At 38.8% G+C, this 144179-nt stretch overlaps 1 protein-coding gene across 1 annotated transcript; it reads left to right on the forward strand.

Moving 5' to 3' along the window:
• The first annotated feature begins 13665 nt into the window (after nt 1–13665).
• On the forward strand, nt 13666–100113 carry EDNRA (endothelin receptor type A). Its single transcript, XM_043973505.1, has 8 exons — nt 13666–13976; nt 19732–20216; nt 62700–62827; nt 78820–79018; nt 88312–88464; nt 93362–93495; nt 94068–94176; nt 96899–100113. Exons 2-8 carry the CDS (start codon nt 19797–19799, stop codon nt 97037–97039), a joined length of 1284 nt encoding a protein of 427 aa, XP_043829440.1. The 5' UTR covers nt 13666–13976; nt 19732–19796; the 3' UTR covers nt 97040–100113.
• Nucleotides 100114–144179: the final 44066 nt, after the last annotated feature.

The following is a 144179-nucleotide window of genomic DNA, read 5'->3' on the forward strand; positions in this document are numbered from 1 at the left end:
ATTCTCATTAAGATGGGCCATGACTGCCATTGTCTGTGAGATGAAGTCCAAACTCCAAAGCACTCAAGTGTCTTCCTCACTGACCCAACCCTAGTCAACTTCATCTTTCAGTACTACCAAACATTAACTCTGTCACAATCTCATTTTTTGCTTTGTTTCCTGAATGCTAACATGTTGCCTGCCAGCTGGAATCTTTGTTTCTATGCTGGTCTCCATACCTGGAATGTCTCTGTTCTTCCTTCCTTCTACCTATCCAAGTACCCTGTGACAAGGATTCTTGATTTCTTTTGTGGCAAGGCCCTCTTTGGTAGTCTAATGAAACCTATGGGCCCCTTCTCAGAACACTATTTTTAAATGTATTTTTAATTAATTTGGTTATAAGGAAATTAGTTAAAATACAGTTAGCAAAATATTTTTTTTCCAAATTCATCAACCCTACATTAAGAAGCTCTGCTCTAGGAATATATACCCAAGTCCTCCCCAAACCATACCAGCCCATACTGACCTTCTCTGAACAACCAGAGCATTTATGATTTTTATCATCTACTGGGGGCATTTCATTATATGCTGCCATATGTTTATGGCTTAAATCTTTTATATGTGTATATCCTCTCTCCTCACCTAAATTATAAGCTCCTGGGGGTTTGTTTTATTTTCCTTTCAAGCCCCAGCACAATGAAAGGCTACAGGTTGAAACTCAATAAACATTTGTTAAATGTCACTCCCCTCCTTAAGAAGAGTCAAAAGCTCTCTCGTGCCTCTAGGATACAATACAGACTCATCCAATTCTTGTTTAATAAAGCCCTTTACAATCTGGCCCCAGCTTACCTTTCTAGACTTAATTAAATATTATGTCCCTCAAACCAAACTAGTCTATTTACTGTTCCTAATGTCCATCATCCCATTTCCGAGTCTCTGGTTTTGCACAAGCTATCTGTCCCTCATGCCTGAGCTGCTCTCCATGTTTACTTCCACCTCTTAAAAGTCCCAGCAACATCCAAAGTACCACTTCCTACAAGAGATCTTGCCTGATCCCTCCAACTGTGAGTGCTAGAACCCTGATTTATAAGAAATGCAAAGCGTTGCATCTACATAGATGTAAGCCATTATTAAGTGCCTTGCCCAAGATCATATAGCTAGTAAGAGGCAAAGCCAGGCCTTCTGGCTCCAAGAGGGAGTTTTTTTCCATGCCACCATTATCTTGTCAATAAAATTAATGGTCATTATTCTCTGCTCCCCAACACTGTTATCAAATTGAAGACTGCTTAATTATTGAATGACTGTGTGGTGTTCTAGAAGACCTAGAGCCCTGAATTTTCCCCTTGGCACTGTGACATAACTAGGCAAGTCACATTTAATGTATTTGGGCCTCATTTTCTTCATTTGTAAAAATAAGGGACTGAACTAGAAAAATCTGTAAAGTCCTTTCTAGGCAATTCCTTTAAGCTTTAATTCTGAATTTAATCAGAATACTCATTTAAATATTTCAAACATCTGCAATTTCAAAGGGATAGATCTTTACCCACCAACATAATTCCAAACTCCTTGGTATTCTACCCTGAAGGCTTTGTGAAAATTTCTTCCATAGTATAAATTATAACCAAACCATACCTTCTCATCCTGAGCTGTTTTTATCCATGACCCGCCATAAGTGCTGTTAAGGAGATCCACCCCATATTCTGGGCCCTTTCTCTAATCAAGGGTCCTTAGTCTGAGATCCTTGGTCTTATCTTTTAATATTTTGATAATTGTATTTCAACATAATTGGTTTCCTTTGTAATCCTATGAATTATGTTGAATGCATTTTAAAACATTATTCTGAGGAGTCCATAGGTTTCACTATACTACCCAAGGGGACCATGTGACAAAAGAAGTCAACAACCCTTGTCATAGGATATTTGGACAGACAAGAGAAGAAGAGGAACAGAGATAGCCCAGGTGTAGAGACCAACATAGAAACAGAGGTTTGGAGCGGCAGAGAGCATGATGGCATTCAGGAGACAATGAAAAAAAAAATGAGTTTGGCTGGGACAAAGAGTTTGGTGGTACTGACAGAAAAAAAAAAACTAAACAAAATGGTCAAAAACCCCTACTCCAAGCCAATATTTAAATCCTCCAATTCCTCCACTAGTCTGCTGAGCAGTAGGTCACTGGACAAGGATTTTATATTTAGAGTAGAAACAATGTTGAAAAGCATTAAAAATTGAGGAGTTCTTAGCACCCTCTGCCCCCTTTTCTGCTACTCTCCTATGATCACTGACAAATCAAGAGAGAATGAAGGGTCAGTTTAAATTTTCTTGCTTGTGTACAATGGTCAAAGTGATTTCACTCATCACCACGTGGTCAGCTTGTTATGATGTGCCTCTCTGTGCTCTGCCAGGCTTATCTTCAGAAAGTCTGTTGTCAGGACTGCATTCCAAGCCTTTCCCAATTGTTAGAATAACAATAACAATAACAGCAACAGCAGCACTTTTTTTTCTTTTGGGGGTTTTTGTTTGTTTGTTTGTTTGTTTTATGGGGCAATGAGAGTTAAGTGACTTGCCCAGGGTCACACAGTTAATAAGTGTCAAGTGTCTGAGGCTGGATTTGAACTCAGGTCCTCCTGAATCCAAGGCTGGTGCTTTATCCACTGTACCACCTAGCTGCCCCAAACAGCAGCACTTTTATAGCACTTTAAGGTTTTGCAAAGGCATTTTACATTTATTATTCATTTGGTTCTCACAACAGCCCTATGAGGTAAGTGTTGTTATTGCTATGCCCATTTTATAGAAGAGAAAACAGGCTGAGAAAGAATAAATGACTTGAACTCAGCTCTTCCTGACTCCACATCCAACACTCTATCCCTAGAACTGGTCAGAGTTTATGGTTCATTGGCATTACATCCAAGAACCCAGAGTCACCTGCATGCCACAATATGGCAACAGAGAAAAAACTCTCATTTTTAATACTTAGATGAATCTAGGATCTCATCAATGTAAATGCTCCTTTAAATTGGTACATATCACATCTCATCCATGCCTCCTTGTGCTGTGCAACTCCTATCCGTGGCCTTTTATAAAGCTTCCATACAAGGTTGACTGAACGTGCTAGGGACCTTTCCCCAGATCTCCTGGGATCTTAGAGATGCCAATGGAACACGAGGGCTGTCCATCAAGGTTATCTCATTATTGATAGGTAACTAGTCAAAAATTTTGTCCAGTCATATATTTCTCTGTTGATAGCCTTCACTACTTCTCCAGAGCAATTCTCTATATGTAATTTGTGGCAGCTCATTTACCTTTTCATTGCTCTTTAGGTGATCTTAAACTTAAATTCTTTAGAAGCTATTATATTCTTTTTTTGTTTGTTTTTGCAGGGCAATGAGGGTTAAGTGATTTGCCCAGGGTCACATAGCTAGTAAGTGTCAAGTGTCTGAGTTCAGATTTGAACTCAGGTCCTCCTGAATCTAGGGCCAGACCTTTATCCACTGTACCACCTAGCTGTCCCCTAGAAGCTATTATATTCTAAGACTCTCAACATCACCATATCTGTATTGGGGCTAAAACAAAGAGCCTTTCTTTTGGAGGAGGGGAGACTATTCATCATTTAAATTTTTTCCCAATTAAAAAAAATTATTTCATGAAATATTTCTCAATTATTAAAAATAGTAAATATTTTTAAATGTAGAATTTCTTAAATTTTTGAGTTCTAAATTCTCTCCCACCCTCTCCTTCAGGAGGCAAGCAATTTGATATAGATTATATAAATGAAGTCATTCAAAACATATTTCCATATTAGTCATGTTGCAAAAACAAGTTCTGGTATATGATTGTGGTGGAATATTATTGTGCTATAAGAAATCATGAGGAGATTGGTTGTAGAAAAACCTGGGAAGACTTATATGAACTGATACAAATTAAAGTGAGCACAACCAGGAGAACATTGTATACAGTAACAGCAATATTTTAACAATGATCAACTGGGAATGACTTATTTATTCTCATCAATACAATTATCTAAGACAATTCTGAAAGACATGATGGAAAATATTATCTACCTCCACAGAAAGAACTGATGGAGTCTGAATGCAGATTGAAGACTTTTTCATTTTATTTTTCTTATTTTTCCTTTTTTGTCTTTTTTTTTTACATTCTTCATCCACTTCATTTTTCCCATATGGATAGTTAAGAACTCTTTTGAATAATTATAGATGTCATTTAGAAGGCTCTTCAATTGGCCTGTTGTCATCAGCACAATGCCATCTGCAAATAAGAATAACTAAAGGACCTTACTATTTACTATTTACTCTAGAATAATAATAACTGGCAAATCCCCTCAAGACCAGGGTGTCAAAGATATTTTAACAGGGCTCAAAAAGAATTAGGTCATCAGAATTCACTGCCACCAAAGAGAGCATCACTATAACACTGCTGAGTATCATAAGAGTCAATAATACCCTTTGGGTCTCCCAAATCATTTCTTATAAATGTATCTCCAAAATGTTTTACATGATTGCACATATATAACCTACATTAGATTGCTTACTGTTTCAGGTAGGGGGAAGGAGAGGAAGGGAGAGAGGGACAGAATTTGGAACTCAAAATTTTTTTTTAATGTTTTAAGTTGTTTTAACATGTAACTGTGGAAAAAATATTATCTAAAAATAAAATAAAATGCTAGGGAAAAATAAATGTACCTCCAAGTCCTGTTTTTTAAGCCTTTAAATGATCATTAAGGCTCTTTTCTGGTTCCCCTTAAATGCTCCATTTAAGTGATAGTATTCCTAATAAGCATCGTCATACTTGAACACATGAGTTCAAGAGTTTGAGGAACTACCCTGTGAGAGTTACCAGTTATAAGATGCATCTGTCATTTATTTTTTACGAAACTTGGATTTAGTTTCACTATAACCAAAAGAAGCTAAGGTTTCATTGAAGCAAAGAATGTCAAAGTTTAGGAAGGACCACAGAGGTCATCTACACCACCCTGCCCCACCCCACCCCCATCCCCACACTCTACACTGGAGATAACTGAAGACTAGAGAAGAAAAGAGATTTGCCCAAAGTCACACATCTAGTAAGTGGAAGAGCTTAGACTCAAATGGGCATTTCCTGAACCTAAGTCTATTGCTCTTTCCAAAACCAAAGATCTGAATCTTAAGTGCCTCATAGTCTTTACCAAATATTTCTTCAGTGTGGGTCAATAATAATACCGATATGTTTGTCAAAATAAGTGTAACTATTAACACAGCATTGCTATGGTTAGCTGACAATCACTAACCAGAAGCCTCAAGTGATCAGAAGAGAATAAAAAGTTAAACAGAAGCCATCAGGCACCTAGGCCAATTCAGGCCTGTGAATTTTGTATTCCTCTTTGGGTATTTTACATTTGCTTCTTTGCATATATGCAGTACTCCTCAACTTCCCACTAGAATGTAAGTTATTTGAGGGCCAGTACTATTCAGTATTTATCTCTGTAGTCCTGGCAGGATAGTGTCTTCCTTGTATACAGCAGGCATTCAAATTGAACTGAATCCAAAAAAAAAATAATAAAAATATTCAAAGGCCTGACTCCCAGAAAAAAAAAAGAAACAAACTTCAGAAATCACTTTGAACAATTTCATAAAAGGCATTTACATATGTTAATAACAGACATAAATCAGAGTGAGAAGAGATGAGGTAAGTATAAAAAGATCTTTGTTATCTTGGGGGAGGGGCCAGTGTTGGTTTAATGAAGCTTTGTGCTGAACCTATCTACCTGTCATATCAACTTCTAAAGCAGAAGTGAGAAACAGGCCCTGATGGGATTCCCCCAACTCCTGGGCTTTTTGTCAGGTATAACCTTCAGGCACTTGGAATGAGGCAATCCTATTCTCTGAAGTGTAAAAAAAAAAAAAAAATCCCAGTATTGCTGTGTACTGATTCAAGTTGATTCAAGTATACCTTGATGAAGGTTATAATAATAATAGCTCACATTTATATCACAGTCTATGTAGCAGATTTATAAAATCTTTCCCCATGACAACTCCAACATAGGTAGTGTAATTATCAAACCCATTTTACAATAAGAAAATTGAGGTTCAGTTGATTAAATGATTTACTTGTGATCAAATAGCTAGTAAGTGGCAAAATCAGCCAGGGTTCTCTGGTTTCCCACTCATTGTTCAATCCAGTACATGGTTGCTGCCTCCTGATCTCTAACCCTAAGGGACACTTTTCCATCCCAGAATGTCCCAACATTGGCCTCCCTGACATTTCCTAGCTGCTACCCCTCACTCTTCCACCCAAGTGGGTCCTAGACTCTCTCATGGAGTCCTTTGGTGGCTTCTTTTTCCTTTCAAAGCTGCTCTTGATGTTAATTTAATTCTGATTCACCTCCATAAAAATGTCCCAGAGGTTCCAGACAGTGTGATTAATCCTGGGCAAATTTGCAAAGTCCATAAATTTTGCTTTGGCAACTTCCCTCCCTTCCTTACAAGGTGCCTCCCTTACCTCCTGTGGCCCCTCTCTCCCATCTCCAATTCTGAGCCATTCTCCCACCCCCTAGTGCCCCTTTTACTGTTTGTATTACCATCTCTATATTTAGATATTCCTTTATTAACAAGTTGATGAAATTGATCAGTTGATTGATTGATTGATCGAACAAGTCGGACCAGTGAAAAGGGTACTGGGTTTGGAGTCAAATAACTGCCAGTACAACCGATGTGACCTTGAGCGAGGCCTAGCACTTAGAATTGCCCAAATGTGAAATGGGTTGCCTTGAGAGATGGTGGATTCCCATCCTTAGAGGTCTTTAAGTAGATGCTGGAACAACCACTTATCAAATATGTTATAGGTGGGGAATCTTTTTGGAAATGGGTTGAACTAGATGTTCACTGAGGTCCCTTCCAACTCTTAAATTCTGCGAAGTCACTTCCTATCTTTAAGTCTCAGTTTCCTCATCTGTAAAAATGAGTGAGTTATACTAGAAGATTGTTAAATTACCTTCATTTTACTTTTTTTTCTTTCTTCCTTTTGCCTTCCCTTTTTCCCCTTCTCTCCCTCCTTATTCCTTATTTTCCAATCTCCCCTCCCCTTTTTTTCTGTCCCATTCTCTTTCTTCTACCTTCCCATATTGCTTTCTCTTCCTTTGTCTCCCCCTTTTCTCCCTTGATCTCTTCCTCTTTCTCCATTTCTCTTCCTCTCTTCCATTTCTCCTCTCTTCTCCTCCTAAATTCCCTTCTCTTTAGAGTTTGCTGTACCACTTAATAGAGCTTGGATTCCTGTCCTTATTTAAAGCAGACAGCATTTTATATTTATCTTTAGGGAAAAAGAAGCTAACACCTAAAATTTTGTTTTTCTTTAATGTGATCCTCTTTGTTTGCCTTTTTCCCCTTTTATGGGCGCATTGCCACTAATCAAAAGAAGTCACAGCAGTCCTCCTCTAAAGCTTTGTACCTTCTTCTTCTGTATTTCCACCATATTACAAGATATCCAAGTATAGTAGAAACAGAACTGAATTTGGAGCCGGAAGCAAGGATACTGTAAACAGCCTAAGCTGTACGTGTGACAAATTTACTTAGGGTAGATGGACATCAGCCCAGGGAGCCCAGAGGACATCATGGGTAAGGGAAAAGGAATGCAGAGATTCAGAGATGAGTCCCGCCTTGAATATTGTTAAGCAAGAAAGATAACCTGTACCCTAGAGAATCCCTTGGGGGTAGTTACTTCTCAGGCCCCCAGAAAACTACCAGGCAAAGTGTAGATATAGAAATCAAGAGGACAGGAAGTAGAGAATCACCCTCCCCTAAGTCAGGGCCGGTAGACAAAGTTCTATTTCACTTATGCAGAAGATAAAGATTGAAATCTTGGCTCTACCAATGCAGGATGACACACTCTCTCTGCAACTTAGAGAATCATCTAGGTTCAATTATTTGCTCAGGGCTGCACAATCAGTAGCTATGTGGGATAGAATTTGAACCCAGGTCTTCTTGCCTATCGGGCTACCTCTCTATCCAGTATACTAGTCTCTTGCCTCTCTCTTACTTTGTATATACTTGGTATTCACTTATATTTATACATGCTATTTTCTTCCAGAGAATGTAAGCAATCCTGAGGTCAGGGACTGTTTGGGTTTTGTATCTATACCCCTGGCACCTGATGGGCACTTAATATACGCTTATGGGTTGATAGATCATGTAAAATAATATTTTTATCATAAATTAACAAGTACTTCATAATTGTCCCCATTGTATTTGGGACTACTCAAATTTCTTTTCTAATCAAACTTTATTTTTTTAGGGACTCAAAGTTTTCTGTTTGCTTTCTACATTAGTTTTTTTGAGGGGGAAGGATTTTAGGTTAATTAAACGCAATAAAATGTATCAGCAACCAATCTGACTTTAGTACAGTAGGTTTGATTTCAGATACCAAGAAGGATTGGTGCCCAGAGAAAATTCCTTTCCACAGGCTGGAAATTATCAAACTCCTCTTCCTGACACTCAAAGTCCTTCCATTCCAATCTTTTTTTTTTCCCATTGCTTTCATCTATAGGACCTTCGTTACTTCCCCTGCCATGGACAATGTGCTCTCATGCCTTGGTGCCTTCACTCACACTGTCCCTGTGTGATTTCTTCCCTTCCCATCTTTACCTTTTACATTTCTACTCTCTTATCCATCTTTCCCCTCAGACTTCACAGAGCACTATGTTTGGTGGTTTGATAGTTTATCAAGGAACATCTTCTATTACAGTTATGTGTTTGTTTCTCATTCTCACTACCAGACTGCAAATTCTATGAAGTCAAGGATTGTTTCTTACCTAAATTTTATATCTACATCTGTATAAGAGGCAGTAGGTAGCACATGGGGCCTGGAGTGAGGAAAACCTAAGTTCAAATTTGACTTCAGAAACTTACTAGCTGTTTGACCCTGGGCAAGGGTCATTTAACCTTTGTCTGCCCCGGTTTCCTTTTCTGTAAAATGGGAGCAATAATAACACTTGCCACCTACTTCCTAGGGTTGTTGTGAAAATGAGATGCTATTTGTAAAGTTCTTTGCGAACTGTAAAGCATTATATTAATGCTCACTGTTATTATTATCTGTACTAGTACTGGTTCTAATACAGAAATTTATACCCAGTAGGCACTTAATGTTTGTCAAATGAATAAATTTCAAAGCTTCAGTTTTATTCTTTGAATTTCTACTTTGATCCTCTTATAGTACAAAACAATCTCCTATGGAATAATATTTGTCCTTTTAAAAATACCATATCCCTAAATAGAGAGTTTTATTACCCTGGGCAAATCACTTAGCCCTATTTGCCTCAGTTTCTTCATCTGTAAAATGAGATGGAGAAGGATATTATTATTATTATTATTATTATTATTATTATTATTATTATTCCAGTATTATTGCCAAGAAAACCTCAACTGGGGTCACAGTCAACCACAACTGAAAACAACTCAACAACAACAACAATAACAGAAGAGTTATATAATGTGTAATGGATAGCTGTCCTGGAATCCATAGGTTCAAATATTGATTTTGAACCCAGGCCAACTCAATCTCTCAGTGCTCTGTATAAATTTCAGAGAAGGTGCTGATTTGCCTTTTGTACCAGTTATATTCCCCTCCTGGATCACTGCCTTGTCATGGCAGAGGGGCTTGAGTACCTCAGTGAGACCATGAGCTATGCCATGCACTGTTACCCAAGACAGACAGGTCATGGCGGAGAATTCTAACAAAATGTGATCCATTGGAGAAGGAAATGGCAAACCACTCCAGTATCTTTGCCAAGAAAACCCCATGGATGGTATTAAATGGTCCACTGGGTCATGAAGAGTTAGTTACACATGACTAAACAATTCAACAACCAATGATATTAAAGGTCCAATCTCTATCTCCTATCCCCTCTTCTGAATCAATGCTACCCATTATCCTAAATGCAAGTTTTGACTGAGAATGAGGGTTAAGTCAAGTCAACAATCATCTATTAAGCACCTACTGTGTACCCAGAGCTCTGCTAAGCATTGTGACACCAAGAAAGGCAAGATACAGAACCTGCTTTCAAGGAGCTTGCGATCTAATGGTGGAGATAACACACAAATAACTATATAGGAACATAATATAGCCAGGATAAATTAGAGATTATCACAGAGGAAAGGCACTAGCATTAAGGGGGATTAGGAAAGTATTCTTGTAGAAGGTGAAATTTTAGTTGGAAGTTGAAGAGTTGAGTAAAAAGGGAGAAGTATATGTGGGAGGCAGGGAGAGAATCTCCCGGAAAAGAACTCCCAGCCCTGGTGGTTGATGGGTATAAAGAACTGCTAAAAAGAGATTAGGGGGAGGAGGCTGAGACCACTAAAGAAAAATCTCACCTCCTTAAAACTTGGCCTAGAGCCAGGCAGATTTTTACGAAATCTCTTTTGCTGAGACTAATAGTCTGGTTACTAGACTAGAGATCTGTAGCTGGAAAAGTGCTGCATTTCTAAGGGTAAATAATTGCGAGATTAACTGATACAATTGTGCAATTGTGAAAGTGAGATTCTAAAGTTCAGGTCCCTGCTTATCCTACTTGAAGGAGCTTTCTTGCCTTTACAATGTTTCTATGCAAATGAGCTGGTTAAATTCTATTAACAACAACGAAAAAATTATTTCTCCTCCATTGTCCTATCCCCAACTTCATTGGTTAATTGAGGTGGTTATCTTGACCACATTCTACAGATCATGCATGACACTTCTCAAAACTTTTTAATGTCTCGCTATGGCCTAACCAATCAAAGCCAAACTCCTTACTTTGTTGGCCTTAAGGCCCTCCACAATCTGTACCAACTCATCCTTCTGGTCTTATTCAGCTCCCCACTCTACTCACACTCTGCACTCCTGCCAAACTAGACTACTCACCAACCCACAAACATCCCACGTTGCCTTTGTTCTTATAAAAGCTGACAGTTGGGTAAAAGAGGTACAAAATGTTATGTGCAGGGGGCAGCTGGGTGGCGCAGTGGATAAAGCACCAGCCCTGGATTCAGGAGGACCTGAGTTCAAATCCAGCCTCAGACATTTGACATTTACTAGCTGTGTGACCCTGGGCAAGTCACTTAACCCTCATTGCCAGAGAGAGAGAGAGAGGGAGAATATATACAAATCAATACAATGTAGTTTGGGAAGGTGAGCACAAGAACTTGGGGGATGGGGAAAGGTTTCAATTAGAAGGTGAGGTGTGAGCTGAGCCTTGAAGGAAGAGAAGGATTCTATAGAGTTGAGGAGGGAGCTTATTTTAGGCACAGGAAATTGCTGTTGCCAAGATTTGGGGATGGGAGATGGGTTGAGATGTGCAAGAAGCAGAGAGAAGGTCACTTGGTCTGAATGGCAGAGTGCAGGAAAGGGAGTAATGTTCATTAAGACTGGAAAGATAGATTGGGGCCAGGATACATCAGACTTTAAAAGCAGGAGTTTCTATTTTACCCAAGAAGCAATAGGAGGGAGGTAGAATTTGAGCTAAGCCTTGAAGGGGAGTTGGATTTTAACTGGTAGGAATGAAGTGTGTTTTGGGTTCCATGATTATGATTCTCAGGGTAAGGGCTGGAGGACTGAACCTTTTTCTAGAATTATCATAGTTCTAGTAGCAGTAATAATGATAGTAACTACCATTTATACAGCATTTTAAGGTATACAAAACACTTTGCATATTTTAACTTGTTTGATCCTCACAACAACACCTGTGTGGTAGATGTTAGTATTATCCTTGTTTTATAGATGGGGAAACTGAGGAAAAGGTTAAGTATCTTGTCCAGGGTCACACAGCCAGTAAGTGTCTGAGGCAAGATTCACACTCAGGTCTTCCTGATTCCAAGCCCCACCTCAGCTCTAGCCACTGTGCCATCTAGCTATCATCAATAATATTAAGGGTTCCAGACTAGGACTCTCTCTGATACACAAATTAATCCAAAAGTTGTAAGAGATGGACCTAACTCTTCTCTTTCCATAGATTGGGGAGGAAGGCAAAAGAGGTGAGTGAGGAAAGATTTCATATTGCTCACTGTGCCATTAATATAAAAAGAATAAGCAGCAGAGGAACCTGGAACATAGGAGTTATGATAGTAGATCATGGCATCATAAGATCTAGATGGAAAAACAAACAAACAAACAACACAACACAACCTTAGACATCCTTTTGCCTAAATCCCCTTGAATTTACAGAAGAGGAAAAGAGGCCTAGCTCAGGTGAAGTGATTTACCCAAGGTCATATAGTTACAAAAAACCTAAGTGATAGAAATGTTTTTTTCTCTCTCTCTATTTGTAGTCCTTCAGTAAAAAGGATCACCAGTAGAAACAATTTATCTTGCCATCTTTCTCTGCAATCAAAGGAAATTGCTAATTGTATAGAGAGGCAGCTAGGTATCAAAGTGGATAGAGTACTGGGCCTGCAGTCAGGAAGACATCTTCCTGAGTTCAAATATGGCCTCAGATACTTACTAGCTGGGTGACCGTGGGTAAGTCACTTCGCCCTTTTTGGCCCAGTTTCACATCTGTAAAATGAGCTAGAGAAGGAAATTACTAAACCACTCCAATATCTCTGCCAAGAAAGCCCCAAATAGGGGTTGGCACATGGCAGAACAACAATTCTGTAGATGGCAGTCATCTCAACTTTCAATCTATCTTTATAAGCAGCCTTCCCCATTCCATAACCCTTCTCCCCTGCTCCCTTCCATCCTTCTGATCACTTCAGCTGCCTAATGGGGTAACTGCAGCTTAGCTACTGACTAATGGAAACTTTGAATGGTTCTTCCCCAAGTAATCATGGGTTGAATCAAGCCCCCTGCTCTCTCACTAAATATACCCCAGAACAACTCCATGATGAGACCCTGTGGGTTTGTGGCTGCTTTGACTTGATTCTAATGAACTAATTGGTTCCTGGTTAAGAGGTTGCAGCGACTAAGGAACGTGAATTAGGGATGGACATCGTTTCTCCTCCTTCAGGTCTGGCAGTGAAGCTTCCACCCATCTGGAGTTATGTTAAAGGGGCTGGGTGTCTTTGAAGGACGTTGTTGAGCAGTATGACCTACCTCACAGAATGTTGGTACTTGGAGAAACTTTAGAGATCAACTAGTCCAGGCCTGTCCATTTGAAATTGAGGGAACCTGGACCCAACCAGAGGGCTGAGTGATTTGCCCCAGGTCACCCAGATAATAAGTGGAAGACCGGGACTAGAAACAGGTCTTCTGATTCCTAATCCAGCGATCTCTCCAGGGTATAACTGCAGCCTCTTGTTAATAATGATCTCTTTCCATTCAAGGGCTCATGGGATCATGAGATTTAGATTTAGATGGCCATCTAATCCAACCCCATCACTTTACAGAGGAGGAAACTGAGGCCCAGAGGGAGAAAGAGGCTTGTCCAAGCCCACACAAGATGTCAGTCGCGGGAGCTGAAAATCCAAACCCGGTCCTTTGACTCCACTTTCAGTGTTCATTCCAAGGCACCATGCGGAGAGGAAATGGTTAAAAGAACTCTGAGTTCTCCAGTGCCTGGGAGGCACATGCTAGTGTTTAACATAGGAGGGCTGGAGGTTTGGGGTTGGTCTTGTTTTTATGGAGTGGAGGTGGAGGAGGGAAGTCTTTGGGGGGAGTGGGGGGAGGGAGGAGGGTGTTGCTTTGGAGTTTTCGTTTTCTCCCATGATTTCGCTCCCACACACTCATTTCTTTTCTCTCGGTGACCAGCAGAGGTGGAGAGTCTCAATCCCACTCAGTCAGACTGAGAGGAGAGAATTTGGAAGACCTCCCCCAAAAAGCCATACTGAGGAAGTTTGCAGAAGCAGCGGCCGCGGCAGCAGCAGTTGAAAAGGTTAGAGCCTGCAGCCACCTCTTCCTCTGCCGCTGCTGCCTGTCCTGGAGCCCGCGCTTGGAAGGACATCCCTGCTCGCCTTGACTTTGTTGGGCTTCGTGAATCTCATGCCTGAAACGGGGACTCGGGCAGCTGCTAGTGCCCGGAAAACCAGCCCGGCACGGACCTCCAGGGTATTTGAAACTCTTATGCTTTTCGGGGGACTCCATCCTAGAAAGTGAGGGGAGGTAGAGAGAGGCTTGGAGAACCAGCCTTATTGGGGGTGGGGAGGGAGAGAGAAAAGGGATGGGGGGGGGGGGGGGACGGGTCCATACCACGTCTACTTTCAAAGCCACTTAGTTTGATAGAAACCTCCAGTTGGAGGCTGACACAAATACCTGGAGAGTCTGTAACCAGTCCTGTCTGGGGAGCAGAGGGATGAATTCAACGCAAATTGAGCCCAGCTGATATTGATTCTGAGGGATAGTGCAGTCAATCGAAAGTGATATTGATCAGAAGCTAGTGAAGACTGGAGGGAGGGGTAAAAGGGTGTTCAACTTTTAATCATCATTTGCAAAGCCAGGGCTCACTCTCTTTGTCTTTTCCCGGTAACTTTTTTTTCCATCGTCTTTACTTAGGGGTTACCATAAAGCCGTATTATCCCCCTTCCTGCTTGAACACACCGATATGAATAGATTTCGTTGCATCTTCTTACCCTCTAACCCCATTCTCTCCAGTGGAGAATGTTTGGTGGAACTGGAGGAGGTGCTTGGTCTAAGAGAGAGAAAGGAGTGTGTTTTACAAACTCCAGGGCTGTGCATTTGGGAATATACCCCTGCCTAGGAACTCGTCTGGCTCTGGACAGGCGTGTCTCTTAGTGAAGTCTTAGGCGTTTTGTTCTTGTGTCCACTGAGGAATTGAGTTTAAGAGGTATGTGGATGCAGTCTTTTCCCAAGAGATTTAGCTTCTTTGGGCTACAGTTACTTTCACTCAGTCTAGCTGAAGAAGTAAGCACATGCCCTGATCATCCACTGGATTTGCTCAGAAACACACTGCAGTTATCAGTTTACTCTACTTCCTAATCTCCTTCCTTCCCACTTTCCTTTCAGAGAAAGCCCTGACAGTCAACCAGTCAACCAGTGAGTGTTTTCAAGTTGTGTGGAAGTTTTTTTGGTTTTGTTTTTTAATGGGGTTGTGTGTGTATGTATATATGTGTGTGTTTATATATATGTTTATGTATATGTGTGTGTGTGTATTTCCTTCCCAACCATCCCCTTCCACTTTAAGGAATTAATCAAATACCCCCAACCACCTTCACTTTAATTTCTCACAAGAAACTTTGTTCTAAATTGCTGCCATTTTGTAAAGGGGGGATTTTCAAACTGCTAATTAGAAGGGATCATTGTTGTTTAAAGTCTCAGAGCCTGAAGATTCTGTCTGGCCCAATGTCTGCATTTGGTTCCAGTGTCAGTTCTATCACACACACACACACACACACACACACACGTATGTATGTGTAGATATATATGTCTCAGATTTTTCATCTGCAAAATGAGGGGATTAAATTAGATGACTTCTAAAGTCCCTTCTACCTTTAAATCCATGCTCCTATAATTGGTCACAAACAAGCTTCTAACCCTGGTGTCCCCCAATGTGGAATCAGGGTTGGATATGATCTGCTTGGCCTCAAAGGGTAGAACTTTAGCAGGGCAAAGAAGTTGCATCGAAGTAGATTATGGCTTGATTGTAAGGAGGAACTTCCTGAGTTGCCCCTCATTCTCCTCTAGAACTTCAGGCAGAGGTTGGATGATCATTTTGGGGGGATGTTTATAGTCAGATGAGATGGCATCTGAGTCTCCTTCCAACTTTGAGGTGCCATGTGTGGAAAAAGTGTGCTGATTCTGTTAACATTTCTGCCCCAGACTGCCAGTAAATACAGGGTTGTCCTAACAGAGGCCAGAAGAATTCTGTTACTGCTTTAATGCCTCACTCCAGGAGAATGTCAAACCCTTGAGGGCAAAGACTTTTTCTTTGTCTTTGCATTCCCAAAGGTCATCACATGGACATTTAATAAATGTTTATTGAACTGATTTATAAATATGCCCTCTTGGGGGCAGCTAGGTGGCACAGTGGATAGAGCACTGGCCCTGGAGTCAGGAGGACTCCAGGCCTCAGACACTTGACACTTACTGGCTGTGTGACCCTGGACAAGTCACTTAACCACAATTGCCTCACTAAAATAGATAGATAGATAGATAGGTATGTCCTCTTCCATATATAAGATAACCCATACACCCAACCTCAATTCATCATTCAACAAATACTTATTAAGCACCTACTATATACCAGGTACTGTACTGTTCATACAAAGAACTCAACAGTTTACATTATAATGGGTAAAACATATAACTATAGTTATAAAGAGAATAAATACAAATATTTGCATGGTAGTTAAATTCAAGGTAGTTTGGTAGGAAAGGAGTTGAGGAGATCAAGAAAGGCTTCATGAACTTGAGGATCTTTAGGATGAGAAGGCAAGGAGAGAATATCAATAATAGATAGGCATGGAGATGGGAAATGGAGCATCAGATGTGAGGAACAGATATAAAGTCAGAGAGGCCAATTCAAAGAGGCCAGGTTTTGAAAGCCTTTAAAAAGCTAAACAGGGGACAGCTAGGTGGTGCAGTGGATAAAGCACTGGCCCTGGATTCAGGAGGACCTGAGTTCAAATCCAGACTCAGGCATTTAACACTTACTAGCTGTGTGACCCTGGGCAAGTCACTTAATCCTCACTGCCCCACCAAAAAAAAAAAAAAAAGCTAAACATAAGAGTTTATCATTTATCCTATAGGAAGTCACTTGAATTGATGAAGTAAAGGATTTTCTGGAGCAAGCATGGATTGCTTGCTCCAACCCACTCCATTGCCTTGACCTAGCCATATGTATTTATGAATGAGCTGTCAGAGAAATACTGATTAGTAGGGGAGGTATATGGTTGTACATTTGAGGAGGAGAGAGAGAGGGGGTGATGTATGAAATTGGACTGATCCCAGGATAAGAACCCACAAACCTTGGCCTCATTAACTGATGTAATCAGCCAAAGTTAATCAGTGCAAAATGGTGATGTTCAAAGCCTCTGGAGCAATTCTGATGAAAGACATGATAATGTCAGGCAATGTTAACTGTGATCCTCTTAGAAGGCTGTCATGGACAAGCAGCGTATTCCACTTCTGGGAAGCTGCACCTCCTTTTAGAAAGTTAGCACACAGGGTTCAATGGCAATAGTCAAACTGAGAACTGTAGCAGGGCAAAGTCAGTCTTTCCGGCTCCCCTTTTCTCTGAGTTGAAGCACTATGTGGCTTTGTTCTTGTGTCTTAGATCTGCTCAACAACCTCAGAAATGTTTGCTTCTCATAGCCTCCATTGGGGAAAAAAACCTCACATATTTAACATTGTAAGGTACAGAAGCTAAAATGAGCATCCACCTTGCACCAATTCTTGGGGCTTGGCATTTATAAGGATACATGAACTTATAGGCACAGTTGAGTGAAGGAGTGAACTCATTTACCAGGTGTGCTTTCAGACCAAATTCAATTAGACTCAATCATTGTGATAGGTGGAAAAAAAAAAAACACAAAAAATCACCATCCCTTCCTCATATTTTACTGGGAAAGAAAAAACAACATAAACACAGAAAGGAAGTATGGTGCTGTGGAAAGAGCATTTAATTCAGAGTCAAAGGATCTGGATTCAAATCCATTTACATTCTGTTTGGCCTTGGGCAAATTATTTTAACTTCTCTGCACCTTAGTTTCTTCAGTTGTAAAATAAAAGCCTCTATTGTCCTCTATAGTCCCTTTCAGACTATAAAACTAACCAATTCCATGACAAACCACAACTCCAGAGGACCAAAAATGAAGTACACTACCTACCCACTTTTGCCAGAGAAACAATGATCTTAAAATGAAAAATACATCTTTGGGCAAAGCCAATGGCAAAATTTGTTCTTCTTGACTATGCAAATTTGTTGGAAGGGTTTTCATTTTTCTTTTTTAATTGTGAAATGAGGTAGTAGGTAAGGAGAGAGAGAATAAATGCTTGTTAAAAATAAATATAATAAGGGCGGCTAGGTGGCGCAGTGGATAAAGCACCGGCCCTGGATTCAGGAGTACCTGAGTTCAAATCCAGCCTTAGACACTTGACACTTACTAGCTGTGTGACCCTGGGCAAGTCACTTAACCCCCATTGCCCAGCCAAAAAAACAAACAAACAAACAAAAATAAATATAATAAAAATTAAAAACTTTAAAGTCCTAAATGGGACTTTAAAGTATAATTCTATAAATAAAGCAGAAGTAATTTTTTTAAAAGGGAGAAGACTAATAACTGAGAAGATCAATAAAAACCTCTTGTAGGTGTGGCACCTGAGCTGAACCCAATCAGAATTTTAAAATTTTTGTATTGCATTAAAAATGTGCTATTATTGGGATTCAAAAAAAAAAGGGTTTTTAAAAAAAATTTTTTTGGTGAGTCAATTGGAGTTAAGTGACTTGCCCAGGGTCACACAGCTAGTAAGTATTAAGCATCTGAGGCCAGATTTGAACTCAGGTCCTCCTGACTTCAGGGCCAGTGCTCTATCTACTGTGCCACCTAGCTGCCCCTAAAAAAGTTTTTATAAAATTGACTTTATTTTTTTAATCTTAAGAGTATTTTCTTTTTCCAGTTACATGTAAAGATAGTTTTCAACATTTGTTTTTATAAGATTTTGAGTTCCAAATTTTTCTCCCTCACTCACTTACCTTCCCCCCTCCCCATGACAGAAAGCAATCTGATATGTAGGTTATATATGTACAATCACATTAAGCATATTTCTGCATTAGTCATGTTGTGAAAGAAGAATCAGAACAAAAGGGCAAAACCTCAAAAGAAAACAAAAAAAAGTAGAAATAGCATGGTTCAATCTGCATTCAGATTCCACACTTCTTTTTTCTGGATGTGGAGAACATTTTCCATCATGAGTCCTTTGCAATTGTCTTGGATTACTGTATTGCTGAGAAGAGCTATGTCTATCACAGTTGATTGCTGCACAACATTGCTGTTACTGTGTACAATCTTCAATTGCATTTATTTTTAAGGAATCTGACCATTTTATTGCAGCTTCATAATCTATATCTTAATAAAATTCAAGTCTAATTTACATTTTTTAACTTTTCTGATTGTCTGACCATTCTAACAAGTAGCCTTTCTTTTTTCATCATCCTTTAAAATTCATTTTCTTACAAGCCCTAACTTAGCAATCAGTCCTTTCTCCTCTGTGTGAAGAAAGGGCTGTGTAACATGTGCAGATAAGTACCAGCCCTATCATTGATGACAATAAGATAAAAATAGATTGAAAGTTGGAAGGGACTTTAAAGTCTTCTAGTCCAACTTCATATTTTTATAGATGAGGAAACTCAGGCCTGAGAAGTGATTTGCCCAAGGTCACACATGTGGTTCAGTACTCTTTCCACAGCATGTATTATATAACAATAATGATAATAACAAAAACATTTACCAATGACTTAAAGATTTGCAAAATGCTTTACATCTATTATCTTATTTGACCTTGTAACAAACTCTATGAGGTTAGGTTTCAATATTATCCCCATTTTACTGATGAGGAAACTGAGGTTGAGAAAGGTTAAATGACTTGAACTAGATATACAGCTAGTTGAGTGACTGGATTTGAATCAAGTCTTCTTGACTCCAGAAATCTGGCACTCTATCTACTATAACCACCCTGGATGTTGCAAGCAGTGGTCTTTTCTATAGGATTTTTCTTCAGGTATTTTGTCAAATGATGAGGGTAGTCTGATATTAAAATGCCTCAGCTAGTTACAAAAGATTCTTTCAGACTTTTGATAATGGGGGTTTGACTTTATAATCAAATATCTTTTTCTTTCTTCATCCAGGTGAAAAAAAGTAATTGTACAAGACTAGTACTGTAAGAAACAGAACTCTTCTGCGTAATTTCAAGATGGAAACCTTTTATCTCAGGGCCTCCTTTTGGCTCCTGTTGGCTGGATGTGTGGTTAGTGACAATCCTGAAAGTTATCACACAAATCTGAGTGACCCTGTGGATGACTTGACCACATTTCGTGGGACAGAGCCCAGTCTGCCCTTTACTACCCACCGCCCCACTTCCTTGGTACTACCAAGCAATGGCTCAATGAGTAACTATTGCCCTCAGCAGACTAAAATCACTTCAGCTTTCAAGTACATCAACACAGTGATATCTTGTGCTATTTTCATCGTTGGAATGGTGGGGAATGCGACTCTGCTCAGGATCATTTACCAGAACAAATGCATGAGGAATGGCCCTAATGCACTGATAGCCAGCTTGGCCCTGGGAGACTTAATCTATATTGTCATTGATATCCCTATCAATGTATTTAAGGTAAGTGGCAATGTAGATTGAACTGTAATTTATCTGTGATTCCAAAGTCATGATCTTCTAGGACCTCCATATCAACTGGCCTATTCCCTTCAATTTATATTAAGGGTTATCCTCTAGGTGTCTTATGACAGAGGAGAAGTTTTATTTTGAAAGGAAAAAAGCATCCTAGTTCTCTCCTAATTAGTGGTAACATGATGTTTTGGGAAAGTATCTTTGAAAGCATAATCTTTCATAAAATAAATCTTTTAAAGTTTCCATTATTAATTGCGATCTTCATTTGATTGTGGGTATATGTTACATGAAAAGAGTGTCAAAGACCTAATGAATTATCATGAAAGAGTGATACTTGAATTAACAGGAAAGAGCCCACACCTGTTTTTTCTCCACAGTTGTCTGAATAATTCAGGGGAAGAATCGGGTTTATTGCAATTATTGTAATGTTGTGGCTATGTTGACCTGATTGCACAGTTTTAGTAGAGTAGGCAGAGGACTTACTTTATCACTTATTTATTTCCCAAAATATGAATCAGAAAGGCAGAAAGTTTTACATTTAAATGTATTAAATTCCATAGAGGCTGTTAAGAATATGGAGAGAATGCATAGATTTAAGTGAGAAAGATTTGGGTTCAGATTTTGCCTCTGACACATTGGTTACTTGACCCTGGGAAAGTACACTAACCTCTGCATGGCTCAACAAACTCCATAAGAGTGATAAGTCATGAACAGCTTGTGATCTGCTTTGGTAGAGTGAATTCTACACTGAAAACTTCACAAATCCTTCTGTGGTTGTAGTAACTGTATAAAGGATAGGCATAGCTTATTCTCTTACTAATGTAGGACATTATTAGTACTGACACAAGCGAGAAAAAGATATAATTCTCAGTTCTTTCACCCTAAACTGTTAAGAGACAGGGGACACTGTGATTTTTTTTTTCTGCAGATCAATGAGGGTTAAGTGACTTGCCCAGGGTACACAGCTAGTAACTGTCAGTGTCTGAGGTTGGATTTGAATTCAGGTTCTCCTGAATCCAGGGCTGGTGCCTTTTCCACTGTGCCACCTAGCTGCCCCAAAAACTGTGATTTTAATTTGTTTCAACCACAGGTTAAAAATCTAAGCTCATTTTCTTTTGTCGATTTACATGAAAGTTAAAATTAGTTTCTGAATCAATTCCTTTGTAGAGTAATTATGACCATCCATGTAGGGCTTGAGTCGTGATGGGTTTTTTATGTCATTTTTTTCCTTCTTTTTTTTACAACCATTAATTAATTATCACTTCCTTTCACTACCTCACTCCACCCCCCATAGAATAGTAAGAAACCCCACTCAAAATAAATATGTGTAGTCCAGCAAAACAAATCCTCACATTGGCTTTGTCCAAAATTGTATGTCTCATTCTGGATTTTCAGCCTCTGGCTGGCAATAAGTGGAGTGAATCATTTTCAGACCTCTGGCTTTGTGGTTTATCATGGCATTACTCAGACTAAAATGCCACTTCTTTGTCCTAAACAAAATCAAAAGTCCTGCTATTGGGTCGCTGTCATATGATCATAGATTTAGAGTTGAAAAGGACATCAAAGGCTGTCTAGTTTTCAATCCCCTATTTAATAGAAGAGAAAAGTGCAGTTCTGAGAAGTTAAGAGATTTGCCTTGGGTGACATAGCTAACAGGTGTCTGAGGAGATATTTGAACACAGATCTTCCTGACTTAAAGTTCAGTACCCCCTCTACATGGTTCACACCTAAGGCCAAACAGGAAATAAGTAAAGGAATCAGGTTTTGAATCCAAGTCTGTGATCTTGACTTTTGTCTTTTGTATTTTTCATTTCATTGCAGATAGGAACATAAACATAGATAGGATTGTCTACTCTAGGCCCTCCATAAAACATTACTTTAAGAGGCAAGTTTTGTCTGTTAAACAGTGACAAATTTTATTTAGTTAACAATGAAAATGCTGAGATTGTAAGCTTAGTCTCCTGTCCTAATTATGGGAGAAAATGCAAAGAAGTAAAATAATGAATGAGAAATACCTGGGTCTAGGTTCTGTCTTGACACTCAATAGCTGTGTGACCTCTTAGTGCTTTAGTCAATTCCTAAAACTGTAAGTAAAAATAATTCCAATATGGTGTGTTAGTGAATGAAGTTTCCACACTGAGTATTCTCTACACTAGTGAAATCATTGGTCCAGACCAAAAACATGACTGACATAATGAAAATGATGATCAAAATCTTCATTTGTTATTTTGCAATTTACAAACATTACAAATGGGAAAGTCTTCCAAACAATAGAAAAAATCTCACATTAAGCAAGACAAATTAAACTATTCAATATAACTTTACATGTTTATTTTGTTATTAGGTTTTTTCCCACCCTGGGGACAAACTCATGTGTTTCCTATTGGAACTTAAAATGAGAATTCCAAACAGAACTCTGATAAAAAATTGGAAATGTGGAATTAATTTTAAAAGCTTTGTATATATTAGAGAAAACTTAAGTCTTAACTTTTCTAAAGATGTTTCCTGTATTTTCCACAAAATAACTTAAATTCAATTTTTTTTTCAGAGCAGTTATAACCATACCACATAGGGCTTGATTCAAATAGTATTAGAACTAATGCTGCCATTTCATACTTTAATGACACCATCTTTTAAAGAATGAAATCACATGGACATACAAAGAGATGTATTCTAGAATCTAAATCAGCTATATCAATTACTGGTAATTATGTGTATGTGTGTGTAATTTTCCAACACATTTTGGTTTTGATCATAAAATTTTACAAGGTATCAAGTAAATGATGTTTAAGACTATTCTACACATCTGCTTTGGCTCAAGTGTTTTACTCAGTCAATAAACAAGCATTATTGGGGGCGGCTAAGGTGGCGCAGGTGGATAAAGCACCGGCCCTGGATTCAGGAGTACCTGAGTTCAAACTCCAGCCTCAGACACTTGACACTTACTAGCTGTGTGACCCTGGGCAAGTCACTTAACCCCCATTGCCCCATAAAAAAAATAAAAAAATTAAAACAAGCATTTATTAATGTGCTATGTCCCAGGTCCTTTCTAGGTACTGGAAAAGTCAGGGACTGAGAGTTAGGGGGAAGAGAAGCGAACAAGAAAAAAATCTTAAGGTGTGGTTTTATTAAGTAATAACACATTTTTATTTATAGTTTTTGAGTTCCTATTTTTATCCCTCCCTTCCCTCTCTCCCCTCTCCCCTCCCTAAAACGGCAAGCAATCAGATATGGGTTATATGTGAACACTTATATAAAACATACCATTATGGTGTTTTTCTAAACAAGAGAATTTAATCAACATCATATTTTGTATATTTAGTTAACCACTCAACATCAGTGATTTTATAAAGCCTTCCTTCTTGAGATGAAATTTCCTGTAGTAATTTCAGCCCTACCCAAGATGCACAGTGATACCTAATCAATCTCATGATAAACACCAGTGGAATAATGACTTAAAACCTTCACATTTGGAATCATCTTTCTAAGTCTTGTTAGTGCTCTGGGTTAGCAGATTGAATTTGCATCTAGAGAAAACTCCCTGGACAAGAAAAGTCTTGAAATACATGGAAATCTTTCTAGGCCATGTCCTTTTTCAGGGGCAGGCCTTGTAGTATGTTTGGTGGTGCCTTTGAAAATCAGAGAATCACAGAATTTAGCATTGGAAGGGACCTTAGAGGCCACTGAGTCTACCCCATCATTTACAGCTGAGGAATCTGGGCATGGAGGGATTAAGTAACTTGCCCAGTATGTAAACAGTTACCTGTAAAAATTGCCTCTCCATCTTGGCCTCATTTCTGCACTGAAAAGCCAGAGAACATACCTAACCTCCCACCTCATTTATCAGTGTTTCATGATAACTGTAAAATAATGGGTGTTCCATGACCTTGGTGAACCCCTACTCACGGCAAGCTTAAGCACCGTTATCTCACATAGTGCTATAAATCAACTGATGGGCCACAGTTAGAACAACCACAGGAAAGATCAGTTTTCAAACACAGGCAGAAAGTCTCAAGGCTTGAAACATACATGTGGTAAGTATTTGTCTACTCGGCAATAGTTTTTTTCGCCTGTAGATGTGGTTTTGTTTTGTTTTGTTTTTTGTCCTTTTTTGAGGGGTTTTTGTTTGTTTTTGTATGTTGGGGGTGGTTGGGGTTCTGTTTTTTTTGGTTTTTTTTGGTTCTTTGGTTTTGTGGGGCAATGAGGGTTAGTGACTTGCCCAGGGTCACACAGCTAGTATGTGTCAAGTGTGTGAGGCGGCTTTGAAACCAGGTCCTCCCCTGAATTCGGGGCCAGTGCTTTATCCACTGTGCCACTAGGTGCCCCCCTAATGTGTTTTTTTTTCATAAGCAAACACCCTCCCAAAGCTCTACTGGAGTTTGCTCAATGAATCAGCATGAATGGCTAGGACCAGGCTATTTTTTCCCTCTTTATTCAAGACTCTTCAATGACTGCTTTGACCTGTCAGTGTAATCTGCTACTGACCTTCCACATTCGTCCTTAGATCCAGCAAGGCTAGTCTTACTCTCATATACACTGTGGTCATTTGGGGCTTTGATCTCCTTGCCTGAAATGTCTTGTCCACTCTCCCAAACCTACTCATTGTTGCAGGCTCAGTTTAAGTCCAGATATCTCTGTGAAACCATACCTGACAACTCCACAGCTGACCTTGACCTTTCCTTTGTTGGAACACCTTTTATTCTTAGATCTGCTGCTTAATGTTTTATTACTCAATTATTCTGTAAAACATCTAATATATAATCTTGTTCTCTCCTAGCCTCTGTAAATCAGCCTATTCCCCTAACAAGATATAAGCTCACTGAGGGCAGGATTCCTCTTGTGTTTGTTCTGCTTCCAGATCAAGAAGTGGAAAGGGGGAGAAGGACAGGGCAGACAGCAGGGATATCCAGGGTGGGTGGGCATGAAGCTAGGTCTGTGACTGGCTGCATAATAGTGGGTTAGCTAATTTTGCCTTCATTCATCAATCAGAAAGCTCAGCCTTAAGAAGGGTCCCTATTGTGAGTAGATTAACTCACATAGGAAATCTTCAAGCGGGGACAAAAACATCAAACCAAACACGAACGGGACGTGAAGTGTCAGTCAGTCGGAAGCTCAGATTGGAGATTCTGACCCAGGTCCTTTGGGTCTGAATCCAGTGTTCTTGACAAGATATCAGGTAGCTTTTCAATGATTTCCGCTTGTTTCTTGTCAGATGGCCAAATGTAGAATTTATTGTTGGTGAGAATGTAGATTTATGTTTCTCTAGGTAAGTGCAGTCTCAATTCCCAAGTTCTTTTCTTATGGAGAATGGAAGGACAAAGCCTGTATAACAAGAGATAGTCCTCAGAAGGAAACAAAGGAAGCTAACATTGCTTTACATGAAGGATATACAAGCCTTAAAGTAATAACTTAGATCTAAAGCTAGAAGAACGTTCAGAGGCAGCTAGTTCAACACCCTCAATTTTACAGTATGAGAAAATTGAAGGAAAGAAAGTTAAGGGACTTATACAGGTCACACAGGTAGTATGTGAAAGAGGCAGGAATTTGAATCAAGGTCCTCAGACTCCAAAGCCATCTTTTTTTCACTGTCTAATAATAACATGTCATTTCTGTAACAACTTAATGCTTACTAACACTTTTCTTCCAAAAACCCCTTGGAGTTTGTATTATTATCCTATTTACTAGATGAGGAAATTGAGGTCAAAGACAGGAAGGGACGTCCCCCAAGGTCATGCAATATAAATGGCAGAAGTAGGATTGGAATGCTGGTACTTTTTGACTGCTGATCCAGCGCTCTTTCCACTAATGTATGAGCTAAAATGATGGGGTAGTAGCAATGTCACCTAAACCATGAGTTAATCCACAATCAATCTTCTAAGGCTGTAAATTACATACCAGTAAACAGTTCCACATAAGGAGCCCCCCTCATGATGACCTTTTAGAACAGACCCCAAACAGTATAATCAGGGTGGGAGCATTAAAGGAGAAGTAAAACAAGTAAAAGAAACATCATTTGGTTTTTTAGTTTCTCAAACTTTCTCCTCCTGGTCTGTGCCATCTTGGCACCTGGTGGTCTGATTTTGACATCCCCAAGAGACGAGTCTTATGATAGCACATGAGCAAAAGGCTTATAAAACAGGAGACTGGAGGATGCATCAACCTTCTGGGATGACCTAAAGTATCTAATTTTCATACTCTTCAGCCTAAATTGTTTATATATTCCTGTCTATGAAACAATTATCCCATTTGATGTTGCAGACTTGGAGTAATACAGAAGTCAAACAAGGAAATTGGTCTATTTATGGATGTTTGTGACCATATTGGGTCATCAGAACACCAACAATGACAAAAAGAATGAAAATATTTCCAGTTATCTCCCCCATATGATTGTGAGGTCCTCAAGATCAGGGGACTGTCACTTACTTTTCTTTGTATCTCAGAGAATTTATCACAGCCTCCTGACACATGTAGATAGGCATATCATACATGCTTACTGATTGACCAACTGGAAAATACCCAGAGAACCAACAACCCCAAAATTTCCTCATTTCTAAATGAGGGGGTGAAAGGCCCTTTCCAGCTCTAGGTCAATGGTCCACTGATCCCTCCTCTAAATCTATGATTCCTATATGTAGAAAGAGCAGATGTCTCTACCTCATCATAGGAAAGGAAACAACTCAACAAATTAATGAATTATCCTTTTCTTCATACTACAAAGAAGCTTTCTGTGTATGTAAATGTTTGTGCAATGTAGCTCAAATATAGGTCATTAGTGGTGGCCATTTATACATGAAATGTGGATTATATCATGCAAGTTTCATACTCAACCAAGATTTTTATATACTAACATCTGGAATCAAGACATAAAAGATGGCTTAAACAAAGGGCTGCTTCACATTGTGATGGTTACTGAATGTATATCTGGCACAAACATGAAGCAGCACACCCCTTTAGACAGAACATATGTTTCCCATGATACTGTAAGAAAAGAACCTGTGGAGTTAATTTTTGCAAGGTAGTTTTAAGGATTGATTGGGCTCTTGGGTTGCAAGCTGGCATGCTCAGTATTAGAATTTTGAGACTACAGGCAGCTTATTTATGTTCCACTTAAACCATTTTGTTTTGTTGTTTTGGTTTGGTTTGGGGGTTTTTTTGCGGGGCAGTGGGGTTAAGTGACTTGCCCAAGATCACACAGCTAGATAAGTGTCAAGTGTCTGAGGGCAGATTTGAACTCAGGTCCTCCTGAATCTAGGGCTGGTGCTTTATCCACTGTGCCACCTAGCTGCCCCCCACTTAAACCATTTTGTCACATGCAAATGGACCATCTAGAATGGCCAGAGGACCTCAATTAACTTTCCTTTCTTATTGTTTGATATTTCACTCCTCCCTTCCCTCTGACCACATACTGGTTTAGAACTAGAACTGAGGCTCTATGGAGGTAGGACACTTTCAAGTGTCCCTCCCCATGATCTCTATGATTTCAATTCTGCCATCATAAGATCATAGATTTAAAATCAGAAGGGACCTTAGAGGACATTGAATCCAACCCTGTATTATAGAAGAGGAAATTGAAGCACAGAGTTCAGAGGGTCATACAGATAGTAAGTGTCTGAGACAAGATTTGAACTTTCCTCCTGACTTCAATCCCAGCACTTACTTCCTGTGGTGTAGTAGATATCTCTTGTTTCTTACCTCCAGAGACCCCCTTCTTCTTACTCCTATAACAAAGCTCAGAAACCTTTACTTTGAATCTGTGTCAATCTACAAATATTTCTTCAGTCTTTTGTTGCCTCAGAGACCCACCATTATCACCTCTTTGTCATTGCCAACAAAGTTTAAGTGGGGAAAAAATGGAGAAAGGAAAACTAAGAAGGATTTTTTTTACTGTTTAACTTTTGTCTTAAAAACATCCAAAAATATTTGTAAGTTGATTGGTAGGTAGGTGATGGTACTGCTTTACCCTGCCCTAATCAGACAACATCTGGAATACTGTGCTCAATTCTTGGAGTACTAATTTAGGAAAGATACCAACAAACAGCCGACTATGCCACGGCAAAGCTAGGTGGTGCAATGGATAGAGTGCTGTGCCTAAAGTCAGGAAGACTCATCTTTTTAAGTTCAAATCTGGCCTCAGATATTTACTAGTTAAGTGACCCTGGGCAAGTCACTTACCCTCTTTACCTCAGTTTCCTCATCTGTAAAATGAGCTAGAGAAAGAAATGGCAAACCACTCCAATATCTTTGCCAAGAAAACCCCAAATGGGGTGACCAAGGGTTGGATATGATTGAACAACAATAACTAACGTGCTGGAAAGTACCAAAAGAGAATAACCAAGATGGGTTGGATTAGATGGCCTCTAAGATCCCTTCCAGCTCTGAGCTTCTATGATCTCTTCTCTGGGCTGAGAGCCAGGGAAGGAAAGAAAAATCCTGTCTAGAAGCAACAGGTGGTGACAGGGAAAAGGAAAAGAGCAAAGCCATCCCTCAAGTCCTTGGAAGAAAAGGAAATTGGTGACAGGGAGATAGCCCAGCCTGGGAAGTATCTTTAGGAGCTTACCCTGGCAGAAAGCCATCCAAAATGAGCTCCCAAGAGCAACGTCTAAGTTTCAAGTCAAGAAAAATTGTTATTAATTAAATGTTTCAGTAATATTTGTTGGAGTCGTGGCAGTGTTGTGTGGTGAAAAGACCCCAGGACTGGGAGTTGGGAGACCTGGGTTCTAGAGTGATGTGGCTATTAGCTAGCTATGTGATCTTGTTTTAATCTCTTGGGGACTCATTTTCCTCACTTGTAAAATGAGAGACTAGATGATCCCTAGGGAGCCACTCAGCTCTCAGATTTCATGATTTTATTTTATTCTATAGTTTTACAAACAACTTTTTTTTTGTTGTTTTAGGTGACTTATGTTAGAGTGAAGTGTTTTAAAGATCCATATACAAACTTTATAGAGTAATCATTTAAGCATTAGAAGAGACCCCAGGAACCAAATAGTGTCCCCTTGTCTACCACATATCTGGCAAGTAATCATCTAGCCTGTGTTTGAAGAGCTCCTGGGAGAAGGATCCCCATTGCATCCGAGGAAGATCATTCAACTGTTAGATAGCTTGATCTTTATCAAGAAGTATCTCCTGACCTCAAGCCTAATTTGGCTCTGTAAACTTCTACCCAATGGCTCTAATTCTGCTCTCTGAGACCTGGCAGAACAAGCTTGAGAGGAAGAGTGGTACAGGAGAAAGAATGCTTTCCTCTGAAGTCAGTCATGGACTTGAAACTGGCCATTGCCCCTACCTGTGTAACCTCGGAGAAGTTCCTTGACTTCTCCACATTTATAAAACAAAGAATTTGGAGCAGATGACCCTAAATGTCCTTCCCAGCTCTAAATGTATGATCCTATGTTTGATTTAAATGGCCATTTTACCAGACTTAGAGCATAATGTTACTCTTTCAAGTTACAATAGAATAGTTATCATCTTTGTTTTTGATCCATTGCTGGTGATATCCATGTGATGTTGCTGGCTTTATTTTTAAATGAAAAGAAATTGGTCAAGAACACAACACCCTACATCCTTCCTATGGGAAAATGTGATCCATTTTACAAAGTTTTCAAGGAATATGTAGCAAAAAAAAGTGGTACCTGCCTGTATAGTTCTGGTGAAAAAATCTAAAGCAAATGTAGAAATTATAGGCCAGCAGGTGATGACAGATTTAGAACTATGAGTGACCTTTGAGGTCACTTATGCCAACCCCCTCATTTTACAGATGAGGAAACTGAGACTCAGAGATCTCATAGGGAATGAATGAGATTTGAATGCAGGTTGTCTAATTCCACATCTGGTGTTCTTTCCAAAGAGCTGTTCTGCCTACCTCACCAGAAAGCCAGATATCACCTCAGCCGTTGGATTGATCCCCATATGCTATTTGACGTCTTGGGAAACTACACATCTCTCCTATTGAAAACTTGTCATGTCCCATACTTGTCATATACCTAAGAAGATTTTTATTTCAACCATTATTTAGTTGGTCATTTGGTATCTTACACATACTTGCTAGACATTGGTCAATTTGGTTTGATCATGTCAAACACTACTCTAATGGATTTCTTTAATAGTCATTTAACTTTTAAAAGTAATAGTTGGGGGGGCAGGTAGGTAGAGCAGTGGATAAAGCACCAGCCCTGGATTCAGGAGGACCTGGGTTCAAATCCAGCCTCACATACTTGACACTAGCTGTGTGACCCTGGGCAAGTCACTTAATCCTCATTGCCCCGCAAAAAAAAAAAAAAAAAAGTAATAGTTGGGGCAGCTAGGTAGCTCAGAGGATAAAGTACCAGCCCTGGATTCAGGAGGACCTGAGTTCAAATCTGGCCTCAGACACTTGACACTTATTAGCTGTGTGACGATGGGAAAGTCACTTAACCCTCATTGCCCTGCCAAAAAAAACCAAAAAAAGCAAAACAAAAACAAAAGTAATACTTAACATTTATATAGCACCTCAAGATTTACAAGTCAATTTGGAGATTTTGTCTTATTTGGTTCTCACAACAATCCTTTGAGGTAGGTACTCCAATCTCCATTTTACAAATGGGGAAACTGAGGTTTGGAAAATATGACTTGCCATTGGTCACAGAGCTAGTAAGTGACAAAGAGGGAATTCAAACTTGGGTCTTTCCTGACTTAAAATCTAACACTTACCACTCCATTATACTATTCTTTTTTTTTTCCAGTTTGTACCTGGAGGATCATTTGTGATCTGGACACACTACATATCTGAGTCAATCATATTGCCCAATAGTTTCACATGTCATGAATGTAGTGGTTCTCCTGTATCTTCAAGACAGTGAAAGGACTTATGTTCTTACTTGCTCCAAAAGTGTAGCTGCAATCGCAATCGCAATCACAGGCTAAATATTGGAACAGTATTCTCTGAGATTAGAGGGATTGTGTTGCTCCCACAACTGAGGTTTCTGTCCATTTCGCAGTGAGATGGATTCCAGCTGGAACTTTTCCCAGTACATATATGGTATTGTAAGAAAGTATTCTGCAGTTGTTTCCAAAGAAAGAGCCTTTTTTCCCACAAACTCCTAATTCTAAGTTAAATTTGTGATATTTTCTTGATGTCTATGGTTTTTATACTCTGCCATTTTCCTGATAACCCCCTCCCTTCCTATAGAAACCCTCCTTGCAATAAAGAAAAATTGTTAAGGAAGACAAATCGTCAGGGGCAAGCTAGGTGGCACAGTGGATTCAGGAGGACCTGAGTTCAAATCCAGCCTCACACACTTGATGCTTACTAGCTGTGTGACCCTGGGCAAGTCACTTAACCCTCATTGCCCTGCCAAAAAAATCAAAAAACAAAAAACACAGGAAGACAAATTGTCACAGTCACTGCATCTGACAGCATATGCCAGATCTCACTCCTGTAGTCCACCACCTCTCTATTGAGAGGAGGTGTGTGTCAATTATCTGGAAGCAAGTTGGTCATTGCAGTTGATCTGAATTCTTTGTATCATTTCATTGAGGTTACTGTGGTCACTGTGTATATCATTTACTTGATCAGCTTTTTTCAGTTCATACAATCTCAGTTCCTGTGTTTCTCAGAGTTAAGTCCTGAAAACAAGCTTTATCTGGGACTCCTCCCTCAACTTTCTATTTTATCCTTCACACTTGGAAAGTGCTTTCCTGTTCCTAAATCTGAGAGAAGCTTCTACAAAGCAAAACCCTCTTTCCTTTGTAGTAAAATTCTAAAATGTCAAGAGTTCTTTTCCAATGGTCCAGTCTGCCTGGGGGCTGAATTCATTTCCTGTCTCCCCAGCTCTGCCCCTGCAAAAATGGCCCTTTCCATGATTTCTCTATAATACACACATGGAAATATGGCTTAGATTTAGCTCTGAAATATAGCAGTGACTCATATGATCAGAACAAACATGCATATCACCAAAGATTTGCCTTGTTTCTTTCATGAAGGACAGAGGAATTCAGCCTTCACTTGCTGTACTTGAGCTAGGACAAGGGTACATTGCAAAATACATTTTCCAAACCCAACTGCAGATTAACTGAGTTGACAGAGTTGCAAAATGATTACCCCACTTTTGTATATTTTTTTAAAGCTCCTGTCTGGAAGCTTTCAGAGCCTCTTCCATCCACCCGTACCTCCACATCTGACTTTTCATTTCCTGTGTCTGGGAATCTCCTGCTCTTTCTCATAGTTATGTTAAGTAATTAGTCTCTTGTGAGCTTACTCTCCTAACCAGCAGCATTTGGCTACAGAAAGAGCTGTTCCCACTTCACCACTGGCCGCAGCAAATCTTCATAGCGAACAGATTGTCCCCCTGAACTGTGAAGGCCAGGAGGTCAGGAGCCCAGGTTCCATCCGGTTGGACAGGTGTTGAGAACCAAATTGTTTTATGTGCTTCCTTACCATGTCACACAGTTGGACATGTGAAGGAAGGAAGGAATTTGCCTCACTTGCGAGTTTGTTCCTCCATTATTAAAAAATAATTGGGAAAATAGCTTTACATCACAGTTTGCATTTTAATGTGAAAAAGCATGCAATTTTCAACCCACTTTTCAATCAAATAATTTTGAACCGATTTAGACTTAGACTAGGGGTGGCTTCAAGATTCAGCTTATGTCCAAATAGGAAGAATACTAATCCATGAGTCAGGCTGGGGGAGTGTGTGTGTGTGTGTGTGTGTGTGTGTGTGTGTGTGTGTGTGTGTGTAAGGGGAAACTCTCATTAAAGAAAACATTCAATTCAATTCAAAGTATTTACCAAGCACCAGTTGCTATATACCAAGCTCTGTGTTAAATGCTAAGGAGATGAAGACAAAAATGACACATTCCCTGCCTTCAGGAAGCTTACATTCTACTGGAAGAAAAGAATATGCCCCCAGATTAAAAATATATACAAAGTAATTTCAGCAAAGAAGTTGTTTCCAGAGATATCAAAAGAGGACTCTTGTAGGAGGTAACATTTGACTGAGCTAGGTGAATTGGACCACATGGCCTCTGGGGTCTTCTGTTTTCCATCACATGTATACTTCTGTAACCCACTTTTATTAATTTTTTTTGGTGAGGCAATTGGGGTTAAGTGACTTGCCTAGGGTCACACAGCTAGTAAGTGTTAAGTATCTGAGGCTGGATTTGAACTCAGGTCCTCCTGACTCCAAGGCCAGTGCTCTATTCACTGTGCCACCTAGCTGCCCCCTGTAACCCACTTTTATCTGAAACATTTCAGTGCTGTTTTATCCTTATTTAATGATTAACATGGTCTAGTACAATTGGTATTAAGCTTATATAATAACTTTGTAAATATTTAGATTCATCAGGACAATAGGAACTAAAACTTGGGGAGAAAATTCAAGTGACCTTCCCTCTAAAGTTTGTCAGTGGGAATCAGGTAGATCAGTAATGAACATTTTCAGTAACACTGTCAAAAATAAATGTGACACACTGCTAGAAACTGCAAATCTGCCTTCTGGGTATACAACATACTCTTGGAAGCAAGCATTACTGATTTCTATGCCACAATATACTCAGGGTTTTTGGTTGTTTTGTTTTTTTTTTCTAACTAGGTCTGGTTTTTTTTTGTTGGGAAAACTGTTCCAAGTTATGCATGTATTAGTCAGAGAAAATATCCAATAATAGATATGCATGTAAATAGCATTCAACATCAGAGTTTTCAAAAATTTCCTTCGTTTCCAACATGTAGATCCAAAGTTGTACAAAACCAGGCACTTAGTCTGTGTGCTCCAACATACACATACAATTTGATTTTCAGTTCAGTTCATTTTATTTAGTATTTTAAAATACATCACTGAGCTAGGCAGTGGTGAAGTTACAATGGTATATAACACAAGGTTTCTGACCTCTAAATGCTTATGATCTAGTAAGTGAGATGAGCCAAGTATGTAAATACCAAGTATATGACCAAATCAAATGTAGTTATGATTTAGTGGAAAGAACTTGCAATCATCCGTGATTCTGAGTTTGGTTCTAGAGAACAATTTGGAACTATACCCAAAGTGCTATAAAACTGCATACCCTTTGACCCAGCAGTAGCAACACTAGGTCTGTATCCCAAAGAGATCAAATAAAAAAGGAAAAAGACCTACATGTATAAAAATATTTATAGCAACTCTTTTTTGTAGCAGCAAAGAATGAGGAAGGGATGTCCATCAACTGGGGAATGGCTGGACAGGTTGTGGCATATGATTATGATAGAGTTCTATTGTGCTATAGAAAATTACAAGGGAGATGGTTTTTTTAAAAACCATGGGAAGATACATATGAACTGATGCTAAATGAAACGAACAGACCCTGAAAAACATTGAATACAATAACAGCAATATTGTATGATGATCAACTGTGAATGACTTAGCTACTCTGATCAATACAATAATGCAAGAAAATTCCAAAGGACTCATGATGAAAATGCTATCCACCTCCAGAAAAAGAACTGATGAATTCTTACTGTAAACTGAAGTATAGTTTTCTCATTTTCTTTAGTTTTCTTGCCCTTTTCTGCATTATATGGCTAACCCTAATATATTGCGTATAACTGATATAATATTCCCTGCCTTCTCTCTGGGTGGAGGAGAAGATGGGAGAGGGAGATAGAGAATCTGAAATTTTAAAAAAAATCTAAATATTTAAAATAAATAATAAATCTTTAAAAAAAGAAAAAGAAATCCTGAGCTTGAGTCCCACGTCCAATACTTAGTTCTTTGACAAGTCACTTTACGTCTCATCCTCAGTTCCCTCTTGTATAAAATGAGGATGAGAATATTTGCACAGTCTACCTCACTAAATTGTAAGGAAAGTGTTGTGAAAACCATAAATCTCTCTGTAAATAGCAACTATTACTTTTACAGTGAAGTTCCCTTCTTCAAGTTCAATTGTTTTATGTTATTAGAAGACAGTTATAAGTAACCAGCTCATTGCAGAAATCTTGAAGGAGAGCTCTCTGGCCCTGAAAACCTTACTCTGCATCTCAATATATTATGTCTTCAGACCCTGAAAGCTAGAACTTTGTAATTAAAGAATTGATGCAAACTCATGTGCACACACACAGAGACACAATTTTAAAATATTCTCTTCAACAACTGAAATCACAGAATCAACTTTATAATTATATGCAGAATCAGCAGGGCCCTTGGGGATCATCTAGTTCAACCCCTTCATTTTGAGATCCAGAGAAGGAAAATAGCTTATCCAAGAGCACATTAGCAAGAAATGGCAGGTCCAGGATAAAAACATGGGCCCTCTGCTTCCCAATCCAACAGTCATCCTTCTGTGTAACACACCAGCTCCTATATTTGAAGGTTAGTTTGATTTTGTTGTTTGCCTAGGATTACTTCAAGGAAACCTTATTTTTCTTTTATTTTGGTGTTCAGGATAATATGGCAAAGTAGAAAATCTGTTGGCTTTAGAATCAAAAGAAACTGAGTTCCTAGCCCAAATATGTCAATACCAGCTAGGTGACCTGGTACAAGCTGCTTCATATAAGGAAGTTCATTATGGTCCTTCCAAATCTAAATCTACAACCCTATGATTTTAATAAATGTGGAAAATTCTCTTTACCAGTACAGATAGGCAAGTCTTCTGTAACTCATAGAGTTACTTGGGGAATTGAAAAGTTAAATGGCTTGCCCAGGGCCACATAGACAATATGCATCAGAAATGAACCCAAGTCTGCCTGACTCCAAGCCTAGCCTAGCCCTCATACACTAGGCAGTGCTGCCTCTCTGATAAATCACTTAGTGTTATGAACTAACACTTTTTCCCCTTCTATTTGGCTCTTCAAATAATTTTAAATTAGTGTTTTTCATTTCAAAATTGCCTGGTGATTTTTATTTCAAAATGATACCCATTTTTTGGTACAGGAGTTTGGGGAGACAATGGCAGTATCATGTACCATAGGAATCCCTCCTTTGAATATTGTACAAGGTTAGTAGTTTGTAGACTGCCCTGGCACATCTGGTGAGCAGAATTTTTGTCTCCCATGTTCATTTCCATGGTAGTGAAGTCAAATAACTGAAGGATAGCCAGAAACTCTAAGAACAGCTGAAAAGAAGAGTGGGACTTTTTCATGAACCAAATTTCTGTTCTTGGACAGCTGGTCACAAGCATTTGTGTTGCCAAGGTGATGTCCCATCCATTTATTCACTTAAATGGTGATGAGTCTATGATTACAAGGCTAAAACAAAGATCTACAAGTATCATTCTCATATTGTCAATCAAGGTTAATTTTGATGATAATTTATAATAATTAACAATAGTATATATAATATTAATAACAAAGATATAACATATATTGAGCTTTAGGATCCTCAAAACACTTTACATATATTACTAAATCTCCACCATACAATTTATAGGACACCAGAGTCTTTCTTTAAATTTTCTTTTTTTTAAATTATAAACTTAATAAATATCAACAAACCTGAACATTTCAATATACAATTGCAATACAAAGGAAAAAAAGGAAATTACATTTAAAACTGAAAACTTTTGTTAAGCATAGGTTTTTTCCATCATACATGGCTTGGTACTTTTAAAAAAATAATTCAAATTTAATATGTTAGTTCCAACACTGCCCTTCTTGTCTGTTCCCTTTTGTATTTCCTTCTGCTCTCTTCTATATATTTTTAATGATTCACTGACAGCCTTTTTTTCTTTTTTTCAATATCTCTACCTCCATTGCTCTTCCAACCCTACTTCACCCAAAAAGGAATAAAACCTTTCCTTGACACTTAATAGTATAGTCACATAAAACAAATTTATACCTTAGCTGTGACTGCATATATACATCTCATTTTGACCCTCTGTTGCAACTTGTTGCCAAAAGGTAGAAAGCATGATTCATCACTGGTCATCTGGAATCATGATTGGTTATTACCTTGCTCATAGTTCTTGAGTCTTTATGACATTGTACTTGTATAAATTGTTCTCCTCCTGGTTCTGCTTCCTTCATTCTGCATCAATTCATACAATTTCTCCAGTTCTCTTGCAATCCATCCTTTTCATCATTTCTGACAGCACAATAATATATTACAAAATATTCAACTCCTGCCCAGTTTATTCAGTCATACTCCTATTTACAGGCACTCCTCTCAGTTTGCAGCTCTTTGCTTCCACAAAATATGCTGCTATAAATATTTTGTATCCATGAGTCCTTTCCCTCTTTCTTTGATCTCTCTAGGGTATACCAGGTCAAAGTCCAATGACTTTTGGGGGTAGCTAGGTAGTGCAGTGGATAAAGTTTGTGGTGATTAGAGTTTAATTTGGTCAGGATCTACTTATTTTAGAATATGTGTTAGGAGGATGTATAAGTTTTATCCTAGTAATGTCTTCATTCACTATTGGAATCTTGTAAGTTTCCCCTTAAACATAGGCACCTGAAGCCTACATGTATATTCTAAACACTCTTTGGATGAGCACCTCTTCAAAAACTGCAGATAAGCCTGTAACTTATACTTTTTTTCCAGACCAAACTAGGGAATGTATTAACTGTAAAGAAGGGAATAAGCATTTATGTTTTACCTAATATGTGCCAGCCACTGCACTTAGTGTTTTTTACTAATGTTGTCTCATTTGAAAGCAAGGGCAATTAATTAAATAGAAAAGTGGATGACACAGGAAAAATCCCCTCCCCTGGCCTATTTCTCCCAGGATTTTTGAAGGACTCTCTGGGTGGGGTCTCTTTGTAGATTTCTGCATTTGGCGGATGAGTCTAGATGTGATTCTCCCTGTGGCCCAATGTTTGCAAGAGATCTAGGATCTTCCAAGTCCTAGCATGAAGCTACCTTCATAAACCCCTCTCCTTCTACTTCTGCGGTAGTTAACATCACAGTAGCAGGCAAATAACCTTTTGGGGGTGCATCATCTGACCATTTCCCTGCCTTGGTCAAGAACTTTAAAAGATTCTCTATTGTCTCCACAGTTAAATACAAACTCTTGAATTCAGTGTTTAAAGCTCTCCACAATCTGGCTGGTATGAAAAAACATACTTGGCATAATATGATCCCCAAGTGTTATGGGAATTGTACATATTATAAAGAGTTAGTTAAAAAAAAAAAAAGAAAAGGGGGCAGCTAGGTGGCACAGTGAATAGAGCACCAGCCCTGGAGTCAGGAGTACCTGAGTTCAAATCTGGTCTCAGACACGTGACACTTACTAGCTGTGTGACCCTGGGCAAATCACTTAATACCAATTGCCTTGCCTAAAAAAAAAGAGTCAGTCATCTTTTAGTCACACCTCCTCTGGAGCTAGTGTCATAATATGTGTGAGCCCATTCTCAGTCCTGGATCTCCCTTGATGCCTAAGTGAACCTCTACTTATACCATCTCATTTGTAAATTAACCAGTCAAATAGTATTTGCACATGATATGGGCAATTCAATGGACTGGTTCTTTAGTAGATACAAAGGAGCATAAGACAAGTTTTCTGCCCTCAAAGATAGGGGTACTTATAGGTATGGATTTTAAGGTAACATGCTACAAAGCAGTAGATAAATGCCTGATGAGTAATAAGTACCATGGGGGAGGTGGTCAGAGATAGTTTTCTGTCTAATCTTTCTGAGGTTACTCTTGATCTAACTGAACTAAAATATTTAGAAACCACAATATGTTTTCTTATATATCACATTCATCAAATGCTGGGGGAAACTTAGAATCATAAATATAGGGCTAGAAGACCCCTGAGAGATCACCTTAGCCTAATCTCCTCCCCCAACCCTACATTTTGTTGTTGTTCAGTCATTTCAGTCCTGTCCAACTCTTCATGACAGAATTTTGGTTTTCTTTACTTAGTTTGCCATTTCCTTCTCCAGCTCATTTTACAGATGGGGAAACTAAGGCAAACAGTTTTAAATGACTTTCCCAGGGTCACATGGCTAGTAAACGTCTGAGGCCAGACTTGAACTCAGGACTTCCTGACTCCAGGACAGGCCTGGCACAATATGTACTGTGCCATATAGCTGCCCTGTCATTTTTCCAGATGAGGAAACAGAGGCCTAGAGAAAGGAAAGATAGCACCAGCATTAAGTAGCAGAACCAGGGTTCAAATTGTTTTAGTACAGTGATAATTGGGTTATTATCCTATAGAAAAAGAGGCAAGAATAAGGGGAAATGGGATTCTTTGCCTTAAGGATGAAAAAATATAGTTATCAAAACATAGTATTCACAGGAAGACCAAAAAACTCCCTTTTTCAGAAAGTGATCAACAGTTTGAAATGCAGTTTGCCTGAAGAGAGACTGACATATGTCTTAACTCTAACCCAAATACCAGAAGAGTAATCTTACGATCATTGCCCTCTCTCAGTCCCCACACTACCCCCAGCCTCCAACTTGCAAGCACTTAATTGACAACTAAGTGGTTTCAAATGGCCCATACTGTCTTGTGAGCGCTAACCACCACTGCTTCTTCTTGACTCATCTGTCGTATCAGGCATCGCAAACCATCAATGAGATCTGTCACCCATCCTTATTCCTTAGTCTGTTCCATCATTAACGACTTTCGTAAACTCCATCGACTTAATGCGTAATGCTGTTTATGGATACATTTAAGAACAAGCTTTGGTTTGCTGTATACATACAAAAAAAAAGAAAAAGAAAGAGAGAAAGAAAGAAAGAGGGAGGGAGAGAAAGAAAAAGAGAGGAAGGAAGGAAGAAAGAAGGAGGGAGAGAGAGAAAGAGAGGAAGGAAGAAAGAAAGAGGGAGGGAGAGAGAGAAAAAGAGAGGAAGGAAGAAAGAAAGAGGGAGGGAGAGAGAAAGAAGAGGGAAGGAAAGAAAGGAAGGAAGGGACGGAGGGAGGGAAGGAGGGAGAGAGGAAGGAGGGAGGGAGGGAGGGAAGAGAGGAAGGAAGGAAGGAAGGAAGGAAGGAAGGAAGGAAGGAAGGAAGGAAGGAAGGAAGGAAGGAAGGAAGGAAGGAAGGAAGGAAGGAAGGAAGGAAGGAAGGAAGGAAGGAAGGGTCTAAGGATTACTGGAGGGAATTCTAGGGTAATAACCAGGAAACCAGGCTTGTCCTGTGATAGTTCTTATTTGGGAATGGAGAGAGGTATATGCATTCTGGTGGTTCTCCCACAAATCACTATGTAACTAGTAGCATGTCATTTAGGATCAATAATAATTTTCACTCTCATTCTGCTGTCAAAAACATTTCAACAGGTTTTTTTTTACAAATTTTTGTTTATTTTACTGAAAACAGACAAAAATGATGGCTTAGACCCACTGCTCTTAAAATAAAAGACTTTTAAATACTAATGACTGATGCCTGCAATGCATTTCAGATACAGCAATTGTGTAAATCAACACAAACCACTAGAGGCTTTGCAAATGTGAGCAAATACAAAAATATAGGAAAAGGCATGGGTCTAAAAAAATGGACAGTCCAGTTTGGTAGAGAGTAAATGAGTGGGAATAATATTAGATAAGGCTGGAAAGGTAAGGTGGAACAAGATCACACAAGGCCTTGAATGCAGGCTAAAGGGTTTATACTTTATTCAGTAGGCAATAGGGAGCCATTAACTATTTTTTTAGCAGACACATGCAGGGTCAGAGCTGTGTATTAAGATTATACAGGCTATAGTGATTAAGACAATTTAGAAATGGGAAGTACTAAAGGCAGGAAAGACAGTTCAAAAGCCAATACAATTGTCCAATATGTCTTCTCTCCCTTTCTACTCCCTCCACCCCAAAGGAAAAAAATAATCAATTTATAGATTCCTCTGCTAGCAAATTTATATATGCCATGCTTGGCAGAAAGGCAGTTTAGTGTAATGGTGAGAGAACCAATTTTGGAGTTAGGAATGCCTGAATTCAAGTCTTACCTTTGACACATAAAAGTTTCTTGACCTTAGATAAGTCTTGGTTCTAGGAAAGTGCATACTAAGAAGTGTTCTATGACTGAGAATTCAAATACAAAAAGCAAGGCAGTTCTTGTCCTTAAGGAATTTACATTCCAAATCTGGGAGGCAACACATATGAGGAAGTAGAATGAAGCAACATTTGGGGGGGGGGTTGAAAGTTCTAGTACAGCAAGTGAAAACTTATGGGGAATCGATTGATACACCTCTAGGAAAGAGAGAGGGAGAGAGGGAGACGGATAGACAGAGATGGAGGGAGAGTCAGCAAAACAGAGAAAGAGAGAGGAGGAAAGGAGGAGATGGAAGGAATGAGAGAGGGAAGAAGGAGGAAAAAGAGACAGCAATAGAGAATCACCAATCTTCTTGGGTTATTTTCTTTGCAAAAGCCATAAGGAGTCCTCATTCTGAACACCATTCACAGAATGGCTTAGTCTCCAAGAACAGGCATTTTGGACATTCATTTTCAAGCAGAGAACAAATTTGTCTTTTGTACTTGCCCCCTCTAAACACGCATTTATTACCATTTCTTGACATATATCGTATCATACATAGCAATCTGCCCAGGAAAGTTGAAGATTCAGCTATAAAGGCTGCTGTCTATTCCTCTGAGTCAAGCAAGCATTGAGGACTAGAAATGGAATCCAGATCTGTTTCTTTTCATGAACCAGCTTTAGGTGGGTGACAACTAAGTTCTCCTGTCACCTGATAACAGTTCAGAAACTGCTAGCTTCTCAGTGACCTCTAAAGCCACCTAGAGGATTGCCAGTGGCATTTTTTTCAAGTGTCAGAAGAGAAGCTTCTGACTTACTTATTAGTCCCTCCTCTCTCCAAGGAAAATAGAGTACCTTTGAGCTATACATCAGTGATCCTGGGATATTTTGTCTTTGGATTGCTGGGTCACATTATCATATAGAGTCATAGTAAAGGAAATTGACCACATTAACTACTTTTATTCATCCAGTTACAATATCACAAAGGTTTACTGAGTGCCTACTTATCTTTAATATTTCAGTGTTTTTTAGTTGTTAATTTAGTCAGAGAACATTAGGATTGATGTTGAATATTGACTTCATTCACCTTCTCACTTGTTACCTGGTTGTTTTGATGTTATGTGGACATGTTTTGAGATTGACTTTAGAAAAGACATTTTTATCCTGTGTCTTGACAGATCTATGATTTCACTGGCATAGAAAATTCCAATAAGGGGCAGCTAGGTTGGCGCAGTGGATAGAGCACCTGCCCTGGAGTCAGGAGGACCTGAGTTCAAATCTGGCCTCAGACACTTAACACTTACGAGCTGTGTGACCCTGGGCAAGTCACTTAACCCAATTGCACTCACTAAAAAAAAAAAAAGAAAGAAAAAAAAAGAAAATTCCCAATAATTAAACTCTCTCTACAAATGGACCTCTGCTTTGTAACTTTGAGGGAGTGGCCTGAGTCACTAAGAGTTTAAGTGGCTTTTCCTGTGTGTCCAATATAGGATTTGAACTCAGGTCTTCCTGACACTAAGACCAGCCCTCTATCCACTTATTTCACACTGTCTTTCTCATTTTTATTTGCTGTGCCTAAATTCATACAATTTAATAATCTTTTGATGGGGATCATTTTTCCATTGCCTTAAGGGGAATTTTTTACTTGACTACGCTCTTCATTTCTCAGATTTACAAAAAAAAAATTTTACAAATCCCTTGCCAACACTTTCCTTTTGTTATAGACTTGGTTTGTGTTTTAATTTCATTACAATGCTCGGACATTTGGAAAGTCAAATAAGAATAACAGTACTATTCTATTGATCAGTTCCAGTAATGAAACTGTTCTTTAAAATAATTTTCTTTGGATCAGCTTTTTGTGAGCCTCAGTCTGTTACTAATACTTAACAAAGATTGATATATTATTTTCAGGTCTCAAGAGACTTGTTTGTAAAAATCATCCTTATTATATTAACTTTTTAAAAGCCAGCCTGTGTTGTTTATCAAACATTTGCAAAATAACATGCCCTTATTTTATTTTAATGCCTTCATATTTTTCTTTTAGCATAGGCCTGTAATCTCTTCAACAGTGGTTATCAATGTAGAACAACAATCCTTCAGTAACTTGTAGTCTTAGAAAGTTGCTCGGGTCACTGAGAAGTTAGGTGAGGGGATCACCACACATAGTATGTGTCAGAGGTGAACTTGAACAAGGTCTTTCTGACTCTAAGATTATCTCTTTATCCTCTATGCTATGCAGCTTCTCATTACTTTTTATGATTTGAAAAACATACAGTCAGTGTTCAATTATCCCCTTTAATGCATGGGAACATTGGTATAAATTACCAGTGATGTACTTGATTAGTTCAAGGCCTTGGCTCCATTCATTTCCTAACTCTTCCAGATGACAAGGACCTCAACCCACTGCAGGGAGTGGGCCCTGGCACAAATAGATACTTGGGAGCTAATTGTTTTGATCAAGAAATTTTATGCATTTTATATGAAACACAACAAGCCATTGAATTCTTGGAAACAAAGTCCCTCTGAAGTTTCTGTGATTAAACTATTCTCTTGTTATGATGTCATGTGGAGGTATTTCGACCAACTTGCCTGCTTCCATTCCCTCATTACCCACTCTCTCCTTAGCCCCCAGCAATCTGTTTTCTGTCCCTTCATGCTATGGAAGCCTCTCTCAGAAGGTACCAGGGATAGCGTAATCACTAAATCCACAGACTTGTTCAGCCTCCTTCCCATTTATCCTCTCTGGAGAATTTGGCATTATCGATCAACCCCCCTTTCTTAATCCCCTCTCCCCTCCCTTGACTTCCAAGTCATTTCACTCTCCTAGTTTTCCTTCTCTCCCATTTCTAATTGCCCCTTATATGTCCAAATGATGGTTATTTTAGAACTGTAATGAACCTTGGGGGCAACTAAGTGGTGCAATGAATTGAGTCCTGAAGTCAAGAAGACTTATCTTCATGAGTTCAAATCCAGCCTCAGACACTAGTTTTGTGACCCTGGCCAAGTCACTAACCCAGTTTGCCTCAATTTGCTCATCTGTAAAATGAGCTGTAGAAAGAAATGGCAAGCCACTGAAGTATCTTTGTCAAGAACACCCCAAATGGGGCACAAAGAGTTAGACACAACCAAAACCAGTGAACAACAAAGGAATCTTAGAGATCACCCTGTCCAATCCCCCTCCTTTTATAGATGAGGAAACTGAGACCTGGAGAGGCTACTGAAAGCCTTTCCTGACACCCTTGTAGTTAATTTCTAATTCTCCTCAAATAATCATTTATCTAGATGCATGTTATACTGCCCCAGTAGACTAGAAACTCTTCAAGGTTAGGAACTATTTTTGGTTTTGTGTTTACATTCCCATCAGCTGGCATATAGTTCAAAGAAAATGCTTGTTGGGTTGGGATGGGTCAAATATATTTGTCAAAAGTAGTAGAGCCAGAATTTGAACCCAGGTCCTATTCCTGTAGATCCAGTGTTCATTCCACTATGCCAGCTTGTCCATTATTTGCTAACTCTGTCTACTTCCCCACCCCATAAATATAAGAATTCCCCTAAGTTTCTATATTTAGCCCTCTTCTCTCTACATTCTGTCTCTCTGCTATTTTATCTCCTCTCTCAGTTTCAATGACCTCCTCTATGCAAATGACCCCAAAACCTTAGCCTCCAGATCTTGATCCTGAGCTCCAGACTCACTGTAACTATCTGCTAAACCTTTTTCAGCTCAATATTCTGATATAACTTCAAAGCCAACAGGTCCCAAACTGAAACAATCACCTTTCCCTCAAAACCTGCTGTTGCCTTTATGTAGATTATGGCTAGAAGGGACCTTGAAGGCCATAAAGTCCAATCTCTTTCTTCACATGAATGGGTACTACATATATGTTTGTTGAATTCATTTGGAAGATGCATCGAAATTGGAGACTGAAGCAACTGCATATCAGAAAACTGATTTTTTTGTAAGTTTGAAATCTGAGAACATCTGAAAAATTAACTTTTTTTAAGTTGGGCTTGTTTATGTGTTCCATTGGTGTTCACCCATTGTGTGAATTCATGGAAATTCCCCAATATGTTGGGTGGAATCATGGGTAAATTCATGGTAGTAAATGAATGAGAGTCCCACAGGTTGAGCAGGCATGAATAGATTGTAAGCTACATTATTGGAGGGAATACCCACATTGATGAATATTACAAATATGTTGAAATTTTGGGGTTTAATCAGAGGGGGAAGACAGTTAAATTATGATTTTTGATTGGTCTATTAAAGAGAACAAAATATTGAAAATAGATATAAGAAAGCTCCCTATATGCATAATCCAAGCAAGCAAATTTCCACACTTGCCCATGTTCAAAAACATATATCTCATTCTGCATCAGGAATGATTTAGAATCATCCATGAATGATCATATAAAACTATTTTTCATATATGCTATTTTTAAAACTAAGGGATGTTCTAGATATAGTCTTATTCTACTGAAGTTGATATCAGAGAAGAGGCTGTATTCCTCTAAAATGTCAGAAATGGACTATGGTTTCCCTGGAACATGACTCTAAGCTGGGGGATAATAAGCTTTGTTCATATAGGAAGGACTGCCCAACCCAGGTAGACAGACAAAAATTATAAAAATGCTGAAGGAAATAGTAAATGGGTAGGAAGAGTATCCTTTCCAAACCCAAAGGATAGCTAGATTATCCATATATACATATATATACATACATACACACACCTACACCCACATTGTGTATGCATGTATGTATATATGTGTGTGTGTATATTCATATACATACACACATTTTTTTCTCTATTCTGGAGTGAGACAACATGGTGCTCTCTGAAGACTAACCTCGAGTCAGGAAAACTTGGGTTTGAGTTTTGTCTCCAACAGCTACTGACTGTAAGACTCTGGGTGGGTCACTTGATTTCTCAGTATCCTCTTACCCCTCCTCAGCTTTCTAAAACCATGCTGAAGGGGGCATTTTGTAGTAAACAGGTACTCCTGAATCCAGGGCCGGTGCTTTTTATCCACTGCGCCACCTAGCTGCCCCCTCCCCCTTTCTTTAAAAATAGATATTGTGGCAGCTAGGTGGCATAGTGTATAAAGCACCAGCCCTGGATTCAGGAGGACCTGAGTTCAAATCCGGCCTCAGACACTTGACACTTGCTAGCTGTGTGACCCTGGACAAGTCACTTAACCCTCATTGCCCCACCAAAAAAAATGAGATATTTCATTTGGTTTTTACTCGAAACAACTGGCTACTGTTAGAGAATAAGTTAAGGGGATTTCACCATTTCATAAAATCAAAGAAGTAAAACTGTAAAGAGAGTTATCTCAACTGTTATCTCATCATATCCCCAAAATTTTATGGATGAGAAAATTGAGGCTCAATGAGATTAAGGGACTTCTCATAAAGATCACTTGGATAGTAAATGGGAGAGCCAGGACTTGAACCCATGTCCTTATCTTTTTTGGGGAACAGCAAGGAGGCCAGTGTCACAGGACCACAGAGTACATGATGGAGTATAAGGCATAAGAAAACTGGTAGGGGATGGGAAGAGTCCTTGAAGGGTTTTTAACACCAAACTGGAGTTTCGGTTATATTTTTGATTGGGGAAGGGGGGGGGTGCAAGGTTAATTACTTGCCTAGGGTCACGCAGCTAATACGTGTCTGAGGTTTCTTTTTTTGGGGGGGTGAGGCAATTGGAGCTAAGTGACTTGCCTAGGGTCACACAGCTAGTAAGTGTCAAGTGTCTGAGGCCAGATTTGAACTCAGGTCCTCCGACTCCAGGGCCAGTGCTCTATTCCACTGCACCACTTAGGCCCCCAGGAAGTGGGGTGAGGGTCTTGTATTGATCTACTCATTCCAGTGATACTCACTGACCATTCCCCATGCTGAATGTTCTCACTCCTCATCTCCTCCTCCCGGCTCTTCTGGCTTCTGTCAAGTCCCAGCTAAAATCCTTCCTTCTGCAGGAAGCCTTTCCCAACTCCTCTTCATTTTAGTACCTTCCTTCTTTTGGTTTTCAACTTATCCTGCCAATATTTTGTTTGTACAGAGGTGTCTATGTATTGTCTCCCCCATTAGACTATGAGCTTCTTGAGAGCAGGGACATCCCTTTGTCCTTTTTATCCCCAGAGCTTAGCACAGTGTCTGGCACAAATGTTTGTTGGCTGAGTATTCTGACTCCAAATCGAATACTCTTTTCAATGTAACACACTGCCTCCTAGGGAAAGATGAGGCGGGTCATTTCTCTAGGAGTCCACCATTCTGATGTGTAGTCAGGACTCATGGACAAAGTAATTTCTGCTACCATAATTTTTTTTTTAATTCGTGCTTCAGCTGTGCATAATTGTGGGGTTTTGTTTCCTGGTTCATTGTCTAGCCTCACATAGATCAAGTCACCTCAGCCCTTGTTTACTACAAAATGCCCCCTTCAGCATCAATTATTTTGCTTTTCCTTCGAGGAGAAACATATGGTAGCATTTTGTTCATGCTGGAAACTATATCTCTGTGAACTGAATGGTTCACTGTTTCCATCAACACACGGGGCTAATTATGACCACATGACATACATCACAATACAAAATGGACTCTTACAATGAAAAAAGAAAAAGTATAAGTTAAGACGTTTAAATGAGCCTTGGCTAAATTAAAGAATTCGCTGCATGCCTTTGAAATCTGTCTCTATTGGCTTCCACTTTTCCCCCTCTAAATCGGTGCCATCCTGATGAGACAAGTTTCTTTGGGCTCAGACATGAGTCTACTTTCATTGAAAGGAGGTCTAGTTGAAAAATAAAATAAAAGCAGAATCCAACCATTAGGGGCTTTCTTCTCACTGATGGACTTGGAAATTCTTCCACATTTTGGGCCTAGGATCAGCGTATAAATATTGGACAAAAGGGCCAATGGGATTGGAATAAGTTTCATTATCATTGGGAGAAAAGGGCAAAAAGAAGAATGGGAGAGAAATTTGAAAATGTAGAACAAAGAATGAAAGTCAAGACAACCTTCTGAAGTTAGCTATGTTTATTCAAGTCATAGAGTAAGGGGAGTTCAGCTGTTTCTCATTTTCTGAGAATGTTGTGAACATATCTTCCACAGCTCTCTATACATAATCTCCAAAGGCTGAATTCATTCTGGAAATTGTGTTCACAGTCTGGCAGTCTAGGTTCCAACTGCATCTCTTACTTTGTTTCTCTGTGACACTGGGCAATTTAGTAACCCCAATGTCCCTGTTAGTGTATCCATTGGTAGTAGCAATTCCCCACATAAGAAGTTGCCAGAGAAAAACACATTCTTTGCTCTCTCCTTATTTGCATATGCAGCACTTATGTTTTGTATGATTTACTGTCAGAACTCATTTCAGGATCTCTAATTAAAAGAGTAAACATTCTTCTACTCTTTAATTTGGTTGTTGATTTTTTAGTCAGACTTGTGATTTTATTGGCACAGGGGACTGCAAGATGAAAAAACTCCCTCTAGCAATGTTGATCAGTATTGGAGAGGGGCACTGAGAGTTTAAATACTAGTATTTATCTGAAGTAAGACTTGATCCTCATTCTTCCTGACCACAGGACAGGCAAGGAGCACTCTCAATACACTATAACATAATAGGGCAGCTAGGTGGCACAGTGGATAAAGCACCGGCCCTGAATTCAGGAGGACCTGAGTTCAATTTGGCCTCAGACACTTGACACTTACTAGCTGTGTAACCCCAGGTAAGTCACTTAACTCTCATTGCCCTGCCAAAAAAAAAAAAAATACACTATAACATGGTGCTTCTTGGCCTTTTAATATTCTATATTTTTAAAATAGTAGAAATCTTAGGTTTCTTTCCCATTGTTATAGCAAGCCGCACCATAACTAGCTATCTTCTTTGATAGTCTAAGAAATTAGGTGACAGACACATGAAGAAAAATATTATACTGCCAGGGCATGCCAAGATTCTGGTCTTTTATTTTAGGTGAGAATCATCTCTTCATTTTTCCCTCTGTGTGTCCTTTTTCTGCAGAAGAGCCTTTTCTTAGAGGAGGTAGTGTGTATAGTGTGACCACGGACAAGTCAACTTCTCTTCTCTAGGCTTCAATGTCCTCATTTTTAAAATGAGAGGGTTGGACTGGGTGGCTTCTCTGACCTCTTCTAGCGCTCAGTCTTTTAGCTCCCTGGGGGTAAGCACTGCTTGCTTTTCTTTGTCTCCCCAATATTTAGCAAAAGTGCCTGACACAAAGTGCTTAATAAATGTTTATTGACTGGGTTGAGTGACTGATTCTTCATTGATGCAGAAGATGGTACATCAGGCATCAATCCCAAGAAAAGGTGATCATGGTGCAGAAGAGAAAAGTATACTAGGCATCAAGGCAAAAGCTCAGGGTTGAATCCGCAGATTCTGACCTTACCAGTTGTATAATCTTGGGCAGGTAACAGCCATTTTGGGTTTCTCACTCCATCACTGACATTTATATATGGATATAAGGATTCTACATGTTTTCTCAGTTGATCCTCACAACTGCCCAGGATGTAAGTACCAAAGGGGGAAGACCAGTGATTTCATTGATGTAAGGAATTCTCAGTAAAGACATTCCCTCCATCAATGCAGACTGGTACCTAATCTGCAGTTTAGAGATGTGGAAATGTAAGAGAATTCTGCCCAGAGCACTGAGATATTAAATAGCAAACCTAGGATGGTATGTGTCAGAGGCAGCACCACAACTCAGTTCTTTCTGACTCTTAGAACAGCTCTCTGTCCATCATGCCATGCTCCCTCTCACTAAAAATGTTTATCTCCATTTTACAGAAGAGGACACTGAGTCTTGGGGAGATTTTAAGTGACTTACCCCTGGCACACAGGCAGTTAAGTGTCAGAGGTGAGATTCGAACCCAAGTTGCTCTGGCCTCCTATGCTCTTGCAAGTATACTTACACTGCCAAACTCATGTACTCATTGCAAAGCTATAGAAATGGAATTATTATTAGCTTGATAATGTCTTCTGTGCCTACTGAGCAGTATTGTTATAAATATGGAGTCAGATCTTCTCTATTAAAGTGTCATGTAGTTCAAAGCATTATAATCAATGTAGGCCACCATTATTATTATTATTGTGATACTCTTCTCATGGTGGCTACTCATAGTCCAGTTGGGTAATGTTTCACAGGAATGAATTTGTTGGTAGAATCAAAGGATCACAGACTTAGAACTGGTGAAATGGATCTTAGAAGTCATCTGCTCCAGCCCCCTCACTTCACCAATAAGAAGACAGAGGCCTAGAGAGGTCAAATGAGTTTTTCAAGCCACTAAGTGGCCAAGCCTGGAACTGAACCCAGATCCTCTGGCCCCCACATCCAACTTGCTTTTCTATCAGATGCTGCAACATGCTTTCCTATCATTTTACACCATGCCCAGCGAGGCATCTACTTTCATTTTGGGGTTTTTTTGTTTGGTTGGTTTTGGTTTTGGGTTTTGTTTTGTGTTGGTTCTTGTTGTTCTTGTTTTTTGCAGGGCAATGAGGGTTAAATGACTTGCCCAGGGTCACATAGCTAGTAAGTGTCAAGTGTCTGAGGCCAGATTTGAACTCAGGTCCTCCTGAATCTGGGGCCCGTGCTTTATCCACTGTGCCATCTAGCTGCCCCTGGCATCTACTTTCAGTACTTGACTAGAGACAATGGGCCTAATCCTGAAACAATTACAGAAAGATGGCAGAAGAACATTTGTTTCTAGTCACGCGATATGATTTATTTATTTCATAGTATTTGCCTTTTAGACTGGTAAGTGCCAGAGAACATGTTCTCATTAAAGACTGATCCCAGGCATCACAGGCTATATAATCATCTCAGCCTGTGCTTTGGGAGTATTTTTTTATTTAATGCCAGTTCAACATTTGTGCCAAGTTTATCTGGGCCTCCATCCTGGCCTGCCAAGGGAAAGGGGAGGCAAAAAAAATAATAAAGGGGGGGATTATACCTTAAAAACTACTTTCTGAGTCTTGGAACTTGCTTGGTCATACGTGGGTCCAAGATCTTCTCTAATCAGAGATGCTTAGAATGTTTTGGTAGCTGTTCCAAATTATACCCATAAGTTCTTCCTCCCTGTCCAGTGGGTGGGGTAAAAAAAGGAAGGAAGTGAGAATCCTATGGAAAGAGTAAAAAGATAATTAGCAAAGGGAGAAAAACGTGTCACTCATTTTCTTTGGAATGTTTTGTGATGCCATGGCTATTCCAAAAACAACGTTCAAATGAAGGGTTCAAGCTGTATGGCATCTTCCATATGGCTAAGGAAGCATAAAAAACTTTTTTCTTTCTTTTAAAAAATGGTTTATTGATGCTTTGGGTTTTTTATGTTTCATAGAACCCTCTGGAGAGGCTATGTGGCAGAAAGGACAGGGCACTGGACTGGGAGTCAAGAAGAGATGGGTTTGAATTCTGCCTCAGACACTAGGGGTGTGGCCTTTGTAAATGGCTTGACCTCTTTCTGTGTCTCAGGTTTCTTATCTGTAAAATGAGGGATGTGTACTTGATGGATGCTAAGGTCTTTTTGAGCTCTAAAGCAAAAAAAAAAAAAAAGCTAAACAAAACAAAATAATGATTATATGACTGCAGTACAGAGTCGCTGTGGCATAATAGAAAAGAGTGCTGGACTTGGACCTGGGCTCAGATCCTGCCTCAGATGTTTACTGTGCTATGACCCTCTGAGCCCCAAGATAATACCTCATAAGTTTGCTGTGAGAGTCAAATGGAATAATTATGGAAAGCATTTTCCCAACCTTAAAGCACTATGTAAATGTCAGCCATTATTGTACAAAGTCAAGTTCAAATAACTCATTAGATTACAGTTTACCCCCATAGTCCACCAGCTCCCTTCAGTGATGTGGTTATTTCATCAATCAGTCCTTCAGAACCAAGGTTAACCAGACATTGTGTGTGTGTGTGTGTGTGATGGGAATTCTGATATCCTTTTGTGATATGTTTTAGATGACAATTTCAAATTATTCATTTAATTTGCGACAGATTTTATGAATAGAAATTTTCTTTCCAGAATGGACACAAGTCTCTATTGGCAAAAAAACCCAGTCTCTAGTGGAAGTAGGTCAAAGAGTCTGACAGAAACTATTGGGAAAAAAAGAAAAAATATAAGATGTAAATAATTGTTTGGAAAAATGTTCAAGCTGATTCATAATGTTAGAAATTCTAATCACAACAAACTTTCCACCCCTTAAATTGGCAGAAATAAATACAAATATTCATGGGACATTGGAGAAACATGGAAACTCCTAAACTGCTACTGGCCTAAAAATGATATAGTCTTTTTGAAGATCAATAAAGGAATACAACTCTGATTCTAGAGTCATAAGACCTAGGTTCAAGTACTGCTTCAGATTCTTACTAGCTGTGTGACCCTGGACAAGGTGGGTTAACTCCTTTGTGCCTCAGTTTCCTTATCTGTAGAAGATTTGACTAGGTGGCCTCTGAGGTCCCATCATGCTCCAAATCTATGATCCTATGCACAGCAAAAGCCTTAAAAATAGTCATGCCTTTAGACTTGGTCGTGCCACTATTAAGATTCTGTCCCAAGAAAATAATTCAAAAGAAAAAAGTCTGTATTTGTACAAAGATGTTTATAGTTGTTCTATATATAATAGTAAAAGACGGGAATTCGTCCAAATGCTCAGTGGCTGAGGAAAGAATAAGCACAACACATCATGTTAATGCTACAGAAACATCATTGCTGGGAAGCATGGCAAACACAAGGGTTTTGCATAAACACGGACTGGCCTGGGCAAAGACATGCAAATCCAAAGCTGTAGAAATGTGGAGTCATGCCTTCCCAGTGATCACAGCTAGGGGCAAAGTCTGTTTGGGGAATCATAAGAAACAAAGGAAGGGGATTCAGAGTTGGGAGTGTTTTTAGTTGCTTTTGATATATATTTATTTATTATTGTAACATTTTCTAAATACAGATGGGTTTCCCAAAAAAAAGTATCTGGCATCATCCTAAGTCAATTTTCCATGTAACTGAAGCTTATCTTCTTAAATGCAGATACTTTTTTTAAAAAAAAATAGCCATTTCTTATTCATTCATTCAACAAGATTTATTAGTTATACATTTACTGTATCCAATGTCCTGGGGAAGAGAGAAAGACCCCATGCTTTCTTTTTTTTTTTTAATTTTTTAGTGAGGCAATTGGGGTTAAGTGACTTGCCCAGGGTCACACAGCTAGTAAGTGTTAAGTGTCTGAGGCTGGATTTGAACTCAGGTACTCCTGACTCCAGGGCTGGTGCTCTATCCACTGCGCCACCTAGCTGTCCCGACCCCATGCTTTCTTAAACACGGATCATTATATCATAAATCTAAAGAAGAAGGGGCCCTCAGAAGCCATCTAGTCCAAACCCCTCATTTTACAGATGAGGAAACTGAAGTCTGGAGAATTTAAGTGACTTTTCCGAGATAGTTCAGGTGATAACTTTCAGAGGCACAATTTAAGCCACATCCTCTAAACCCAGAGTCAGTGTTCTTTCCATTGTTCTGGGGCATAGTGAACATGATGAAGCTCACTATTGTTAATCAGTTAACTGAGCTGTAAAACATTAGTGATATTATTATTATTTTATACACTAAAATATTAGAGCAGTTAGGTGGCACAGTGGATAGAATGCAGTCCTGGAGGCAGGAGAATCTGAATTCAAATCTAGCCTCAGACACTTACTAGGTGTGAGACCCTGGAGAAGTCACATACCCTATTTGCCTCAGTTTTCTCATCTGTAAAATGAGCTGGAGAAGGAAATGGCAAACCACTCCAACATCTTTACCAAGAAAACACAAATGGGCTCACAAAGAGTCAGACATAACTATTGATTTAAAAAAACAACTAAATATTCACAGAATATTCTGCTTTTTAATACTTGTGACTATTTTTATGGTTTTCTCCTCTCATTCCTTGTTGCCAGACTGTTAGCTGCCACCTTGGCTGTCATCTTTGTGGTACTAAATAAAGAAGTGGTACAAAATAGTAACTTTTGCTGACATGGATATGAACCCATTTCCTCTTACTTCAAATGTAGCACTTTCCATTGCACTGGGATGAATTTTGATACCATTTTGGAGACCGGTATAAAAGTACAGCCATCAATTTAAAGAAGAAAATACCCCCATGGGCATGACCAAAGTAGAATTTCTAGTTGAATTGAATTTCTGATGCTACTTTTTCAAAGAGAATGAGAGAAAAAGAAGAATTGAAAGAGAAGTAGATAATGATTCCGTGATTGTAGCAGATGGGAAAACTTTCATTGTTTTTTAATGTTGTGAAGATGGGAACTAAAAATAAACCTTTTTATTATATTTACCAGACTTAGGGACACGAGTACAGCAACCACAGGTCACTTCCTCTTCAAGTGTCAGGCAATAAGTCACAAAAACTCTTGTTTGCACATTGTGTTTTATACATTCCTCATTGCCCAGACATACACATGTGACTTAGATAATTGCCAATCTTGCCCTTCAATTCCCAGATGTGGCCTCCACATCATCCTTTTCCCTTCACTCTATCCACTCCACCCCTACCACCCAAAAAAAGTCACATTCCAGCCTTCCCTCTGGCATCAGAGAAGATTAAAGACTGAAAGGATAGAATCATCAAGGGAAGGCCCAAATGGAAAGAAAGTTGGTTTATTTTTGGTAATGTAATCAATTGTTCTGAACAGTGAGTAAGTCAGCCAATCAGTCAAGCAATTTAACAAATGTTGGTCGGGTCCATGATAGATACCCATGACACACTTTTCACGGAACACTATGCCTCTTATTTCTGTGACTCCCTTATGATTCTCCCCCAGGCTACTTGAATGAAGATCTCAGTTCACAGATATAGGATACTAGAATACATTTTAATAATTAGAAAAGTGGGGGCAGCTAAGTGGCGCAGTGGATAGAGCACCAGCCCTGGAGTCAGGAGTACCTGAGTTCAAATCTGACCTCAGACACTTAACACTTACTAGCTGTGTGACCTTGGGCAAGTCACTTAACCCCAATTGCCTCACTAAAAAAAAAATTTTTTTTTAAGTGGTACACTCATTAAGTACTGGTGGAAGGTGATGTGCAGGTGGCAAAGAAAAAATCATATCAGATTATACAATCATAGAGGACAAAGAGACCTAAAAGATCATTTAATCAAACCCTCTTGTTCTAATAGTTTGTGGCAAATATAGAACTATACAGTTCATTTGGCCTTTGGCATAAACAGAGTTACTCTAAGCTACTTATAGGGCTTCTCTCATCTTTGTCTTGGTACCATAATACATAGCATAGTGCCTAGTATCTAATCCATCCCAATAATTGCTTGTTGAGTGGATGGACTAGAACCCAGGTCTCATAATTCCTATTCAGTGTTCTTCCTGCTCCATTCCTCCCTCATATAATATTGGGACTTGTAGTAGAACCCTTCACCATTCTGGACCTCCTCCTCAGGATGTTGAAAGGTTTTCCATAAGCCTCCTCATCAACCATTAGGTTGGCCACTGGGTGATAAATTCTTTAGACATGGAAATTCTTGAAAAACATTATATAATTCCACCTAATATCTAAAATGAAAGGCATTTCATTGTGAAAAAAGTAGTCTAAAACAAAATTTGGAGATTTGTATATCATCTCAAATATTTTCTTAGCAGTTGGCACTTGTTTGTTAAAATCTCATGGAGCATCAATGTCTCTTCACTGGCTACCACATTTCTCCACCCCAGAAAACATGTATTTCCCTTATGGTGGATTAAATGAAAAAGGAAACTGGATTTCAAGGCTCTCTCAGTCCTATTACAGTGAATATCAACATAAATACACATAGATCAGTCGATAGCATTATCACAGATCTCCAGAATTCAGAGACCGTAAAGACTATCTCTTATCCAACATGTACTTCAACATGACTCACTCATTCTCTCTGTCCCTCTCCCTGTCTCTGTGTGTCTCTCTGTCTCTCTCTCTCTCTCACACACACACACACACACACACACACACACACACACACACACACACACACACACACACACCTGACCAGCAGACATCCAACCTCTGCCTGGAGATGCCAAGTGAGGGAGAACCCCTAACTCCAAAGGCAACCCATTGCACTTATGAATAGCTTTAATTGCAACAGACATACCTTGTTCCTAGTTTTGCCCATTCTGGGAAAGCAGAAAACATCTAATCCTTTCCCATGTGATAGCCCTTCAGATACTGGAAGACAACTAATAAAGACTCCCTAAGTCTTCTACTCTCCGGGAGAGTAATAATAATAGTATTAATAATAAAGTACTTTAAGGTCTACAAAGTACTTTGTAAATATTATCTTCTTTTATCCTCACAAAAGCCTTGGAAGGTAAGTGCTATCATTATTCCCATTGTATAGGGAAAGGAGGTATACAGAGATTGTGACTTGTCCAGGGTCACACAGCTTATAAGTATCTTAGGTTGGATTTGAACTCAGGTCTTCCTGACTCCAGGTCCAGTGTTTTGTGAACTATAGTACCACCTAGCTGCTTCAACATCCTCATTTCTTTCAACCAGTCTTGATATGGCAAAAATTCAAGGTCTTTAATTATTTTGGCCAGCCGCCTCAGGATGGAAAGATTCTACAAAAGTACCACCCCTGGTCTGGCCACTAAGTAATGGATTCTTTGGTCATGTTAGTCTATGAAACAAAGAAAAAAAATGTAAATGGTTCTCAGCCAGATGTGTCCCATTTCAGTTTTGCTAATGTTAATGACAGATAGTGAATAAGTAGACAGAATATGCTAAGAATCATGCAGGTTTTGCACCATCCCTAAAATTAATTTAACTGTTGGATTCAATGTATAAAGTCTTTGTCCCCCCAAAAAAGGCAAGTTTATATTATTACTGGAGAAAATGAAATGTATCAATGTTGTTATTTTAAGTTCAAACACACAGGCAAGTCACAACCTCTCTGGACCTGATGTTCCTTATCTATAAATTGAAGAGGTTAGACTAAATGACCTCTAAGAACCCTCGCACTTCTAAATCTATGATCCAATGAGCCTATAATTATTTTTGAATATCACGTCGTGCATTATCAACCAAAAATAAAGTTATTAATAACTACTGATTCATATGCCAACTTCATTATCTTTATAAATTCTTTATGAGAATGGTCTATACATATATTGAGAATGCCCTCAATGAAAACAGGAGAATGAAACAGATGGACTTTTCCCAACAAAGCAGAACACATCTTCATAGTAACCCAACTTAACTGAAAGGTGCAAAAAAATACAATATCCCATTATATTTGTTCATTATAAAAAGCATTTGATTCAATATAGAAATAAACTCTCAAAAGATGTCTTTCTACAAGTTAAGATTCTACAAGATTACTCCATTGACATAAACACAAAGATAACTTTGTTCAGTGATCTTCTCTTATTAATACCAGGTTATATGAAAAAAAGAGAGAGACATATGATGGCCAAGGGGGACTACCACTGTCATGGAGAATGCCTTGTCCAAGGTCCAAATGGAAAAAGAATCCCCAATGAAAGACAGAGATCTTCTAGATAGTTCACTATGGATGACATCTCATTGCATGAAGCCATGCATACTATGAATCTCTTCAATGAGATCCACAACTATGCAAGACAGTTCAACATAACAAACCACATAGGAAAAACCAAGTAGATGAATAATCGCTTTCTTTACAGACTAGGAAATTTAGTTGAGTACATAAGCATACATCTTAGGGAAAGGCCAGTGATAACTGTTCACAAGAGTCACATAGGATAAGAAACAATATGTGGATAAGTTATGACCTGTGCCATAGAGGGAATACCCACAGAGGTTTGTTTGGGGTTTTTTCCACTTTTTTAGCTAGATCTGCAACTTCCATTGAAGTTTAGTACTTGTTCTGCAACTTAAAGTTAAAAAGTTACCTGAGGGGGCAGCTAGGTGACACAGTGGATAAAGCACTGGCCCTGGATTCAGGAGGACCTGAGTTCAAATACAGCCTCAGACACTTGATACTCACTAGCTGTGTGACCCTGGGCAAATCACTTAACCCTCATTTCCCTGCCAAAAAAAAATAATAAGTTACCTGAGCAACTATGAGATAAGGTGCCCAGGGTCACTCAGCTAGTCCATATCAGAAGTAGTACTTGAACCCAATACTTCCTGACTCTAAGGACAACTAACCAACATTCACTACCCCATGTTGCTTCTGAGTGAAGATTTTATATAAGGAAATGATTTTATTTACAATCCCAATTTAAATTTACACATTTACATTTTTTCAACTATCAAGAATTTTTTTTCTCTCTTCCACTTTATCCCTGCTCTGAAGAAAAAGAAAAGAAAGCAAAAATAAAACCCTTGTAATAAATACATGTAGTCAAGTAAAACAAATTCCCATATAAGATATTTTTAACGTATCTCATTCTGCACATTAGTCACCTCTCATTTGTTCTATTTTTTTATTTTATTTTATTTGTGATATATAATTAAATGTTATACACATTTCAAACAGATATAATATACACAAACACACATACATGACATATATAATGTAAATTTTCTACATTATTAGATTTATATATACCTATTCTAATACATATAATTTAGTATTTTAAATCCTTCCTCTTCCTTGTTTTTATAAATAGGCAGTTTTCTTTTATGCATATATATATACACAGATGAATAACTTTTATAAATAATGTATATATATCATTTACATAAATAACATATATTAAAATTTGTTTAAATATAATTACTATATAAATAAAACCTAAATAACTCATATATGCATAACATATATATTTATGTGTGTGTGTATATAGATACATCCTGTACCCTTCCCAGCATACCCCTCCCCCACCTTTTTTTTTTCAGGTTAAACATTTTTATTTATATTTTTCTGTTCCAATCTCTATCCCTCCTTCTGTCCCTCCCCTCAACCTTCCTGAGGCAGCAAGCAATCCGATATGGATTATACATATATGATCATGCAAAACATCACCATATTGTTCTTCTAGTCATGATGGATCATTGTACTGAGCAAATTCTTAAGTCTTCCAAAATTGTTCATTTTTACAATATAGGTTATAATTTATATGTGTGTGTGTGTATATATATGTATATATGTGTGTGTGTATATATGTATATATGTGTGTGTGTGTGTGTGTGTGTGTATATATATATATATATATATATATATATATATATATATAATATTTTTCTCCTGGTTCTCCACTCAGCATTCCCATCACATTTTTTAAATTACATACAAGGAAGTATTTGAATAGAAACTCCCATTCAGGTTTTTTTTGGTTTGTTTTTTAAAGAAAACAGCAATGTCATGCTGCAAAAATAATTTTAAAGTTTCTTTTTCTTTGCAAAGACGTGAGTCATTCCTGGAGTAGTACTTTATAGGTGTCTCTACTTGCCCAAATCTTTGACAACCAGCCATTATTAAGGGATTCTCTTTAGTGCACCAATTATCTTCAGTCTTTATGGAAAGCAGGCATTACCAGTACCTTCTTTCCTTAAAAGCCCTGTGGTCATAAAGTTTTATATGTAGATCTTAAAAGTCTCAGAACTTAGACCAGAGTTGAAGAACTAGAAATTGAATTAGATTATACTAGGAGAAATAAATAGAGACTAGCTATAGGCCTGGATCCCTCTTGTGCCCTCTGAAGAAAAATATGCAGAGGGGTCCCTCCCTGTCTGCAAAGGGTCACTGGGCTCTACCAAAAAGGTTTTCTAAGGGACAGGAAATAGAACTCCTCTTTCCCCTAAGGCTTGGGGGGGAATGAGAAACAGAATACAAAAATGCCTAGCTGGGTCACTTCTTACTGGAGGGAATTGTTGGAGGATGGGGAAATGGAAATGGGTTGGGGAATGGATGAAAAATAGCTGAAGGTCATTTGTAGAGGAATAGAGACTGAGTGTCTAGGATATTATGACTGTCATAATAACAAGAGCTCTTCACAAATTTCTTTATATACATTTTCTCATCTGAAGTAGAAAAAGATAGGCTCTCTTAGCAAGGATAAGGAAAGGGGGAAGGAAAGGAAAGGAAGGGAAAAATAAAAGAGGCAACTCCTGAAACAGAGTTTGATGGAGGTTGGGGTAGGGAAAAAAGTATAAGAAAAAATGACTATGATAGGTTAGATAGTTCCCAGAATACGGAGGCTCAATTCAGCAAACATTTATTAAACAGCTACTTTGTGCATGGCAATGTGATAGGCTTTCTAAAGACAGAGACACAAACAGAACTGACGATGCCCTCATTATATGGTGGAGGCATATAATAAACAAATACAAAGTTCTTATCCCAAGTCCATGTGGTCCTGGGTTATTTTATGATTAAACATAGGGAGAATGATCATGGTGATATGGTTTAACAAAAATCACTTCGTGCGGCAGGGAAACCTTGAGATGAACCATCATGACTTGTGAATGGTGACTTGTTAGCTGAAAGTATCACCATCTTCTCTTTATCCTCCTGGGAGAGTAAAAACCTGAACTACCCACCTCACAGAACATAAAATGGTAACCAGAAAGACCAGAATCTGCTTCTGATTGCTAAAGATACTAACCATAAACAAGAGGTGGTTTTCATTACAATAATGTTTGTAGTGATTCTTATTCCATGTTATAAATTTTAATACAGTCACCAAACAAAATGGGAAGCAAAAGTCACTATTTTTTTCATTATTCACAAAATACATTCACCTTCAGAAGAAGGGACATTGATCATCCAAGACCTATACTAAGGCATAGCTATCAGGCTTTGTTACAAAATTTAGGAGTGCCAAATTTTTGGAGGCACTGAAAAGCCATATATTATTTTAGTAGGTAGAAGCAACTGAGTTTAGTCCCTAGTTAGCAAGAATAATTATTTAAACTAGGAAGAAGCATGGACATGGGGGAGGGCTTCTTTTATTGTTCTATTTCAGAGAAGGGACTGGAATGGAGAGATATTAAAACACTGCTTAAAAGTAAATTAATATAGCTGTGTGACCCTGGGCAAGTCATTTAACCCTCATTGCCCTGCAAAAAAAAAAAAGTAAAAGTAAATTAATTAACTTATAACATAAAAATTACGAAACTACCAATTGGCATGCTTCTTCCCCTAATTCCTTAACCTCAACCCCTGCCAACCAACTTTGGATAAATTCTTTCCAGGCCCAGCCTGCCCTGTTTCCTCTATAGTCAATTATCTCCTAGGCAATGGTCTCTCAAGGTTCAAGGGTCTCTATTCCACCAATCCCCACACCAAAATGACTGAAGCCTCTCCTAAGATCTCCAAACCACTACCTTGCAACTGAATTTGCCTGCTCCAAATCCAGAATTTCTAGTTATGGTTCTGGTTGCTTTTTTCTATATCACCTGGGGTAAGAGGGAGCTTGGACAGTCTAGACTTTTGCTCCAGTTGATTAAAAATAGTTTGTCTGGAAAATACCTACACCTCATCCAAGTACTATTACACCTCTTCTTGCTAGCTATGCTTTTCCTACCCACCCCAGCCCTTTCATTTTTAAAAAAAAAGATATTGTTTTTGCAAGAAAGGATTTTTTCCTGAAAAACTTTGCAGTCAAGAATCCAAGCTCATTCTAAGTGGCCATAATCAGTGCTGATAACACAGCTCGCTCTGTAGAGAAATGACAGGGAAAATCAGGAGCAAAAACAAACTCCTGATGCCTTCACACCCCACATCCTTTAACACCCCTGAAGTACTAGGAGAAAGGATGGTCATTACTTGGCTGACAGAGGATCAATACAACTCAAGCACTTCCTTTCTCCAATAGCTACTCCCACCTCCTTGTGCCTGTACCAGCTGTATATCAGCAGAGAATCGATTCTCCAGGCTTCACTGACTGCTTTGGCAAGAACAGGGCTCCCAATCCCAAGAATCTGTTTACTTGACTATGCTTGGGTAGCAAAAGTATTATATATCATGAGTTCTTTCTCTGGATGCAAACAGCATCTTTCTTTGTATGTCCTTTGTAGTTAATTTGGGTATTTATAACAGTCAAAATGACTTATTCACTCAAAATCATTCTTAAAACAATATTGCTATTACTGTATACAATGTTCTCATGGTTCTGCTCCTTTCACTCTTCATTATTTTGTGCATCTTTCCATGTTTTTCTAAGATCAACCTGCTCATCATTTCTTACTGCACAGTAGTCTTCCAAGACAATCATATACAATTTGTTCAGCCATAAAAAAGAAATTTACGTGTTAACTTTATTATATATGTAAAAGGAATAGCAAGTTGTGCATAGTAGATTTGCTGTTTCATATGCAATCATCTTTTTTATAATGCTATGTTATAGAAATGCTTGTTTTAATTAAATAAATGAATGATTTTTAAAGTACTATGTGATAGAAGAGTTTTCTAATTTTTGCTTCCTTTTTTCTTTCTTTTCAATGGGTAGTGAGACATGAGGAGAAATTTATTTTTTAAAGATGGATCAAGGTCTACCAATAGCTTGTTATTATTAGTCACAGTCACATACAACATTCCTATCTCTTTGTAGAAGCCCAAAAAAAAACACCTGGCCTCCATGCCCCTTGGAGGTCATGAGGGCTTAACATATTGTGGATCTAATCACTGTCCCTCCTTTCTTTAGCTCCTAGCTCAGCGTTGGCCTTTCGAGCAGAATGAGTTTGGAGTCTTTCTCTGCAAGCTGTTCCCCTTCTTGCAGAAGGCCTCAGTTGGCATCACGGTCCTCAATCTCTGTGCTCTCAGTGTGGACAGGTACTTCATTTCCTTCCTTCATTTTGAACTTGAAGACAAATTTTATTTTTTTTCTCAAATGTTGTTGTTTATTAAGTCATTTCAGTTATGTCTAACTCTTTGTGACCCCATTTGGGGTTTTCTTGGCAAAAAATGCTTAAGTAGTTGTCATTTCCTTCTCCAGCTCATTCTACATATGAGGAAACTGAGGCAAACAGGATTAAGTGCCTTGTCCAGGGTCACACAGTTAGAAAGTGTCTGAGGCCAGTTTTGAACTCAGATCTTCTGGGCTCCAAGCCCAGTGCTCTATCCACCACACCACCTACCTGATGATCAAGGTAGATTAGATGACACAGTTTTAATTTTGAGAAATGGACTCCTAGAAAAGCCTAGACAATAATCCAGAAGCAACTGAGTTGTTCTGAAATGAGATGAAATGTTGGTTGATTTGTCATTGTCTTTTAGACTGATTGATTTTGATTGATTTGATTGATTCAGGCAGCCTCTGAGTTAGTTCAATTCAATCAATTGTGGCCGTGCTTGAAGGTGTGCTAGACCCAGCTTAAACCAGTTTATGAGAGCTGGTTGCTAAATTATCAGTGTCAGCATTTACATTTCAGAAATCATCAAATGCTATAAATCAAGGCTTGATTTATTTATCATTTTGTTGATTGTCTAAGACTTTTTACACGATGAAGAAAAATTTAATAAAGCAAATTAAACTTAAAAGTAGATTTGAATACTTTTATTTATAGATGGAGAGCCAGTTGTTAAACATTTACCCATAAGCCACTGACCACGCCATTATTTAAGGCTCTTCAGCAAGACCACAGTGTCCATTGTTCCTCCTGCCTGTTTTGAGGAACTGTATCCCAGCCCCAAAAGAAACAGAAAAATATATCTCTAAATATATGATAAAACACAAAAGCAAGACGAATATCTCTGAATCAATTTCTCAAAAATCTAGTAGGTGGTTGGTCTCCAGTCTCCCAAAGGTGACTCCGCATAAGTACCTGTCAAAATCTCCCCAAATACTCCTTTCTGAATATTGTTAAGGGCTAAAATTCTAGCTAAACTGTCTAAAATATCTAATGAGTGGTCGCCAATAAATTATAAGCTTTAGCAAGAGTTAGACTTTTAAGCATTTATTAAGGAAAAGAAGAATTTGGTAAAGAGAGAGAGAAAGGCCTAGATTCCTATCTATTAAAGGGAGAGCACATTTCTAGCTCCGCTCTCCACCAGAGTCCAAAGGAAAGAGCGCCAGAGTCAGCGCCAGTCTCTTCCTTCCTCCTCCCACTAGCCTGTGTCACTTCCTCCCCGCCAAAGAAAAGACTCCTGGTCTTGCCCTCAAAGACCTTCGCTTCATGGGCAGAACTCTTCTACAGTAAGTATCCAGCAGGTGGCGTCATTCCAATCGTTACAATATGATAACCCTGATGGAGTTTCTTTATCTTCTGATCATACATAGTAAAAATAGAGAAGTATCATGGCATAAAGAAGAGAGAACCAGCCTCATATTCAGGCCACGTGCACTCAGTCCCACTTCTAACAGATTCTGACTATCACAACCACTTAACCATGCTACTCTCTGAGACTAGAATTGGCAGAAAAGTTGCCAATATGCATTGAGATAAATCTCCTCAACTAACATTCTGTATACTAATGAAGTCATATGCCCAATCTTAAAAATAAATAAATGCAGGGCAGCTAGGTGGCGCAGTGGATAGAGCACCAGCCCTGGAGTCAGGAGGACCTGAGTTCAAATCCAGCCTCAGACACTTAACACTTACTAGCTGTATGACCCTGGGCAAGTCACTTAACCCCAATTACCTCACCCCCCCAAAAAAAATTTTTTTTTAAGCATCTAACCCCAAACCTTTAAAAAATAAAATAAATAAATAAATAGACCTCCTGGTTCATTGTCTTATCATGGCAGTGGGACTTATGCAGTTCAGTGAAACCATGAGCTACCCTGTTTAGGGTACCCAAGACAGACAGGTCATAATGGAGAGTTCTGACAAAAGGTGATGCATTGGAGAAGAAAATGCCAAACCACTCCAGTATATTTGCCAAGGAAATCTCTTGGACAGTATTAAAATGATGAAAAATAACACCAGAAGATGAGCCTCTCAAGTCGGAAGGTATCTAATAAGTTGCTGGCATGGGAATAATGAAAATGAACCTGGACAGACTTTAAGAGATAGTGGAGGATAGAAGGGCCTGGTGTGCTATGTATGGTACATTGAGTCAAGAAAAGTCAGGCCCAACTGAACAACAACAAGAGGTAAAAAATAAAGAAGGTAAAGAACTGGGTACATTCTGATCCTGAGTCATGTTCAATAAAATGCCATGTGATTGCTTATGAGATCTCCTGATTGGTGACTAGAATGAGCTATCCAATTGATTTCTAAAACTTCAAAATCTTTAAATGCTACATTATGTGCCTATGTCGATTATTGATGTTTGATCAGAGCATAGTGTACACCATGGAAGGGGAGGCAATATTAGCTAGGGGAAATCAGGCCTTGTGCTTGAGTTGACTTTTGAATTGTGTTTTGAAGGAAATTATGGATTCTGAGAGATGGAGGTGAGAAGGGAATGCATTCCTGGCAGGGGGAATGGCCTCTGCAGTGGCCCAGAGACTGAAGATTGAATGTCATTTGCAAGGATCAATAAGAACCTTGTTTTGAAGGAAAATAAGATTTGGTTTAAATCACTATAGTCTCTGTGTGAGCACAGACCTGGGCCATATTTATATTCCTCCCAGCTCCCCCCATCCCCACCATGCCTAGAACAGTGCTCTGCATAGAGTTGACACTTTATAAATGACTGTTGAATAATAACTCAATTCCACTGGCCGTGATGCTTCCAAAATTTTAAACTCAGTATCAACATATTTCAGATTTATTTGGACTAATCCCACTCCCTTCATCCTCTCCTCATGCAAGTCTGCCCTGTATTCTGTATTACCTAGAAAGGATATAAAACTTTCTGTTTGCCACACTAATAGAAATGAAAATTTTCCTGTTAGACAAACTATATTTTTGCATTGCAAACTTTAATTTCAAGTAATTATATATATAACCTCATGTCTAGAATAGCAGACTTTATTTTTTTAATGATTACTTGTTTTGTAGTTGCCAGACATCCAGGAAAAGTTTTTTATGATAATAACAATAGACTCAAGGTCACAGAGTTAGTGTCAGAATAAGTTTTTTAAAACCTAGGTCTTCTTGACCCCATTTGCAATCTGACCACTACACTATGCTGTGTCTGGTATCTTTCTGTCTACAGAACACCTAAGAGAGATTCTTCTCCAGAAGGGTCAGACTCCCTTAAAAATCTTTCCAAAGGAGATTAAAATATAATTGGGAAATGTTTAACAAAATACCATACAACATATATAATGTTAATTTGTGGTTTTCTATGTGGTCTCTGGGGTCCTTAGTTTCTATTTGAGTTTGAGACCACGGCTCTCCCTCATCTTGGTAGATTCCACACCCAGAAAACAAATAGAGGCCCTGATGCTCCTCCAAGCCCAATTATATCCATGCCTGATAAAGCTACTGAGGTAGGAAAGATGCTTATTTTGGCATGTCTTTACTCCTAAAATGGACCCAAAATTTCCTTAGTCACAAACCCATATAAGTAGTAAATAAGTAATGAACTATCAAGGGCAACTAGGTGGTACAGTGCATAGAATGCCAGGCCTAGAGTCAGGAGGACTCTCTTTGTGAGTTCAAATCTGGCCTCAGATACTTACTAGTTGTATTACCCTGGGCAAGTCACTTAACCCTGTTTGCCTCAGTTTCCTCATCTGTAAAATGAGTTGGAGAAGGAAATGGCAAACCACACCATTATCATTGTCAAGAAAACCCCAAATGGGGTCACAAAGAGTCAGACATGACTGAAAAACAAACAACAATGATTATAATAACTCATATTTACATAAAACTATGAGGTTTACACGTTGCTTTCTCCCAAAACAATCCCAATGAAACTAGCAATGTAAGTCTTATTTATTGTCCCCATTTTACAGATGAGGAGACTGATGCTCAGAGATATGTAGTGATATAAGAGTCAAGAGTCTTAAATACTGGCCTTCTGGCTTCAGGCCCATTGAATATTGCAGCACCCTGGGCATTCAACTCTAGGACTTAAAACCTTGAGACACTGCTGATATTTTTGCTTTAAAAGCTTTCGTGCTACAGCAAGAATTATTATCAGTTAATTCTTAGAGATAAGATATTGTCTGCTCTTGGTTTTTATTTGGATGAATCTGATCCAAGAAGACTCTACCATTTTCCTGCAGTGGATAAGACCTGGTATAAGTGGGGCAGCTTTGGGAATCCACCATAAATCCTTCTGTTGGTTGTGAAACACAAAAAGCCAGAAGCTTTTAGCTTTATGAACTTAAGCCAATTATAGCCTGTGAAAAGTCCTCAAGAAAGAATTTTACAGTACAGTATATTGGTGGTCAGTGACATTTGTTATATCCCAACCAGGGGTGAAGTTTATCTGTAGTGGGGGAAAAAAGTGAAAACTCCTAAGAAATTACTATAGAAATTACATATAAGTTCCAGAAGTGAATTTTATTATTGTTGTTCTTAGCATTTGGGATCCTGGGCTTTAAACCTGGAAAGGACCTTGGGGGTCATCCAATCAAAAGTCCTCATTTTACAGATTAAAAAAAAAATACACATAGACTCTGAGTATGTAAATACATCAGATTTTCTGCTGCACAGAATGCCGAAAAAGGAAAGAGACTCACATTTCAACTAGATTTTCAAGATCTTTGGTTTCAAGATCCCAAGGCTCAACTCAGATGCCACCTTTTCTGTAGGAAGCCTCTCCTTCTAGAAAGGAAGCCTTTCTGGAGTCCTATCTACTTGTTAAGATTCCAAATCCCTCCTCAAATTACCTTGTATTTACTTCTCTGTGAAAATGTTGTTTCCCTTAAATAGAATGTAAGCTCTGTGAGTTCAGATACTGTTTCATCTTGTCTTCTAGTCTAGTATAATGCTTCACAGATAGGAGCCACTCACTGTAAGCTGGTTGAATGAATGAATGAATGATAATGGCTAGCATTTATATGGTGCTTTAACGTTTACAAAGTGCTTTATGAATATTATCTCATTTTATCCTCAGATCAGCCTGGGAGATAGATGCTATTATACCCACTTTACAGATGAGAAAACTGGGGCTTAGAGAGTTCTAGTGACTTGCCTAGGGTCACACAGCTAGTAAATGTCTAAGGCAGCAATTTGAACTCAGATCTGTCTTATTCACCAAAGCACAAGAGATCAAGGCATCAGAATTTATAAATGATATAAAAAATTCTCGACAAGAGCAATTTCTTTACATTTCACAGGATTGCACATGTGGAACCTATATCAAATTGCTTATCCTCTCAAGGAAGAGGGAGGGGAGAGCAGAAGGAAGAGAATTTGGAACTCAAAAAAAATTTTTAAAGAATTTAGAATTCTTTTTACATTCAATTGGGGGAAAATATTGTTAAAAGCATTAAAAAATTAGTCATTTCTTATATCTCTATCACCCATAAGATTATTAGGGGCTTTGTGGATTAAATATTAGTCAAATAAAATTACACACTTGATCACTTAAGAAAACATCTAAAGAAAGAACTTTGGAAAATGCAGCATGATCTTAGGAAAATGCTTTGTCATTATCTTTCATTCTTTACTGGCTTCACTGGACAAAAGAATTTGTTAAATGCTAAGGAAGGATTCTCAGGTGGTAAACAGATGGGCACAACATCTCATTGCTAATAATTTAAACAATACTTGAAATATCAAGAGGCAGATTGACATAGTAGAGAGAGTCAGATAGATTTCTCTTAAATACTGCTTCTGACACATGCTGGCTGTGTGACCCTGGGCAGCCCATTTAGTTTTTCAATATCTCAGGCAACTTTCTAAGACTAAATTGAAAAGTAGGTGCTAATCTGCATTGGTCAAGGAAATCTTCTCACTTCCCCAGACCAATTACATTGGTCTGGTCCAAAATAAAAACCCTTAAGACCTAAACGATGAGTATGTTTCCTTTTTTTTTTTTTAAGTGAGGCAATTGGGGTTAAGTGACTTGTCCAGGGTCACACAGCTAATAAGTGTCAAGTGTCTGAGGCCAGATTTGAACTCAGGTCCTCCTGACTCCAGGGCTGGTGCTCTACCCACTGCACCACCTAGCTGCCCCCATATGTTTCCTTTTAAACAGAGATTTATCCAACCCTGTTGTTCATCAGGTTAACAGCCTCATTTAAGAAACTGTTCAATGACTGAGATCACCCCAGAAAAGCAGCCCAACTGCTGATGCAAATTCCCATAAAACATTGTCTAGTGAGGGAAGCTGAGCAAGTACTACTATTATATCATTTGGTATCCAGAAAGGTCACCAATATTCAAAGCAACAGCTCCGTTTTATGTGCCTCAAATGAAAAGGCTGATGTCAGTCGTCCTTCTACTCATCCCTACTTCCTGTAGGATCCCCAGAGACTCAGCCCCACTCTAAAACCAACAGGGCTCCCTCCTGGAGCTCCTGTGACACAGCAAAGTTGTAAGAACCCTAGACCTGGAGTCAAGAGAGCTGGCATCAGACTCCTGACCCTCCAAGACCGAGGGAAGGCAGGCATCTCTCTACTCTGAGGCTGGTTTCCTCACCAGTAAAAGGAGTGGATTAGACTGGATGCCCTCTGAGACCCCTTATGCCTCTAAATGCTATTGTTCCTGCTAGACTTGAGCTCGAGTAACAATGAAACCCAGGACTTCTCTTACCCATTCTTTCTCCCTACTTTTGTTTTCCCAAACTCTTGTAGAGAAAGTCCCTTACTGAGTTAATTTCTTAAAGATTCACTGAACATGCACCCAGTGGAATCATGCCACATAAAACACAGAAAATATCTATCTTTAGAAGCTTGGTGATGTGGATTTGGGGACATCAAAGAAATGTGGAATGAATACACACATATATGAATATATATACACATACACTCATACACATACATGTGTTTACATAAATACACATATGTAGATATGTATAGTTTTGTTTTATTATACCTGTCACTTAAAGAAACAAAAGCATGGGGTAGCCTGTGGCACAGTGGATAGAGTAACACACCTGGAGTCAGGAGGACCTGAGTTCAAATCTAGCCTTAGACATTTGCTAGCTCTGTGACCCCAAGCAAGTCACTTAACCTTTATTGCCTCAACCAAAAAAAAAGGCAAAGACATGAGATTGTGTGGTACAGTGCAGAGTCCTAGTTTTAGAATCAGAGGACCAGGGTTCAAATCCCAGCTCTGATGCCTACTACCTATGTGACCCTTGTTGTGTCACTTAATCTCCATGAGTCTCAGTTTCTCACCTCTAAAATGAGACCTATGAGGTCCCTTTTAGCTTTAAATCTATGATCCTCTATTCTGGATTCTAAAGACCTAAACTCATAGCTCAGCTTAGTTACCTACTACTGCTAATGTGCTACTTATATAATGCTTTAAGGTTTGCAAAGTGCATTACATATTTGATCTCATTCTATCCTCATAACAATCCTGGGAGGTAGGTACTAATATTATCCCTATTTTAGAGATGAGGAAACTGAGGAAGGCAAAAGTTAAGTGACTTGTCTATGGTCACACAGCTAGTAAGCATATGGGGTTGAATTTGAACTCAGGTCTTCTTGACTCCAGGTCCAGTGCTCTATCCACTGAGCAACTTAGCTGCCTTGGTAAAGAATGATAGTGTCCTTGGCTATAAAAGGAAAGTATGGAAAAGGAGTGGGGGAGGAAGGAAGGAGATAATGAGTGACGGTGTGGTCATTTTGAGTCTGTCTGAGACATCTACAGGATTATTGCTCTATCCACTTTGCTACCTACCTGCCTCATATTATCCATGTGGCTTTGGTCAAATTATTCCTTGGCTTTCCAAGAGGTTGTGCCAAATCCCTTGCAGTTCTAAATCCTAGGATCCTTAAGTAGCTAAATGGCATATGTATTTTCTAATTCAAAACTGGCTTGAAAATACTGGAAAACAACTGTCCTACAAAATGTGAAGTAATAATTAACTAGTCATTAAGAGGAAGACAGGATTGCTCTATAGGCTGTTCTCACTTTACATAAGTTCCACTCTGACCTTTATGTAAAGTGATTTTTATGTAATGTGAATTTGCCCCCTACCCACCCACTTCACTTAGCCTGTAGAACAGCATACACAAAATGATACCTTTATGCAAGTCAAAAACTGTACTAAAATTCAGACATTAAATACTGTACCGTGATAATAAACAGAATGATGAAATGAAAGGCCAAGTTCATGATAAAGTATGCACAATACTCTCCAGTAAAGTTAGCATGGGTGTGCAGTATGTTGCCCCTTCCCCACCCACTGCACCTCGCCTTTATCACTGGTGGCTGACTGGGCAACTTTTTTTATGAAGCTATTGAAAGATGTTTGGACAGCAGCTCTCTATTTTTCTTCTTCTATCAATAGCAAGCAATATTATCCTCAACTAGTCTTTGAATTAGAGCTTTGAATCCTTTCAAAATTCTTTCAGCAAACAAATTGTTATGTGGAATTTACATAAAGCCATAACTGTCTTGTATGTGATAAAAAAAACACACAAATGACCCTTATTCTTAGATCTTGGCGGCCCAAGAGCATAAGATGTATATGATGCATTATCTATACCCAATTATTAATACCCCCTGGCAGTCACATGTCTATATACATTTCTCACATCATCTCTGAGTTAAGGAGATACAAGGTGTCCTGGTGTCTGACCCAGGGATAGAATAGAAGCAACTGCTCTACAGGAGATTCAGGCTTCTACTCCCTGCCTTGCCCTTCTTGCAAATCTATAAGTTACAGGTACAGAATTCATAAAAAGAGGAAAGTCAGCAGTAACAGAAAGCTAAGTAACAGCAGCCCTGATGACAGTCTAGAAAATAGGAAATGGAGATTTGACTTGTACATTAAAGATTTTCTTGATCTGCTGTTTAAGTTGTTATACAGTCATTTTAAGTTATAAAATTAAGCAGTAACTATAAGTCATAAGCATAATGGTAATGTTGAAAGAACACACAACCTGGACTATGGAGCCAGGTTCAATTCTTAGCTCTAAAATATACCACGACCTCTCTCAGCCTGAATGCCCTCACCTGTAAAATGGGGGTGCTGTCCAAAATACCCCTGCCCTATATATGTTGCTGAGATATCTAGGTAGAACAGTAGAGTTCTGGACCTGGAGTCGGGAAGACCCGAATTCATACCCCTATCTCAGACATTTATTAATGTGTGACTCTGGGCTAGTCACCTATCTAAGCCTCAGTTTTCTTATCTGTAAAATGCAATAATAATAGTCCCTACCTCCCAGGTTTGAGGAACAAATGAGATAATAATTGTAACACTGTTCACACAGTGCCCAGCAAATAGTAAGTGCTTTATTGGGCAATGAGGTGCCACAATGGCTAGAGTGCCAGGCCTGTTTTCCAGAAGACCTGAGTTCAAATCTGGCCTCAGAGACTTACTAGCTGTGTGACTTACTAGCTAAGTGATATATCACTTAAACCCTATTTGCCTCAGTTTCCTCATCTGTAAGATGAGCTGGAGAAGGAAGTAGCAAACCACATCAGTATATTTACCAAGAAAAGCCCAAATGGGATCAGGAATAGTCAGATATAACTTAACAACAACAAATTTTTATTATTTCACAAGGTTGTTGTGAGGGCCACACAAGATACCTCTTTGCAAACCTTAAACAACTTTGATAAATGCCAGCAATTATTATTGTTTTTCCCTTTTAGAATATAAGCTCCTTCTAGGCAGAGACTGGCACACTTGCTTATATTTTTCTCCCTGGTGCTTAGCAAAGTGCCCAGTGGATGGTCAGTAGTTAATAAATGTTTTTTCATTCACTCATTCATACTTGCATTTCCCACCTTCCAGGATTATTCTGAGAAAAGCACTTTCTAAAACCCAAGGTACAAGCTATTATTATCCTATGGCTGAAATAGTCTGGATTTTTTCAGCAACATGCCGCTCCAACATACACAGATCTTGTTCTCCTTTCAAAACACACATTTCTGAACCTTTCTTCAACAAACTATGCAGACTGCAGAATGTACATGCTCTGCGTGCAAGATATATCTGTGCTAATCTACAGTTAAAGTGATAATGCTCTGGGCCAGCACACTTATCCAGGGTTTGTGTTCTCAAGGGTCACAATGTCCTATAGCTTTCCTGAGAAAGTACATGGAGTGAAGAAAATGCAGCCTCACTTCAAATAAGTGACATCCAAATAAGTGAATATGTAATACCATGAATTGAATGTATAGTAAATCTAATATCCCCTATTGATCATAAGTTTTGAGAGGCCAGGGGATATGTCTCATTTGCACTTATATCCCCGCTCAGTTCCCAACACAAGACTCTACATAATATTCCACAAAATATCAACTCATCCTTTTGTCTTTTAGAGCCTTTCACAATCTGTCGCCAGCCAGTGCCTAGCACAGTGTCTGGCATTAGCATTAGCTTACTAAATACTTGTTAATTAATTGATTTGCAGACAGATTTCATATTAGCCCCCTCATGCTTCATTCCAGTCAAACTGACCCCATTCCTCTTCCCCAAATATGGCATTCCATCTTCTGCTTGTCCCCTGTGCCTGGAATGTTGTCTCTCTTCATCCCTGTTTGTTAGGATCCTTAGCTGTCTTTAAGGTTCAACTCAAGCATCGCATCCTAAAAGAGGACTTTCCTGATCCCACAAGGTACCAGTACTCTCCCTATGCCTCACTTTGAAATGACTTTGTACGCATTGTATACTTCACATGCCTGTGGATGTGTTGCCCATTCCACCACCTCCCCCAGGAGAATACTGCTCTACTACAGGGGGGAACTCCTTGATAACCCAGCTCCTGGAGTGTAGCAACAATTTTATTCATTCATCTCTGGTGCCTGGCAAATACTAGGCACTCAATAAATGGTTGTTGAATTGAATTGAAAAAATTCTTTAAGTGAATGAATAAATGAACCAACACTTTTCATCAGTACTTCTTGATGTATTTTTTTTGGTGAGGCAATTGGGGTTAAGTGACTTGCCTAGGGTCACACAGCTAGTAAGTGTCAAGTGTCTGAAGTCACATTTGAACTCAGGACCTCCTGAATCCAGGGCCGGTACTCTATCCACTGCGCCACCTAGCTGCCCCCTTGATGTATTTTTTTAAAGAGAATACATGCTCTGTTTTTATATCAGAGGTAGCAGGAGCTGCTAGTAGAAGACCAGCTTCAAAGTCAAGAAAATTTAGTTCCAAGTCTTGCCTCTGACTTAAATTCACTTATGATCATGGATAAGTCATTTAACCTTTCAGTGCAGATTGTTCCTCTCTAAGTTATAGATGAATTGTCCATCTGTATTGGTGGAGAAAGTTCCCACACAGGGATGAGACCACAGGTGGAAGCAAAAAAATGACTTTATATTATTTTGTAAAATATCCCTAACATGTTCTATTTTAAGAAAGGGATAGCAGGAAAGGGACGGGTGAGTTTCCCATGACAAAAACAATAAAAATTTCAAGTATGAAGCCATGAAAATATGATATCAAGCATTACATGTTCTGTGCTATGGAACCTTCCCTAATAGTAACTCCAAAAGCAGTTTTTATTTGACCTTCACACAGGACCAAAGGACATGAGATGCCAATGATCAGGAGACCAGCTTTTTTTCTGTTTGTTTGTTTTTTAATTCTTGGAGCTGAACTTTAAAATCTGAATATTGTAATTGGAAGAACATTAAAGCAACAAAGGGTCCATGCATCATAAAGCCGACATATGTTACTTACTTTATGATCTCGCCAAACGTATTCAAATTGTCCTTCTTTGTGTCTGTCCAAGTCTGTCCTGGATGATGAATTGTGAGTTCCTAGAAATGAAGGAACAGATCTATTTTAACCTCTTTACCAAGCACAGGACTCTGTTGAGAAAGATAGGAAATAGCTTTTCTTGATTTACTCACAGACATCTAGTTAGGCTGGTCTATAATTAGCTGTGATCATCTTATTTAGTTAGAGATGAAGAAAGCAAATACATTATCTCATTTGATCCACAAAAACCTGGATTCAAATCCTGCCAAAACACTTACTAGCTGTGACCCTGAGCAAGTCATTTAACCTCTGCCTTGCCTCCATTTCCTCATCTATAAAATAACAGCATCTATGTCAAAGGATTGTTGACCAATGAAATAATATAACTTATGTAAAGTGTTTTGCCAACCCTAAAGCTCTGTAAATATCAGCTGTTGCTTTTATTACTATTATAAGGGTATCCACATATAGTCTGAAACCCCAAATCTTACTTTTCGCAGAACAGAAAATGAGGCAAGATGCTACCAGCAATGGTTACATCCTCTACTCTGTTTAATAGTCTAGAAAATTTAGGCAAATGGATTTATTATTGCCTCCCTTAAATATCACAAAAAGAGCCCACTTCATCTGAAGTGAAATCTCTACATCCTGGTTTGGAACTCCAGGGGATGGCACAGTCAGAGCAGCTGGCATGATCACGGCGTCTTCTCCCTCACTCTACATTTCCAGGTGTTTATCAGATGGAAGAACAGAGTCAGATTATTGACTCCTGGCCAATGGGAGGGAACACCTACACAATCTCAGGCATTAGGGAACAGAACAGACAGACTGATTCTTTTGGGGGGGAAGGGGTCATCATTCATTCTGACTTTCCTCTGATTTACCACAAAGACCTTATCTAAATAAAGTGGCAGAGACCAATGGCCAGGAAATCAAAGAATTTCACTGGAAAGAGCCCTCAGACAGCCTTTTGTTCAGCTAGTTACTCATTTCCTCCTTACATACACCTCATTTATGCATGGCCCTGCCCTCACCAACTATCTTTCAATGAACCACCTCCAGCTCCTGGAACACTTAGCTCAGGGGAGCTAGGTGACTAAGGGATAGCACATGGGACTTGGATACAGGAAGACCTGAGTTCACATCCTGCCTCAGATACTGGCTATGTGACCTTAGACAAGTCAATTAACCTGTTTGTCTCAGTTTCCTCCTCTGTTAAAAATGGGAATAATAATAACACAGGGTTGTGGTGAGAATAAAATGAGATATGTTTTAAGCATTTTGCAAACCTTAAAGCTCTATAAAAACACTAGTACTTCTTATTATTCTTATTCTTATCATTATCATTATCAGCCCTGTGACACACCTTAATTTGTTTCTTCCAGGCTTCTGCTAGTAACTTTAAGGAAACATTTTATACAACAAAATCTGACCAAATTAAGAAATTCACCCATGAAAATTGAGAAGCATTTTTAGGGGAGGGAAATCCTTGTTGCATTTAAAAGATGGCATTTAAAGAATGGACAGTTGATTGGCCGTTTAGACCTGGCCTGGAATGGAAGCAAAACCTTGATGAATCTAGGGATTGGCGACTCCAGAACTTGATTCTGTCAATCTGTCCTAATATGATGCATGATCCTTTTTGACTGATTGATTAAAAGATCCTTGTTGGAATTACTCAGACAGATGAGACTCGGGCATATGAACTATCTAAGGAAACCCTGATCTTTGGTTTCTGCTTCTCTTACTCATTTATCCTATTTTATTTTGTAGGGTTCTTTTATTTTTATTTTTCTAAATGACCTTTAATCATTCACAAACATTAATATCGTAAATTATATAGAATTTATTAAGAGCCAACTAGGGGCATTGTGCTCATCTGGGGATGCCAAGAAACAGACCTTGCTCTCAAGGTCACAGCTTAATGGGGGAGACAGACAACATGTAAACAATTATGTACGAACAAAATATAGACATAGAAAATATAGAAAATGTAAAGATATACAATAAGGGGAGGTACTAGCTTTACATGGAATCAGGAAAAGCAAAGAAGCACAAAAAAATCAGTGGTATAAGAAACTCTGAACTTCTATTACCATTTGCTTTGGGGGGAGGGGAATATATATTCATTTTAACCAGGTAGCTATCTTCTTTCATTCTGCATTAAATTATTCATTTAGAGGAGATAGATGGAGAGAGCACTAGATCTGGAGGCAAAAGAGACCCGGGTTTGAATCCTAACTCTGAGACATCCTAATTTTATGACCAACAACAAATCACTTCTCTCCTAACCTCAGTATCTTCATCTAAACAATGGTAATAATAATACTTGTAATATAAAACAAGATTATTAGAAGGAACAAATGTGTTTGTAAAGCTCTTTGAAATCCTTACTATATCCACTAAATCCTTACTAAATCCACTACTATATGTAGGTGACAGTTATGGTACAAATGTCTCATCTCATCTACTAGTTAGTAAACTCCTGAAGGGAAGCTTTATTTATCTTTTTATCTTTTTCAACACCTGGCAGGTGGTTTGCACATAAGAAGTATTTAATTATGCTTGTTGAATAAATGAATCCACCCAGATGTGATCAGGCACTGAAGAACTAATTCATACTAACCCAATTCATAAACTGATTAGTGAATCTGAATGCCAATTTATTCGTTTCCAATGGGAGAGAGCTAGCTAACCAATATTGTATCAGTCATTTGCATTGGCCACACCCTCCTTTTGGATAGGTTCACCTGTCACAATACCAAATTATAGCTTGTTTCATAAGCAAAGAATTAAACCAAAGTCTCTAAAAGATATCTGTAGATGTTTTTAGCATACTCGCCTCTATTTTAGCAATGGTGTTGTCTTTATAACAAATACTAGTCGGTGAAATAAAGTACCCTGAAAAATTCTTCCCATCTAACTATCCTTTTATCAATTTCCATAGGCTAAAAGGATAGAAAGTATCCTAGATCGATAGTTTAAAATGAGGAAAGGGAAGCCTCAAGTGACAGTGATTTACCAAAGTTCACACAGATAGTAACTAGAGAATCCAGGTTTTTTATCCAGGTCCCCTAACTGCTCTTTCTACTTTTCCAGGAATGGAAAGGTTGTCTCATTCAAGCTAGTAATTTTACAAGTAAGGAAACTGAGGCCCCAAAAAATAGAGAGACAAGGACACAGACCCAATAAAATAGTCAGAATTTAAACCCAACTCTCTGACTCCAGATCCAGACCTCTTTAATCATACCACACTGTCTCTAAAACCTTGTCATTGCCTTTACTTCCTCATGACAGATGTATTACCGCAGTTCTTGTAACTCTTCAAACCAAAACACTCCTCCTTGGCTACTATTTGCTTTACTCCATGATTCCAAGGACTTTCTTTACTTTTGTTTTTGTACTCATCAGTTATTTAATGCAGTGCTTGATACATAGTAAACATCTAATAAATGCTTTTTTATTCATTCACTTAAAAATTATTTCATTTCATATTGGTTATATTTCAAATCATAGGATTTGTAGCTAAAAGATGCATGAGATATCTAGTCCAACCCCTTCATTTCACAGGGAAAAAAATGCCAATTTTGAATGAAAATACTTCCAATAGGGTAGCACCTTCAGCCACTTGTTGAGATTCATCTTTATCTTTCCACAATTTTTTTCACATTATACCCAAACCAGACAACCTTGTATGTAATATTCCATCTCTTACCTCCCTGTCTTTGTACAGACTATCCCTTGTACCTGAAGAGTTCTCCTATCTCCCCTCAATGCTCAGAATGCTTTTCCTGATCACCCAGTTAACACACCACCTGATTACTTTATATTTATCTGTGCACGTGTTGAATCCTCCCCCAAAGAATGTAACCTCCATGACAACAAAAGCTAATTTTTGTTTTTGTCTTTGTAACCCTAAAACCCATCACATAGTAGCATATGTAAGGACACACAAAAGGCAATACATTCTTATTAAATTGAATTCAGCTTTACTGTTATTCAATCAAAATGATAAACCACTTCAAAGGGTGGGCTGCTTTTGCAAATATCTAGTATCAACCATTTTAGGCTGACTTCATATGGATTTCCATTCCCTAACCACCAATGATCTAATAGTTGTTCTCTCACCTGTTTATTTCAGGTACAGAGCGGTTGCCTCCTGGAGTAGAGTCCAAGGAATTGGGATTCCTTTGGTCACTGCAATTGAAATTGTGTCCATCTGGATTCTGTCCTTCGTCCTTGCTATCCCTGAAGCCATTGGTTTCGTCATGGTGCCCTTTGAGTATAAAGGCAAACAGCAGAAAACCTGTATGCTCAACCCCACAAATGACTTCATGATGGTACTTAATCACTTTGCATAGTCTACTTGGGAACTGTGCGTTTCTAATTAAGCATTGATTGTGTAGCTACTTGGGCTGTAGTGATGTCTGAAAAAATGTCTAGAGGGGGACAATCAGAATGGTGAAAAATCCTGAAGTTAAGAACATATGGATCAGTTGGGGGGGGGGGGGCGGGGAGAGAAGGACATTGGACCAGAGAAGAGAAATCTTAGAAGGGATGTGATGGCTATCTTCAAAGAGCTATCATATAGAAGACACATTAGGCTTCTTCTGCTTGTCCACAGAGGGCAGAGCTATGAGCAATGAGTTCAAGGTGCAGAAGGATAAATGTAAAATTGATGTAAGCTAAAACTTCTCAACAAAATTGAATGGGCTATGTTGGGAAGGTAAATCATTTTCTCTTCCTTGGAAGTCCTCAAGAAAAGACTAGATGACTATTCATTGAGTGTGTTGTATACAGGATTCTTGTAAGGTAGGGGTCAGACTAGATGGCATATGAGGTCCCTTAGACCTAAGCTGCTTAAACTATGGGTCGTGACCCCATATGGGATCACATAACTGAATGTGGGGGTCGATAAAAATTTGACAACAGTAAAAGGTTATGTATACCTGTTTTATATCTCTATATACCCAGGGTCACATAAAAATTTCTCATGTGAAAAGGGGACACAAGTGGGAAAAGTTTAAGAAGCCCTGTCTTAGAACACTAAAATTCTATTATTCTGGGATGGTTGTGTGATTCCAGGATCTCTGGGTAACTCAGCTAGTGCAAATTAGAAGTTGTGAACCTAGTGAGAAAAATGAATAAAATGTATCTTTTGGCATTTTTTTAAACAAAGACATTCATTTTATGTCATGGTGGATAGAAAACAGAGAAGACTTGGTTTCAAGTCTCTCCTCTAACACTTACTGTCTGTATGACACTGGACAAGTTATTTAACCTCTTGTTTAGGCCAATTCTCTTAAGACAGTAAGCTATAGGGAAGCTCTACATCTGAAATGTTAAAGGGAAGTTTTCTCACCTGGGAGTTCTCTCTATCAATGAAATCACAAGTGCCACCTTTGCAAACAAAACTCAATTTATTACCTTTTTTTCACTCAGTTATATCAATGCCAAACAGTTCTGCATCGTACAATTGAGGATCTTCAGACAAATTGACTTGATGAAGAGATTTATTGCTCATTATTATGTGAGAGGGAGCCTAGAATAGTGGTTAGAGAGCAGGAAAATGTGGGTTCAAATCTAGCTTCTGAAATATACTGACCATGTGACTGGCCAAGTCATTTAACTCTTGATGTCTCAGACAGCATTCTAAGACTGTAAATTACAAAATAGTTGTTGGTATACACTGATAAGAAAGTGTTTCCTCATCAGCGGTCCTCTATATGAATAGAATCACAAGTTTAGAACCCATTCTCACCCCAACCCCTGCTAGGTGGTACAGTGGATAGAGCGCTGAGCCTAGAGTCAGGAAAACCTGAGTTCAAGTCTCACCTCAGATACATCCTAGCTGTGTGACCCTGGGTAAGTCACTTAACCTCTGCCTCAGTTCCCTCAATTATAAAAAGGAAATGATAATAGCATTTGCCTCCCAGTGTTGTTATGAGGATAAAATGAAATTATATTTATAAAGTGCTTAGCACAGTGCCTGGAACATAGTAAGCATTTTCATAAATCCTTGTTTCCTTTCTTCCCCCTCAAAAAAAAAAAAAGTATGGCTACATGGCAATTAGCATGGTACATTGGAAAGAATATTAGGTTTGGAGTTAGAGGACCTGGGTTCAAATCTCAACTCTACTATGTACTTGCCTAAAAATGGCCTTAGAAAAGCTCTCTAACTTGCCTGGGCTTCAAGGTCTGTAAAATGAGGGGAGGGGAAAGGAGGGAGAATGGTCTAGATGATCTTTCAGATACCTTTCAGCACTAAACCTATGAGCCAATAATGTGACATGCCCACAAATAAGGGCCTGGGAAAATGCACATTGCTCCATCACAAATTTTCCTTACTAATTCATCAAATTCTATAAGGTCTGTTATGGTCATATGTACATCATAACAACCTAACTTAATGAGAACCTTTTAGATTTTTTTAAAATTCCACATTTTTCAACATACCTGACCACAAAAAGTCAACCTCATTCAACTGAGGAGTTCGAGTACATTGGAAAATTTGTTTAAAATACACATTCTCTATGAAAATAAGTTCCATATGGAACTAAGAAGGGAAACCAAAGGGATATTTTTTTTAAATCAGTATTATTTACTGCTTCGATGTAAGCTTCCTGATATGTAGATTCCAAAATTTAATCATTCACAGACAGGTCAAGGTATGTTTCCATATCTTTTAAAGTTCTCAAAAAACTGATTATCCAGTTTGTAAATGATGAGGTTTTTTGTTGTGTTCTTTTTTTAAACATAAAACACAGCTCAACAGGAGTTGCCCAAACTAACTTTCCTAAAAACTAAATCTTCTGTTTATCAATTAATTTTCATGCCAAATCTGCTTCCAACTTCACAGATTTCATTAGTGTGGGGACTCTTCACCACTACAGATTGTACCCCCTCCACACAGGGGTTTAGTTTAACAACCAGCTCTCTGGGGGGAGGGGGGTTGTATCACAACATACTTTTAGGTTTAATCTGCATTACTAACATCTTCTCCATCACTTTTTAAAGTCAAACCCTGATTTGTGGCACATGCCTATTTCCAAGGTATAGATTTTCACACTGAAAACTTAACACTTTCTTGAGCTATTAATACCTGGCTCAAGAATAATTCTGCCTCCATGCCTTAGGTAGATAGCCTTGAAGAGGTCCTATGGCCAAAAAAAAATCATCATCGAATAGCCAAACTTCTGGTGATAGATAAATGAGGTAAACACGACCCACAGAGGTAAAAAGTTGGCAGTTACTGTCTGGTCAATGTGAGCAAATAACCTGAAAACTTTAGTCCAAAAATCCTATATTTTCAACCCAATTATCTATATAAATTGTCTTTATAGTTAAATAATTATTTCTGGGGCAGCTAGATGGCACAGTGGATAGAGCACCAGCCCTGGAGTCAGGAGTACCTGAGTTCAAATCCGTCCTCAGACACTTAACACTTACTGGCTGTGTGACCCTGGGCAAGTCACTTAACCCCAATTGCCTCACAAAAACAAAAACAAACAAACAAACAAAAATTATTTCTATAATCAATCAATGATGTAAAGGTGACCTTAAAAGAATGGCTCTGGGAGGCAGCTAGGTGGAGCAGTAGATAAAGCACCAGCCCTGGATTCAGGAGGACCTGAGTTCAAATCCGGCCTTGAACACTTGACACTTACTAGCTAGCTGTGTGACCCTGGGCAAGTCACTTAACCCTCACTGCCCCGCAAAAAAAAAAAAAAAAAAAAGAATGGCTCTGGTAATGCAGATTTTTCTCTTAATTCCCTACAAAAATGGATTGGAATAGGGCACTCATTGCAACTGAACAAAATTTACTACACTGTAATATTAATTCATTGGTTAATACAGTAGTGTTGAAAGTAAAGTAGTCCAAGTTACCCAGGAAATAAGGTGAAAACAAAAGCAAAATGCCAAGAATCACTTGCTCAGAAATTGATAAGCCTAAGAAGACTGGATATAATTTAGAAATTGGAGAAACTTCTATTTCGTAGATGTCCTGGTAGAAATTGGCATTTACCTCTTCAATGTTACTACAGTATTGCATTAAGAATGGTGTCCATTGGGGCAGCTAGATGGCGCAGTGGCTAGAGCACCGGCCCTGGAGTCAGGAGTACCTGAGTTCAAATCTGGCCTCAGACACTTAACACTTACTAGCTGTGTGACCCTGGGCAAGTCACTTAACCCCAATTGCCTCACTAAAAAAAACAAAAACAAAAACAAAAGAATGGTGTCCATAAGAGAAATCACGTGAGCCTCTAGATAAGATAAAATGAGTCACTTGAGGTCAGAAATACCATTGGTATGACTACAGTGGATCAGCTGGAAAGATATGAGATGAAGAAAAAAGCAAAAATGAGATAATGATATGTCTTCTTTTTGGAGAAACATTCATCTTGCTAAGCTTTGATCTAACATGTCCATGTTACAAGAGCCCAAGGACTTAAAAACTGATCCTGGGAATTACAGCTTTAAGAACTAACAAGGGAAAGTAAATATAACTTTGTGTCTAATGAATTATCTATTTATAGATTATTAGGAAGGGAAATTCTTGATTTATTACTTGTGGGACACTTTCTATTTGAGTAATTATAAAGCCCATCCATTTATTTAACAAAGGTACTTAACCTAAGACCTCTTTGTGCCCACATAAATAATTAGATCAGAACATAATAAATCCCTTGTATATATTGTATTCATAAAATGATATTCATAGAATATTAAAGTTCATAGAAAACTTAGGAACATCTAATCCAATCCTTTTGTTTAAATAAATGAATAATTGAGGCCCAAAGATGTTAAGTGAATTGACCAGAATCACAATAGCTAGAGAGCAGATACTTTAGAACACAGGACTCTAGTCCCACCCGAGTCCTTCAATTCCAAATCCAGCAAGAAAAAATTCATAGATGACATGGTAAAATCGACCTCATATAAATGCTTTCTTAAACGACATTCTGGAAGTGTCATTGATGAGTTTAAGCAATTAAAATCTGCAAATACTTCTCAGAATTAATCTCTTCTAAAAATAAGGAGTCTTTTGCTCTGCTCAATGTTTTTTCTCTTACACACTTGGAAGAAAACTTAAAAGCAAAATCGACTACATTAAGTGTACCCTAGAGGCTTCTCTATAACAATTGCAGGGCTTCTCAGAAGGACTATTCTCCAAGAAACTTGTACTTAGAGAAAAAAAAAGTCTCCTATTTGTCCTTCATGGAAACAAAGAAGAAGAAATTCTGCAGCCAGTAGAAGAAAACAGATTCAACTCCTGAGCAGTATTTTCAGTCTGAATTTGTCATTGAGAGATACTCTGCCTTTGTTTTGCATAATACCAATGTGTCAGTTTAGTTCCAAAATAGCATGTCAGAGCTCTCTCAGTAAGCTGAATTCTTCCCCAAGAAATTCTTTCTTTTGAAGAAAAAAAAAAAAACAGAATTAGTGCTAATGGTCTCTTTCCACTTTTTTTTCCTGCCAAAAAGTTCTTAAACTGGAACTGATCCTCAGGATTGTCATGGTAACAAGAGATCAACATATATTAATTACCTAATATGTACCGAATCATAGAATGCCAGTTAGGAAGGACCAAGAGGCCATCCAGTTCAACCCACACCTGAATAAGGGTTGTCTCAATAATATACCCAGCAATTGGCCATCCAAACTTTGCTTGGGGGCCTCAAGGGAATCTTCTCCCTCTTGAGGCAACCCATCTCATTTCTTAATAGCTTCAATGTTGCGGGGAGTGGGGGTGTCTTTATATTGAGTTTAAATTTGCTTCTGCAGTTTCCACCAGCTGTTTCTGGTTCTGTCCTCGAGGACCAAACAAAGCAAGTTGAATCCCTCTTCCTTACGACAGCCCTTCAGCTCGGGAAGACAATGAAGTCTTGACTTCTGCACACTAAACATCCCCATTTCCTTCAAGTGATTCTCATGTGTCATGAACTTGAGACCATTGGCCATACTGACTTCCTCCTCTGAGCACTCTCCAACGTAGGTGGTGCCCAGAATTGAATGGTTTAATCGAGATGTGGTCTGACAAGAGTTGAACATAGCAAGGCTAAAATTTCTCGATTCTATTCATCTCTTAATGCCACCAAAGCTGGCAGGAGCCCTCTTGGGTACCATATCACAAAGTTTGGAAAAGGACAGGGTCATTACCTTCATGGAATTTATAGATTAGTAGAAGAAAAGATACCAACACAGATGCCTGGCTGTACTACTTTGGGACTGTTCTGATTGACTTCTCCACCCTGTCCCAGAAAACTCATTTTGGGGATAACCTCATCAATCTTGATGTTCTTGTGGTTGTTATTCAGTCACGTCCGACTCTTCTGACCCCATTTGGAGTTTTCTTGGCAAAGATACTAGATGTGGATTGACATTTCCTCCCCCAGCTCATTTTACAAATGAGAAAACCAAGGCAGAGTTAAATGACTTGCCCAAGATCATAAAACTATTAAGTGTTTGAAGCCAGATTGGAACTCATGAAGATGAGTCTTGTAACTCCAGGCCAGACACTATCCACTGCACCACATTGATACTCCTGGCCTTGATAGTCTAATTTTATACTACCCTCTGCCTCTTTGATTAGAGGCTGGGGCCATGAACTGCATTTAATTAGATAGCTCAGCTCAAAAATCTCTTTTCTCACCTACTTTGGAACTTCTCTGACTTCTCCATAATTCTCCCTCTGTTGGGTACCTCCCCCTACTTTTCAGCTTCTTTTTGTGTGCTGACTTCCCCCATTCGAATGTAAGCTCCTTGAGGGCAGGAAATACCCATTTTTGTTTTCACATTTGTATTCCCAGGGCTTATCCTAGTACCTGGCACATCACATTGCATTGCATTGGCTGAGATATCCATAATTTGCAGCATACATTTTAATTTTATTATAAATACCTTAGAGACATATAAAAAATTCTCAGGGATAAAGTCCTACCTCACTCAGAGGAAAGGGAAAATGCCATTGAGGAGTCATATTTTAAATGGGCTTAATGGATATCCAGAAATGACTGTGATATAAAAACAAAGGGCATCAATGAAACTTTATTTTTAACATTTTTTTTGAAGACTTCTAAGTGAATGGAAATCAACCATCAGTAGATAGAGGAAGGGAAGGCATTCCAGGTGTGGGGAGCAATGTGAGTAAAGAGATAGCAGCAGGGTGATACAATGTGTCTTCAGTGGGCAGAATAGAATCCAGTTTGACTGAAGCATAGAATGGGTCATGGTAAGTAATAAGAAATTCATCAAAAGCTAGGGTGACATAGGAGTTTGAAATTTATTCAGGAGGTGATAGGGAGCTACTAAAGATTTTGGAAAATAAAAGTAACATGATAGAGTATAACATCTCCAACTGTTATAATCTAGTATTCAAATGCCAAGAAACCAAGATGCTATGGAAATGAGAGAACAAGTCCTTTTCTTCACTGCACTTTACCATTGTGATAGAAACTACAACACCCTAACATTCTCTCCTTCCACAAATGATCTTGTGTTTACTCATTTCTTTACTTGTTTTTATTGCTTAAGAGAATAGAAATTCAGAAACTGTTTTTCATTTTGTTTTGAATGGACACCATTGATTTGGCTCATAGAAGGAAATCAGTCAGATCTTGGTCATAGAACCATAGGATCACAAAGTTGGAAGGAACCTGAGAAATCATCAAGTCCAATCTCATTTTACAGATGAAGAAAATGAGAGGTTGAAGTGACCTCCTTTTAGTCACCCCAGAACTAAGTGGTAGAGAAAGGATTAGAACCGAGATCCCCTCACTCTTTCCATTGTATCACACAGTTGAATTAATATAGAATGAAATACTTCCAAAGAAACATTCATATAAACAAATCTAAATAAGTCCATTTCTTTGTAATTTTGTATAACATTTTCATTACTCAGTAGCCATTAATAGAAATACTGTAAATACTGCCCAGTAGACCTCTCATTGTTTGTATTATAATCAGAAATTACCTAAATCTTCATAGTCTACTCCCATAATTTTTTACTGTGGGAACTGATGTTACAGTGTGGGGTATGTCCTTGCTAAATAAACAATCTGGAAGGAAATGATGGGAAAGAAGGGGTTTCTTTCCTTCTCAGAGTAATCATTTGGAGGCAGGAAGTCTTAGAGTATAGTGTTTCAATCTCCATCTTTGTTGAAAATCAAAGTTTTCATTTTTAAAAAGAAATAGTTCATAATAATCCTTGGGTTAGCTAATATGACCACTTCCCAGATCCAACAGGAAAGTTAAGCTCAGTGCTTCTTTAGAGATGGTATTCTCTTCAAATGACTTCCAGGTGGCAAGTATTAAAAAAAAAAAGAGTGAAAAAAAGTTATTGATGGCTTTAATTTTCCAGCAATGAGGTCACATAGCATGCATACCAGGCAAGGGGTTAACTGCCTATGAAACCAAAGTACTCACATTGACCATTCATCAGCTTCATGTAGTCCATTAAGAACTCTTCAACCCAGGGGACGGAAGCAAACCAGCATCAATATAATTTACTAGGAATTTCTTATGTGCCTAGAATGTGCTAGGCACTTGCTAGGATCTGAAGATACAAAGACCAAAACAAAATAATGCCTGCCCTCAAAGAGTGTGTGCTCTACTGTAGTTGTGAATGGGTGAAGAAAAAATAATTGACATTTATTTAGAGTTTTAAAGTTTGTTTTAAAAAAACCCACTACCTATATCATACCAATTGGAGCCTCACAATAACTTTGTGAGGTAACTATCTCCATTTTAGAGATAAGAAAACTGAAGCTTAGGGAAGTGATTTGCCAATTGTCACATAGTAAATAAGAGTCAGATTTGGGATTTGAACGTAGGTCTTTCTGACTGCAAGTTCAGCACTTTATCTTCTACCCCATATTGCCTCTTATCATCATAGCTGGGATTTGGAAAGCACTTTAAGTGCTTGCAGTATGCTACATAACATAGCTATGACTGCATGTTTCAAAATATAGATTAATTTTTACCAAAAAGAGGTCTTTATCCAAAATTATACAATTAAAACCAAAATTTTTTCATCTAAACCATTTTCTTAAAAATCCATGATTTCATCCAGGGGATACTACATCAACTGGTGTAAATTACAGTCCTTTCACATTTCTTAAATTGCTGTGGCTAAAAAAAAAAAAATTATCACTTGGTGGCTAATCTTCCAGGGCAAGTTTCTGTGTACTTGGCAAGGCTGGTCTTTGGACAACCCCCATCTTGTCTATCAGCAGGACCCATACTTAAAGTCCTTCCAACTTGAGAGCACCTGCCAAAGCTTGCATTCCACAGAGAGAGCTTTCAAGAATCCGGGGTCACCTCTACAGCAAGATGGAACATTAGCATATGTTAAGTTTAAAATTGTAGAATTTTTGTAAATTTGTAGAATTTTAAATTGTAGAATTTTTATGTGCTAGTAAAAGAGTGAGATACTTTTCTGAGTTTTCAACTTAAGAATTGACTTTCTGCTCCCTTGTCATCACCAAATTATTAGAACCATAGCAGGGATACAAACTTTTCTCTATTTATAAGGACCTTGCTGCTGCAGCTTTGCTATTAGCATATTTCAGAGATACTTTACACTTAATTTGCATGATTATTCTTCTCTTTTTCCCCCCTCTTCTATTTACAGTTTTACCGAGATGCAAAAGACTGGTGGCTCTTCGGTTTCTATTTCTGTGTACCGTTAGCATGTACTGCCATCTTTTATACCCTAATGACTTGTGAGATGCTCAACAGAAGAAATGGCAGTTTGAGAATTGCACTCAGTGAGCACCTTAAGCAGGTAATAATCATGGTGATGATTTGCATTTATACAGCATAATACAGTACAAATGTGATCCCGTTTGAGGTAAACAGAAAAGAGAACCAAAACCTTAGCAGTAGAGTTCCTTCTTGAACAGGATGCTTTGAAATATTTCATGGAAAAGCCAAACCAGGAGATAGTTTAGTACTAATTTTACAAATATAGAAAGTCACATAATATAATATGATCTAAGGAAAAGATGACTTAGTCATATAGCAAGACAGAGGGATAACCAATGGACAGCCTACATTGATATCTATACAATGTGAGGAAGATGTTAGAGAGCTTCCCACCGCATCGGATAGATCTGCTTAGATGAATTTATGGTAGGATATGGTAGCAGATTCTTACATAGTGCTTTGCTGTTTGAAAATCATTTTCACATATAGTAATGATATAATATCATTAGTAGTGGACTTGGAGTTAGGAGACTCCTAAGTCAGAATCCCAGTTCCAACATCTACTGTGACCCCAGAGCAACTGGATTCTGAGTCACAGAACAGGGCTTGATGGGTAGGATCTGCTACTTACTATCCATGAGAATGTTACTTAACCTCTTTGGTGGACCCCATTTTCCACATCTATAAAATGAGGGACTTAGACTGTTCGGTGACACTGGCCTCCTTGCTGTCTCATCAACAAGAGATTTCATTTCCCAACTCTGGGCATTTTCACTGGCTGTCCCCTGTGTATGGAATGTGCTCCCTCCTCATCACCTCCTGACTTCCTTGGCTCCCTTCAAGTCCCAGCAGAAATCCCATCTTCTACAGAAAGTCTTTCCCAATCTCCCTTTAAAAGATGGAGTGTTTTCCCTCTATCATTTCCTATCTATTCTATATATAGCTTGTTTGTACATTTTTGTTTTCTTATTGTCTCTCCCATTAGATTGTTAGCTCCTTAATGGCAGGGACTGACTTCTGCCTTCCTTTGTGTCTCCAATGCTTAGCAGAGTGCCTGGCTCATAGCAGGCACACAATAAACACTTACTGACTGACTAGTTCTAGATTTCTGATCCAAAGTTACAAATCATTTAAATCTCTGAGAACCTCCCTTGTAAAATGAAGATTAAAATGTTTAACACCCCCCACCACTTCCCTCACAGATTTCTATGAAGAAAATGCTTTGAAAAGCTTTAAAGCACTATTTTTTTTTTTGCTCTTGATTGAAACTCCCACTGCCAGTAAAGAAATTCCCTATACCAATGTTATTTGGCAACTCTTTTGCATCTCAGACACTTAGAGAGTTGCCTGGGGTACCTCAGTTTAAGAGATTAAGTGAAATGACATGAGTCATAGAGTCAGTTTGTGTTCCACATCTGAATGCTTATAAATGTAATTATTTTTAGATCTTGACGTTGTATGGAAAACAATGGAGTACAATAGCTTTTCTTTTTCCAATTAACACACGTTTTATTTTCTTTCCCAATGGGGAGAGAGAAGATGGGAGAAAAACAAAACCTTTGTAATATATATGCATTTACCTCACTCTCAATTTAGGCAGCTATGTTGCTTAGTGGATGGAGCACCCTGCCTGAAGTCAGGAAGACTCATCTTGCTGAGTTCAAATCTGGCCTCAAACACTTAGTAGCTGTGTGACCCTGGGCAAGTCACTTCACCTTGTTTGCCTCAGTTTCCTCATCTATAAAATGAGGTGTAGAAGGAAATGGCAAACCACCCCAGTATCTTTGCCAAGAAAATCCTAGATAGCATCACAACTGAACAACATTTTGCAGGTGAGAAAACTGAGACTCAGAGAAGTTAACATCACCAAGTAAGTTCTTGGTAGAGCTGAGGAAAGAACCCCATTTTGCAAATAAGAAAATTAACAAGCAGAGAGTTTCAGCTCAGTAATGCCTTCCACATTGTAGGCACTCTAAAAATAACCCACTGAACTGAATTGAATTGAATTGAATTGAATCAAGTGACTTGGTCACATAGCTGGTAAGTGATCTATTGCATTCTAATTCTAGAACCCAACTCTTCATCCCTTTTGACACCTAGTAAATACTCTGTTAAACCAGGCTGTCCACTCTTAGAGAAAACAGCCCCTTTAAAAAGGAGCACCAATTACAGCAAACAGGTCATACATAGGATCTTTTTTTGGCAAGAGATACCTCTATTCTATTGTGTTCTACTTGAGACCACTGTTTTTTCCATATTTCAGCTTACCTGGTAACTCTAGAAGATCAAAGAAGCACTGACTGGGTGGAGGGGTGGCAGTCCTGTCTTGACTGACTCTCCTGAAAACCTTTTGTGTGGTTGTACTCATCATGTGGGCTTATTATAGGCTTCACACACCTAATACTAGGTGGTTAGGGGCAAGGCAGTGTTACGCCTCCAGTCCCCATTTCAATCAGTTTTCTCTTGTTGTTGGCTAATCCCTGTTACAGACAGACTATATTTTACACGGCTAGCTAAGTTTCTCTTAGAAAATAAACATGATATGCCCTAGTTAATGACCAAAGAAAAATCACAACCTGTGATTTTCCTAATCCGGTATAGACTTTGAAGTACCCAGACCTTCAAAGCCAGTCCAATCCACACTAGCTTCTATGCTTCATAAAGCAGTCCTTTACCTAATATTTCAAATGGTTGCTGGTTCTGGGCCTCAGTTTCCTTATCCATAAAATGAACTGTCAAAAGCCACAGATCTGTGTGTGGTACTGTCCTTTCAACCACACCCTATTGCTTGAATCCCACATATTATGGTTATAGTTATCCTGCATCTCCAACTTCCTTTCAGACATCTCAAACTGGACGTCCGCTCAACATGTCCAAAATTAAACTCACTATCTTTCCCCCTAAAACCTCCCCATCTTTTACCTTCTGTATTATTGTAGAAGGAAATACCAACCTCCCAGTACCTCAGGCTCACAACCAAGGAGTTCTCCTCAACTCCTCACTCTCTTGCCCCTCTCATATCCAATCTGTTACCAAGGCCTATCGATTTCACCTTAGCAATAGCTCTTAAATACACTCCCTTCTCTCCCCTGACATTGCCACCCCTGTGGTGCAGGCCCTTATCACCCCACTCCTAGACTATTGGAATAGCTGCTGGTGGGTCTGCCTGCCTCAGTTTTTCCCCTGTCTAATCCATCCCATATTCGGCCATCAAAGTGATTTTCCTAAAGTGCAGAAGCCCAACCATGTCACTCCCTTACTTAATAAACTACAGTGGTTCCCTATTGCCTCCCAAATCCAATTCAAAAGCCTGTTTAACATTCAAAGCCTTGCATAACCTAACCCACTTTCCTGGTCTTCTTATACCTTACTCACCAATTATGACTGTTTTAGCCAGTGACACTGGCTTTCTAGATGTTCCACGAACAAGACTATTCATCTCATAGCTTCGGGTATTTTGTCTGTCCCCCATGACTGGAATGCTCTCCCTACTCATCTCTGCCTACTGGCTTCTTTGACTGTTTTCAAATCCCAACTAAAATTCCATCTTCTTCAGGAAGCCTTTCCCAACCCATCTTAATTCTAGTGACTTCCCTCTCTTAATTATTTCCTATTTATCAGAGAGAGAGAGAGAGAGAGAGAGAGAGAGAGAGAGAGAGAGAGAGAGCTTACTTTGTATGTGTTGTTTGCATGTTGCCTCCTATATTAGATTGTAAGTTCCTCAAGAGCAGGGACTGTCTTTTGTCTCTTTCTGTATCCCCAGACCTTAGCATTGTGCCTGGCACATAGTAAGCACTTAAAAAATGTTTGTCATCATCATCATCATCATAGTTGGAATTCATATAGCACTGTAAGATTTGCAAGACACTTTACATCCATTATATCATTTGAGCCATTTTAGAGATGAGTCTCTTCCCCAAGTCGCATCTCTGAAGTGAGGTCCTGTCTGACTCTAAGCCCAGTGTTCTATTCACTACACTTCTCTGATTAGAAAGAATCACATCCTAGATTTAGAACTAGAAAAGACCTTGGGAAGGATCTAGTCCAATCTCTTTATTTTTTTTACAAGTAAGGAAACTGAGGACCAATGAAGTTCAGTGACTTTCTTAGCTCAGGTCACTCAGGACTAGGATTCAAATCAAGGTCCACTGACTCAACACCCAGCATTCTGTCTATTACATCATGCTGCCTAAAATCAGTCATAACCAAGAGTGCTCTAATTGCTGGTTTTCAGAATGTGACGTCAGAAGAAGAGGGAACCCTTACTTCCTCCCCCTTGTGAACTATACCTAACATTTCTTTGCATATAGCTGCTACCCTGCCAGCAGATAAAATAGTCTTTCTGGCTGGCATACCATCCCCAGCCAGAGCTTTACACATTCTACAATTTGGATTCTACTGCCCTTATCTCCCCTAATCCCTCCTCACCTCTTGTCCTTTTCCACCTCATTGCTGGGAGACTACCCCTCCCAAAAAAAAAGCACCCACATTATACCACCACCAATGAAAAAAAATCCTTAAAAGGAAGTTAGATTCTAAGTAAATGCAAAATCAGTCATGGTTACAAAGAACAGATAATGAAATATATACCCTCCTCCTTCCTTTTGGGCTGAGAGGTAGGGGACTACTAGAGTAGAATATTGAATACAACATCAGACAAAGCCTCTGCTTCAGGCATTTTGGCTTAACTATTTTTCATTGTCCTGAGGTGAAAAGAACTGAAGGTAGGAGTTTTCAATTCTGGCCATTAGCATGGCAAGGAAAGAATGATGGTAACATGATAAAAAAATCATTTTTTTCTTAAATTACCAAAAGCTCATCTAGAATATTAACTGATATTTGGATTCTTTAAGAGGTTTCCAGAAGACTATCTGATCCTTTACAGGGACAGATCTTTCTCTCATGGCTATATCTCTGTGATATGATTCATCTATTTCAGGCTAACTTCCTTTTGTAATTTCTTTTTTTCTCTTTAGCGCCGTGAAGTAGCAAAAACGGTCTTCTGTTTGGTTGTGATTTTTGCTCTTTGCTGGTTTCCTCTTCATCTGAGCCGAATCTTGAAGAAGACAGTGTACAATGAGAGAGATATGAACCGGTGTGAATTGCTTAGGTATTGTACCTGCCATTTACCTATTTCCTCATTCAAAAAAGCAAAACGAAGTTTAGATAGACTAACTTCCCTAGAAAAAAATTAGGACTTATGACTATATTCTACAACCCTTTTTATCTCCATTCTCAAGCCTGGAGAGGAAAAAAACAAAACAAAACAAAATAAAACATAACCACAAAGCCACCGTTATTTAGCTGCCATCCCTTGGAGGTGGGGGTGAAGGAACCTCCCTAAAGGAATCATACATATAAAGGTGCAAGGAACTTTAGCAGTCATCCTCTCTCACTTTGTAGATGAGAAAACTGATGTACAGAAGGGTTATTTCTGCCCCCCATGGTAGTCTTCCTGCTACTGTGTTTAAGAGTGCTATCCAAACTATGTAAGCAGCGTTTGTGGGGGGAAAAAAATTCATGAAACTGAGATTACCATTCTTAAAAAAAAAAAAATAGAAAAGATTTGCTGAAAATGGCTTCTGGGCAAGAAGAATGCTTACTTCAGGAATATATTCTAGTTAGCATGTAAAAAAAATAATGCATGTTCTAATCATTCTACTTTATTTTCTTTTGCTCTAGTTTCTTATTGCTTATGGATTACATCAGCATTAACTTGGCAACTATGAATTCATGTATAAACCCGATAGCACTATATTTTGTCAGCAAAAAGTTTAAAAACTGTTTCCAGGTAAGAGCTCTTTATTTGGTGATTTTAAAAGAAATGAAAAATAGGTAATAATAATAATAATAGCTGACATTATAGCACATTATCAGTAATAATTTTGATATTAATTCTAATAATAATATCTAACATGTAAATAATGTTCTATAGTTTGAAAAGTACTTCATAAATATTATCTCATTTTATCCTCACAACAATCCTGGGAGGTAGGTGCTATTATTATCCCCATTTTACAGATGAGGAAGTGACTTATCTAGGGTCACACAGTTAATAAGTCTCTGAGGCAGGATTTTAATTCAGGTCTTCCTGACTTCACATCCTGTGACAACTGTCTAGAGTATGGGAAATAATTAGCAGACCTTGCAAATATTAGCCTTAAAACTATCATTTTCAGAAAAAAAAACAAAAAACAAAGAGCAAAAAAACCAGGGGCAGCTAGGTGGCGCAGTGGATAAAGCACTGGCCTTGGATTCAGGAGGACCTGAGTTCAAATCCAGCCTCAGACACTTGACACTTAACTAGCTGTGTGACCCTAGGCAAGTCACTTAACCCTCATTGCCCTACAAAAAAAAAAAAAAACAAAACAAAACAAAGAGCAAAACTATCATTTTCACCAGTTGAAAGAAATTAAATGAGATGATATGTAATATATCAATTATCTATTAAGCATCTGTGTGGCAGGCACTGTGCTAAACCCTTAACAGACTGGAATAGTTCCTGCCCTTTGTGAGCTTACATTCTACTAGAAATGGAAAAGAAGATAGAGGGAGAATACAGGATATACACAAATAAGTAAAGACAAACCATACACAATATAAAACAAAGCTATTTCAAGAAGGAAAGTATTGGTAACTGGTTGGATTGAGAGAGAGGCTCCTCTTAAGAGGTAATACATGAACTGTGCTTTGAAGGTTCCTCCAAGGCAGAAGTGAGGAAGGAGTGCATTCCAGACATGGAATACATGCTATACAAAGACTCAGAGGCAGGAAAGTTTCAAATAGTTGGCATCCTACCTACGGAGTAATTCTTCTAAAAAGGTATCACAAACAACCACAATACCCTGGGTTAACATTAAAATGAAAGGTTGTTTTTGTTACCTGCCCAGTGACTACTCTGCTTAAAAGAAATCCTAAAATACAAATATCAAGAAATTTAAAAGTCTTAACTTGGTGGGCCAGCTACCATTGTAGCATTCCAGAACTCTGAGCAGCTATATTACACTCGTTTTTGTGATGATGTAATGCGGATCGCTGGTATAATCTATTCAAAGAAGCCAATTTTGAATATTTATTGGCTCCTTGAATTAAAAAAATGTCATTAGAAGAGAGTGTTTCCTCCAGCTCTCAAAACTATGCTTTTGAGCAAACCCAGGAGGTTCTCATGAAGGGAATATTACTTAATAACAAATTCACTGATGCGGCTCTGGCCCCCATCATTGCAAATAGGTACACACACATGTATATACACACATGCATAAATGTGTACATATACACACCATTAGATGATTTGTGGATAGTTGATCTTAATTAAATTATTATGGCTTTAGTATGAAAGTATGATAATTAACACAGCAGCCCATGATGTGGAATTTTACTTGTTGCTCAGTCAGCTGAATCTTTGGAGTTAATGCTCAAATTGTTAAATATTTATAATAGTCATAAAACTGTCTATTTCCCAGGAACATTAATGGCTAGACAAATGCTAATTAATTAATCCCAGAGAGACAGGGAGGTGGAAGACAGCCCACTTTGTTGATCTGTTGATCCAAGGGTCATTTTATTTATTTAAAATAAAGGACAACCCACTTTGTTGATCTAAAGGCCATTTTATTCTTTTAAAATACCGTAAATGACTCATTCATGTGCTTTTTTTCCCCTGAACACTTACTTCTAAATGACTCTGCCCAGGATCCCCAGTAGATTTCCTCCCTTGTAGCAAAGTACTACAATTGTTGTTATTCCCTCATTTCAGTCATGTGACCACATTTTAGGTTTTCTTGACAAAGCTTCTGGAGTGGTTTGACATTTCCTTCTCCAGCTCATTTGACAGATGAGGAAACTGAGGCAAACAGTGTTAAGTAATTTGCCCCCGGTCACACAGCTAGTAAGTATCTGAAATCAGATTTGAAGTCAGGAAGAGAAGTCTTCCTGACTTTAGATACAGCACCCTATCCACTTCGCCACTTAGTTGCCCCCTAAAGTACAACAATAGACCAAAACAAATCTACACAGTGATGGTGCCTGACAGTGGGGTCCTCACCCTATGCTCTAGTTCACTCTCTCTTCTGAGAAGAGGGAGGTAATGCACCACCAGCCGTCCACTGAGATCATAACTAATTACTGCATTGATGAGAGTTCTGCTAGCTTTCTGTTTTGTTTTTAAAGGTTACTTTACAAATGAACAGCAAACTGAGAGCTGAGTAGGTACCCTAACTTGCCCAAAGAGGCAGAAAGCATACTTCACTATTTACTCAGCCTTCTCTCATTAAACCACAAGGCCTTCCTTTGTTCTCTGCAGAGTTGAAAGGATTAATTGATTAAGAGACGGGGTAACTGTTGAGACTGGAAAAGACAGCTTTTTATTTTACAACTACTAAAACCATACTGAATTTTTAAGAGTTAAATTCCTGTTATTCTATAGTTGGTGGCAAGAATCCCACCTTATAGAGTCTTTGGAGGAACTAATTGATAGAATTATATATTTTTGTCAATACATTCTTCTTTTCCAGTCATGCCTCTGCTGTTGCTGCTACCAGTCAAAAAGCCTCATGACCTCAGTACCTATGAATGGAACAAGCATTCAGTGGAAAACCCATGAACAAAACCACCACAACACAGACAGGAGCAGCCACAAGGACAGCATAAACTGATATCCAGAGCACCAGCAACACCTCAAGCCTTATGAAAAAAGAAAGACTGATCCCACAGATGTTTTGCCAGGAAGTTTACCAATTTTCTCATTCTTCTCTGCCCCTTCCCCTGAAAAATGCACTTGGGAATTGCCATCAAGTAACCTAATTAGGTCTTTTAAGTCCCGTGAAGCTGACTGCTTTCAGCTGACTTGATGTTCTTCAGAGATGACAATGAGCAGTGCTGGAGGAACCTGGAAAGAGCTCTCTTAGAGTTTTTAGCCCCCAGGGACACATCTGCTACTTTTGCAGGAAGTGAGAGTCTTCCCCACATGTGACTGGCAAAAGTGCACCTTCTGGCTGAGGTCTGCTGAGAAGTGGCACGATGAAATTTTGCTGAGGGCCACAGGAGGAACTGTGAGCAATATAAGTTCATCTCCAGCCTCGAGTGTTGAAATTTGTTTTTCTTATAAAACACAGTATGGTTTCAGCCACCTTTGTTTTAAATGTCAATCCACACCAGTATTCTTTTTTTTTAATTACATATCTTAGTAACATAGTCACAAAAATTTGCTCTCATTCTACATATATTTTGTATAGAAAGCAGTAGATTTAATGAGCAGTGAGAAGGTAAGGTTTCTCTAAGCAATTCTGAATCTATAAAAATGTATGCCTTAAAAGCAGCTCAAATTTAGGTACTTAAAACTCAAACTGAAAGCTCCAGAAGGTACTATGATGTGCTATTCATAATAATTGACGTTTACTTAGTGCTTTGAATTTGCAAAGTGCTTTATGAATGTTACTACATTTGAGCTCCAGAATAGCCCTAGGAGGTAGGTACTACAAATCGAATTGTCCTCAATTTATAAATGAGGAAACTAAATCTCAGAGAGAAGTGATTTGTTCAGGATTATAGAAATAGGAAATATCAGAGACAGGCTCTGAACCCAGGTCTTCCTGCCTCTCATCTAGTGTTCTATCAGGCTGTTACTCTAAGCGTTAGTCTAAGGACTTCTAAAGAAACCCCTTAGGGGGAGTTTTTTAATGGTCCTTTCTAAGCTAAAGGGAATACTGAAACTCATAATCAATTCCCAAATCACATTTCAATTTCATAGACATTTACTAAATGCTAGAGGTACTTTCAGATTCAACAGCCATTTTCCGTAAGCCTATTTCTTTCTTCAGAGGTATCTATTTCTCCTACAAAATGAAGAGATCGTACTAAGAACTAAAAGGCAAAGCACTTAAACTATTTCTGAAGTTTTCAGTAACTGTCACTGACTCAAGAGGAAATGCAAGAAAATAAGCAATTCAAAGTATCCCATTTTCATCAGAGTTATGTGTTGTTTTGGGTTTTTTTTTATTATTTTAAAGCATAGTAGTACAAACTCTAGCAACTCTTCTTTTGCTATATTTGGATTATGCTTTAACTTTCAGTGATTCTCAAAAATGGCGGCTAAGTGGGTGGAGCGCTGGCCCTGGAGTGGGGGGTACCTGAGTTCAGGTCCAGCCTCAGACACTTAACACTTGTGACCGTGGGCAGGTCAATTGACCCCAGTTGCCTCACTAAAAAAAAAAAAAAAAAAAGACTAAGTGATGGCACCAGTCTTTAGCCACCAAGTGTCCCATGTATATCATTAAACATGGAACATTAGACATGCTATGTTTCAATGCCTCTTACCTCTGCTACAGAAAACTACTAGGAGATTCATGGGCCAGGTTGAAATGCAGTCATACTAAATGCCAACCTTCTTCATCTCCCAGTTCTAAAGAGCAAACCTTCTACATGTTAACCTGCTCACAAGGTCACCATTTCAAAGTGCCTCCAGTGATTTATCCTGGGCAACTTCCCAGATGTTTACAGTCTGTGCATAGCAGAGAGCCTTCGTGTACATAGAAACACCATTTGTAAATTTCTTTGCAGATTTTTTTGAGATTAACTATCCACAATGTGTCTTTGTGTATGTACATATGTGTGCATATAATATATGCAGTTGTGTATCAAACTATAACCTGATAGTATTGTTCGAAAGTAGTGCCCCCTAGTGGACCCTGAACAAAACATATGAGGACATTTAACCTGGATAATTAATTTTACATCAGAAGCCTATTTGTTCCCAAAGCTAGTGACCACACTTGTCATTCCAAAGGGAAGGTCCAATACACTGAACAATGAACTGAACTGAGCTGGGATGTATGAGGCCAAAGCAACAAAATTATTTCTTTTTTTTAAAGACTAAATTTTTTTTGATGAAGTAACATTTTGGGTTGTGTCACCTCCTGTGCTACAGTGATAGGAATGTATTATCTTATAATAACCCCCTGCTGCCACCCTCCTCTATCCAATGTGTAATGGATAGAACACAAGCCTTGGGGTCAGGAAGACCTGGATTCAAGTACTTATTCTCTCAGTACCCAGGAAGTTTTCTATAACCATATGTTATAGACTAATTGACACGATTTGTAACAGTAGAGGGAGTTTCCATACAGAGATTTTCCATGTCCTGATGAGGTCATCTGGACCAGAATAAAAAATGAACAATACATTCATGAGGATGCTGGGTAGTGCTAGAAGACAGTGCCAGGAATCCTGCTTTGCTGACACAGAGCTAAGCTCATTTATGGTGTTGCATTTAGACATGATCCCATACCCCACCCCACCTAAAAACTGCTATTGAAAGTGAGAGGCTAAGAAACTCTGCTTATTCAAGTGTTACCCTGTCACATTCCCTTCATTCATTGGTACAGCACATGAAATGACATTTGCCTATAACTTAAGCTATAGTATTACAAGAATTTTGTTTAGACAATCATAATTGTAAAAAAAAATTACGTGGTTTCTTGCATATGGATGAAATATATTTTATAAATCCAGAACGTCATACATTTCTGGCATCAAATAGTAACAGCATGAGCTTTAATACATGGGTTGTCAATAAGCTTAGGAGGAGATAATTATGCTTTTGAGGAGGCTAATTTCCACAGTATTTATCATATCTGTACAGCAAGGTGACTCCCTATAGAAATGAGCCAGATGCCAATGTCCTATAATGGAAGTGGCCCAGAAATGTAAAATAAAGCAGATATTCCTACAAGTGTTACTGGTATTTTAATGATTATTCCTACTTTGTTCTCCATAGGAAAAAAAAAAGATCCTGGCTTCTATTCTCTCTTCTCACTAATCATTTTTACATATATATAGCTGCCAAAGTAATCTTTCTAAAACACAAGTCTGTATCACTCCTCTGCTATACAAGCTTCAGTGGCTCCCTATTGCTTCTAGACAAAAAAAACAAATGCAAACTCCTCGAGCCTTTCATAATCTGGCTATACATCCACCTTTATAGTTCTTTCCCACACTCTATGCTCTAGCCAAAGAGCTTGGTGTTTCCCAAATCTAGAATCCCAGCTCCTGCCTCTGACTTTGCCATCCCAGCAAGAGTGGCTGTGTTCTGCAAGCTGAGTCAGCAAAAGGAAATCCAACTCAAGAGGAATGAAGATGTCAAGGATGAGGTTCTTAATGAGGGAGGACCAGAAACATGACTGGGAACAGAAAGCAAGAAGTCAAAGCACAGGGTCAGTCACATCAGGAATTATAACAAGGCTTTATCATTTCTTGTGGCTACCTTTGTGTGCCCAGAGCACTATAATCTGCAGGTAGTTCTCAGGTGAAATCAACCCAACTCATCTAACAATGTTTCTGTTGATTCGTTGTCTTTGTCTCTCCAGTGTCTGGCCCATGATAGGAGCTTTACAAATATTTGTTGATTAGTCTATGGTCAGGACTTTTTAGAAAATTCCTCCATAATTGTCTTGAATGCAACAGAGTTCTATGCTAAATTAAACTACCTGCCTCCAACTCAACAAACATTGAAAAGGATGAATACAGGGGGCAGCTAGGTGGCACAGTAGATAAAGCACCGGCCCTGGATTCAGGAGTACCTGAGTTCAAATCCAGCCTCAGACACTTGACATTTACTAGCTGTGTGACCCTCGGCAAGTCACTTAACCCCAACTGCCTCGAAAAACACACACACACACACACACACACACACACACACACACAAAACAAAGCACCATAATGAAAAGGATAAATACAAATTCCTTAACCTGGATTTTAAGAGCTTTCCATATGCAAAGCACTGTATTAGGTAGTATTGCTATACAAAGATAAAAAATGACACCATACCTGCCCTTGGGGAACTTACATTCTACTGTTTAAGGATAGGAATAGGCCAAAGATAGGACTTGTCTTTTGATTTCATCAACATAGGGAACTCTCAGATGAGGAAACTGCCTCTGCCAATGCAGGTCAGCAGCTTCTCTGGAACTTCTAGTCTTAGAGAGTGTACAAGGGCACTGAAAGAGTGTGACATGCCCATGATCACAGACCCAGTATGTGTCAGAGGCAGAACTTGTACCAAGGGCCTCCTGAGTCCAAGGCTAGTTATTTGGCCACTATGCCCATATTTGATAAAAATACAACTGATATCATTTCAATGTCATCTCAGTGGTATGGATACAGAATGCAACATATCATTTCATTTCATTTCAATTCAGTAATCATTTTTCTTTAAGCATGACACTATGCTAAGTGCTAAGAATGCAAAGGCAAGAATGAAAACCAGTATCTGACCTCAAAAGGGGAGGGGGGAGGGAGCGGTATTGAGAAAGGCTTCAGAGAAAGTGGCACCTGAGCTGATCCTCAAAGAAAGCTAAGGATTTTAAGAGATGGAAGTGATGAGGGAATGCATTCTATGCACACGGGAAAGCAAGTCTGTGTGATTCTGATTAATTTCTTCCTCCAAGCCTTTCAGAGAAGATCCAACAAACTCATTGGAGGCTTTCCTTGAGTTCTTTTACTATTTTGTGGATAGCAGTACAACATATAGGCTATCTTTCTTGATATGTGGCCAACCCAAATCATCTTCTACACATGTCCTTATTGATATCTTTTACTCCACTTCTCACATGAAAGTCGTGTTGACAAAATGCTACACATTTCTTACATCCACTGTGGGTCTTTTCGCTTCCCATTGAGATAGGTACAACTATATGTTCACAACATAGTCATCCACATGTGAAAAAATCTAAGTGAATGAAAAATATATATTTATATATTGCCCAGATCACAAAGTATGGTGGTATGGTTAGCTTACTGAGCTAGTCCCTTAGTATAGACATCTTGGACAGGTGTCAGAGATGGACAATGACCTGAGCCTAGCCTTGGAAGGAGAAGATCAAGTTGGATCCCATTTGGGAAAATGGGGCACATTGAATAATCCCAAGATATTTAATACTAAAATGCAATGGGTACAATATTCTCTCAGTATAGATAAAGAAACACAAGGATCCCCAGAAAACCAAAATCTTGGATAACCCAAAGAGTAATGGAAAGATGCTTAAGGGGTGTAAGAAGACTGAAGTATAGTTAACCATGCAGGTCAATGCGTGGTATACCTAGTAAACTCAGAGTTAAAGCTAACCTTACTGTACCTCACCCCTGGTTCTCCATCTCCTGACCCTAGACCTCTGTGGTGGCTGTGCCCTATGCCTCACCTCTTCTACTGAGATTTCCTTGTTTCAACTTTCAAAGCTCAGCTAAAATGAAATCTCCTTTCATGAAGCCTTTACTGTTCTCTCCCCCATTACAAGTGATTTTGTATAAACGTAAATAGATGATGTTTCCTCTGGTAGAAGATAAGTTCCTTGAGGGTAGGGAGTCTTTCAGTCTTATCTTCATATCTCCAGTGCCTGGCACAGAGACTGATATGCTGTCAACACTTACTAAGTGTTTGTTGATTGAAAGCTGGAAGTGATGGAAAGGTTTCCAAAATGAAAGTTATCTCCAAAACAAAATCAGGATGCCAAGTAATACCCAGGCTTTCATAGGCCAATTGCTTGTCCCATATACACATCAAATTCAGCTTGTCCAAAGTAGAACTTATCGTTTTGCCATCAAAATCTGGAGCTCCCCCTAACTTTCCTATGTGATGATTAAAAATATGAGAGACGTAGTTTCTGGGTAATGTAATCATTTTATTAATAAGGCTGGAGGGTTATTAATAAAAGAAGGTCTATGGTGGTCTCTCTCAGACCAAATACCCTTCCTGTCAGGTTTTGATTCATATACCTTTCCCACTGCAGGAGATTCATCGAATAACAATCGAATCTAATTGGTTAACATCATTCAAGTCTAATTGACTTGACCTGATTTCCAGGCTTATATTAAAATGAAGTCCAGGGATGACATCAGATAAAGAATGTAAGACACCTACTCAAGCTGATCAGGCTAAAATAGCTTCCCTCTAGATGTAGTTTAATCTCATCAGTAAGGGGGGTGGGAATGGGGAGAAGATGGGGAAAGACTAAGAAAGAAGAGGAGACTGGGTTCCCCAAGATATCGATTGTTTTTTTTTTAGTGAGGCAATTGGGGTTAAGTGACTTGCCCAGGGTCACACAGCTAGTAAGTGTTAAGTGTCTGAAGCCGAATTTGAACTCAGGTACTCTTGACTCCAGGGCCGGTGCACTGCGCCACCCAGCTGCCCAAGATATTGATTATTAATAATTATTTATCATACCTATATCTTTTGAGAGCACTACTACACTTCCAAAGTTTGCAGCCTTGGAGTCAACCCTAATTCTTCTTCCTTTTCCACCATTCATATCCAATTATATGCCACCTCTTGTCAATTCTATCTCCCCAAAGTAGCCTGAATCTATCACCCCACCCACTTTGTTTTACTTGCAAGGCCATTACTCTAGTTCAGAACCTTATTGTTTCTTGCTTAGAAGTATAACAGCTTCCAAATTGGACTCCCAGTTCTTAGTCTTCCCTCTCCAATATCTCCCATCTCCCATATCACTGTCCCATACCACATTTTTATTTCAAGTCACAAGTATTTTATTATTATTTATTATCAATCTGTCCTTCCCACCACCCTGATCCCCAAAGCTAGGCAAGTTAGGGGTTTTTTGTGTGTGTTTTGTTTTGTTTTTTAGTCCCTCACATATCCATACAATCTGGCAAAATCAATTCCCACCTTAAAAATGTGTGGAAAATAGATGTCTCTGTATTTTAAGTTCATTGCCTCTTTATCAGGAGATCAGTAGAATGTTTCAGCTTCATTCTTTTGGACTCATGGAATTTTCATTGTGTTGCTCAGAGCTCTAAAGTGTTTCAGGTTGTTTTTCTCTATAATGTTGGTATCATTTTATGAAGTATTCCCTTAGTTCTTTCACTTCATTTCACATCATTTCATAAAAATATTCCCACTTTCCTCTAAAATTATCCATTCCATCATTTCTTATGGCACAGTATTATTTCATTACATTCAAATGCCCCAATTTTTTAGCCATTCTCAAATAGGAACACAACCCTTAGTTTCTACTTTGGAACTAGCTGAAATTTGCTGATATAAATATTTTTGTAACTTAGATCTTTTTCTTCTTTCTTTGATTTCTTTGGGGTAGTGGCCTAATAGTAGGTCATCTGGGTCAATGGGTATATGCAATCTGGTAACTTTATGGCTATACTTTCAAATTGCTTTTCAGAATAACTAGACAAATTCACAGCTCCACTAACAGTGCACTAGTCTACCTATTTTCTAACATGTGACATAAAACCACAAAATTGCTTCAATATGCATTTCTCTATTAGTGATTTAGAACATATGATCATTGATAGACTGAATTTGTTTCTTTAAAAATTGCCTCTCATATTTTTTGACTATCTATTGGAGAATGGCTCATCATATGCTAAATTTGAATCAGTTCAGTTGAATCTTGGAAATGAGAGATTTATTTCTTTTTAAACTTGTTGGGAAGATTCCCCCCGCCCCACATCTGTTTCCATGCTCATTTTTACTACATTGGGTAATGTTAAAACATGGTTTTATATAATCACAATTTTCTATTTTATCTTGTTTGATCCTCTCTATCATTTCTTTAGTCATGAAGTCTTCCCCTATCCATGCATCTAAAAGGTAATTTCCTCCTTGCTCTTCTTTTTTGTTGATGAGCTTTGTCTATGTTTATTCCCTTAATGTCTTTTTCTTGTCTTATTGTTATAACTACAATAATGGCCATCCTTGCTTTATCTCTGTTGGAAAGGGCTCTAACATTTCCCCATTACATATAATTTTTGCTCTTCAGTTTCAACAAATTTTATTTTCTATATTAAGGAAAAGTCCACATTTCTATGATTTCTAGAGTGTTTAATAGAAATGAGAGTTAGATATTGTCAAAAGCCTTTTCAGCATCTAGTGATGTAATCTTTTAAAAAATCATTTATATTGTTAACATAACTTATAATCTTCCTCATGTTAAACTATTCCTATTTCCCTGCTTTAAATTCAATCTGGCGATAGTGGATCTTTCTAATGTGTTGTTATAGACTACTTACTAATATTTTATTTAAAATTTTGGTCTCAGTGCTCACAAGGAAAACTGGTCTAGGGTTTTTTTCCCTCTGACTCTCCTTGGTTTAAATATCAAAATCATATTTGTAGCCTGCAAAGTAGAATGGTACCTATTTTCTTATTATTAGTTTATGTAGAATTAGAATTATTTATTCTTTGTAGGGTAGATAGAATTCATTTGTGAATGCATCTGGACCTAGAGGGATGTTTTCTTCCTTTGGGGTTTCATTTATGGCTTTTTCCATTTCTTTTTCTGATATTAGGTTACCTAAAGTGTCTATTTCTTCTTTTGTTAATCTTGGTATTTTATATATTTTTTGAAAATATTCCTCTATTTCCTCTATCAGGTTTGTAAGCATATAGTTGGGCAAAGGGATTTATAAAAAATATCCTTATAATTGTATATTTCTTTCCATCTTGTCTTCTTGTACTTTCCCCCTATCTTTATGCCAGCTTCTCTCACTATAAATAAGCAGGTGGAAGTAGAGATGGAATTTGTCTGCATTTGTGATCTAAGGGAAATAACCCATTTCCTCTTTGTTATAGCTCTTCTCTTCTCCTTACCTTGTCCCTGAACCCAAGTTTTTATTCTTCCTTCCTTTCCTTTCAATTCTCCCTTTATGTTCTTCTCTCAAATACTCAAGCTTGTTTTATTTATGACTATTCCCTTATCTGTCCTGAGCTCTATCTTAAACTTCCCTTATCCCTTGTTGGTATCCATCCCCTCCTATTTTCCTTTTAAGTACATGTGCAAGGGGTGGATAATTATATATTCAGTCTTCCATTATCCAAATCAGATGAAAGTGAGATTCATGGGATGCCTGTTCCACCTACCCCTGGTTATACACTATTCTTCTTATGAACTTCTATTATGCAATAGAGGTTTCACTCCCTTTCTTCCTCTTTCTCTCCAGTATAAACCTGTCTCATATGTTTGTCTTCTAAAACCCTAAAAACAGGGGGGCGGCTAGGTGGCGCAGTGGATAAAACACCGGCCCGGGATTCAGGAGTTCCTGAGTTCAAATCTGGCCTCAGACACTTGACACTAGCTGTGTGACCTTGGACAAGTCACTTAACCCCCACTGCCCTGCAAAAAAAAAAAAAAACAACCCTTAAAACAGAACAAAACATTTTAACTATCATTTTAACTTTTCTCTATGACCCTTAAAGATTTTAGAGTTCTGAGAAGACATTTGTTTCTTATCCTCCAATAATATATAAACAATTCATTCCCACATATACCCTTTCAATTATAAAAATATATGTACCTTCCTTTGTTCCCTGAATTTCAATTTCCAAATGTCTATTCAGTTGGGATCTTCTCATCAGGAGTGTACGGAGATCCTCTATTTCATTAAGGATCCAATTTTTCTCTCTGTGAGATTATACATAGTTTTGCCAAATCAGTTATTGTTGGTTGAAGTCTTTATCACTTGCCTTTTGGAATATCATATTACAAACTCTACCCTTCTTTTTAGTGACAGCTGCTAAGTCTACCATAATCTTTACCGTGGCTCCTTGGTATTTGTACTCCTTCATTGGGCTGCATTTGGCTGCATTTTTCTTTCACTAAGAATCTCTGAGTTTTAGCTCTGATGTTCCTAGGCGTTTTCATTCAGGTTTGGGTTTTTCCCCTAAGGGTGAATGGTAGATTGTTTATATTTTCACTTCCTTTTTTCAATGGTCCTAGGAGTTCTGGGCAATTTTCACTTATACTTTCTTGGTAACTAGATTTCTTTTCTGATCATAATTTTCAGAGAATACAGTAATTCCTAGATTATCCCTCCTTTATCTCTTTTCCAAGTAAATTGTTTTTCCTTTTATGTTTCTTAAATTTTTATTACTTTTAAAAATTTGGTTTTTTGTTTTGATATTTCTTGTTGTACGGTTGAGTTATTAGTTTTTGTCTGGCCCATTCTAATTTCCAGAGCATTTGGTTCTTGAGTGAGGTTTTTGCCCCTGTTTTAAGTTGTCATTTTTCTTTGCCATTCTTTTCTCCCTAGTTTTTCCATTCTGTCTCTGTATTTTGTATCTGTATCTCTTCTGTATTGTTTCATTTCCTCCAGGTATTCCTGTACCTGCAGTCCCTGCCTTTACAAAGGCTTGTAGGATTTATTTATCCAGTGGGTATCTCTCAAACTGAAGTAAAGCTCTGCACCAGCGTGGTTTTGGTGGTGCCTACCCACTTCTGAGTAGTGGGGCCAGACTAGGCCTCTCCTACAAAAGACTCCCGGGCTCTGTCTGCAACCTCTCAGGCTGGGTCTGGGGCCTCTCTCTTATCACAGCTCTTCAGGACATCTCCCTGATGTAAGCTGCTGGGCTCAAGGGTTACTGCTGTGCAGACTTCCACAGGCTTCCCGGCCTTCTCGGGCTGGATTTTAGCTGAGGCCTTTGTCCTGCAGCTAGGCTGAGACTATTGGTGACCCTGTGGGACTTCCTAAACTCTCCGGGACGAGGCTGCGCTCTCTGCCAGGCTGGGGGCCGTGGCAAGGCCTGTTGGGAAGTGAGCTGTCCTCAACCTTGGTTTTCCTGGAGTTTATGGTGAACCGGCCAGGAAGGCCTCAAGGCTGCTCCCACAAGCCAAGGCTTTGGAGCCCCAGTCTGACCTAGCTCTGTAGCAGGAATGCCCCATAGTCAGTTTCCTGCAGCCTCCTGGCCCTGGTGAAGGCTCAGGTTCGGCAGCACTAGCACCGGCTGAGCTCCAGCGGAGAATTCTGGGACCGCTCGAATTCTCCAGGGGTGTCTGCGCGCGCACTGCGCTCTGCACTCTTTTCTCTAAACTCGGGCTCCGGGTTGTGTTTCTCAGGATTTTCTCAGGACTCTGGATGGGTTCTCTCTGCAGATTTCTGTATTAGGTGGGTGAGTCTAGAGGTGATTCTCTCTGTGAACTAATAGAGTGGTGCATTCCTATATTTGCAAGGGATCTAGGATGTCTGTAGCTCAAAGCGACCAATTCCTTCCCCCTTCCTCTTCTGCGGTGGTTAGTGTCAGAGTAGCAGCCAAATAACCTTTCTGGGGTGCATCTGACCAGTTCCCTGCCTTGGTAAGGAACTTTCAGAAGATTCCCTATTACCTCGACAATTAAACACAAACTCTTGGATTCGACATATAAGGCTCTTCGCAATCTAGCTACAGCCTACCTTTCCTGACTAATCACACATCCGTCAGTGTTCCAGCTCAACTTACTAATTCCTCAGTTTTGCTTTCTAAATGTGGTTTTGAAGTGGGAATGGATTTAATTGGTCATATTGATCGTGAGGTGTCCCAAAGAATGACAGGACTCAGTGACTCAGTTTCCCAAGTTTTATTAGAAGAATGGTGGCCACAGGGAGAAGCACCCAAAGGAAAAAAGTAAGGTGTCTTGAATAGGGAAAGGGAAAATGGTTATATTTACAGTGAGAAAAGTAGGTTATTTCCTCATTATCTTAATCTCCTCCTTAGGGAAGTTCCTATCCTAATTTGGAATTCTTGGGGGTGCTAAGATATCCTCCAAGGTGGGTACCTTTTTCACTATGGGTGTGTTTTGGGGGTTTAAACAGCATAAAGTGAATCTAAGGACAAATTTGATCTTTCTGCACATGTTTGTGAAGACATACTTAAACTTGTCAGCACCTAAGGGTCTCTCTGTTTATGATCTCTCTTTACTTTAAAATCTGGTTTCTAGGTGCAGTTTCTGTTTCCTGTCATCTAGGAATATTAATGGTTATTAATGGTTAATGGTCCTTGGTTATCTTCCCTAAACTTCTGTTGATGGTGTTGGTTGATAGGAACTCAAGCCCTCTGGTTACAGTTCTGTTGATAAGATCTCAAACCTTAGTTTCTCTGTTATGAATTCAAGCCTGTTTATCTGTTAACCCTTTTTAGCTACTGTTGATCAAGTCTTAGGTTATCTGTTAACCTTTTTAGCCTCCTCCATCAGTTTCATGCCCTTTGTGCAATCTGTCCCACTTCCTCACCTATCTACACCTCTTAGAATCTTTTGCCTTCTTCCAGGCTTAGCTCAAGTCAGCAGCCACCACAGATGGGAATTTTACCTTTTCTGGTGCCACTTATCATTACTGCTTTATTTTCTCAGATTATAATGTATTTATTTGTCTATGTAAATAGTGAATCAACCTGATGGCTCCAGTGGCAAGGTGTATATCAGGATGATTGGAGATGGCCCCAGATGTTTAAGGAAATTGGGGTTGTGACTTGCCCAGGATTACACAGTTAGTAAGTGTCTAAAGTGAGATTTGAACTCAGGTCCTCCCAACTTCAGGGCCAGTGCTCTATCCACTTCTCCACCTAGCTGCCTCTTTATATTCTCAGCACTTAGCACACTGCCTGGAACTTAGTTGGTGCTTAATAAATTGAACTGATCAATGTTAGTGCTCTCTAAAGTCTCTAAGGGTGGATCTCGTGTGATTAATTGTATGAATTTTGGGTCCCACATAAAATGTAAGCTTCTTAAAAGCAAAATTATTTTTTTTGCTTTTTCTTGGTGTCCCTAGTACTAAGTGCTTGTTAATTGATTGATTAAGGCACTTATGCCCTGGCCAGAGCCATACTGGTCCATGAAATAAGATGATTCTATAATAATTAATGCCCATATAGGGGCTACACTGAAAATTGCAAAGAACATAATAACTCACATTTTTATAGCACTTTGAAGTTTGCAAAGTACTTTCTTCACAACAACCTTATGAGGTAAGTCATCCAGGTATTATGCCTCTGAGAAGCAAATCAATTCGCCTATACTCCACAACTAATAAGTACCTTAAGGGGGGCAGCTAGGTAGCCGGGTGGATAGAGCATCTGCCCTGGAGTCAGGAGGACCTGAGTTCAAATCTGGCCTCAGACACTTAACACTTACTGGCTGTGTGACCCTGGGCAAGTCACTTAACCCCCATTACCCCTCAAAAAAAAAAAGTACCTTAGGGAGAGTTTCAATCCAGGTGCCTTTTTTCCAAATCCAAGTCTCTCTCTAATGGGTCACTCTGACTGAGAAGGGCCTGCACCTGATCTGAATTCCACCTTTCTCAGGATGAAGACTTTTCTGGGCTATACTGGTTTCTCCCTTTAAAATCAAATGATTTTTTGATCCTCCCCTGTGGCAATAATTCATGGGACCAGGAGCTGCTAGGTGGCACAGTGGATAGAGCACTGGCCCTGATTCAGGAGGACCTGAGTTCAAATCTGACCTCAGACACTTGACACTTACTAGCTGTGTGACTCTGGGCAAGTCACTTAACCCTGTTTGCCTTGGTTTCCTTATGTGCAAAATGAGCTAGAGAAGGAAATGGCAAACTACTCCAGTATCTTTTCCAAGAAAACCCCAAATGGGGTCATGAAGAATTGGACGTGACTGAGAATGACTAAACAACAACAAAACCCCTTCCCAGTTCTCATATTCAATGATTCTTTATAGAGCATCAAACAGATGTATGTGGAGATAACTCAGTGTCACTTTTCTTCCAAGGAGAAAGTCATTCAAAACCTCTTACAAATGTAGAATTGTTTTCATTGGTATAGGAACTCACAGGTAAGAAAACTTCCTCTAGTGATGCAGGTAAGCACCTTCTCTGCAACTTTAAAGAATTAAGAGAACTCCCCCTAGAACAGTGAGAGGTTGATGCACCCAGGAACACACAGCCAGGCACTGTGCTGAGCTCTGGGGATTCAGAGAAAGGCAAAAGACAACCCCTGCTCTCAAGGAGCTCAAATTCTAATGGAGGAGACAACATGCAAATAAGATATAGACAGGATAAATTAGAGATTATCACAGAGACAGTTGGGTAGAAGAATGGGAAATAATAAAATAAATAATGTAATTTGCTTTGCAACCATAAAGCTAAATAGATAAATAGTATAGATATATACAGATATATTCACTAAGATGATAATTATTACATAATAGTTTATATAATAGCTACTTCTATTAGTGTTTAAACCCCGAGTATCTCTCTTTGAGGACAATAAACAATAAACATATTTTTAAAATAATTTCTAATTTAGTTATAGTTCATTTTTACATGCAGTTATAATTATTTATATAAAGTTCATTTTATTTGCATGTATAATTTGTCTTTCCTAGTACCCTGCCCCAACCCCATTGAACATAAACAATTAAAGAAATAAATAGATGAATAGATAGGTAGATAAATAAACAAATGAATAAATAGATAAATGAATGGATGAATAACTAAATAAATAAATAAGTGGGTGGGTAAGTGGATGGGTGAATAAATAAATAAAAATAGGGGGGCCACTAAATAAATAGATAGATAGATGAGTGAATGAATAAATAAATGAATTGGTGACTAAATAAATGAGCCTCCTCATGAGCATTTATAGTCCATAAAAATAAATTCCTGCATTGGCCAAGCCCCAAAATGTATCTCTCATTTTTTTTTCTTTTATTTATTTATTTTTTTTTTTTGGTGAGGCAATTGGGGTTAAGTGACAGTTACACAGCTAGTAAGTGTTAAGTGTCTGAGGCCAGATTTGAACTCAGGTCCTCCTGACTCCAGGGCTGGTACTCTATCCACTGTGCCACCTAGCTGCCCCTTCTCATTTTACTTTAAGTTCATCTCCCTTGTGGCTGGAGGTAAAAGATATATTTCATCTTCAGTCTTCTGAATTTCTAGTTTTATCATTGTATGGCAAAAGTCTAAAATCTTGAAAGATTATTTTTCCTGTGCAATGCTGTGCAACAATTATGTCTTGCCTCAACATTGTATCTCTCCAACACCTACCACAGTGCTCTGTAGGTACCTAATAAATGTTTGCTGTATAGAAAATGATTAATATTAAATATTCCAAATGTAACTCATATTGGCAATCTTTTAAGTCCCAACTAATTTCCATTCATTGCCAGAGTTTAAAGACTCATCCTCATTTAAATCTTCTTCCTTTAAATTATTAACAGGGTTTCTAAATGATTATGGCTCCCTAGTAGCCTTAGAATGTAAATAGAGCACTGTCTCTACATTATGTTCTATTTCTAAAAGCCAGTGAGTCCATATGTTTCCCTAGTCTTGCTGGTTTAAAACATCCACTCAGAATATTATAAAACATTAAGTGATTCAAGTAGCAGAGATCAAACCATGATCAAATATATCTGGATCTTTCAATAGCACACTCTGTCCGTGCATGTTTTTTCTTAATTTTGTACTCTACCATTTAAAAAAGTATTCCCTCTAGGAGGCAAAGAAATGGACTGAACGACCTCTTCCATCGTATATTCAACTTTCTTTGCTTTTAGCCTGAGTCCAGTGCTGGGTTTATTGATGTTTCTACAGACTTTCAACATTAAAGAAAGTTGGGTCACAACACAAATGAATGCATTTCCCTGTCTCAGCATCACCAATGACTTCTTTACTTTGCAAAATCAAGGGATTTTAGTTAATCCTACAATTTCTCTGTCATTGATTATATTCTGAGCAGTACTATTGTCTCTATTTGGTCAGGGCTTATGCTCTTTCACTCTCAGTGTCTGGAGCTAAAAGGAGAAAGGCCACTACACTCAGGTGATGTCCTGGAAACATTCAAGAGCTGAGATAATTATAATAGCAAGGCCAAGCCTCTATCCATTAAGCCTGATTATCATAGTCTGCTTTTTAATTTGTTCATGCTGGAACTGGGGATGGCTCAAAGTTTCCTAGAAGCTTAAGTCTTTTACTTTGCAATAGATTCTCCAGAAAAGGGAAGCAGGGATTTTAAGGGTATGGGTAGGGGGAAATTGGTGGAGAGGAAGTGGTAGGAAATAAGCTTATACAACACACATACATACATGCACACACACACGCACACACAGGTTTTCTTGTAACAAGGGACAGTTAAGCAGAACCAAACACAGCAACCACATCTGACAGTGTATACAATATTCATACCCCATAATTCACCACTTCTCTAATGAAAGAAAGGTGCTGAATGATCGTATTTGAAACAATTAGATCTTCAGTTGTGTGGATGAATTGAACTTTCATTTGAGCATAGTGTATCATAAGCACAGGAGTTATTACCCCAACTGCCACTTACACTGGTGACCTTCCTTTCCAATGCTAACTCTTCCACCTGTGTTCTTGATCCCATCCCCTCTCCCTTTCTTTGGGACCATGTCCCATCAGTGATCTATTTCTTTAGCACATTCAACAAGTCTCCCTGATCTTGGTGTGGGGGAAATAAGGAAGGAAGGGGAGGAGGAAAACAATTTTTTCCAATGGCTCCCTGTTGTTGTTGTTGTTGTTGTTGTTTCAGTTTGTGTCTGATTCTTTATGACCACGTTTCGGGTTTTCTTGGCAAAGATACTGGAGTGGTTTGCCATTTCCTTCTTCAGCTCATTTTGCAAATGAGGAAATGGAAGCAAATAAGATTAAGTGACTTACCCAGAGTCATACAAGAAGAGTCCAAGGTCGAATTTGAACTTGCCTTCCTGAGTCTACTATTACCTAGGGACTTTTCAGTTTAATTCTTGTGGTTTCTAATAATGCTTTATTTCCTCTTCTTTTGTTGTGAATAAACCTTTTTTTTTTTCATTTTTCATATTAACTGTAACTGGCACAGCCAACTTAGGGTTTAGCCAAACTGGCCTCTTTCCTGTTCCTCATACAAAACATCTCATCTTCCATCTCTTTGTCTTTGCACTGATTAACTCCTACACCTAGGACAGAGGATACCCATCTCACCTCTGCCTAGTTTCCTTTAATATTTAGTTCAAATTGGGGGGTGGGGCAGCTAGGTGGTGCAGTGGATAAAGCACCAGCCCTGGATTCAGGAGGAACTGAGTTCAAATCCAGCCTCAGACACTTGACACTTACTAGCTATATGGCCCTGGGCAAGTCACTTAACCCCCATTGCCCTACCAAAAAAACCCCAAAAACAAAAAAACAACAACAACAAAAAAGATTTAGTTCAAATGTCTGACTTTGAAGCCTGGTCCTTTCTAGTTCTGCCCTTGAAAAATTAACCTTGTACTTACTCTGTATGTACTTATTAATGTCTATGTTGTCTTCTTCACTCCCTATGTTATGCAATTTCCTTGAAAGCAAGGATCATTTCATTTTTTTGTTTCAGTTCTATTCCTTATACAAAATATAGATTTACAAATCTCTCGAGTTTAAGTTCGCTATTCCCTCCATAACACTACTCTATTTTCTGAGTTTGTCCTAAAAAAAAAAAAAAAAGACAAAGTGAATCAATTTCCCCCCAATTGCACCACCAGTTGGTCATTTCCAGCTGCTTTGACCACAACTATCATCAGTCAGTGTTCTGAGTCTCTTTCAGAAGAAAGGGAGAAGGGTCACAGGGGCTTAACCTTACATCCAGGCCAAGGAATTGCCCTATAAAATGACAAAGCAGCCCTTTGAACGGATTGATCACTCATTCCTTCCCTCAAGCTATAGCACCACCCCACGACACAGCCATGGCTGCACACCAGACTCCCTCTTTCAGGAAATTACCACAGCAGCAGCAGGATGTTCTGACGAGTTCTTGCTTGTGCTGATTATTTCATAGACATACAGATAATCATAGAATCTTAGTGATGGAAGGGAACTCAGGGACCATGTAGGCTAAACCCATACCTGAGCAAGAAATTCCTTGCTAACATCCAACAAGTGGGAATCTGTCTTTTTCCTTAAAGACCTCCAGAGATGGAGAACTCACTACTTATCAAGGCAACCAGTTTCACCTTGGAATGGCTTTCATTGTCAGGAAATATTCTCTAGGGGCAGCTAGGTGGTACCAGTCCTAGAATTAGGAGGACCTGAGTTCAAATCCAGTCTCAGACACTTACCAGCTATGTGACCCTGGGAAAGTCACTTAACCTTGGTTTTCTCCAACAAAATAATTTTTTAAAAAAAGAAAGAAAAAAGGAAATGTTCTCTGACAAAAAAAAGCCTAAATTAGCTTCTTGATAACTTCCTGACCCACCTTCTACCCCCACCCAACTTTGTTTCTCATTCTACTCTCCAGAGACAAGTAGAATCAATCTTCTATTTGATAGCCCTTAAACTACTGGATGAAGGGGGCAGCTGGGTGGCCCAGTGGATAAAGCACTGGCCCTGGATTCAGGAGGACCTGAGTTCAAATCTGGACTCAGACACTTGACACTTACTAGCTGTGTGACCCTGGGCAAGTCACTTAACCCTCATTGCCCTGCCAAAAAGAAAAAAGGAAAAATGAAATACTGGATGAAGACAGCTATCATTTCCGCTACTGAGTCTTCTGTTTTCCAAGCTAAACATCCTAGAAAGTCATATGACATGGGTTTAGAGTAAAAACAAGAAAAAGGTTGGTAATGTAGTATCCACAGATTTAGAGCTGGATGGGATGATGTTAAACGCCAAGAGGATGACGGCTTCTTCTTTTGTTAGAAAACATTCACACAGGGATAGCACAACATTCAGTATGGCCATTCTGCACACATCTGCCAAGCAGTGAAATCCTAAGACTGATATCCTGATGCAGACAGCTAAGCTCCAGAATCATAACTAATGATCAATGAACCAATCTGGTCATCAGAAGCCTACCTGCTTCTGCCATTGACTTGTTTTGTATGGCTTTGGACCCATGGTGTCATCTCCTCCCAAGGTCTTCAGAAGGTATAGAATATAGTCTGTGGATGTACATTTCCCATATTTGGGTCAAGGATGAAGCTGCTTAGTTTCCTTTGTGTTGACTGAAGCCTTCCTGCTGAGTGGCAGGATAAAGGGGAAAAGAAAGGAAGGGAGAAGGGAACAAACATTATTTTTTTCCCATATAAATATTTTATTATTTTGAGTTACATTTAGAAATAATTGTCAACATTTTTTTTTTGCGGGGCAATGAGGGTTAAGTGACTTGCCCAGGGTCACACAGCTAGTAAGTCTCAAGTGTCTGAGGCTGGATTTGAACTCAGGTCCTCCTGAATCCAGGGCCAATGCCTTATCCACTGTGCCATCTAGCTGCCCCCTCAACATTTTTTAAATAAGATTTCTAGTTTCAAATTTTTCTCTGTCCCTCCTCTCCGTCCCCAAGACAGCAAGTAATCTGATATAGGCTATATATGTACAATCACATTAAGCATATTTCTGCATTAGTCATGTAATGAGAAAAGAATCAGAGCAAAAAGGAAAACCTCAAAAAAACAACAACAACAAAAACAATAGAAATAGTATGGTTTGGCCTGCATCCAGATTCAACAGTTTTGGGTTGGGTTTTTTTTCTGGATTTGGAGAGCATTTTCTGTCATGAGTCCTTTGGAACTATCTTGGACCATTGTATTGCTGAGAAGAATCAAATCTATCACAGTTGATCAACACACAATGTTGTTGATACTGTGTACAATGTTCTCCTGGTTCTGCTCTTCTCACTCAGCATCAGTTCATGCAAGTCCTTCCAGGTTTCTCTGAAATCTGGAAATCATCATTTCTTACAGCACAATAGTATCCCATTACATTCATATACCACAACTTGTTCAGCCATTCCCCAATTGATGGGCATGCCCTCAATTCCCAATTCTTTGCCACCACAAAAAGAGCAGCTATAAATATTTTTGTACATGTGGATCCTTTTCCCTTTTTTATGATCTCTTTGGGAAAAAGACCCAAAAGTGGTATTGTCAGGTCAAAGGGTATGCACAACTTTATAGCCTGTTGGGCATAGGGGAATAAGCATTATTAAAAACCCACTGTGTACCAGGAATTGTGCTAAGTGCTTTACAAATATTATCTCATTTGATCCTCACAACAATCCAGTAAAGTCAGATTTTTTTTTAAGTGAGGCAAGTGGGGTTAAGTGACTTGCCCAGGGTCACACAGCTAGTAAGTGTTAAGTGTCTGAGGCTGGATTTGAACTCAGGTACTCCTGACTCCAGGGCCGGTGCTCTATCCACTGTGCCACCTAGCTGCCCCAAAGTCAGATTTTATTATCCTGGTTTTACAGTTGAGGAAGCTGAGACAGACAGAGGTTGAGTGACTGATATAGGGTCACATAGTACATGTCTGAGACTGGATTTGAACTCAGGTCATCTATATTCTAGGTCCAGAGTTCCATCTACTGCACTACCTAGCTAACAAAAAAAAAAAAGGCCTGGGCCATTGTGGGACAGGTCATATAGCAAGCATGAGTACAAAATCATAGGACAAATAAGCACAGCAACTCCAGGATCTCCAATTTTGAGGATGGCATAGGCCTTCAAAAAAAAGACAGGCCTGCAAGACTTCTTCCACAACTCAGCATGTACCTGAACTGCTCCAGGTAGGCCAAACAGCCTAGGTGTTTTTGTTTTCCAGCAATTTTCCAGGCAGCTCGGTGGTACAGTGGATAGCACATTGGTCCTAGAGTCCGGAAGACTCATCTTCCCAAATTCAGATCTGCCCTCAGATACTTGTTAGTTGTGTAACCCTAGGCAAGTCGCTTAACCCTGTCTGCCTCAGTTTCTTCATCTGTAAAAGGAGCTGAAGAAAATGGCAAAATACTCCAGTATCTTTGCCAGGAAAATCCCAGTAGAATCACAAAGAGTCAGACCTGACGGAACAACAAATTTTTTGAAGAATTCAAACCTATACCAAATGAACTGTCTACAGAAACAAGAGAGAGAGAGAGAGAGAGAGAGAGAGAGAGAGAGAGAGAGAGAGACTAACAGGCAATAAAAAAAGAACAAAGAGGTCATATGATCTGCAATTGACATTCAGGTCCTAAATGACAGAATGCTGCCAAATGTTCAAGCTACTAATACCTTTTTAATAGGAATCTTGGAAACCCAGCTAGCACCAAAGGAAATGAGTCAAAATCAGGAGGATTGCTTATCACATTAGTGTATGCTGACTCACCATAGCAATTGTAGTGAGAATGAATTAACTTTATCCTCGAGGACAATAAGGCTACCTCTAATAAGGAATACAAAGACTTTTTTTCAAGGTTTAATTTTAACATTTTGTCACCCCAAATTTGACAAACATCCATAAATATGAACACTTCCATATATGAAAATACATGAAAAACCCTTTGGAGACAGACCTACAGGTAGAGTAAATCTCCAGGAACTAGCTGCATGCACCTTTAGGAGAGATAGCACAGTGTCTTAAAGAGCAATCCCCCTTGGCCCATACATGCTGGACTTTGAGACTGGATGGAGAGGTAGGGTTTCTAGGTTGATATGGGGAAGCTTGAATTGGTCTAGAGTAAAAGTGGGGAAAAGAATGCTGAGCAGGGATAGTACCAGCAAAAGTAAAAGAATAGAAAAAAGGGATGGTAAATGAAACCTTGGATGTCTATTTGTCTATTGTATCTAGCTTATTTTTTTCTTTTTTTTTTTTTTGGTGAGGTAATTGGGGTTAAGTGACTTGCCCAGGGTCTCACAGCTAGTAAGTGTTAAGTGTCTGAGGCCGGATTTGAACTCAGGTCCTCCTGAATCTGGGGCCAGTGCTCTATCCACTGCACCACCTAGCTGCCCGTAGCTTATTTTTTTTAATAATAAACCTTTTTATTTAATGTTTTGAATTCCAAATTTTATCCCTTCTTCCCACCCTCCCCTTACCCCTCCCTGATGTCATAAGCAGTAAGATGTAGGGTATACCATGCAATCATGTAAAACATTACCATATTAGTCATTTTGTATAACAAAACTTGAATAAAAGAAAAAATAAAAGAAAGCAAAAAGTAGCATGTTAGTTCTTTCTTTGAGTCCTTTGGGATTGTCTTGGACTATTATATTGCTAAGAATAGTAAAGTCATTCAAAGTTCTTCATAGAACAACATTGTGCACAATGTTCTGGTTCTGCTCACTTTACCATGCATCAGTTCATTCAAGTCTTTCCAGGGCTTTTTGAAATCATCCTGCTCATCATTTCTTTCTTTCTTTCTTTTTTTGGTGAGGCAATAGGGGTTAAGTGACTTGCCCAGAGTCACATAGCTAGTAAATGTTAAATGTCTGAGGCTTGATTTGAACTCAGGTCCTCCTGAATCCAGGGCCAGTGCTCTATCCACTGTGCCATCTAGCTGCCCCTCATCATTTCTTATAGCACAAGAATAGTCCATCACCATCATATACCACAGCTTGTTAGCCATTCCCCAATTGATGGGCATTCCTTTGATTTCCAATTCTTAGCTACCACAAAAAGAGCTGTATCTAGCTTATTTTTAAAAGTATATGATTAATTCAACATGTTCGGTCCAAAGCTTTCTTCTTTGTTATATCCCTTTAAAGTTCCTTTTGTTCATTGATTTCTTTGATTTCTTTCTGGTTTAGGGTTTGTTGTTGTTGTTGTTTTTCACTAACATTATTAGCCCCACCTCTTTGCACCACAGAATGGAAAATCCTCCTTCAGGAATGTAATCCCACTCCTTGCCCAACCTGGAGCTATTTTCTGATAGTCATCACAGTGGCAATGCATGCTATCTATGTATAAGGAATGAGATCTGGTTCTTGATAGGGTGAGAGTCCACTGAACCCATGATACTTTGTACCTGTGTAATTGGAGAAGGACTTCTTCAGATTCAAAGGGACTACTGAAGGAATTGCAGGAATTTGAAAGAATCAAGTGAAACCTTTTGAACAATGGATCTCCTCAGGGCCACAAAGATGGAAAATCTGGTCCCCAACAAATCTCCTGATTTCTGTAACCCTAGAGGCTACTGAGAGCAAAGTCCTCAGAGAGACCTCCTCCTGAGATCTTATCTCATTCCTATCTGAAGAGGTCATTTATTTAAATATTCCAACATCCACTCTATATAATTCCCCTAATTACTGTTTGCAGCTTAAAATGGCAAAGAGGTTTACAAGTTATTTATGATTATCATATATATAACTAGTATTTAGTGGGAGGGAGCTATGCCATTAAGGATAAGCTGTTACCCTCTCCTTGAGAGTGATCAAGGTGAATGGCATTTCTCCCAAGTCTCAAAAGAATTGTACCCCTTGACTACTGATATTTGAGGTGTGATGTATATAGTTCTAGTCTAATAATCATCTAGGAGAAAGGAGAGTGAAGGACCAATATTCTGCTATGGCCACTAAAAGGTAGAAATCTCAATCTCCCTTAGAGACTGAGTGGGTCAGATTCCAGATGAGATGTCTATCCATTCTACACATGGGTCAGCAATGTGTATCTTAGATGGTTCACCCACATCTGACTCTTAGATTACAAATAAACAGAGTCAAACAAAACAAATCCATATATCAGTCATTTCTGAAAACATGTCTCAGTCTACACCTCTAATCTATCACATCTCTGTCAAGAAGAGGAAAATATTCTTCATCACTAGGCTTCTGAAGTCATAGTTGGTCATTGCATCAGAATTCTTGTCTTTCACAGTTGTTTTTCTTTACAATGCTGTATTTACTGTAAATTGTATATAAATTATATAAATTTGTCCTGTTTGTTCTGCCCACTTCACTCTTCATCAGTTCATCGAAATCTCCCAGGTTTTACTGAATCTGTTCCTTTCATTTCTCACAGTACGATAGTATTCCATTAATTCATAACCCATAATATGTTGATATGGTCTCTTTGCTCATATTTTATGCAAAATTTTTGTGTTGATATTCATTAAAGATATTGGTCTGTAGTTTTCCTTCTCTGCTTTTCTTACCTTGGGTTAGGTATAAAAACCATATTTGTACCATAGGAGTAATTTAATAAGCACTCTTCTTTTTCTATTTTTTAAACAGTTTATGTAATATTAGAATTGTTCTTCGAATTTTTGATAGAATTTCTATGTAAACCTATTTGATCCTAGCAGGTTTTTACCCTCCCTGGGAGATTATTTATAAATTCTGATAATAGGTTATTTAAATTCTCCATGTCTTGTTGTGTTAATCTAGGTATTTTATATTTTTATAAATATTTATCCATTTATTTATCAGTTAGTTATCATATAACAAGGCAAAATAGTTTCTAGTAATTTCTCTAGTTTCTTCTTTTGTTGTGAATTTGCCTTTTTTCATTTTTTATATTAACAATTTCCTTTTCCTCTCTTTTTAAAACCATCTATCACATTAATTATCAGTTGAATTATTATAAAGGTTCCCACCTCAGAAAATAATTCCTAAAATAGTTGATATATTAATAACAAACTATGAAGAAAAATAATTTTAGGACTCGGTCTAAGAACTATGAATGGTTGATTCATTGAAATATATTCTCATATAGTATAGATATCAAGACTAAAACATGCTAGAATGGCTTTAACACCACTATTACACTTGACTATGCATGTAGAAGAATGGTGTTTTTCTTTTAGTATTCTCTTCTTTGATTTTTAGAATCTTTATTTTAGTGATTAATTGGATTTTTTAAAATTCATTCCTTTTCTAATTATTTTAGCTGCATGCACAATTAACCAATTTGTTCTTTTTTGTTGATTAAAGTATTTAGAGGTATAAAAACTTTTAATGACTATTTTGACTGCATCTCAAAAGTTTTAGTATGTTATCTCTTCATTCTCATGTTCTTAGGTGAAATTATCTATTATTTCTATTGGTTGCTATTTTACCCACCAATTCTTGAGGATTAAATTATTTAGTCCTCATTTAAATTTAAATCCTTTCTTCAAGTGTCTTTTATTGATTATAATATTTATTGCATTGTGATCAATAATGTATATGCTTGCTATTTCTGTATTTATAAAGTTTTTATGTCCTAGCATGAATCTTAAAATTGAAGGCACCATAGACAACTAAATAAAGTCGATCAATTGATCAATATCAATTAAATAATTATTTGTGCACTGAATGGTATGCCATCTAAGTACTTAACTTAAATCCAGAGATAAGTAGGCAGCAAAACTATAATAGTTAGGGACCTCAATGTGCCCCCTTTCAGACCTAGGAACTTTTTAGTCCAGTATAGGACAGCAGAAAGAACCCTGGATTTGGAGTCAGAACACTTGTGTTCAAATCTCAACTCTGTCATTTATTGCCTATGTGACCTTGAGCAAGTCATTTGTCATTTATTTCCCCTTTCAGGAACTCATTCCTCATCCATAAAATGATGGGGCTAGATTAGATAATCTCTATTGTCTCTTCCAGTTCTAAATTTATGACCCTATGATTGCCACAGAAACATTGGCAGATCTGTTCCCTTTCATTCCTATTGTCCTTTTTCCAGTTTCAGCTATAAATTCTCCTCACCTAGTCCTTCCAGTTACATAAACTATCAGCCATTGATATCTTACTTGATATGTGCAAGAAACTATGCTCATGAGTTTCTGTGGTTGAAAGTTACCTTCAAGAAATCAAGTTGACTTCTATACCACAATGAGACAATAGCACAGGGCTTTGAGGAAATCCTAATCATACTGAAGTCTAATGGATCAGAAAAAAATATGTAAATTAACTATCATCAAAGAGAAGAAGATGAGGACAGGAGCTAGATTTAGATTATGGGGACCCAACCTTTTTTTAGGCAGGGAAAGGAAAGAAAGGGAAATTCTATAGCAAGGAGGAATGTCAATAGACATCTCCTTCAGGTCAGGGACTTGGAAGAAGCTGCTAACAAAGAGAAGTCAGTATGTTCTTCTAAAAGAAATATCCAGAAATAGGCTTCCAAAAGCCTGGACTCAGTCCCCCAGCTCATTCTTCCAAAGGAACAAGGGCTCTTCCAGGGAGGACTTATCCTTTTGAGCCCTTTCATTTTTAGTAATATGTGATTTAGAGGTAGAAAGAGTTGGAGCTGGAAAGGGACACCCCTTCATTGCATTTCTTGGTAAGGGGAACCCTTCAAGTCAAACAGCTGTAACCCATCTTAGTTGTGGATTTTCAAAATTCCTGTGGCCTCACTACACTGAGACCCTGCTGAACCTCTCCAAACTTAGTGAGGCTGATCCTTGTAGGACAGGCATGTAGTAGAAACCTTTCCAACTCAATAGGACCTACCAGCACATGCACTTCTGTGTCATTGCCTTCCAGAACTCAAGGTCATCTTTATGCCAGGATCCAAAAATAACTTTTTGTAAAGGGACCCTAAAATAGTCACCCTAAGCAACTCCAGTTTAACTTTCTTGACTGGCTGAATATCTCCAGTAAGATTTCAGGGACCTCTCCCTGACCCCAGCAAAACAAAAACAAAAACAAAACAAAAAACCTTCTAACAAACCATTTGGCATCTGAAATTCCTTTTAACAGGGTAATTTTCATTCTACATTTAGGGATAAAAGATAAAACAATAGCCGAGTTGAGGTAACACTTTGGCGTGAATGAGTTTGACCCAAACAATTAGTCAAGCAATAATCCTCAGTAACTGGTGTTAATAGTTGACATTTATAATAATAAAGTATAAAAATATAATATAATAATATTTACAGAGGATATTATCTTTTTTTTTTCCACAAAAACCCATGGGGTTAGTAGCATTATACCCATTTTACAGGGGAGGAATTTCAGAGTCAGAGAATTGAACAGTTCCCAGAGGCATACTGTTAGTAAACATCAAAGGCAGGATGATGACTCAGGGTCTTCCTGAGCCCAGGTCTTGCCCTATTAACCATGTGCTGCCCCTGGTTATCATATTTTCCCTGGGTTTAAAGTGTTGAGGCAGGCAGAGCAATCATGAAAGCCAAAAGTCTATAGCAGACTTCCTAAACTTTTTTCATTCACCACCCCTTTTTGCCTGAGAAATTTTTATACAACCCCAGGCATATAGGTATATAAAATAGGTATATATAACCTTTTGCTGTTGCCAAACATTCAGTTGCATGACCACAAATGGGGTGGAGATCCACAATTTAAGAAGCTTTGGGGGCAGCTAGGTGGCACAGTGGATAAAGCACCAGCCCAGGATTCAAGAGGACCTGAGTTCCAATGTGGCTTCAGACACTTGATACTCACTATCTGTGTGACCCTGGGCAAGTCACTTAACCCTCATTGCCCTGCCAAAAAAAAAAGAAGAAGAAGAAGAAGCTTTGGTCTAAAGAAGAGAGGATGGGGTGGGGTAGGGAAATGGATGAGATACAAAGAGAAAAGACCTGGAACTCAGAATACAAGATGTAAAGACTGCAATTTTGCTTATGCCACTCCTACTGTTAACTGAGCAAAAATAAACAGAAGCTGGGCACTGAACTGTTTTCTTTATGGAACTGAAAAAAGCTACTTTTGCTACTTTCCCCCCCTTTTACACAGCTGACTTCAGGAAAAAATAGCTTGGTTCCCAGGGGGTTGATTCTTTTTTTGTTATTGTTTGATTTTTCATTTTTTGTTTTGTTTTGTTTTGTTTTTTTGGGGGGGGTTAATTCTTAATGGAGTCATCACTGATATAGAGGGTGAGTTAAATTGATCAAATTGATCGTGAGGCATCCCAAAGAATTACAAGACTCAGTGACTCAGTTTCCCAAGTTTTATTGAAAGACTGCTGACCACAGGGAGATCACCATGAAGACAGGTGTCTCAAAGAGGGAGAAGAAGAATAGTTCTATTTATAGTGAGAAAAAAGTAGTTCATCTCCTCATTATCTTAATCTCCTCCCTGTGGGAGGTTCATGGGAGGTCTTATCCTAATTTGGACTTCCTGGGGTCCTAAGACAACCCACAAGGCAGGTACCTTTTTCCCTGGAGGTGTGTTTTGGGGGTTTACAGGTCGTAAGGTGAACCTAAGGACACATTTGGCCCTTTTCTGAGCATGCTCCTAAAGACATGCTTAAACTTGTCAAAGCTAGAGGGTCTCTCTGTTGATGGTATCTCTTTACTTAAAATCTGGTTTCTATGTGTCCTGTCATCTAGGAATATTAATGGCTATTAATGGTTAATGGTCCCTCGTTACTGTTTCTGTTGATGGCGAGAGTTGGTAGGGACTGAACCCTCTTGGTTACTGTAAGAACACAAACCTTAGTTTCTCTGTTAACCCTTTTAGGTACTATTGATAGGTTATCTCTTTTTTTTTTTGTTTTTTGTTTTTGTTTTTTTTTTTAGTGAGGCAATTGGGGTTAAGTGACTTGCCCAAGGTCACACAGCTAGTAAGTGTTAGGTGTTTGAGGCCGAATTTGAACTCAGGTACTCCTGACTCCAGGACCGGTGCTCTATCCACTGCGCCATCTAGCTGCCCCGATAGGTTATCTCTTAACCCTTTTTAGCCTCCTCCATCAATCACTATATAGGATTTCCTTCACAACTGAGGAATAATTATATCCTAGGCTTGAAAGGGTTTTAACCATGTAGTCTAAGAGCTTCATCTTGCAGTTGAGAAAAACGATGAGACTGTGAGTAGTTTAATGACCTACCCAAGGTCACACAGTGAGTTAATGGCAGAGATAGGAGTAGAATCCTGGGAATGTTATTTTTACTACAGAAATATTCACACTAAACAGTGTTAGCCCATCTGCACTATGTTTATGCAGAACAGCTTTCAACAACTGTGCTTTCCTGCGTGCAGCAGCTGTTCTGCATAGTCTTTTGCTGCAGACTTATCTGTGTCTCTGAGTAACAACTATGCAGGAACAAGAAGGTTTGAAATGTGGGTGCAGAAGATGAAGAGACCTGGGACTGATGATGGCCTTGGAGGTCCCTTCCATCCTTCAAGAGTCTCTGATCTTTCCAACTCTTTCTTACAGGAGAAAAGTTGTTCTGTCCCTTCTTTGGTTTTCAAAAGAAATACATGGAAATATTTGAAAATGTGCAGCCTCATATGAATTATACATTCCCCAATTTTCATAGATGATCCAGCTGCATCCCAAGCTGACTAGTGGCTCCATCAAAAGGTAAGTAGTCTGGTCAGAGGTATTGGAGAATAAAGTGGGAGATTGTCTACCTAGAATGCCTTGGTTAAAATCCCTGTGCCTAACCACCGATTGCTTAACCAAATTGGCTCCCTAGGCATTGAAGGTCTGATAGAACAAGTCAAATCCGATCAGGAGAGCAAGGGATGAAAGAAGGAATATGATAGGAATATGTCCTAAATGAGTTCTTCCTTGCTTCTTTGCTTCAATCATACTAGCTTACTAGCTGTTCCCAGGACTCAATACTCCATCTGCTGCCCCTGTCCCTTTGTCCAGGTGGTCCCTTTTATCTGTAATACATTCCTTCAACTCTACTTCATAGAATTCCTTTGAGGGTTCCTTCAAAGAACAACTAAAATGGCACCTCCAACATGAGACTTCTCCTGATCCCCCAGGGGAGTTTGTGTTCTCTCTTTCCTGAGAGGTGGCATAGAGTACTTCGGAAGTTCTCAGAGTGTGGTCCAGAGACCATTTTAGGGTGTCCGAGAGGTCAAAATGACTTTTATAACAATGATATTTTAATTTCAAATTACAGTAAATAGCAATAGCTATTGGCCACAGAAATAAAAGCTCTTGGGTAGTCCTTAATACATTTTAAGAGTGTAAAGGGGGCAGCTAGATGGCGCAGTGGATAAAGCACTGGCCCTGGATTCAGGAGTACCTGAGTTCAAAACTGGCCTCCGACACTTAACACTAGCTGTGTGACTCTGGGCAAGGCACTTAACCCCAATTGCCTCACCAAAAAAAAACAAAAGAGTGTAAAGGAGTCTGGAGACCCCTTTATAAACCATGTTGAGAACCGCTGATGTAGTAGCTAGAGAGTTGACCCAGCACATTCTAGATGTGTGACTTGAAAGGGGCAAGTGCTGGAGAGACCTCATAGGTGTCAGTGCCCTCAGTGTCCTAGGCCAGTGGAGTGAATGGTGGTCATTGAAACCATACATACGTAAGGATCCCAGCTGGTCACAGATTGACTTAGTTGAAAAATGTAATATTATCTGTTTTCTTGTATTTTTCTTTTTTTTGTTAAATAGTCCCCAGTCACATCTTAATCTGGTTATTGAGAAGTGACCTGGGACACATGTGGGCTGTATGTGGCCTGACAGAAACATGTTTAACACCTCTGCTCTAAGTGACTCTCTAAGGCTATTAATTGGAGGCAGCTAGGTGGTGAAGTAGATGGAGCGCTGTGCACAGAGCCAAGAAGACTCATCTTTGTGAGTTCAAATCTAATTGTATGACCCTGGGTAAGTCACTTCCCCTGTTTGCCTCAGTTTCCTCATCTGTAAAATGAACTGGCATAGGAAATGGCAAATCATGACAGTATCTTTGCCAAGAAAATTCCCACAATTAAACAGCAACAGCAAAAGGCTATTAATTGCAGAAAACGTGCCAACTTACATAGGTGAAGGGAATTTCCTCATCTGGGAGTACTTCTTACTAATGAAATCCCAAATCCAGTCCCTATCTTGTGTGAACTTTGTATTTGCTAAACTTGTACATTCATGGTTTTTAAACTTTTTTTTTTTTGCTTAGGCACAACATTATGACTACATCATACTACATACTCCCATCGCGTACAAATGTGGGGCAGCTAGGTGGCACAATGGATAAAAGACTGGCCCTGGAGTCAGGAGAATCTGAATTCATATCTCACCTGAGAAACTTACTAGCTGTGTGATGCTGGGCAAGTCACTTAACCCTGATTGCTTCAAACATCCAGGGCCATCTCCAGTTGTCCTGATTTATATCTTGCCACTGGGCCCAGATGGCCCTGGAGGAGATACTGAGGTTGGCGACTTTACACAGCCTTGCCTCACTTAAATCCAGTTCAGTGCAAGTTATGACATCACCTCCCAAAGTCATGGTCCTTTTTGAGAACCATACAATTCCCAGCACAAAGATGTTATATCGCTCTACCAACCCCAACTCCTCTCAGTAGAATATAAACTCCTTATGGACTCAAAGGGCCTGGATTCAAATCCCAGTGACTACATCTATAAAATGACACAGTTGGACTGCATGGCAGATGGCCTGGACAAGGTTTATCCCTGCTCTAGGTTTATGATTCTACAATTCTTTAAGTCTGTGAGTTGATTTTCTTTTTTTGTTTATGTATCTTAAGTGCCTTGCACGTATGCAATAGGTGTTTAATAAATGCCTGTCCTTGTTCAACTGGTCCAGTCTGAGCCCAGGCCCAAATGCCAAGCTTCTTATGGGAACCAACATATTGTTGAATCCTAGTCACTACAGGAATAAGCCAAAATGATCCCCATACCACATGGTTCTTCATCCCCTCTCAGACACCATCATCAAAACAAACCAAATACTGTAGACAGCTCACTAAAAATTAGTTTTGACCCCTCCTCTCCAGAAAATGAAACATAAAAATAACCTGCTTGATTTTACATAGAGTGGTATCATTTTTCTGTCATCGTCTATGGCTTTTTCTTCCCCTCCCAGCCCCACATGAGCTATTTCTTTGAACACCAGCTGCAGTCAGCCCTGTCTTCTGGGCTGTGCCCAGGAAAGGAAAGATCAGATCGTGCCCCACCTCGACAGGGAGATGGCTAAGGTTTGCTTGCTCTCCTGGATTCAGAGGCTCCCTGGATTTCCCCTCTGCCTCATGTCAAAAGGGCAGGAGTCAGCAAGGTCAGCTCCCCAGAATTCCCTCTCTGGGAAGCAGCTCTTACAGACTGCTTTTGTTTGTGTTTCTTCCCCCAGACAATTCAGTGTATGAAAGTCATCTTTTCTACCCAAAGAAAAGATCCAGGGAGAAATTGGCATTAGAGCCCCACAAAGCTGTTCCTACCTAAGTTAGTGGTCAAAGGGGACTGGGGCTCCCGTGGTTCACTGGACTGGAGAGTAATTCTGCCCATGTAGCCCCTGCATTTCAGAGACTCCCCAGGCACCCCCACAAAAGCAGGGATTCCTCTCAAAAGAAAGCTAATTAATTTGAAGTTCAGCAAAGGAATGGGGGTAGAGGGTAGGAAGGGACTTCTGAAGTTTTTTCCTTGAGGAAAGACAGAATCTCAAAGGCAAATAGCCAAGTGTGTGTGTGTGTGTGTGTGTGTGTGTGTGTGTGTGTGTGTGTGTGTGTGTGTGTATTTCACCTAAATTTTTGCTTAAAACTGTGATGGGGGAGAAGGAAGAGGGGAGGAAGGAAAGATTCAAGATTGGTATTTTTTCTGTTTTTGTTTTTTGCCCTGATCTCAAGAATTGATGTGGAAGAATGAATAGGATTTTCTCTTCTTTTTTAGCAACACCCAGGGAGTCCTTGTGCAATCATAATTAAGAGTAAACATCCAGTAGTTGTAATGACTCCAAATAGTTTATGATGTATTAATTACTCAGGAATTTGGGCCTGGAAGCCATTGTCCTTCTCTACCATCTTTCCAACAGATCCTCTGATGCCCACCTGAACAAATAACAGGAAAAGATGCAAGAATTCCTGGTCTAGCTGCTTACTTTTTACACTAAAAGTCTGGGGGAAGGGGAGGGTTGAGACAGAAGAGCCTTGGTTTAATTTGCTGCACATGGTGATGGGCACCGTGCACACTAGAAAAAGACTCTTTCTTATTTGTGGCTCCTCCCCTGCCCACCCCACTCATTGCCAACCTGTGCACAAGCTATAAGTAAGTGATGGCAGCTAAGCTGAAGCCTGTTAGGTTGTTAATTAGGTTTTGCCCCAAAGCTACACCCAGCCTACGCATAGGAAGAGGGCACAGTTTGTCCTCAGCTCCCCTTCATCCCTTTTTCCACTTCAGTCCAGGGCTCTCCCTACTCATAAACTGTTTGCATAGAGCCCTCCTCACCCCTTCAGACACACACACACACACACACACACACACACACACATTCTCCGTCTCTCTGTCTCTGTCTCTCTGTCTCTCTCTGTCTCTGTCTCTCTGTCTCCGTCTCTCTCTTTATCTCTCAATCTCTGTCTGTCTTTCTCTTTCCTGCTGGCCTGTGTTCTAGGCAACATCTCTAGTTCTGAACTTTTACTAACCTCATAGCTCTCTTACTAAAGTATTTCTCCTACCCCGTTCCCTCAGGGCTGTGCTAAGTGACAAGCAGGCTAATCTGATTAACTAATTAGTGTAAAGGTGTTAATGAGTAATATTGACAGTGCTACTCTCCCTTTAAGACAGGGGCCTTCAAAGTTTTCATCCAAAGAGAATAACTAATGGGAAAAATTTCAGCCAACTTGGCTCAGGAAAGGGAAGGGATTTACTTGTTCAGGGTCACACAAGGAGTGGGTAGCAGGGCCGAGACATGAAAACCACATCCAGTGTTCTTTCTACACTATCTTGGGATCTGCCTATGTATCTAAAATAAATAAACAGTTATTTCAGGACAAGTCCCCAAAGTTTACATAGGCAGGCTCACAACCACCACTGTGGAGAATCCTAATAAAGATTTGCTCTGCAAAATATCCATCTAATCTAATATGTCTCAAAATAATGTAAGTTCTTTGAAGGTAGAGACCTTTTGTTTGTTATCCATGGTGCATAACACATTGCCTGGCATATGGTAAGTACTTAATAAATATTTCTGGAATTGAATTAAATATTGGGCAAGGGAAATTTAGAAAGAGGGATACCACTAACTGATTACTCATTAATGGAAGTATGATATCAGAATGAAGGAGTTGTCATAGTACCCTTGTCTGATCATTCCTGGTATATGGTACTTGATTCAGGGTGCCATATTTTAGAAAGGACACTGACAAAATGGAGAGTGTCCAGAAGAGGGTGGGGGACCAGGGAGGTGAAGGACCTTGATATTATCCCATAAAAGATGGTCTCAAGGCACTAAAAATGGCAAACCTGAAGAAGAAAAGATTTCAAGCTGTCGTCAAATATCTGAAGGACTATTAGGTGGAAGAAGGATTAGATTGATTTTACTTGGCTCCAGAAGGTAAAACTAGGGTTGTTGGGGAGAAATTGCATAGAGGAAGATATAGGATTGATGTGTAAGGAGAAACTTCCTAACAAGTAAAGAGGTTCTAAGGTGAAATGAGCTGCCTTTAGTCATAGGGGTCAGGGAACTTTAAAAAATGATAGGTAGATGGATGGATGGATAGATAGATAAACATATTGTAGTATTGTTGGTTTCTGTTTTAATGCTATTTATTTTGTTGTATGCATTTAATAACATTATTCTGAAATGTCTATAGGCTTCACCCAACTTCCAAAGGGGTCTGTGACACAAGAGATTACCCCACTTTCATGTGTTCCCCCTCATTGGAGGCTAGATGCCTGCTGGTTCAAACGTATTCTTGATCAAGCATCACCTTCTGCAAGAAGACTTTCTTGATTCCCCCAACTATTAAGCCCATCCTTCCTTCCCTTATATTTATTTAGTGTTTATTCTGTATATATCTATATGTGTACATGTAACCTGCTCCAATAGAATACAAGTTCCTTGATGACAGGGTTTTGTGTCTGTCTGTCTGTCTGTCTGTCTGTATCCCCATTGCTTAGCACAGTGCCTAACATATAGGAAAACTTAATAAATGTTTATTGGTTGATTGATCAGTTAGTCATGTCCAGGTTAGACTAGAGAATAAGTCAACAAATATTTATTAAGTGCTTACTAGGTACCAGGCATTGTGCTTAGCTCAAAGGATAAAAATACCTGCAAAAAAAGAAGGAGAAGGAGAAGAAGAAGAAGAAGAAGAAGAAGAAGAAGAAGAAGAAGAAGAAGAAGAAGAAGAAGAAGAAGAAGAAGAAGAAGAAGAAAGATTGAGGAGCTTATTCTAATGAAAAAAGAGAACAGATAAAAAGAAGCTGATGAGGGGGGAGGGTACATACAGGAGGAGGGAACCTGCAGAGGAATGAAGGAGTGAACATGGCTGACCTGTACCTTGAAAGAGAGGTTCCTGGAGGAACTGACCAATCAGAAGAAGGGGCCACAGGGATGGAGCCATCTTCCAGAGTGAGGACACTACTATGGCATGGTAATGAACCAAGTCTGGAGACTATAGACATGGACCACAGAGAGGAATAAAGGACCAGAGATCCCTTTCAGTTCCAAGAATCTGATTTCTGTGATTCCAAGTCTATCAATATGGCCAGGAATGGGGAACTTCAAAACTCGACTTTTATGTGAAAAACAACTTTGCTCCAGACATTCTGTCCCATGTCATCAGCTCAGAATCCTCTCAAAGCCAAAATGTGGGGGCAGTTATGTTGTGTGCTTGTATGGCTTTTTCAATGAAGCAATTAGGTGGCACAGGGAATATAGTGCTAGACCTAGAGTCAACAGGGAGTTCAAATCCAGCCTCAGACACTAGCCACGTGACCCTGGCAAGTCACTTAATCTGTCTCCCTCAGTTACCTCATCTGTAAAATTGGGATAAATGACATACCTACTTCCCAGGATTGCCATGAAGATAAAATGAGATCATGTATGTGAAACACTTTGCAAACTTTTACATACTATATAAATGTTAGATGTTACTATTAGTGGTATGGATTGGAAAGACTGCCCTCCCTCTTCCAAAGGGTACATTGGCCTATTCCCCAACTTATTGAAATGACACATCAAGGCCCTGGCTTTGACCAGGAAGGAGGTCATGCAGCCCTGAAGGATATGTGTAATTACCCATAAAATGTCCTTTAGGTCTCAATAATAATCAAAGCAAACATATCTCTGGGTGCCAATTAAATTATTCATGTGCTTTATTAAAGAGACTGTAGTTATATGGAATAACTTGATATAAAATCAATTCCAAAATCATTTTCAAAACGGAAATGAGAAAATTACCAGCTTGAGATAAGACAAAGATATTGAGTACATGGAAGTACTAACCACTGACTTCTGAAAAAGAGCCTGGGCCAGTTCATCAGTTCTTTCTATAACTTGGGTCATTTGAAATAATATATTGCTTTATTGGGAAATATACCACACTCTGATGGCCATCCCTGCCTCAGAGTTTACTGAGGTTTTGTGGGAAAAAGAATTTGGCAGAATCCCAGTCCATGAGGGCCTGAGAATGGTATGCCAGAAGACTCAGGAGGCACAAAAAAACACTATAAAATATAAGTCTTCCTCCTCAAAGTCCCAAACCAGAGCTTTTCTCCTTCACAGGCTTAGCTCAGAGAGTACATTCTATTTCAAGACAGTTGTGAAAGAAGGTTGAAATTGTAGTCAAGTGGGCCTGCATTCAAATCCAGCCTCTAACATTGAGGAGCTATGGGTAAGTCATTTCTCTCTCTAAGCCCCAGATTTCTTCATCTGTGAATGTGATCATGAAATGATAAAATAATGTACCTTGTGTAGCACAAGTTCTAGAACTACTCTCCCAATCCCCAGACTCAATGTGCCCAGTCAGGTCTCTAAAAAGTGCCTAAAGTTAGTATTGTAGAGGTATCCCAGAGGAGTTGAGAAACTTTTTCAATGCTACAGCAAACAAGCACCTAGAAACTTACCTCTATTTATTATGAATTGATATCCATTAGCCACCAGGTTTGATTAGCTTTTATTTTGGAGTATTTACTATTGTGGTATAGTAGCACCAGTTGGTACAAATCATCTCCCCCCAAAAGTCTATGACACTCTCACCAATATAAGAGTCCAAGGGAAAGTAGGTTCCAGCTTAGAGAACACAAGTAACAAATGAGTAACTCACAGCTCAGGAGTACTGGACCCTCATGTACTTCCTCTTAGGCATATAGCTTTCTTCTGGGTTCCTTATAGAAGTTCTGAATATGCCTTTGCTCAGAATGTCTAGTTTGTCCTCAATCTCCTATGTATCCTTCTGTTCCAGGGACACAGTGAAAAGTCCAAATCTTCTTACTCTATGAAGGTCACAAGGTCTGATCAGAAGGGACAGGGAGGGGCAAAGGATCTATTCCTCCCCAACCCCAAGTGATTTCTTCTGAGGGGTTTAAATAGATCTGCTCTCTCCTTCTATAGTACTAGTTATTTGAATACCTAAATGTGAATTAGCTTTCCAGTTTTATACAAGCCCTACAGAACATGAAAAAGTTTCCTCAACCAATCCAAAATATACCACCTGTTGTTATCATTCCATTTTTGTCCAATGGTTTTCTCTCCTTCCAAACTAACTTAGAATTTTTCATACTTATCAAATTGCCCTTGATTGATTAATTGCTTCAATAGAAGTGCTCTGGTTATGGTAGTGATTTTAATTTTTTTTTCAATGAATAAAAATCAGCCTTCTTTCTCTTCCACCTTCCCACATTAAAAAAGAAAGAAAAACAAAATCCTTATAACACATATGCCTAAACAAACAGAACAATTTTTCACAGTGATACATCCACAAATCTATCATCTGTCGGGGGTAATAGTATGTTTTATCATGAGTCTTCTAGAATCCTAGTTGGTTAGTCATTTTTCAGACTCCCAAGTCTTTCAGTGATATTTGTCTTTACAATGTTGTTGTTATTGTATAAATTATGCTCCTGGTTCTGCTTATTTCACTCTATATCAGTTCAGACAAATCTTCCTAGATTTCTCTAAAATTGTCCCCTTCATCATTTTTCATAGCACAATAGTGTTCCATTACATTCATATACCATAGCTTGTTCAGCCATTCTCTAATTGATAGGTAGACTCTCCAACAGCTGTCATTTTGGGGCTGTTGCTGTGGCTCCTCCTCCCCCTTCCGCCTCCTCCTCTTCCTCTTCATTCTCCTCCTTCTCCTCCTCCTTTTTTGTTCAGCTTTGCCAATCTGATGAGGGTGAGGTAGAACAACAGAGTCGCATTTCTCATCATTAGTGATTTGGTGCATTTTTTTCATATTGCTATTTAAAGTTTGGATTTCTTCCTCTGAAAACTGCCATTTCATATCTTTTGACCATTTATTGGTTGCTGAGTGGCTTTTATTCTTATTTATTTGAATCAGTTCTTTACATGTCTTGGAAATGAGACCCTTATCAGAGAAAGTTGCTATAAAGAGTTTTGCCCAGTTGAGGTGATGTTAGAGTGATTGATGATTGATTAATTGATTGATTGACCTAATCCACACTTGCAAACCTCAAAGGGCTATATAAATGTTAGCTGTTCTTATTATCATTATCATTATTCTTTTGATTCTTACTATTATCTCCCTGAGTTCCTCAAGAGCAAATTCTCTATTGTCTCCTATGGTCTTACTTGTTGCACTGCATTAGAGGTTTTTTTGATCTTCCTTTTCACCAAACTCCCATTTTTATGACCAAACAATAGAAGGCCAGTCCTGCCAAAAAACAAACAACCCCTTTAGTCTTTATTCCTATCAGTTTAATCCTATCCTAGCAATTCCTATCAATTATTTGTGATTTTTGCCTATGTTTGCCTGATATCAAGGTCCCAGTTCATCTTCCAACAGCTCCATTTTTTCTCTCTGCTTCTGTTTTTCCAAAATGAACTAAAGCCACAGCCTTTATAATTTTATTCCATGATGACTGCTGAGATTTAATCATATACATAAGCTGCTGCAGTAACCTTAGCTAAACAAAGCCATGTGGGAAATCACTGCCATGGTCTGAGTAACAAAGACCTTTTTATTTTTCCCTCTTTTTTTCATTACCTTCTGGAGCCTGTGAATGAGCACAGCAGAATTCATAGTTAAGACTTCACAATGATTCCTCTTTAAATACCAGCATTTGCCTTATATTAACAAGCCTTTCAGCATAAACAGACCCTGACTTGCCAGAACATATATTTACATGTATGAAATGGGATTATAAAGTGATGTTACTAATTTAAAAATAATAATAATCTACAATTTATGAAACTTCCAAAAAATGTTGGGGAATCTAAACTCCTCTATCTAAATTGCCTTCAGACACCAGCCCTGGAGTCAGGAGTACCTGAGTTCAAATGCAGCCTCAGACACTTAACACTTACTAGCTGTGTGACCCTGGGCAAGTCACTTAACCCCAATTGCCTCACTAAAAAAAAAAACTAAATTGCCTTCAGAGTCAGGGGCATATTCTTCTAAATATCCTCGGAGGTGACAAATCTTTGTCTTTTCAATTCAGCTCAATTCTCCATTTCTGTGCCTTTATACAAGTGATCCCCCATGTCTGGAACACACTCCCTCCTCACTCCATCTTGGAGAGTCCCAAGGTTCTTTCAAAATACAGCTCAAGTGTGAGGGCAGCTAGGTGGCACAGTGGATAAAGCATCAGCCCTGGATTCCAGAGGACCTGAGTTCAAATCCAGCCTCAGACACTTGACACTTACTAACTGGGTGACCCTGGGCAAGTCACTTAACCCTCATTACCCTGCCCCACCCCCCAAAAAAATATAGCTCAAGTGTGACTTTATGTGAGACCTTTCCTGATTTAAGTAGTTACTGGCACTATCTCCCTCTTTAGTTGGTTTTGTATTACTTCGTATACATGCAGTTGGATATATCTTGTATTTGCCCAGTAGTATGAGTATAAGCTCTCTGAAGGCAGGGACTATTTTGTTTTTAAGTCCAGTTTTTTTGTGCAGAGTAGTCATTTAATAAATCTTTGCTGAATACATATTTTTTAAGTGTCTGCTTTATGAAAGACACTGTGCTAGGCACAAAATATGGGGCCTATCTTCAAGAAGCTTACCTTTTACCCTTTGACAGTGGATTCAGCATTTAGCAGCAATCACAAGTCTGGGAAACAAGGGGAGTAAGCAAGTGTGTCATATAATTTTGGGTAATAAATGAATGAATGAATATGGTATAATTGAAAAGTCATAAGACTGATCTCCTGAGAAGCTCCTCAATTGATTCTGAAGGCCATTCTCAAAGAGACTTTCTAAAAATGTGTCTATGTTCTACAATGGTAGCATTTAATTAAATTCAATACACATAATTATTGTGAAAAGGTGCTATGTATATATCATCCAAATAAATAGCTCATGTTCCAGAGGAATATTCTGAAGAGCTGACTCTTGTCTGGGTGTACAGATTCTAATATGTCCAAAAGCTGGTATCACTTGATATTTTCTAGAATCTGTTACATCAAGGTAGCTTGGTGATGCAGTGTATAGCATGCTGTACCTTGAATAAAGACCTTAGTTCAAATCCAGTCTCAGATACTTACCAGCTAGGTGACCCTGGATAAGTCACAAAACTTCTGTCTGCCTTGGTTTCCTCATCTGTAATATGGGGATAAAAATAACACCTACTTCCCGAGGTTGTCTTTAAGAATCAAATATACATACATACGTATGTGTGTGTGTGTATATATATATATGTGTGTGTGTGTGTGTGTGTGTGTGTATGTATATATATATATTTATTTGTATACCTACATACATATATGTCTTTGTTGTTATTTGTCCTTCATTCTCTACACCATTCTTTTTTTTTTTTTTTTTTGGTGAGGCAATTTGGTGTTCTTCATTCTCAAAGAAGACCTTGACATTGGGAGGTGATGTAATGATTTGCACTGAATTGGATTTTAAGTGAGGGAGGGCTGTGCAAAGTCACCAACCTCACTCTCTCCTCCAGAACCATCTGGGGTCCAGTAGCAAGATATACATCAGAACAACTGGAGATGGCCCTGGATGTTTGAAGTAATCAGGGTTAAGTGACTTGCCCAGGGTCATACAGCTTACTAGCCTGAGGTGAGATTTGAACTCAGGTCCTCCTGACTCCAGGGTCAGTGCTGTATCCACTGTGCCACCTAGCTGCCCCTATATGTCTTTGTAAACCTTAGAGTGCTAGTGCTATATAAATGTTATTATTATTACTACTACTACTGGTGGATAGAGGAGAGAATCTGGTTATTTTCCTGTTTAAGTGTGTGAAGAAATGTTAGTTTATACAATACTTGGAATGTAAAGAAGCATAAAGACTGCAACATCTGTGCAGTGCTTATCCAGAGCTAGATCTAGGTATTTTTGTACTTAAGTTAAATACCCAGCAAATGGTACAAAGTATGCTCTCCTTTGAGGAGGGGAAGTGCACGATAGGAAGGAGCTCCTTCCAGTTCACTATTTTAATGAATTATCCTTACAAACTACGTACTTAATTATTTCTACAAAGCTAAGGGATTGAAAGTGTTGTCAGTCCTTCAAACCCAACACCCTAGAGCCAAGCACTGGTTACCCCCACCCAGTTACAGCTCTGTTCATATTGCAGACCGAATTCTACTCTCTATGACCTCTTTTCAAAAGACTTCCTCATAGATAAACAGTCTAGGAGTCAATGTCTCTTGTGCACTAGTACTTCTGTGGATGGACAGTTAAGTGGAGCAGGGGATAGAACCTGGGCCTAGAATCAGGAAGACCTGAGTTCAAATCCAACTTCAGATACTCACTGTGTGACCCTGGGCACAGCACTTCATCCTGCTTGCCTCAGTTTCCTCATCTATAAAATGAGCTGAAGAAAGAAATGGCAAACCACTCCAGTATCTTTGCCAAGAAAACCCCAGAGTCAAGCACACCTGAAAAATGGCTCAACAATAACATCTCAGTGGATATAGAGTACTGGACCTGAAGTCAGGAAGAGCCAGGTTCAAATCCAGCCCCATACTTACTCTGAAGCTTCTTTTTGTATGTTGTTTTCCTCCATTAGATTGTATCTCCAGCACTTATCACAATGCCTGGCACATAGTAAGCCCTTAATAAATGTTTCTTGAGTTGAATTACTAGCTATAATAATGACCCTGGGCAAGTCATTTGACCCCTCTGTTTCCTCATCTATAAAATGAAGATAAAATGAAATAATGGTTGTAAAGCATTTTACAAATATTAAAGTGCCATTTAGATGCTAGCTATTGTTAATGTCATGCAGCCAAAATATATAAACTATCAAAAGATGAAAAATTGACCATACCCATCACAATTGAAACCCGTGGTTTCATCATCACAGTTTCTAAGCCTCTTTCATTAAGCCTGGCTGCCTGTGGGTTGCTGAAGGCAAATATGGAATTTACAGAAAGTTTAGGAGCTAGAAACATTAGTTGAAACAGGTTTTTACTCTACTGTTCAGAAGTGATTCATCCAGATAAGTTCCCTCCACACCCTCTTGCTCTTTCCTCTCTCCCTCCTGATTAAAATTCTGTAGATCCTTTTATCAGTACAAATTGTCAATCAGGGTTAGCCACTAAGTTTGGGGGAAAGCAGAAAGAGACCACACCCATTCCCTGGGGAACGTAGCAGAGTATCTTCCCACTCATCCTTTCCCAGCTCCCAGATCTTTTTTCTTTCTGATGATTTCATTCCCTTTAACCATTTCCTCTTCCCAAGAGTTCTGTTGTTCAATCTTGTCCAACTCTCTATGACCCTGTTTGGGGTTTTCTTGGCAAAGGTACTGGAGTGGTTTGGCATTTCCTTCTCCAGCTCATTTTACAGATCAGGAAGTGAGACAAACAGGGTTAAATGATTTGCCCAGGGTCATACACTAGTAATCTGAGGCTGCATTTGAACTCAGAAAGATGAGTCTTCCTGGTTTCAAGTCTAGTACTTTATCCACTGTGCCACCTAGAGTTCTACTCTTATCCTATTTTACTCAGCAAGGTAGGACAACTGTCTCCAAATCAAGGAAGTAAAAGGATGCTGTTTTCTATGCTATTATTTTGATCACAGTATTTATTATATGTTTTAGTAAGTACTTAAATCCACTTTGGGTAGGAAATGGCAAGCACAAATCTAGCTGAATAATGGAGTCCTGAAGGATATGAAAGAGAATGTTAACTCTGTGCTCCTTCTGCTATACATTGGTCATGATGGATTTAGCATTTAAGTCAAGAAGGTTAAAATAAGAAAGATTAATGAGAAAGGAGAGAAGAAGTTTTCAGTTTAAAAAATTATATGGCATTTCAATTTAACCCTTGGAATATATTTTTCCTCAGTATTGGGGGGGGGGCGGTGTATTGGTGTTTGAGGATTCGTATAAGGATATTTGTAATTTCTCCCATTACCTGTCCCTTTCATCAGAACTCTCCAACTCCCATTTCATAGTTTCCCTCTGTAGTTAATTAATCTCATTCACTTTTCCATTTTTTAAACAAAATTTTGATGTCTTTTGTTTTTATATCAACTAAATTTCTCCAATATCCTTCCCCTCTCTCTCACTGAGAACCACCCCATATAACAAAGAATTTTAAAAGGGGAAGGGGGAAGAGAATCAACAAAGCCAATCATTACAATGAAAAAAAAATCTGTTCCACACCCATAGACTTCCCATCTCTTCTCATTCACTTTCAAAGTCTTCTTTTCAGTTTTGGCCCTTAAGGTCAATAGTTTGAAAGCAGGGCTGACTAAAAATAAGATGCTTCAACTCAACACTGAGCAATAGTTTTGTTTCTTTGAAATCAAAACTTATTCTAAAAATTTTCTCTCTGAAAGTAGCAAGAGAGAATAGCATTTGGCTGGAGCTAAATATTTTCAGTGGCACCTCCAGATTCTAACATCTTTTGTTTCAATACACTATGGAAATCCTGTACACTGGAAAGGGTTAAACACTGTATTTGGCCTAAAGTTTTCAAAGTGACATGTCTGGAAAAAGATGTGTCCAGGAAATAAGACTCACAAAATGTCTACAAGAGACATGCCCTACGTCTCAAAACTGCTCCTGGAATAATGCCTCCTATCCTTATTTTCCTTGATTCTGGATCTGTTTTTACACCAACAAAACCCAAGCAAGCACTAGGTTCGTTGCTTACCCTGATTTCACATCCTAGGAAGCAAAGCAAAGGCAGAGCTTTCTTTAACTTCAAAGGGTGTGCCAAAGGGTGCAGAGAAAAAAGAGAAATGGGTCCTTAGAGCCAAATGTTGCTTTCTGGTGTTCTCTTCAACTCCCTGTGGGACTTCAGGGGGCAGACTTTGACCCTTTGTGTCTCTAGGTAACATTTCCCACAACCCCTGATACATAAATATTGACATTTGGGATAAATAAGAAAAGACCTTCATGAAAAGCCCAGTTGTTTTTTCAATGTGCTCTAATGACATTTTTAGATTGCTTCAAACGACATGGATGTTCCTGAAATTTTGTTTCTCTCTTCATTTTATTTTATCTTTGGGGGAGGGGTTTTGCAGAGGAATCTAGACCTGTCACTTCAGCCCTGGAGGGATGATCTCCCTGCACCTTTGCATATAAGGAACCCAGCTTCAATTTATCATGTTGTAGTGTTGGTTCAGGCAATGAAAAATGAAGCAATTTATCCATGACTACAAGTGTGTGTACCAAAAAAAAACCCCAAATAACCAAGTATGTGTACCAAGTAGGATTTGAATCCAGAGCTCCCTGACTCCAAGGCAGACCCCTATCCATTATACCACACTGCCATTCTGAGGCTACAGGACTGGTTTTTGCATCAACTAAGACATCTTATATCATATTGTATATATGTACATGTTGTATTCCTCAGGAATTGCCCCCCCTTCCCATCTGTTTCAGCACCAAGGTCAGTGCCTTGCACATAGTAGGTACTTGATAAATGTTCACTGAGTTGTGTTGCGGTAATTGGAACTGAATCTTGGTATTTCATCCCAAGACCTTGGAAGGAATCAGGAATCAAAATACAAATACAGGAAAACTTTCTTTTCTTGTCCACTAAGAATAAAGCACTACCTGTCTAGCTGAAATAGCTTGACAGATATCTATATCTATCTATATCTATATTGATATAGATACATACACACACAAATTAGCATCCTTTCCAAAGTAACCTTTTCTCAGGAGAACCAATTTTCATTCAAAATAAATGATCTGATCACATACTTTCTGGTCAACAAAATATTGTCTTTTTTCTCATTAATATATGTATCCTATAATGCGCCCCAGCCCCATGCCCAAAACCACTCTGGAAGCACAAATAATAGTGGATTGAAGTGACCACTAGGGATTTCTCACTCCCCAGCTCAGCAATAGAATTTTTGTTCCCATTATGGAACTACAGTGCACCCTGGTGGCCATTGTTGTTATTATTACTACTTAACTAGTACCACTATCAAAACAAAATTGTAGGGAGATTCTGATCCCAAAACATTATAGGCTGAAACAACCTGAGACTGTACCTGATTCAACCCTTTCATCTGATAGATAAAGAAACGGAGGCCAAGGAGGTTAAGGGGCTTCCCCAATTTGACAGTCTTGGCTATATGGAGACCAAAATCTAGGTCTCCTGGCTCCCAGGCTCTAATATACTATATAACTTTCTTCTTTCGTATAGCTGGCCAATTACAGATAATTACAATAATAAGTGTCTACTGCATGCAAAGAACTATGGTAGGTACTATAGGAGATTAAAAATTTAGCTGAAATAATCCCTGTCCTCATGGAGGAGGGGTAAGCACTGTGTATCAGCTTCATTAAGGAGGAGAGTCTGCATTCAAATATTGTCTCTGACACTTACTAACCTGTGTGATCATTTCCAAGTCATAAACTCTCTGGATCTCAGTTTGCTCATCAATAAAATGGGAATTATAATAACTGTAGTACTTACTCATTGTGAGGATCAAATAAGAAAACTATGTACATAAAGGGCTTTGCAAACTTTAATGAGTTATATAAATGCCTGTTTATTCTCAGAGAGATAATAATAATAGCAATAATTGCTAGCATTTACATAGTGGTTTAAGTTTTGCAAGGCATTTTAGAAAATATTTTTTCATTTTATCCTTACAACAACACTGGGAGTCAAGTATTGTTATTATCTTCATTTTACAGATGAATAAACTGAGGCAGACAGAAGTTAATGACCTTCCCAGGGTCTCGTGGTATTAAAAGGTACTGGGGGGCAGCTACATGGCACAGTTGATAAAGCACAGGCCTTGGATTCAGGAGGACCTGACTTCAAATCTGGCCTCAGACATTTGACACTTACTAGCTGTGTGACCCTGGGCAAATCACTTAACCCTCATTGCCCCAACAAAAACAAAAATAAAGGTACTGGCATATAACTGTAATGTATTATATGAAGCATTCTAGTTACAAAACAAAGTGTTATATGAGGTTTGGGGGAAGGTGGCTACTCAGGGAAGGGGAGCTTGGCTTTTTCCTCCAGCGAAATTCTTCTAATTGGAGATGAGCTACCCAAATACCACATTAGAATTTTTTCCAATTGTCCATGGAGGAAATAATACTTTTCCAGAAGTGAAGGAGGAGCAGACATTATAGTCAGTGCCTAAGTCTGACTTCAACTTTCCCCTTACTCTTCCAGTCACAGCTGATCAATCAATCACTCAATCAACATTGCCTTTAGCAAAGCACAACCCTGGGGGAATACAAACAAAATGGTGCCCAGTACTCAAATTGGAAAGACAAGGTATATACACATAAAATAATAGCTAACTACAGAAAGCAGTGAATAACTATACAGACATTCAGCTCTACAAGAAGTCAATGGGTTTCGTTATGGCCTAGGGTGATCAGAGAAGCTTCATAGAGGAGGTGGGACTTGAGGACAGGCAGGAAAACCAGAAAAGATTCAAGCAGTCAGAAGGAAATAAGGAAGGCATTCTATATAGGGAGAGAGGCATGGGCAAGAATGTGTAAGATGTATTCGGGGAAGAGTGAGTAGACTAGTCTAACTAGAACTAGGGGTTTCTATTGGAGAGTAACAGGAGGTAAGATTAGAAAGGCATCTTGAGACCAGATTATAGAGGACTTTGGGGGGGAAAAGTCACCGTTTTTAAGCATGGTGGTTTTTTAATGGCAGGCTAAAGAGTTTGGACTTTATCCTTTAAGAAATGGAGAGCAACAGAAGGTTTTGTAGCAGAGAAAGTGGCATGATCAAAGTTTTAAGAAGTGTAATCTATCTTCTTTTTTTTTTTTTGGTGGGGCAATGAGGGTTAAGTGACTTGCCCAGGGTCACACAGCTAGTAAGTGTCAAGTATCTAAGGCTGGATTTGAACTCAGGTCCTCTTGACTCCAGGGCCAGTACTCTATCCACTGTGCCAACCTAGATGCCCCAGGAAGTGTAATCTAGCAATTAATAGAATAGATTGGAGCAAGGAAGAATGAGGAGGGAGAGAGAGAGCACGCAATGATTAAGAGGCTACAGAAACAGACCAGATATAAGATAAGGACCTTGGAGAGGAAGAGATGGGTAGATGCAGCAGAGGAAATTGACAAGCCTTGGTGACCAACTTCATCTGGGGGAGGAAGACAAAGAAAGG

Source organism: Dromiciops gliroides, chromosome 6 (genome assembly GCF_019393635.1).
Source record: "Dromiciops gliroides isolate mDroGli1 chromosome 6, mDroGli1.pri, whole genome shotgun sequence".
In the NCBI taxonomy this organism is placed as follows: Eukaryota; Metazoa; Chordata; class Mammalia; order Microbiotheria; family Microbiotheriidae; genus Dromiciops; species Dromiciops gliroides.

Bases quoted from the DNA above. Each gene is read 5' to 3' on its own strand.
- EDNRA (XM_043973505.1), top strand. From the start codon at position 19,797: ATGGAAACCTTTTATCTCAGGGCCTCCTTTTGGCTCCTGTTGGCTGGA. The intron at 62,828-78,819 runs GTACTTCATTTC...TGTTTATTTCAG, and splicing joins TGTGCTCTCAGTGTGGACAG to GTACAGAGCGGTTGCCTCCT. The intron at 79,019-88,311 runs GTACTTAATCAC...TTCTATTTACAG, and splicing joins CCACAAATGACTTCATGATG to TTTTACCGAGATGCAAAAGA.